Source organism: Myotis daubentonii, chromosome 2 (genome assembly GCF_963259705.1).
Source record: "Myotis daubentonii chromosome 2, mMyoDau2.1, whole genome shotgun sequence".
NCBI classification, from domain to species: Eukaryota; Metazoa; Chordata; class Mammalia; order Chiroptera; family Vespertilionidae; genus Myotis; species Myotis daubentonii.
In genome coordinates this window covers 53440581-53580783 of record NC_081841.1, presented here as the reverse complement: position 1 = coordinate 53580783, position 140203 = coordinate 53440581, and the positions used below count along the sequence as shown (strand labels likewise).

General features: G+C 47.3%; 6 protein-coding genes and 1 pseudogene across 12 annotated transcripts; 3 read left to right on the top strand and 4 right to left on the bottom strand.

The window, feature by feature from the left end:
* Nucleotides 1-370: 370 nt before the first annotated feature.
* Nucleotides 371-32130, bottom strand: SP1 (Sp1 transcription factor). Its single transcript, XM_059683041.1, has 6 exons — nucleotides 32002-32130; nucleotides 30793-30956; nucleotides 28528-30040; nucleotides 10856-11024; nucleotides 6884-7083; nucleotides 371-4676 (listed from the first exon to the last, which is right to left on the bottom strand). The coding sequence occupies exons 1-6, from the start codon at nucleotides 32006-32008 to the stop codon at nucleotides 4363-4365; spliced, it is 2367 nt and encodes a 788-aa protein (XP_059539024.1). The 5' UTR covers nucleotides 32009-32130; the 3' UTR covers nucleotides 371-4362.
* Nucleotides 32131-43052: 10922 nt separating this feature from the next.
* On the top strand, nucleotides 43053-43548 carry LOC132226115 (large ribosomal subunit protein eL30-like; annotated as a pseudogene).
* A 35133-nt stretch (nucleotides 43549-78681) lies between these two features.
* On the top strand, nucleotides 78682-87491 carry SP7 (Sp7 transcription factor). 2 transcript variants are annotated; one of them, XM_059683039.1, is made up of 3 exons: nucleotides 78682-78845; nucleotides 79332-79359; nucleotides 84576-87491. In XM_059683039.1, exons 2-3 carry the CDS (start codon nucleotides 79339-79341, stop codon nucleotides 85848-85850), a joined length of 1296 nt encoding a protein of 431 aa, XP_059539022.1. In that variant the 5' UTR covers nucleotides 78682-78845; nucleotides 79332-79338; the 3' UTR covers nucleotides 85851-87491. The 2 variants fall into 2 exon arrangements, with proteins under 2 accessions (XP_059539022.1, XP_059539023.1); XM_059683040.1 differs by lacking the exon at nucleotides 79332-79359.
* A 3543-nt stretch (nucleotides 87492-91034) lies between these two features.
* Nucleotides 91035-102580, top strand: AAAS (aladin WD repeat nucleoporin). Of its 3 annotated transcripts, none has more exons than XM_059683033.1 (16): nucleotides 91035-91285; nucleotides 91947-92041; nucleotides 94183-94238; nucleotides 94558-94649; nucleotides 94820-94866; nucleotides 95123-95221; nucleotides 95521-95664; nucleotides 100046-100166; nucleotides 100746-100870; nucleotides 101068-101128; nucleotides 101268-101358; nucleotides 101567-101660; nucleotides 101744-101811; nucleotides 101942-102023; nucleotides 102131-102215; nucleotides 102323-102580. In XM_059683033.1, the coding sequence occupies exons 1-16, from the start codon at nucleotides 91163-91165 to the stop codon at nucleotides 102545-102547; spliced, it is 1608 nt and encodes a 535-aa protein (XP_059539016.1). In that variant the 5' UTR covers nucleotides 91035-91162; the 3' UTR covers nucleotides 102548-102580. The 3 variants fall into 3 exon arrangements, with proteins under 3 accessions (XP_059539016.1, XP_059539015.1, XP_059539017.1); XM_059683032.1 differs by having other exon boundaries at nucleotides 91036-91285; nucleotides 91914-92041; XM_059683034.1 differs by lacking the exon at nucleotides 91035-91285 and adding an exon at nucleotides 91464-91679 and having other exon boundaries at nucleotides 91914-92041.
* A 293-nt stretch (nucleotides 102581-102873) lies between these two features.
* MYG1 (MYG1 exonuclease) lies at nucleotides 102874-109793 on the bottom strand. Of its 3 annotated transcripts, none has more exons than XM_059683036.1 (7): nucleotides 109522-109791; nucleotides 109272-109384; nucleotides 105356-105515; nucleotides 103705-103854; nucleotides 103507-103617; nucleotides 103209-103390; nucleotides 102874-103088 (listed from the first exon to the last, which is right to left on the bottom strand). In XM_059683036.1, the coding sequence occupies exons 1-7, from the start codon at nucleotides 109732-109734 to the stop codon at nucleotides 102890-102892; spliced, it is 1128 nt and encodes a 375-aa protein (XP_059539019.1). In that variant the 5' UTR covers nucleotides 109735-109791; the 3' UTR covers nucleotides 102874-102889. The 3 variants fall into 3 exon arrangements, with proteins under 3 accessions (XP_059539019.1, XP_059539018.1, XP_059539020.1); XM_059683035.1 differs by having other exon boundaries at nucleotides 103507-103629; nucleotides 109522-109789; XM_059683037.1 differs by lacking the exon at nucleotides 103507-103617 and having other exon boundaries at nucleotides 109522-109793.
* A 200-nt stretch (nucleotides 109794-109993) lies between these two features.
* On the bottom strand, nucleotides 109994-113812 carry PFDN5 (prefoldin subunit 5). The gene is made up of 6 exons (XM_059683038.1): nucleotides 113653-113812; nucleotides 113367-113469; nucleotides 113054-113085; nucleotides 112068-112142; nucleotides 111629-111734; nucleotides 109994-110179 (listed from the first exon to the last, which is right to left on the bottom strand). Exons 1-6 carry the CDS (start codon nucleotides 113722-113724, stop codon nucleotides 110106-110108), a joined length of 462 nt encoding a protein of 153 aa, XP_059539021.1. The 5' UTR covers nucleotides 113725-113812; the 3' UTR covers nucleotides 109994-110105.
* Nucleotides 113813-114989: 1177 nt separating this feature from the next.
* ESPL1 (extra spindle pole bodies like 1, separase) lies at nucleotides 114990-135125 on the bottom strand. Of its 2 annotated transcripts, none has more exons than XM_059683031.1 (31): nucleotides 134743-135125; nucleotides 134338-134430; nucleotides 133123-134181; nucleotides 132796-132900; nucleotides 132511-132631; nucleotides 130419-130555; nucleotides 128776-128969; nucleotides 128232-128471; nucleotides 127905-128049; nucleotides 127666-127804; nucleotides 127324-127463; nucleotides 126209-126343; nucleotides 125022-125141; nucleotides 124376-124547; nucleotides 123658-123786; nucleotides 123377-123533; nucleotides 122775-122884; nucleotides 120924-121909; nucleotides 120142-120478; nucleotides 119798-119959; nucleotides 119205-119418; nucleotides 118916-119103; nucleotides 118027-118154; nucleotides 117769-117891; nucleotides 117156-117311; nucleotides 116875-117045; nucleotides 116652-116756; nucleotides 116391-116506; nucleotides 115905-115988; nucleotides 115581-115745; nucleotides 114990-115358 (listed from the first exon to the last, which is right to left on the bottom strand). In XM_059683031.1, exons 2-31 carry the CDS (start codon nucleotides 134416-134418, stop codon nucleotides 115157-115159), a joined length of 6321 nt encoding a protein of 2106 aa, XP_059539014.1. In that variant the 5' UTR covers nucleotides 134419-134430; nucleotides 134743-135125; the 3' UTR covers nucleotides 114990-115156. The 2 variants fall into 2 exon arrangements, with proteins under 2 accessions (XP_059539014.1, XP_059539013.1); XM_059683030.1 differs by having other exon boundaries at nucleotides 134818-135125.
* Nucleotides 135126-140203: the final 5078 nt, after the last annotated feature.

Here is a 140203-nt window from a genome sequence, read left to right as displayed (position 1 = left end):
CCAGGAGAGATAGCAACAGTTGTCACTACCTGCAGTCCCAGCTTAATCCCACTTATGTATTTTTTTCCTGATACTCAAGGAGTTGAGGGACAATCACACCTCTTCTCCCTTAGCAGTCACAAGGAAAGGCTGGAATTGATGAGGAAAGGGGAAAATGGGACAAAAATACTAATTTCTCTCAAATGAACTTTGTGGAGGAAACCTTTTTGAGTTTGGGAAGTCAAAGTGGAGAAGACCTCGGAAGGAACGAATCCAGGGACGGCCCTTTTTTTCCTTTCCCAGCCTTCAAATTGAGGCAAGCAAGCCAAATCTAAGAGAGGGAGTAGGAATTTAAGCTTAAGGCTGCTTTATGTCCTCCTGGGGGCTGGTGTTTAGGGAAGGCAGACAAAGAAAAGAAACAGGTCAACCTCAAAGCTGGTCTGCTCATCCTCCTAGAAGAGGTCTGTAGCCCAGGAGGAGAGCCAAGAGAGGCACCAGAGAGCAAAGGCTCCCAAACAAAAGTAAAGCAACCTGCCCATATTTTATCAGCAGTTTTCCAGGATTGGAGAAGTGCCATGTCCTCCTCCCTTTCCCCAAAGCTACTGCTACCACCTTTCATCCTTGCACATAAGTTACTGGCTCTCTTCTAAGGGAGATGAAACTCTGAGATTTCACATTTCTCCCTCCCAACTCCAATAACCTACCAAGCTTTGAATAGGGGTGAGGAGAGGTATGCAAAGGGCACCTCATTTGAGGCAGCTAGACTATCCTCATTTCCTTGGTACCTAGATCTCCAAAACTCGTTTGATCTGATCCCAAGGTCCAAAAGGCATCAGGGTACTTACAATTGAATGAAAACTTTAAGCAAGTAGCACCAGGGCTCCCCCAAAGCATAACAGGGGCTTGATTAATACCCTCAGAAGAACCCCTCAAAAAGTATATAAATTTATTGCGTCCTAGCAAAGATCTGCAGCTTCCAGTATTCACACAATGTGAAGATATTAATACAAAATATATTCTGAAAGTCAAACATCTGCAGTTCATAGTGCTTTCTCAGATTTGTTAAAAAAATACAATGCTGTTTCCTATATAGGATATACAAAAGCAAAAAATATATATATGTATATAGTAGAAATAAACCAATCAGCCATAGTAATTTACAGCTTTTGTCTCTAACCCTTCCCCAATCATAATCTTTACCCCACACTGCAGTCTATACTTTCTGGGATAAAAGGTTCTATTTATTCTGAACCAGGCTGAGAAATATCCATTTAATTTCATGCTATACAGCACCTACAAACATGGTGCCAGCTGGGAGGTCCCTGCAGGACGATGGGTTGTCACTGCTCTGGGTAAAAAGTGAGACAAATAAATGATAAGCAGATGAAAGTGAATGGGCAACCTGAAAGGACAAGGGAATGAGTGCTACAATGTTACCATTCCTTTGGGTATGCCCTACCCTGCACAGTTTGGTCATTTAAAAAAAATAAAAAAGAAACTCATGTAAAATTTTTAGAATCAATATGCCTGTCAGTCACATTTATTTCTGCTGGCCAAAAGTTCAGGGAAAGGGATTTTCAACAATAAGCTCCTGACTCAAGGAATGTAGGCTCCCAATTTCCTGTGGAAAAGACTGAGTGGCTCACTGCTGCTGGGAGACAAAAGCAGAAGCTGCTCCAGTTGTGGGGCCAAACAAGATACTGGATCTGGAGCTTCCTTGGTGAGAATAGGGCAATTGGAAAGAACTGGATGTAAATTCACTCATAGTAATGCTAACGAAAGTGGGGAGGGTAAACCAACATTCTATTCCAGAGAGAAACTTCATCAAAATAATGTTCTAAAAGCTTGTATTTCTCAGCTTCATTAAGCTAGTTTGTCTCTAATAATGTCTTACTGGGGAAGATTCCATTTCTTGAAATGCTCTAGTAAAATACTGCAAACTCCAGTGAGTTGTCCTGCCCCTTTCCTCCAAAAGATGCCTATGTACATGATTACAGACATAAAATAACAGGTTCTGAGTTCTACCTTTCAAGGAATAAAGGGTAGGACATGTGGTTGGGCATGGATAACTTTTACTTTAGTATTAACAAAATCTGACCTGGGGAAAGTTCCTTGCAATGGTTCCTGAGTGTTAATAACAGTATTAAGTCTTCAGAAAAAGAACCAAATGGAGTGAACTATTGTTTACAATATTAACAGTTATTGTATTTCAGGTTAAACAATAACACAAACTTACCCAAACCCTAATTCAGATAGATTTTATAAAAATATATAGTGGAATCATAGCATCATCTATTTGTAGTCAAGGTAAAAATATTTATGAAAGGAACTAAGATTCTGCTATAGATGGTTTCTCTTTCAAACACAAAAAATAGTATCTTCTTTTTTAAAAGTGCAGTAGAATATCCCCCATTCATAATTGTAACTAATTTATTAGCATAAGCAAAGAAATGACCTCAGGAACATACCCAGGTTTTAAAATAGATTTCTAGGTAATGGGCCTGAAAGGCATTTTGATCTGAATTTGATTTATTTTCCAACAATTTTAAATATAATTTCTCATCTGTGTGTAGATATATACAGGCACAAACACACATTCACACATGGTCATACATAAACATTTCACTATCAGATCAGGGTAATTTTTATTGCCGGTCTCTTAGTAATGGCTAACAGAAAACCTATCCCCAACCTAACAGATTACACACATACACACAGCCATTTCCACACTTCCTCACAGTGAAAAGCCCTCTGACAAGATACCAGAAGGTCAAGAGAGACGATGTTTTAATGGCTGGGCCTTGAGGACAACTCTGGTTGCATTTAAATCTCAGTACCAAATGCACTGAGTTCCCTGCCGCTATAATTTTTGGATCAGTCTCTTCAGGAATCAGGCCATGAAGAAAACAGGATAATTTCTCCCAATCTCTCCTATAAACCACAGTGGTAAGACAAGATTTATTTTTGTTCTGGGCTATCATTCCCCTGATCATGTGCTTCCTTTTCCCTTAGGAAGCACCCAAGGAAGAGTTAAGGGAAAAGATCAAACCACTGCCTTGCCACTAGTACATGCTCTGGAGTTCTGCAGAATGGAAACCTGGAACAGATTCATTGCCTGATGCTCCTTAATAACATAATGAAAAAAGAAACTACTGGGGATGTTCAAAAGAGGAAGTATACTTCCTTTCAGAATGTGAACTCAGAAGTTTATGTGAAATCAAAGCTTAGAGCCACCTTGGAAGACAGCTATACAAAGTCCAAATACTCCCCTAACTCCTGAACTGGAATACTATGAGTCACTTCCAACTTCTGAACACATCATTTTCCTATTAAAATCCCCCACCTATTATCTGACCATCTTTTGATAGTTTATATAAACTAATCCTAAATTATAACCCTCAAAGGGTCTCTTGAACAATTACATAGAAATACTTCTGATTCTTGATGCTTAGAGCAGCTGATAGAGAGGTGCCTTTGACTCTTCAGCACCAAGAGGGTACCTGCGTCAGTAGTATTTTGAACACTCTCTCCACAGTTACTTCAAGCATCACCCTGGGCTTCAAGGTTTCTCTATTCTGCTGCTGGGACTAATGACTTTAAAAGATTCACAGAAGTGCCTCATCCAGGAATCACTACCAAAAACATGAAATGATCAGGTGAGAGAAAGGGAGACAGAAAGGATTGAGCCCAGAAAGGAGTGCAAGAAGCTGATCCCAAATAAAAAGACAAAATTAAGGAAAAACATTATGTATGTATATATAAACTAAAAGCAGAGCATATGGATGCTTCATCTACGTGGGAAGCCAAGACAACATCTATAAAAGCTTAATGTGTCACAAGGCTCAGCCATAAGAAATAAGGCAATATAAAAAAAATGACCAAGGTATTTTGGTCACAGAATGGTCTCTTTCCTCCTCCCAGCCAACCCCTGCAAATGCATCTCTATATATCTTTTATATATATATATATATATATAATATAGAATCTGCTTTTTTGTTTAAAAGTATTTCAATGATCATATATATTTATCAAGGCATGATGGCTTTAGGAAAGGGGGGAAATCCATCATGAGGGAGTTGAGAAGGGAAACACAGGACAGCGAGGTTGGGGTAAGAAATGTAAGAAACTGGGGTCAAACAAATGCTCATCAAAGGGTGGCACCCACAGAATTTTCACTGTTTCCCACTTCAAGGAGGTCCTGATGATATAGGTGAGTGCCAGGATCCCATCTCTTCTCTTGTATCCCCTCCCCCAATTCTTCCCACCACCATGCATTTTAATGCCTCATGGCTCTCTCTCCCACATGTCTCTTGGACCCATGCTACCTTGCATCCCAGGGTTAATGGGTATAGCCCATATGTCTCTGGCCCTGGGTGCCTGATCTCAGAAGCCATTGCCACTGATATTAATGGACTGAAGATCTGCCACCTGCATGACATTGATGCCACTGTTGGCAAGACGGGCAATACCCTCTGGACAGATGGCCTCCATAGCTACCATATTGGTGGTAATAAGGGCCGAAGAAGTGGCAGCACCACTGCCTTCTGAACCAGCCCCACTGTCCAGGGGCAAAGTGCCCACACTCAGGGCTACGCCTGTGCCTCCCTTCTTATTCTGATGGGTCTTGATATGCTTTGACAGGTGGTCACTCCTCATGAAGCGCTTGGGACACTCAGGGCAGGCAAATTTCTTCTCACCTAAGTAAAAAAAAAGAGAAAGAATATTAGAAACGAACATCTCAGGATGTAGGGGGTACCTTGTCCAATTACTGCTTTCAAACTTTATAAGCCATACTATTAGGCCAATTTTAGAAGGTGAAAAAAGAAAGAAAAATCTAATGAGTATCTTTTGCTTTTTGGAGGAAGAAAAACAGGTAAGGGTTGGGGAATAGCAGTTCCTGGCCATACATTTTCTTCACACCACAAACCCAAGAAGGAGAAAGTGTCTGTGCCCTGACTTCCCAGCGTAAGTCGCAAATTTCATTTTTCCTGGACAAACTCAATTGCCCACCCCCTGAACCAAACATCCTGTGGGGAAGCGATACAGTGACAGGCTTAAGCCAATCATGGCCCATTCCTGGAGGTGGGAGGATTAATCCTGCCCAAACCAGGTAATTATGAATAGAGACAGAGGGATTGTTTTCAAAGGAAACTTGGCTTTCTGGTACAAAGGAAGAGAGGAATAAATGAAAAACAAAAAAAGAAGAAAGGGATGGAGAGAGGGAAAGAGGTTGATATTCAGAAAGGAAGGATTAGAGCAAAAATGTCTGGCAGGACTGAGACTAAAAAGAGTAATTGGATCCTCCAAAATTCCACTCAACTAGCTCCTTCCTTCTCTTTAAAAAAAAATTTTATTTTATTATTTTTAAAATGTGTGGTTTTTTATTGATTTCAGAGAGGAAGATAGAAACATCAATGAGAGCAATGATGTAGTCATCATAGAGATGACTACACATCCCACCACCAGGGATTCAGGAATGCAACCCAGCCCTGGCTAGTGTTTCTCTGTGGTTAGAGCGTCAGCCCCTGCACTGAAGGGTCATAGGTTTGATTCCTGGTCAAGGGCATGTACCTGTGTTTCAGATTCCTCCCTGCTCCCAGTCAGGCCGAGTACAAGAGGCAATCAGTCAATGTGTCTCTCTCAACATTGGTGTTTTGTTTTGTTTTTCTCCCTCTCTCCCTCCCGCTCTCTCTGAAAGCAATGGGGGAAAAAAAATCCTCAGGTGAGAATTTTAAAAAAAAGGAAGAAAGAGACTGCAACCCAGGCATGTACCCTGATGGGGAATCGAACTGGCAACTTCTTGGTGCTAGGGACGAGATGCTCAACCAATTGAGCCACACCAGCTGGGCAGCTCCTTCCTTCCTTCCTTCCTTTTTTTTATAATGTACTAGGGGCCTGGTGCACGAAATTCGTGCACTGGGTGTGGGGCGGGGGGGGGAGTGTCCCTCAGCCCAGCCTGCCCCCTCTCACATATTGGGAGCCCTCAGGCATTGACCCCCATCACCCTCCAATCACAGGATCGGCCCCTTGCCCAGGCCGGACGCCTCTGGCTGAGGCGTCTGGCCTGGGCAGCGGGGACCCGCAGTGGCAGCGGCCCCGCGATCGTGGGCTTCGCTTTAGGCCCAGGCAAAGGACCCCTAGCTCCCGGGACTGCCAGCTTCGACCGTGCCCAGCTCCCATCGCTGGCTCCACCCCTACTTCCTGCTATCACTGGCCAGGGCGGAAAAGGCACCTGATTCTCCGATCATGGCTGGGGGGCAGGGCAAAGGCGGCCCCAGGGCCGCCTTTGCCCTGCCCCCCAGCTCTTAGCTCCCCCCTGGGTTTCCGATCACTGTCAGTGGCAGGGGGCTTCTTCCTGCTTTCCCTTTCGCCTCCCTGCATTGTGCCTACATATGCAAATTAACCGCCATCTTGTTGGCAGTTAACTGCCAATCTTAGTTGGCAGTTAATTTGCATATAGCCCTGATTAGCCAATGAAAAGGGTAGCTCGTACACCAATTACCATTTTTCTCTTTTATTAGTGTTGATTTTTATCGACTTCAGAGAGGAAAGGAGAGGGAGAGAAAGAGAGAGAGAAACATCAGTGATGAGAGAGAAGCATCGATCAGCTGCCTCCTGCATGCCCCCCACTGGGGATCGAGCCCACAACCGAGGCATGTGCCCTTGACCAGAATCAAACCGGGGACCTTTCAGTTCACAGGCCAATGCTCCATCCACTGAGCCAAACTGGCCAGGGCTCCTTCCTTCTTAAAGGTTTTTCCAGATTAACTCCAATTCCATTTGTGATCCATACATTTAGTTTCAATCGTAAGTTGCTCAGTATTTTTAGTTATTTCATAGGTACATTTTGTGCCTTTCCATTCTGGTCTATTACTATTTCTTTCTTCTCCAGGCTCCTACTCACCTGTGTGTGTGCGTTTGTGCCTCTGCAGCTCATCCGAACGCGTGAAGCGTTTCCCACAGTATGACCAGGTACACATGAATGGCCTCTCGCCTGTGTGCCAGCGCAAGTGTGCCCGTAGGTGTGAGGTCTTGCCATATACTTTGCCACAGCCTTGAATGTGGCAAATGTGCTGTTTCTTTTTGCCAGGATCCCCAGAGCCCCTGTAAGTGAGAACACAAAGTATTCATCATTCATTCTAGAGATAAAAATGAAAGTACCACAAAGTGTCAACAACAATTACCCGACCCATTCAAAACTAAATAGAACTTTTTTTAAAAATGGCTTCTCTTTAGTATCAAAATATAAATCTTTAGTTGATTCTGGTTCTTAATACCCAAAATTCAAGCTGTAGGTTTCCTCTCTACCAGACATTTGCTCTTTTCTGCTTTCCTGTTCCTTAATCCAATTTTGTTGTTTGAAGAAATAATCATTCTCACAGTGATTTGTGAAGTCTGTGGGGGACTTTTTTTTTTTGAAAGAAGTTTAAATCTCAATACAAGCATTTTCCACAGGAACTACTGTGAATGTGGGGGTATTTTTTGCTAGGAATGTATTTATAAACAAAGGGTTTCTCCATTTAAGCACCTGGTTAAGGAAAATATTTTACACCTGTAGAGCTTTTTCCTAAAATAAAGAACCAAATGGTGAAGATTAATAGCTGAAAAGCTGGAGCAATATCAGGGATTTCAGTGGAAGAGGAAGATGGACTGAATAGAAGTTAAAGAGGGGAATAAGAATCCTAACTAATTCAAGGCTTGTAAAAAATTATTCCCTGTATGGAGCAGATCCTAAGCTCCTCTAAGGAATCAGCTCTGAAATGTTTTTTGCAAACCAATTTGTTCCATGTGTAATCCATTAGTGGGCATTGGGGAGATTTCCAAGAGGGACTTTTCTTTGGTTTTAACAACACATATTAGCAGAAGGGGGGAAAAAAAAACATAATAAAAACTAGAGGCCCAGTGCATGAAATTCGTGCACAGGTAGGGTTCCTAGGCCTGGCTGGCAATCAGGGCCGATCAGGGCCTTCCGGCTGCTGGCCAGGGCCTCCCTTTGTTTCACACCACCCCCTGGTGGTCAGCGCACATCATAGTGAGTGATTGAACTCCCGGTCGAACTCCCAAGGGGACAATTTGCATATTAGGCCTTTATATATATAACTAGGGGCCCGGTGCACGAAATTCGTGCACTGGGTGTGTGTGTGGGGGGGGGGGGAGTGTCCCTCAGCCCAGCCTGCCCCCTCTCACATACTGGGAGCCCTCAGGCGTTGACCCCCATCACCCTCCGATCGCCTGATCGGCCCCTTGCCCAGGCCTGACGCCTCCACCAGAGGTGTCAGGCTTAGACAGGGGACCCCCATCTCCCCCTGATCACTGGCTCTGGCCCCCGCCCAGGCCTGAGGCCTCTGGCCCAGGAATCATGCCTGGGCAGGGGACCCCCATCTCCCTCTGATCGCTTACTCCACCCCCTGCCCAAGCCTGATGCCTCGGCCAGAGGAGTTGACCCTCATCACCCTCCGATCACCAATCACCGGATCGGCCCCTTGACCAGGCCTGAGGCCTCCGGCAGAGGTGTCAGGCCTGGGCAGGGGACCCCCAGCTCCCCGTGGTTGCAGGCTCCGCCCCTGCCCAGGCCTAACACCTCTGGCCTAGGCATCCGGCCTGGGCAGCGAGGACCCACAGCTGCAGCGGCCCCGCAATCGTGGGCTCCGCTTTAGGCCCAGGCAAGGGACCCCTAGCTCCCGGGACTGCCAGCTTCGACCGTGCCCAGCTCCCATCACTGGCCCCACCCCTACTTCCTGCTATCACTGGCCAGGGCAGAAAAGGCACCTGATTCTCCGATCATGGCTGGGGGGCAGGGCAAAGGCGGCCCCAGGGCCGCCTTTGCCCTGCCCCCCAGCTCTTAGCTCCCCCCTGGGTTTCCAATCACTGTCAGTGGCAGGGGCCTTCTTCCTGCTTTCCCTTTCGCCTCCCTGCATTGTGCCTACATATGCAAATTAACCGCCATCTTGTTGGCAGTTAACTGCCAATCTTAGTTGGCAGTTAATTTGCATATAGCCCTGATTAGCCAATGAAAAGGGTATCGTCGTACGCCAATTACCATTTTTCTCTTTTATTAGATAGGATAATACATAAGAGAAGATAAAGTTACTCTTAGGTGGAAATCTGAGAAGTTCCTTCAAAACTTTAAATCCACTTTAAGCTTTGTTAAAGGCAAACACTATTGTACTCAGTGCTTCTTTTTTTTAGTAATCCTCACCAGAGGATTTTCCCCCCCATTGTTTCTAAAGGGGGGGAGGGAGGACAAACATCAATGTGAGAGAGACACATCGATTGGTTGCCTCTCAAACACACCCCAACTGGGACCCAGGTACATGCCCTTGACTGGGAATCAAACCCACAATCTTATGGTGTGCAGACTAACATTCTAACCACTGAGAAACATCAGTGTGGGCATACTCAGTGCTTTAATTCAGGTTTTTCCTGTAATGTAGTGTTAACCTACAAATAACTCAGATTATTTTTGTTTTGGTACTTTTCTCACTTTTGTGCTTATTTTTATTGGGACAAAACTTTTGGGTTTTTTTGTTAATCCTCTCCCAAGGATATTTTTTTCATCATTGATTTTTTAGAGACAGTGGAAGGGAGGGGGAGAGACAGAGAAACACTGATTGGTTGCCTCCCGCACCCGCCCCAACCAAGGCTGGGACTGAGAGCCTGCAACTGAGGTACATGCCCTTGACTGGAATTGAACCTGCGACCATTCAGTCCGCAGGCTGACACTCTAACCACTGAGCAACTAGCTAGGCTGGGACAAAACTTTAACAGATTTTCTTTTTCAAAGGCATTTTTTTTGGAATATATTTTATTGATTTTTTACAGAGAGGGAGAGAGAGGGATAGAGAGTTAGAAATATTGATGAGAGAGAAACACCGATCAGCTGCCTCCTGCCCGCCCCCTACTGGGGATGTGCCTGCAACCAAGGTACATGCCCTTGACTAGAATCGAACCTGGGACCCTTCAGTCAGCAGGCCGAAGCTCTATCCACTGAGCCAAACTGGTCAGGGCTCAAAGGCATTTAATCAGCTATGTAACTTTCTATTCTCTCAAAAGTAGTGACTTGCCCAGCTGGAGTGGCTCAGTTGGTCGAGTGTCATCTCACGAACCAAAAGATCACCAGTTCGATTCCTGGTCAGGGCACACACCCAGGCTGGGGATGAAGCCTGCAGCCTGGGTGTGTGTAAGAGGCAGAGGAACCATGTTTCTCTCATGGATGTTTTTCTCTCTCTCTCCCCCCTCCTTCCTCTCTCTCTAAAATCAATAAAACATATATATATATATATATATATATATATATATATATATATATATATATATATATAAAGCAATGACTTGAAAGAAAAAAATAGAACTTGAAACTCTCCAGAGATAATACTGAACAGTATTACTAACAAGAAAACTGTCAGCACTTTATTCTGCAGAACATGTTAGGGTCCCTGATGGAAGAATTTTCTATCTGGACTAAGCCATTTTTGTTTATTTTGAAGGAAAATAAGACTCTAGAAAACTCTTATTCTCACAAGCCATTGTAAAAACACATTAGTGTAGCTTTTTCATCTTTGCAAGGCTGTTTTACAAAGCAACCTTGTTAAAACCATCTCAATATAGACATACGGTAACAATCATTAGACCAGCTGGCTCCATCTGATTTCCTTATCTCTAAGAGAAAACAGGCGCCTATTAAGGCCCAAGGTCTTAGAGTCAATAAAAGGATCAGAGCTGGAAACAAGATCTATAATATGACCTAATCAAATGTATTGTGGTATCTCTCATCCCTCTGCAACACTGCCAAGTCTTAAATGTTTAAAAAAAAAAAATCAACCTCTTACCTCCAAATCCATTCACTACTCTTAAGATACTGGCTTAGTCAACTTACCTTCCTTCACTATCTTTACAGTAGGGGCAGGTGCATGCTTCCCGCCGGGTCCTCCGACCAGCTTGGGGTTGGGGATCTGGGCTATTCTCTCCTTCCTCTCCTCCTGCTGTGTCATCATGTATTCCATCACCACCGGCCCCATGGAGGCCAAGCTGAGCTCCATGATCACCTGAAATTAAGAGTAAGAAAGGGTCAAAGTGGGAAATAGGTCATCACAGCTGCAAGCATCTCAGTGACTACATTTTTTATAGCACCATTTCTTCACAGCTTTGAAGTCACATTCACTGACATCACCCATATTTGAAATCTCAAGAATTACTGAAAATACAAAGAGCCACTTTGGCCGGCATGCTTAATGGTTAGAGCACTGGGCCTCATACCAGAGGGTCTCAAGTTCGATTCCTAGTCAAGGGCATATACCTAGGTTGCAGGTTTGATCCCTGGCCCAAGTTGGAACATGTGTGGGAGGCAACCAATCGATGTTTCTTTCTCTCTCCCTACCATCCTTCTTCCCTCCTTCCACTCTCTCTAAAAATCAATGGAAAAAATATCCTTGGGTGAGGATTAAAAACAAAAACAAAAAAAAGAAAGAAAGAAAATACAAAGGGCCAATTAAATTTATGAAAGCATAGTCAATCTCACTCAATTTTTAAAATGCAACTCTAGCCGAAACCGGTTTGGCTCAGTGGATAGAGCGTCAGCCTGCGGACTGAAAGGTCCCAGGTTCGATTCTGGTCAAGGGCATGTACCTGGGTTGCGGGCACATCCCCAGTAGGAGATGTGCAGGAGGCAGCTGATCGATGTTTCTCTCTCATTGATGTTTCTAGCTCTCTATCTCTCTCCCTTCCTCTCTGTAAAAAATCAATAAAAATATATTTTAAAAGTCTATACTAGACTTTTGTAAATTTACACCAGATTACAAATAGTTAAAACTCTAATAATGCACAGCATCAGCAAGGGTATGGGGAAATAGGCATTTTTATATATAGGTAGTGACAAATAGAACCTTTTTGAAGGCCAACTTGGCAATATTAAAATTTTAAATGCACACCATCAAAGTAATTCCACTTTGAACCAGCAATGTCCTATGGTATACAAATATATGACAATAGGGTTTTGTATAACAGGAAAAAACTGGAAACAATCAAAATGTACATCACTGAGGCACTAAATAAATTATAACCTTATGCAATGGACTACTATACATTCATTAAAAGAATGAGATAAAGGTATATACTGTTACAGAAAGATGTCCAATAAATATCTTATTCATTCCCTGAGTTAAACTACTATGGAGGCAATCAAATAGTACTGACTAAAAATAAGACTTTAAGGTATTCCAAAGTAGAAATCATACAAAACCTAAGAGGCAAAACTTCCTCAAATGAGCAGAAAATTGTGCTGAATATTCAGCAGGGAATAGTAGCTATATATTGTAAGTTTTGACACAATGGGGAGAAGGAAGAGCTAGCTATACCATCAGGAAAGTTTTTTTTTAAATATATTTTATTGATTTTTTTACAGAGAGGAAGAGAGAGGGATAGTTAGAAACATCTATGAGAGAGAAACATCAATCAGCTGCCTCCTGCACACCCCCCACTGGGGATGTGCCCGCAACCAAGGTACATGCCCTTGACCGGAATTGAACCTGGGACCTTTCAGTCCGCAGGCCAATGCCATATCCACTGAGCCAAACAGGAAAGTTCTGATGTGAGATTGGATCCTTTCAGAATGCTAGAAAAAGGAAGAAAATATAAAGCATACATACATTCTATTATGTCTTTTGATGTCATTTGCTTTTAAAGATAAAAAGTGAATGAAATCACTAATTTTTGTCCTCAATAAATTAAAATGGATAATCACAAAGCTCTAGGCCAGTGTTTTTCAAACTTGTAAAACCTGAAACCCAGCTCGGCCAGCATGGTTGAGCATCAACCTATGAAACAGGAGGTCACCATTCAATTCCCAGTCAGGGCATATGCCAGCGTGGGGCATGCAGGAGGCAGCCGATCAATGATTCTCTCTCATCATTGATATTTCTATCTCTTTCTCCTTCTCCCTTCCTCTTTGAAATCAATAAAAATATATTTTCAAAAAAACAAAACAAAACAAACAAACCTGCAACCCAAAGTAAAAAATACATTTTACACAGTGACCTAGTACATATAACTGAAACAAAAGTTTCATACACAATGCTTACCTTTATGATAAACAATGTAAAACTTTCTAGACTCTACTTCGTTTTTCCCCCCCTTAGTACTGATTTTATGGGTTGATTACAATTGATATTTTCAAAAACTGCTCTAGGCCAGTGGATAAACATAAGGTTTTAGAGGAGCAGATAGCATTCTTCTCAGGTTTTCAAAACACCTACTATGAATAAGTAAGTATTCACCTACGAAAGCACCTTGTAAATTAATGACTCTATCCATATTTAAGATTTCTATAAATGGAGTGTTGAATTGGCCTGCTTTGTTTTACCTATTCTATAAAGAAGGGAATAAGTGTGGTAGATCAAACTCACCATCTAAAATCTAGGCTCTTAATTGTATTCCTGTACCTAATCTCTACTCTTCCCAGTTCATAAACTTACTTTTGAGTTACTATGCCTAATAATAAGCTCTTCTTGTGCTTTCCTGCTCACTCTACCACTTCTAAGTACTAGCCTATGGTATTAAAATAAATTTAACTACAATGTTTTGAGAATTTCATAATATTGGTAGAGCTAAAACTAGATATTACTAGAATACAAGGTTAAGAACAGGTTCTGAAGTAAATAGGAGTTCCTGCACCACGATTTGATTAGCTTTTAACAGTGAGCAAGTGACTTTTCATATTATTAATCTCAAAGTTATCATGAAAAAGAAATGAAATAAATATAAGGTGCTTAGTGTAATATCTGTCACATAACAAACATTCAACACATTGTAGTTAACATTAGCAAAATGTCTTGTGGGAAAATCATACCATGAGAAATCATGGAATAAAATATATAGAGCCCTTTGAGACAACATGGATGGACCCAGAGATTATTATGCTAAGTGAAATAAGCCAGTTAAAGAAAGACAAATATTGCATGATGTCACTTATTTGTGGAATCTAATGAACAGAATAAATTGACCAACAAAATAAGTCCAGAGGCATGAAGGCATGGAACAAACTGACATATTAGGGCATGGGGGGTGGGAAGAGATAAACCAAAGAACTTATAGCCCATGGACACAGACAATAGTGTGGTGAAGGCCTGTGTGTGTGTGTGTGTGTGTGTGTGTGTGTGTGTGTGTGTGCAAGGGCTGGGTGGAGAGGGGCAAAGAGGGTGGGGGACATCTGTAATACTGTCAACAATAGAAAAAAATTTTTTTTAAAGGAAAAGATATACAACAGTATTTTTTTGATCAACCTGCTTTAAAAACTGTGTTACTGATTAGAAACTGTCCCTAGTGGGGATGGAGAATTTATCCTTTGACATTAGCTCAAATAGCTCAGCAGATAAGGCTAGTTAGGAGCTAGTTAGTATCACCAAAAATTATCTACCAAAATTTACCTTCAGAAGAGAAATTTATGAAACTGTAGATACAACTATCTATCTACAACAGGTCTTTAGAATCAAGATAAGACAAAACTGTGGTTATACCTGAAACTAATACAAAATAATACTGAATGTAAACTATAATTTAATTTTAAAACAAACAAGAAAAAGTATGGTGCTGATAATCAAATCATTTTCTTGATCTATTTTCCAAACTAACCTAAGTCCATTAAATTTAGAGATGCAATTCATTAACCCCCAAAGGTTTCCCCTGTCCAAATCAACTGGGAAGAGGCAAACCTTTCTCCATTTTATTGAAACACTAGAGGCCCGGTGCACAAAATTCATGCAGGGGGGTGGGGGTGGGGAGGGGTCCCTCAGCCCGGCCTGTGCCCTCTCAGTCCAGGAGCCCTCGGGGGATGTCCGACTGCCACGGAGGCAAGAGAGGCTCCTGCCACTGCTGCTGCGCTTGCCAGCTGTGAGCCCAGCTTCTGGCTGAGCGGCACTCCTCCTGTGGGAGCATATTGACCACCAGGGGGGCAGCTCCTGTGTTGAGCATCTGCCCCCTGGTGGTCAGTGCACATCATAGCAACCAGTCGCTCCGCCATTCGGTCTATTTGCATATTAGGGTTTTATTATCCTAGCTAATAATAGACAAACATGGTAACTGACCGTACCTTCACCACACCTACCATTGGCTAATCAGGGTGATATGCAAATTAACTACCAACAAAGATGGCGGCTAATTTGCATACATAGGCACGAAGCGGCGGAGTGAAGACTGAAGGCGGCTCCAGCCGGACCAGCGAAGAAGACTGAAGGCAGCTCCGGCCGGAGCAAAGGCCTGGGTCCTGGGTGCCGGAGGAAAACCGGTGCCGGCAGCCAGGAGAAGGGAAAGCCTACTGCACGAATCTCTTCGTGCAACAGGCCTCCAGTATAGGATAAGAATGTTAACTCAGGACAGGGCATAATTAAATAAAGAGAGAAACAAAGAAATACTTAAGAGATATTAGGATTACTTAAAACCATTATGTTTAATGGTAATCAGTTTGGCTCAGTGGATAGAGCATCAGCCTGGGGACTGACAGGTCCCGGGTCCAATTCTGGTTAAGGGCACATGTCCGAATTGTGGGCTCAATCCCCTGCAGGGGGCAGCCAATCAATGATTTTCTCTCATCATTGATGTTTCTCTCTCCCTCTCCCTCTCTGAAATCGATAAAAATATATTTAAAAAGCCCCAAAACCCCATGTTTAACCCTTTATCAACAGTGGTTGAGTATTGACCCATGAACCAAGAGGTCACAGGTTCAATTGCTGGTCAGGACACATGCCCAGGTTGTGGACTTGATCCCCTAGGGCAAGCATGTCAAACTCTTGGATCACAAGGAATATTTTTGCAGCCCAGCCAATATAATGGTATGTAAGAAACGTTTTAATAAAAATTTCGTAACTTGCCCAGCTGGTGAGGCTCAGTGGTTGAGCATCGACCTAGGAACCAGGAGGTCATGGTTCATCCTGGTCAGGGCACATGTCTGGTTGCTGGCAAGATCTCCAGTAGGGGGCGTGCAGGAGGCAGCCCATTAATGATTCTCTCTCATCATTGATGTTTCCATCTCTCTCTCCCTTTCTCTCTGAAATCAATAAAACATATCCTAAAAAAATTTCGTAACTTAATTTTTACACTATCCTGTTATACGTAATTATTATTAACAAACTACAACACTCACTAATGACTGACTACTATAATCGTGTTGCATTCATTTCCCTTACATGCCTTATGCACAGGCGCACCATTTCTCTCCACTAATACTAGAAGCAAGTATTTTAGCAGCCAATTGCCACGTGTTAGTCTTGTACTGACTTGTTTGGTGCGCACAACAGGAAATATTTTGCTTTTGGAGAACAAGAAAAATGTGTTTATTTGCATTACACTTATTAATCTGTGCAGTTATTCAGTGTCTGGTAAGTTCATGTTCAAGAAAAAGTATTAATTTTTATTAAAATGTTCTATTATTTTATGTTAATGATTACTCATTTATTTCAGCCCTTTGTATTTAGCATGTCTCTATAGAAATAAATCTACTTTTCTATGAAAACTGAAGCTTTTGTTTTTTTGCGTCCCACAGAAACTTAAACCTTGTTTATTTGGCCTGTGTTAGCTTTTGAGTTTGACATGCTTGTTCTAATCTAGACAATGTTATCTGTAGTACTTTAAGGGAGCTAAATAAAATGAAGTTTGCTAAAAGTTTGACACTTCACATTTTGATACGTGAGACAAATTTCCTGACTGTTAACACTTACAAACAGCATCAAATTCCTTTGCAAGCAAACCAATGATTAAAACCAAAATAGTCCATGGAGTAAACATTTTCAATACCAAAAAAGTACAGGAAGTGAAGATTCCTATTTTATGTAACCCCTATTTCATATGCCTATTTCTTAAGTTGAAATGCCTACTTCTTAAGTTTGTATGATAAGGCACAAGTAGATTTTATTGCAATAAAATTTTTTTAAACTTAAGCCCAACCTGGTATGGCTCAGTTGGCTGAGCGTCATCCCTTGGACCAAGAAGTTGCTGGTTTGCTTCCCTGTCAGGGCACATGCGCTGGTTGTGGGCATGATCCCCAGTAGGGGAATGCAGGAGGCAGTTGATCAATATTTCTCTCTCACATCGATGTGTGTGTCTCTCTCCCTCTCCCTTCCTCTCTCTCTTTCTCCCTCTATAATTAATAAAAACATATATATTTTTTTAAATTTAAGACTTAAGTCAATTAGTTGTCAGAATGTTTTCAGGAATAAATCAAAGAACCATCAGTAATTAAGTCTAGACATGATGCTATGTTAGTGCTTTTATAAAGACAGCTCTGAGGGAAGAAAAAAGACAGCTCTGACCAGGCATTTGACTAAAAGTTTAATTACCACTACACCAAGATGCTTCTGAATAAGCTAGAGATAAGAATATCCATTGTCTGGGATGACAGGACAACTGTCATTTTCTAAGGCTCAAAGGTGTCATTTAATTAATTTCAAAATGGGAAATGCTTGCCGGCAACAAGCCATCTTTGCTTTCATTGGTCTTTTACGTATGAATAATTAAAACAAGGAGATAAGCAATTACCAGTCACTAAGAATGATTTACCTTTAAAAAGCATGTTCAAACACACTGTAAATTTCAACAATTTTCCTTGTGCAATCCTAAGCAGCAATAATTCCTGTTTCAAGTCTCAACCCTTGAGGTCTATTTTAAGCATCTTACTTTACAAATATTCAAGATTTAAATCAGGGGTCCTCAAACTTTTTAAGCAGGGGGCCAGTTCACTGTCCCTCAGACCATTGGAGGGCCGGACTATAGTTTAAAAAAAAACTATGAACAAATTCTTATGCACACTGCACATATCTTATTTTAAAGTAAAAAAACAAAATGGGAACAAATACAATATTTGTATTTGCATGTGGCCCGCAGGCCGTAGTTTGAGGACCCCTGATTTAAATAATATAAAAGCAGCTGGATCAGCTACAATACTATTAATAATCTTGCACCGCCGAAACCGGTTTGGCTCAGTGGATAGAGCGTCAGCCTGCGGACTGAGAGGTCCCGGGTTCGATTCCGGTCGGGGGCATGTGCCTGGGTTGTGGGCGCATCCCCGGTGGGGGATGTGCAGGAGGCAGCTGATCGATGTTTCTCTCTCATCGATGTTTCTAACTCTCTCTATCTCTCTCCCTTCCTCTCTGTGAAAAATCAATAAAATATATTTTAAAAAAAAATAATAATAATCTTGCACCACTAGGTTCAGAAATTTGGAAATATTGTAAGAAAACTAATCAGAAAAGCTTAAAATGTAATTCTGACTAAAAACATAGTATGAAATGTGACTTTTAAAATATATATATGTATTTTTATTGGTTTCAGAGAGGAAAGGTGAAGGAGAAACAGAAACATCAATGATGAGAGAGAATCATTGATCAGCTGCCTCCTGCACTCCCCACAATCCTGGGGATTGAGCCTACAACCGGGGCATATGCCCTGACTGGGAATGGACCATGACCTCCTGGTTCACAGGTTGATGCTCAACCACTGAGCCACAACGGCTGGGCTAAAAATGTGAATATAAAAAATATATTTGTTTATACAAACTAAAAGCAAAGTTTCAAAAAATTACTGTATCTCCTCAAAAAATTAAAAAGAGCCCTAGCTGGTTTGGCTTAGTAGATAGAGCATCAGCCTGGGGACTGAAGGGGCCCGGGTTCAATTCCGGTCAAAGGCACATACCCAGGTTGTGGGCACGATCCCCAGTAGGGGGTGTGCAGGAGGCAGCTGATCAATGATTCTCTCTCATCATTGATGTTTCTATCTCCCTCTCCCTCTCCCTTCCTCTCTGAAATCAATTAAAAATATATTTAAAAAAAATTAAAAACAGAATTGGCATAAAATCTAGCAATTCTATTTCTGGTTATATATCCAAAATAATTGAAAACGGTATCTCAAAGGGATATTCATACCTAGGTTCACAGCAGCACTATCCATAATAAACAAGAGGTTCTGGAAACAGCCCAAATGTGGACAGGTGGGTAAAGAAAATATTGTAAATGCATACAATGGGATATTATTCAGCCTTGAAAAGGAAGAAAATCCTGTCACATGCTTTAATATGTATAAACTTTGAGGACATTATGCTCAGTTGAATAAGCTAGTCACAATATTCTGTGATTCTACTTATATGACATACGTAGTCAAATCCATAGAAATAGAAAGTAGAGTAACAGTTGCAAAAGTTGAGGAGAAGAAAATGAGGACTTTAATGGGTATAGCATTTCCATTTTGTTTTGGTACTCCTTACTTGAGAATATTTTTTCCATTTATTTTTAAAGAGAGAGGAAGGGAGGGGTAGAGTCAGAAACATTGATGTGAGAGAGAGATATCAATTGGCTGCCTCCCACATGCGTCCTGACCAGGGTCGGGAATCAAGCCTGTAACAGAAGTACATGCCCTTAACTGGAATCGAACCTGAGACCCTGCAATTGGCAGGCTGACACTCTAACCACTGAGCAAACTGGCCAGGGAGCATTTCAGTTTTGTAAGATGAAAAAGTTCTGGAAATCTATTGCATAACTATGTGAGTGTACACTACTTACCACCAAGAAACTGTACACTTGAAATGGTTACAGTGTGTTTTTTACCACAATCCTATCTAATAAAGAGGGAATATGCTAATTGACCCTCATGTTGTCACAAAGATGGCGGCTCCCACAGCCAATAAGGAGAGAATACGCTAATTGACTGCCACGCCCTCAAAGATGGCAGCACCCACAGCCACAAGATGGCGGCACCCAGTCCCCTCAGCCCCACCAGGCGCCTGCCTCCGGAGTCCCCCAGTCCTCTCAGCCCCCCAGCCACCAGGGCCCGCCAGCCCAAGGCACAGACAAGTCTCGGATGGCGGCTGCCCAACCATCCAGGGCCACCTGAGGCTCAGGTAACCAGGGCCGGCTGAGGCTTGTGCTGCCGGCAGTGGCAGCAGCAGAGGTGTGATGGGGGCGTTGCCTTCCCCTGATCACTGGGTCGCCTCCCACCCCTGAGGACTCCCGGGCTGTGAGAGGTGGCCACTGGACTGAGGGAGCCCCCTCCAGTGCATGAATTTTCATGTACCAGGCCTCTGATTATTTAGCCCAGCTGGTGTGACTGTGATTAAGCGTCAACCTATAAACCAGGAAGTCAGAGTTTGATTCCAGTCAGGGCACATGCCTAGGTTGCAAGCTTGATCCCAGTGCAGGGTGTGCAGGAGGCAGCCAACCAATGATTCTCTGTCATTATTAATGTTTCTATCTCTCTCTCCCTCTCTCTTCCTGTCTGAAATCAATAAAAATATTTTTTAAAAAAGTAATCCTAGCCCTAACCGGTTTGGCTCAGTGGATAGAGTGTCAGCCTGTGGACTCAAGGGTCCCAGGTTCGATTCTGGTCAAGGGCATGTACCTTGGTTGCAGGCACATCCCCAGTAGGGAGTGTGCAAGAGGCAGCTGATGGATGTTTCTCTCTCATCGATGTTTCTAACTCTCTATCTCTCTCCCTTCCTCTCTGTAAAAAATCAATAAAATATATTTTTTAAAAAAGTAATACTATATAATAAAACCCTAATATGCAAATCAACTCAACGATGAAACGACTGGTGGAACAACCAGTTGCTATGACGCACACTGATCACCAAGAGACAGACACTCAACGCAGTAGCTGCCTCCAGCCCGTAGGTCCTGACCCGTGGCGGTTGCAGAGGGCGGTGCCAGGGCCAGGCCAGCCAAGGCAGGTGCGAGCAGGGGCCCCAACTGCCCCACCAGTCAGTCACCCAAGAGATCAGCCCTGATCTTCGACCAGGCCTAAGGATCCTGCCCATGCATGAATTTTGTGCACCGGGCCTCTAGTCTACACTAATAAAAGAGAAACATGCAAATAGATGTCACTCCACTACGCCCACCAGCCAATCGGATTGGGTATGCAAATGAACCCAACAAAGATGGCAGTTAATTTGCATATGCAGGTACGGAGCGAAGGCTGAAGGCTCTGGCCAGACTGAAGACTGAAGCCTCTGGTCAGAGTGAAGACTGAAGGCTTGGCTTCTCTGCTGCGGCCGGACCAAAGGCCTGGGTCCCAGGTGCCAGAGGAAAACCGGTACCGGCAGCCAGGGGAAGGCCTATTTCACGAATCTCTTCATGCAACGGGCCTCTAGTCTATATATAAAAGCCTAAGCGACCCTAAGACCAGAACCTATGACATGCACTGGCCACCAGGGGGCAGATGCTCAGCACAGGAGCTGCCCTCTGGTAGTCAGTGCACTCCCACAGTGGAAGCACCGCTCAGCTGACAGACCCGTCCTGGCGGTCCACTGGCCCAGTGGCAGCCACTCCCTCAGTAGTCCTACACCTACATACCAGCGCCACCAGCTCGATCCTAACAGTGCCTCTGGCATCCTGGAAGTTGGCCTCAGGCATTGCGGCCGCTTTGCTTCCCTTCCCTAGACACTCCACAAGGAAGAAAGGATATAAAAGTGGCCACCAGGTGGCTCCCGACAACTGGCGCAAATACACCTGGACAGATCTGGATCCTGGGCCAGCAAGGTTGTCCCATCGCCCACCAGGGGAGCCAATTGCATCCCGGTCACCCTCCCTCAGGACCCCACTTGTGCATGAATTCGTGCACCGGGCCTGTAGTAATTTAATAACTAAAATTCTTCATATTTGTTCATTTTAAACAATCTCCCCCCCAATATGTAAATGCTAGGGATTTAACAGAACAAAACACCATTAAGTAAATCATAATATTTATGTAATTTTCTTCCCTCTTTCCCATGCATCTACTTTTACAAACATGAGCCAAAATTTTAAGTAAAAGGATAAACAGTTAAAATATATATTTAAATAAATGTATATTTAAAAAAAACACCACACCAGCCCTAACCGGTTTGGCTCAGTGGCTAGAGCGTCAGCCTGCAGACTCAAGGGTCCCAGGTTCGATTTGGTCAAGGGCATGTACCTTGGTTGCGGGCACATCCCCAGTAGGGAGTGTGCAGGAAGCAGCTGATCGATGTTTCTCTCTCTCATCGATGTTTCTAACTCTCTATCCCTCTCCCTTCCTCTCTGTAAAAAATCAATAAAATATATTAAAAACAAAACAAAACACCAAACAAAAGAAATTTCTTCATAATATGGAAAATTAGGTTTCAGGGTTATGGGCTTTTTACTTTTCTTTTTAAAATATATTTTTATTTATTTCAGAGAGGAAGGGGAAGGAAGAGAGGGAATCATTGATTGGCTGCCTCCTGCATGCCCCACACTGGAGTTTGAACCTGCAATCCAGGTATGTGTCCCTGACCAGAATCAAACCTGGGACCCTCAGTACGCAGGCCAATGCTCTATCCACTGAGCCAAACCAACTAGGGCATGGGCTTTTTACTTTTACCTTCTTTAAGACAAATGGTCTGTATAAAATTAATACTCTTTCTTTCTTGAGTGCAAGAAACTGCCAAAGAATTCTAAGCAGAGTATTTTCAGATAAATCACCAGTAACCATATAGAACCTGGACAAAACTGGGCCCTACAATAGTCTTTTTTTTTTTTTTTTTTTTTATAGATTTCAGAGAGGAAGGGAGAAGAGAGAGAAACATCAATGTGAGAGAGAGTCATTGATTGGCTGCCTTTTGCACAGCCCCTACCAGGGATCAAGCCTGCAACCAGAGCATGTACCCTGACCAGAAATGGAAAGATGGTGACCTCCTGGTTAATAGGTCAACACTCAAACACTGAACGGGGCCCTACATAGACTTTAAAAGGGTTGTTAAACCATATCCACAACAGAAATGAAGGGGGTAAGGAAAAGAAGGTCCTGACAGGGAAGTTACAGAATAACATGAAAAAACAATAGATGGAGAGCAATAAGGAGATCAGATTTGCTACAAAAATGTTTCAAGCATATCAGGGAGAAAAATAAGAACTGTCAAAAAAATCTTGCTAATTGTCAAAGGGGGGTGGGGGGGGGACGATAATTCCCACACTCCCAACATGACACGCTGACCCTTATGTGTTCAAAGACTGATTATGTCTTTGATTTCTCTTTTGCCATTTTGTTCCTCCCTTCATTATCATTGATTATTTATACTTTACTTAGAGATTAAATAAATTCAAATTAATTCATCTGGTTAAAACAAATTCAAACTCATAACAAAGTTTATAAAGAAGTTGTTGATTAACCATGCCTGTTGCTTCTTTTTTCCCAATTATCTGTCTTAGGCTATAAATGTCAATAACACCTCAAAACTGAAAGAGGGGTGGTGGGGGGGGGATCAAGTCTATTCTTCTACTTGATAGAAGTGGAGTAGAAAGGATCTTGATTTGAAGTAAAAAAAAAAAATGTGTCACTAAATTTTGTCAGTAGCCTTTGGCAAGTCATTGAATCTTTCTACACCGTTAACACGTTAAGCGCCCAGCCTGTGTTTTTTTTATTTATATATATCTTTTTTATTATTATTGATTTTTTACAGAGAGGAAGGGAGAGGGATAGAGAGAAACATCGATGGGAGAGAAACAGCAATCAGCTGCCTCCTGCACACCTCCCTTGGGATGTGCCCGCAACCAAGGTACATGCCCTTGACCGGAATTGAACCTGGGACCTTTCAGTCTGCAGGCCGACTCTCTATCCACTGAGCCAAACCGGCTAGGGCAACGCCCAGCCTGTGTTTGTCTTCCGGATGGAAAGTACAGTGTCAGTCACCACTGACTGGGCACTTAACATGTTAAGTCTGAATGAAGGTACTGGAAGGGATGAAGGTTTCCAGATCTAGCAACTTTCAGTTTAACTGCTATTACCATGGCTAGTCTGGTTTAATTTTATTAGGTTTGCAAAGAGCTGTAATTTTTTAAGCAATCAAAACAGGGTCAATTCAATGAAGAACTTACTGAATAATTTTAAAAGATCTAGCTCAATAGCATTTAACCTTAGGTTATTAGCAACAAACATTGCTTGCCTATGAAAACCATTTAAAATAATTTTCCAGAGATGTATACACTTCTAACTTAATTCTCTCATCTCTTAAAGGGCAAGTCTTTGTTGTGACCTAGTTATATTTTAACTCCTTCTTGAAATTGTTAAATTATTTTTTTATTTTGTACACAGATACATCATGAGAAGGAGGATTCCGTGTAAATTAGATAGGCACATCCAAACTTGCTGAACAAGAAATACTGCCTAGTTTCCATAAACCATTCAGAGTTTTAAAAACATTAGAGCAAAAGTACAAATTCAAATTACAGCTCAGATTTGCAACCAATTCTGAAAAATACTCTTTCTACAGAAAATTTTTCAGGTCTTTTAAGGAGAACAACTCTAAAAAACCTAGGATAGTATTAACAATATAGTCATAGTTGAGCAAATAAGTTTTAAAATAATCCTTCTACACAACAGGGCCTGTATGTTAAATGCTAGAGAAAGGAACAGTACTATCATGACACACCTTCTGCAAGAAATATGAAAAATATGCTTGTTTTTCAATTAAATAGTAAAGTGAAAAATTTCAACTATTATGTAGTGTTTACACACACAATACAAAGCATTAGTTACAAAAAGCATTACTTATATAAAGCTTTTCTACAGATGTTCATCTTACATTTTACAACATTTTTAAAGCCAACAAAACAATTAAAAGCAAGAAATGACCAGAACTAATTATTAGTGGTAACATTTACATACTACTTTACAAAGTGGAACAATTAAAAGGAAAGGGCTATTGAGAATTGAACAGGTACTAAAGTTTTCTCAAACACTAGGCACTCTTGTTCTCTTGTTATTTAATTAAGATCTAAAATGGCCACGTTACACAACGCAGTATGATTTAACAATGACGTCATTTACTGAAAGCCACTGGAATGAATAAATAGGAGCAACAGAAAAGGTCTGAAGACCGTCTTCTCAGTCTTTTCAGATCAAGACACCTAAGTTTTAAAGACCTTTTCTACTTAAAATAATTTAAAAAGTACTAACATCACCATAAGAAACAAATATATTTGATAAAGAAAGCAAATGAGCAAATAATGCAGAAACATTTGGTATATTTGATAAAGTGTATTATTTTAAAATAGAAAACTCTCTTGTATGACCTTTTGCACTAGAACAATTCTCAACACATTTAAATCATCTAAATCTACTTATCACTAATGTTCAGATGCACCAGGCTAAAATACAAGTTTTTAACAAATTAGGTCTCAGCAATCTGACCCCAAGCTTAGTGACACTATTGGCAAACCAACTCTAGTATCACGTTCAACTTAACTTCTAAGAGAAGACATTTTCCTGACCCCGATAAAACCGAACAGATGTGAATTTTTTTATTTTTAGTGCCTGAAATTTGCTTCTTCGGTGAATTATAGCCATCAAAGAAGTATGTTCTATTCTCGTGCCAAAGCCTGCACTCTTTATTAGGCAGAACTCCCACGAAGTCACCCAAACTCAGTCTTTCAAAGCCAGCCCCTACTCAACCTGGGGTAAGAGTTTTCAGGTCTCAGCAGTTATTGGGGGGAAAAACCTGAAGCTTTAAACTGGAAAAAAAAAAAAAAAGATCTACGAGTATGACTACAAAATGAGAGGAAAGGGTGTTGGGGAAAAAAAGAAAAAGCTGCTAACTTTAAAAATAAAATAAAAACTAAGCCCATCAATCATTTCACTGTCTGGAAACTAAACTTAATTTACTGGGTGGTCCCTTCCTCACTACCAGTCACCAGGGGCAGGGCCATGAAAAACACAGAAATAAAGAAGTGGCTGGTTTGTTTCTAAGTTTGTGCCTTTGCCTGTGTATTCAGCAAACAGAAGTAAACAAGAGTAGAAGTCAACAGGAGAGCTTAGAAATGTTTTAAAAGATTCTTTTATTTTTTAATAATAAATGTAAACAGACCAAGGGAACACCATGGAAGCTTTAGTCTTTCACAACCATGCTATCTACCTACCTATTCTATTCTACTACATCATACTGCCAAGAGCTTGAGTTTTTCTAGTAAAATAACTATATACCAGAAAAGGTAAAATGAGACACTGCAGCTTCTAGGCAACAGCTGAACAGCACTAAGCTTCAAGGAAGTAATTTTATTATCTTTCATTAAGAATGAAGTCAGATCAGTTGAAGAGAAAAAAATGTTGCACAAGTATGACTAACCAGAAAGGAGGAAACTGTATCTTCAGAAACCACTATTAATGAAGCAAAGAACTTCAATTCTCACAAAATGGCCTTTCAGTGCCTCATCTCATTAGTGAATGTCAAGCTCTGCTATCTTACAAAACGGCATGCATTTTCTTGAGCTCAAAGAACATCTATAACAGCTAGGTAGCCCTATCCTATGACATATTAAATGGCAGACTTCCCCAGAGCATGATTTAGCAATGAGTGCCTCATAACTACTCCTTAGAGCTTAAGTTATAAACCTTTAAGAAATTGCAGGGATCCAAATTATTATTAATGGGAACAATCCTACAGCTTTGCTTTCCTTTGAAGAGCAAACTACTGGATACAACCTCAGAACAAAGAGAAAACAAACGTGCTAATGTAGATTAACCAGAAAGTATCTAATTTTCCAGGCTGTTAATTTCAGTTTTTATTAAACTTTCCTCATAATTTTTAGCCTACAAAACACTTGCCAACTCTAGAGCATTAAATTTCAAAGAAGCAAAGCTACACATTTTTAACAATCTAAAGGATTTCTCAAGTCCAGACTTAAAACTAACAGGTAATGAAATGCCTAGGAGAACTAACCACAAGCCCAACCTCTGGCTGTAGTCTCATCACTTAAAAGTGCTTTTTAGTATCTCAATGTCCTCATCGAGAAAATAATTTACAGATGATTTCTTAGGTCCCTTCCAACTGTAACTTTCTAGTGTAAGATCACTAAGAAAATTACTGTCTTGATAATGCTCAAAATGTAGTCATTGTAAATACACCATAAGAATGTAAAAAAGTTAGGGAACTTGACCCCCCAACCCAGATTTTCCAAACCTTCAGAAGGCAGGAAATATGGCTGGCTGCCTATTTGTTATTATCACTTATATAAAAACCAGTCTAAATGGTATAACCTGCTATAATAGAAGTAAGCATTTCATATACCTACATATATTCCAATAGAACTAGGAGTTCAATGGCAATAAACAATTCCCCATAATTTTTATATATCGTGCCAGAATATAAAAACGTATATGTATCCTTTTATCATGCTTTAGTAAAGATTAGCTAGCTACCTTGTGATGGAATTTAAAATGATACATTCTAAATAGACTGTAAACTTTTTAAATAGATATGATTTAAATTTCAAATTAACCAATTTGAAATTCACTTAGTTCAAAGTAAATGACTGAATATTGTGGTCAACTGATTCAATACACATTCCAATATATATACCTCTTCTCTAAAGACTATATATATCTATACCTCTTCTCTAAAAGACTATATATATATATATATATATATATATATATATATATATATACCTCTTCCCTAAAGACTATTTTTTCCCTTCAATATTCTCCTTATTCCTGACTCCTCTCCACCTCCCCACTTCATTCCAGGCCTCACTCCCTTTCTCTCCCACACACTATTCCTTCCTCAATCACATACTATTTTCATAGCAGTCTTAAGAAGTGGTTCTCTTATCTAGGAAGTATCAGAATCATCTACAAAGCTTATTAAAAATATACATTAGTGCAAGGGCAAGTGGATGGCCTCTACTTTTAAGGCAACTAGGAGTTAAAAAAATAATTAAACCTTGAGTAACCAGCTTGCTCAGGGCAGAACATCCTGATTAACTAAAGATTAACCAGAGAACTTAGTGTGTTGAAAAAAATCCTTCTGGAACCCATTATGTCACTTTTCCCCTCACTTAAGAGTTACAGTTCTTCATGGGAAATATCTGATGATTTAATAACTGTCCTATAAATAAGTCGAGTTTATAATCAATTTTTATCCTACACAAGAGTGGACCCCAAAAGCTAAATAAAACCATCAAGCTAAGAATGATTTTATATTTTTTTAAAGGGTTGTAAAAAACAAACCAAAAAAATGTGATTAAGACCATATATAGCCCTTGCTCTAGCCAGGTTGCTCAGTAGATAGAGCACCCGCCTGTGGACTGAAGCGTTTGGGGTTCAATTCTGGTCAAGGACATATGCCCAGGTTGCGGGCTCGATCCCCACTAGGGGGCTTGCATGAGGCAGCCAATCAGTGATTCTTCTCATCATTGATGTTTCTCTCTCTCCTTCTCCCTTCCTCTCTGAAATAATATTTTTTTAAAAAAAGACCATATAGAGCCCTAAAATAAACACTATTACTAGGTCTAAAATAAGTACTATCAAGCCCTTTACAGAAAATGTTTGCAGATCCTTGTTCTGTAGTACTAAAGGCACTGGAGGTACAGATTCCAGGGTCATTGCCCAGAAGTGCTCCTTTCTCATCAGATTAACTGGGGGGAAAATTTTCCGTTAAATCAGTTCCAAATAGAATCATTGCTATTTCTCTGACTTGCCTAAATGATTAGCCCTTAAGAAAGTTACTCCCTTCTTTGGAATCAACAGTTTCAGCTGAGGTGCTAGTTAAATGTGCAACTAAATGCAAAAAATTAGAAGCCTTACCTGGGGCATTTGCTATAGTCAAGGGCAGGCTTGGAAGCTGGTGCACCTGGATTCCCGAAGCACCCAAAGCACTGAGGTTAATAGTCTGGAGACCAGGCATGGAGGATAGTTGAGCAGCATTCACAGTGACTGTGCCCGCAGGAATAGAGGCAGCTGAGGCTATGGGTGTAAGGGTGGTATTGCTGCTGCTGGTCTGCCCCAGGGAAACACCCTGCATTGGGGCCAAGGTGATTGTCTGGGCCTGTGGGTTTTGAACTTGGAGGTTCTGCAGCTGAAGAGTCTGCCAACTGACCTGTCCATTGGGCCCCACTGTTGGTGTCCGGATGATGATGGGGCCAGAGTTTGGAACAGCCTGAAGCTGGAGGTTCTGGAGGGTTTCCTGGGAGATAGCTTGAGTTGTAAAGGTCTGCCCTGACAATGGTGCTGCTTGAAGAGCCTGGAGGGTCTGTCCCCCTTGAACTAACTGAGGCTGGATAAGAATCTGTTGCTGCTGTGACTGCTGGTTTTGTTCTCCCTCTTTTTGCTGACTTGTTTGCAGTGAACCTCCAGATGTCTGGTTCTGCTGAATGTTCAGAGCATCAGATCCCTGGAGCCCACTAACCCTCTGGGATGTCTGTCCCTGAGAGTTGGTCCCTGCTGATCCGCTGGTGGTAAAGTTCATAATTCCCATGTTGCTGGTGGTAGTAGTTGTTGAATAGCTATTGGCATTGGTGAAAAAGGAGCTGGAACTGGCTTGTGACGATACCAAACTGGCAGAACTAATGGCAGTCCCTGAGGTGACGGGCTGTGAGCCACTCTCCTGGGACCCAGAGCTGCTGATCGTGACTGCCTGAGAGCTAGGAGTCAAAGTAGCTGCAGAAACACTGTTAACAGGTAGCAAAGTGATATTCCCATTCAGGGCCACCGGCACATTGGTCACATACTGAGTCTGTCCTGAGAGGACATTATTAGCCAGGCCTTGGAGGGGGACAGCCTGCTGGAGTAGATTTGGCATAGCAGCAATGATGTTGCCTCCACTTCCTCGATTTGTGATGATCTGTTGGTTTGCACCTGGTATAATCTGTATTTGACCAGAACCGTCCTGCTGCACTTGGGCCCCAGTAGCAGCAAATTGCAGCTGTTGCCCATCAACGGTCTGGAACTGTGGGATTACCTGATACTGAATATTAGGCATCACACCAGGTAGTCCTGTCAGGACTTGCTGGTTCTGTAAGTTGGAGGTGGCAGCCACAACATACTGCCCACCAGAGACGGTACGATTCTTGGAAGACTCACTGCCATTGCTGCCATTGGTACTGCTGCCACTCTGTTCCTTTGAGGTAGGAGTAGCCCCAGAGGAGGAAGAGATGATCTGCCAGCCATTGGCACCCTGTGAGAGTTGTGTAGCTGTGAGGTCAAGCTCACTGGTGCCCCCTGACTGGCTTGGGCCCTGGGAGTTGTTGCTGTTTTCATTGGGTGATTCAATTCGGCTGCAAGTTGCTGCCAACAGAGCCAAAGGGGACGGCTGGGATTCCTACCCAAAAAAATGAGGGAAAGAATTAGTTTAATGACATCCAGCTGCCAGCCTAGGGGGCAGTATACAACAAATAAACAACAAACAGTGCAGAAAAACTAAGAGCAAAAAAACCCCCCCAAAAACAGCCTACGGACTGAAGGGTCCCAGGTTCAATTCTAGTCAAGGGCACATGCCTGCCTGAGTTGCCAGCTTGATCCCCAGTGTGATGTGGGCAGGAGGCAGCGACCAATGAATCTCTCTCATCATTGATGTTTCAATCTCGCTCTCTCTCCCCCTTCCTCTCTGAAGTCAATTAAAAAAATATGTATTAAGCACTACCTGGTTTGGCTCAGTGGATAGAGTGTCAGCCTATGGACTGAAAGGTCCTGGGTTTGATTCCAGTCAAGGACACATGCCCGGGTTGTGGGCTTGATCCCCAATAGGGGGGATGTAGGAGGCAGCCAATCAATGATTCTCTTTCATCATTGATGTTTCTGTCTCTCCCTCTTCCTTCCTCTCTGAAATCAATAAAAAATATATTTAAAAAATTTATATACACATATTTTTAAAAAACAACAAACATATGAAAAAAATCTGTTGCTGAAATTCTCATCTTTGGGGAATCATCTCCAAGTCACCTATCTCTGTACTTACTTCCCTATCTATAAAGTGGTTAGCCCCTTCCTAAAACTTATTCTGTGAAAAAAAAACATCTAAGACTATACATCCTCTCTCAACACTTTCTCCTCTCTGTCCTGATCATTCCTTACCTGTCCTCCTCCTCCTCCTCCTCCACTGCTGCTGCTACTGCCTGTGCTGCTGCTTCGAGCCTGAGAAAAGGCACCACCACCATTACCATTGCCCCCATTATTGCCACCAACTCCTTTCTCAATCTTCACCACGGCTGTCATTTCATCCATGGAGTGATCTTGGTCTAAAAAGGATTAAAAGATAAACAACTTAAAGTTGGGGGAAGGAAAAGGGTAAAGTGAGGAAGGGTAGAGGAGGTTCTGAGGAAACAGACATGACTAAAAGGTGAAAGGCCCAGGGGGGGAGGGCGTGTGGTGGATGGGAGAGAAAGGACCGTAGTAGGACATGTAGGATATGAACTAGGCTCACTGATGCCAAACTGGGTCTCAACTCTCCTTTTCACAAACTAAACTCAGAAAACATTGAAAAGATGCTTTTGATATAGGAAATGTGAAAGGCCGTGGGCATGTTGAAAGAGTTTCAAAAGAAAAAGTAGGGGGGGGGGGGCGGGGATAGGTTAAGGCAAAAAACATGTGAATGTACAGAAAGCTTGCTAAAATTAGGATCAAAGGAGAAGAATGAGGAAAATTCAAATACAAAAAGTAACAAAAGGAAAGAAGGGGAAAAAAGAAAAGAGATAAAAGGTGTGAGTAGGGAAACTTTTGTGAATTCTGTTTAAGGGACTAAAGGGGTCCAGGGATTAGAAATCTGGAGGTTTCCGGGCGGACTGAGGGCGGACCCTAGAGGGAAAGGGCGGTTTCGGGGTGAGGGGCGTGGAAAGGGCGGGACGGTAGGGGGGGAGGGGGAACCTACGGAGGGGGGGGAGGGCCCTGGGGCAGGCGGTGACCAGAAGGCGGACCAGGGAGGCGGTTGGCCCGGGCGGGGCCTGCACTGCTCGGGCCACCCCCGCAACTCCAGCCCCCGACGGGAGGAGCCTCAGGCAGGCGGCCGAGTTGTGGGGGGTAAGGCCCGTCCCCCCGCGGCCGGGGCGGGCAGGGGGCGGGCGAGGCCATTCTGCCCCCTCCCCCGGGGCGGGTGGCCCATCCCCCTCCTCCTCGGAGGCCCCGCCACTGCCCCTTCTCCCTCCCTTCCCTCCGCCCCGGGCGGGACCAAGGCCGCCGCCGCCGCCTCCCGCCCGCCCCCCCTCACGGCGGGGACCGCCCGGTCGGCCCTCGCGCGCGCCCCCTCATTCCCTACCACCCCTAAGCTTTGAGTGGACTCATCCTTACCGCTCATGGTGGCAGCTGAGGGACGAGCTCAAGGGGTCCTGTCCGGGGGGGTTGGGGGGGGCCGGGAAAAACGCGGACGCTGACGAGGCAAGCGAACCCGGACCGGACAGGGAGGGGGGGGTAAGGAGGAGGGAGCAGCGCGCCACAAGCCCAGCCTAGGCCCCACCTCTTCGCTACTGCCCCGCCCAATGAGGGAGGGAGAAAGGAGGGACTTGCAGAAGAAAGGCGGTCAGGTAACCCAATGGCAAGACTCGCTTGCTCTCTAAGGCGTGTAAGACAAAGTTGCGTGCCGGGTGTCCGCCTTAAAAGGCCGCCTCCTCAATTTTAAAACCCAATGAAAGACGCAGGAAGTGAAAATGGGCGGGAACCATAAATGATAGACTTGGAAAGCAACCAGTCAACTGCCAGGCGGGCTCCCTGAGAGGTAGGGATAGGAAGAGCTTTGATCGGAGTGACAAAACAACGACCAACCAAAACCCTGGACGTGCCTGAGCAAAGTTCTGGTGGGAGGAGAGATAAAAAGTAGGCAGGAATGGGATAGGATGAAGCTGATCGAAACCAATTAAGAATCAGGCGGGCATCCAGGAAAGTTATGATTGGATTAACGCTGAAAAAAGACAAGATAAGACGCGAATTGACGGAACTAAAAGCCAATTAAATGCCGAATGAACTCTGAGGGCGGCAACTTAGAGTAAGCAGAGGAGAATTAGCGTCTCCGTCAGTCACTCGGTCCAATGAGGAAGCGAAGAGAGCTAGGGCACCGCCTCCATCTTGGCCAATGGGCGTTACCAAAACTGCCTGTTGCGGGGGAGGGAACAGGGCTGTGCCAGGAGGTGTTCGTCGCCATATTGGCCCTTCTCGGGAGACGTCTTTACAGTCACTAGGTGGTGTCTTCAACGGCTCAGCAAGTGTCAGGGCCAAGAAACTCGAGGCGCAGTTACCACTCGCCACAGGGCTCGTTTGAGTCTTCCTTTAAGGACCCTTAAAAGCACTTCTCAAATCTGACGGCTCCCAGGCGAGCCCAGAGGCAGGCGGATGCCTCTGAACGTGGGTGTAAACCCTGACGGCGCGGGCGCTCACCCCGTCAGCCAATACTGAACTGACCAATTTGCAAGGTCTTTATGAGGCTCTAGCAAAAGCCTTTTTTTTTTTTTTTTTTTTATCATTTTCCCTAAAGGTGTAGACCCTGTAATGTATAGCGGGTTAACTTTTCCAGAGCTTGTCTTAAAGCCGGGGTAGGGAATCTTTTTTCTGCCAAGGGCCGTTTGGATATTTATAACATCATTCAAGGGCCATACAAGATTATCAACTTAAAAATTAGCCTCCTATATTTTGGTCAAACATTCCATTAACTCACCCCCGAATGCCTTGGCAGAAGCCAAACCAAATGATTTGGGGGGGGGGGGCTTTATATGAGCTACTTACTCCCCCCACACACAGTTGTAAATACCCTTTGTGCATAAAACAAGATAGTAAGAGTTCCTGCTTTTTGTGACTACAAAGATGAAAGATTTTTCCCCAGGCACCTGAGTTTCTGGCCTCCTGTTCTACCTCTCCTTTATCCTAGTTTTGGTGGAGGCGGCCTGGGTGGCTTGTCAATGATATGATGAGGTCATTTTCTTTAGCACTTGTATATTATGTGTTGTCACTTTATTATCTACAATTTCAGCACTTGATGATAGATTGTCATGTTTTAAAGTATGGATTCCCCTAAAACAGACCTTTGCTGCTTTGGGCAGAGGCTAAAGAAGGTGAAGTGATTGTGGAATGTTAGGTGCCTGGGTCATGTAGGTGTTTTTTTATTCTTTATGTCATCCTCGTAAGGAAGATATTAGTAAGTATTAGAGATAGTATGTATTTTATAAGTGAAGAAATTAAGGCTGGGAAGTAACTTGCCCAAGGTCACAAAGCTAATGAGTTGTAGTTCCAGATTCCAACCCAGAATGGTCCCATAAAAACTCTTCCATTAATTCTTTAGTGAATAAAGTAATGCCTTGTGTAACCATCTATAAAAATGGGCTTAATTGGGAGCGGGGTGGATGGGGGGAGGGGAAATCAGTACTTTCAACAATAAAGATAAATTTAAAAAATAAAAGCTGTGAATGATGAAAAAAAAAGGCTTAATTAAAAAACAAAACAAAACACTATTTTTTTTCCTGCCTCTTTCCCTCCTCTGGCTTTTTCCTCCCAACTCAAGGAAGTCCTTCTCCATGGCCTCCCAGAAGGAGTCTGAGCCTTTATTGTTTTTGTTTTTAATGTTTTTTGCTGTTACCTTCTAGCTACTGGGGAAAAACAACCTGCCCATACTTCCAGTTCAAACGGCATCATTCTCTTATGTAGTTTTATTTTTTTATCTATATAGTTTTATTATAAAACATCACATTACATTAATATTAGCATCTTTCCCTAGATCAAAGCCTCTCAAAATATAATGTCAGACAGTATCAGAATCCTGTGGACTGCTATTTTAAAAGGTAGATTCCTAGACCCCCTCTCATACCTAATAAATCTGATTATCTGAGGTGGGGCTTGAAGGTATGCATTTTTAAGTAGCTCTTTCAAAGTGATTAGTCCCTAAGCCAGTTTTAAGAAACATTAAGGGAAGAAGTTTCCAGAAGGGAAGAAAATTCCCAGAGGGAAGAAACTGCATTACTCATCTTTGTAAACCAAGCTCTGGGGATTCTAACAGCTGTTTAATGCATTCAGCAAAAGACCACACCTAACCTTGGGGGCAGGGTGGGGGTGGAGGGTGGGAGGGTGTGCTGTCTAACATTGTGGAGCACTCCTGTGAACATTTCACATATCTTGTCTAACTTAATCCTTTCAACCAATTTAAGAAACTGCCATCTCTTTTACAGATGAGAAAACAGGCTCAAATTCTTCAATTAAATGATAACAGTTCTGTTTCGTTCCGAAGCATGTGTTTTTCCCCCCCATGGTTCTAAGCTCTTCTATGTTTGAAATGGGAACTCGGGTTTTATTTTATTACAGGTATTGAGAAAAAGGCTTAGATTTTGACTCAGGAATTCAAGAGTCATCATCCTTTTCACAATACTCTCTCTTTGCTTCTCCAGCACAAGACAGAATTCAGAACCTGGCCAGTGAAGGATGTCCTCAACATATGCTTGTTGATGGTCCCCAAAAGCAAGTGGACATGATGCATCTTGTCTATTTCACCTGTGAAAACCTGAACAAATTTTGTTTAGACTAAACACAAAATACAAAACCAAAAATGAATAAACTTATTTCAAGACCTCTCAAATTACTTAAATAACTTCTACAGACTGTGTTTAAAAAGCAATGTGAGGCCCTAACAGATTTGGCTCAGTGGATAGAGCGTCGGCCTGCAGACTGAAAGGTCCCTGGTTCAATTCCGGTCAAGGGCATTTACCTTGGTTGCGGGCACATCCCCAGTAGGAGGTGTGCATAGGGCAGCTGATTGATGTTTCTCTCTCTTCGATGTTTCTAACTCTATCCCTCTCCCTTCCTCTCTGTAAAAAATCAATAAAATATATTTATAAAAAGAATAAAAAGCAATGTGAGAAAAACAAAGTTGGGGAAATCACAATACCAGATTCCAAGTTATACTACAAAGCCACCGTAATCAAAACAGCCTGGTACTGGCACAAGAACAGGCATATAGATAAATGGAATGGAACAGAGAACCCAGAAATTGACCCAAGTCATTATGCTCAATTAATATTTGACAAAAGAGGCAAGAGCATACAATGGAGTCAAGACAGGCTCTTCAATAAATGGTGTTGGGAAAACTGGACAGATACATGTAAAAAAATGAAACTAGACCACAAACTTACACATACACAAGAATAATCTTAAAATGGACAAAAGACTTAAATGTAAGTCACGAAACCATAAATACCCTAGAAGAAACCATAGACAGCAAAATCTCAGACATTTCTCGTAGCAATATGCTTATAGATACATCTCCTAAGACAAAGGAAACTAAGGAGAAAATAAACAAATGGGACTACATCAAAATAAAAAGCTGCACAGCAAAAGAAACCACCAACAAAATGAAAAGAGAGCCCACTGTATGGAAGAACATATTTGGCAATGTTCTTCCGTGGGGTGGGGTGAGGTGGGGTGGGGGTCAATGGGGAAAAAATAGGTGACATATCTAATACTTTCAACAATAATTTTTTTTTTAAAGCAATGTGGCCTGACCAGTGTGGTTCAGTGATTGAGCATCAATCCATGAACCAAGAGCTCACCAGTTGATTCCAGGTCAGGGCACATGCCTACCTTGAAGTCTTGATCCCCGGTGAGGGGGTGTGCAGGAGGCAGCCAATCTACGTTTCTCTCTCATTAATGATTCCCTATCTCTTTCCCTTCCTCTCTCTCTAAAGATAAAACATTTTTTAAAAATCAATGTGGATTATTTGTGTCACAATAAAACCACTCAGAAAAACATGAATTATGCCTGGCTGTATAATATGAAACTTCACATGTAGTAAGTGGTAATATTCCAGTGTGGCAGTAAAGGCTTAGTGGTCTGACCTTTTATTCAGGCTCATCTTCCATTTCTGTCCACTGCATTCTCTTACTCTTCACTTTGTTGATATTTTTTTCCAAACCCATGCTTTCTTGGGTCTCCAAAGACCAGAATCACAGTTCACTCAGCTTGTCCTTCTGGGCTCCTAAAACTTTACTCATGTTTTATAAGAACAATTTATAAAGTCTTAATGACCTCCCCCAGGAAGTAAATACTCTGTCCACTGTCTTCTTTGTATATACCCACATTAGAGGTATATAAAGATCTTCAAGTAGACAAAGCAATCTGAAAACCCATACAATGCCTTTTCACTTTGTATCCTCAGGGCCTGGCATCTAGTTGACACTCAGTTAGAGGAAGGGGAAGATATAGTTCCTGAACATCCTGTATAGGTCTCCAGATATTGCAATGCTAAGGATTGATTGTCAGCCTTCAGCTGGTTGCCTTTTGCAAGTTAAATCATGGGGATGTTCATGGTGAACATTAAGGTGCCTCGCGCCTAGGTGCCTAACAGGCTCCTCTCTTAGCTCACCCAGTAGCGGTGCAGGCCACTGCCAAGCCCACCAACTACGTCATGGTGCATGTGATTCCAGACCAGCACTTTTGCTGTACAAGTGAGCCATGTGTACTCTGCAGCCTGCACAGTATGGGCAAGATTGGTGGCGTGCAGAACAGAACCATTCCTACAGTCAGCTGCTGTGTGACCTGCTGGCCTAGAGCCCAGACATAAAGTACTGGGACAAGAACAGCTCCACCTTTCCCTGAGGGCCACACCAACCCAACCCACCTGCAGCAGGCCCTGCAGCCCTCCACATTTTCCCACCCTGCTCCCAGGGACCCCCAGCGCCTGCTCCGAAGGTAAATGGTTTAGAGACTAATAATAATAATAATAATAATAATAATAATAATAAATCATTCTTCCTGATTTTGAAAACACTTTTTTTTTTAAATATATTTTATTGATTTTTTACAGAGAGGAAGGGAGAGAGATAGAGAGTTAGAAACATCAATGAGAGAGAAACATCGATCAGCTGCCTCCTGCACATCTCCCACTGGGGATGTGCCGGCCATCCAGGCACATGCCCTTGACCGGAATCGAACCCGGGACCCTTCAGTCCGCAGGCCGACGCTCTATCCACTGAGCCAAACCGGTTTCAGCTGACTAACGTTTCTTTTACTTGTCCTGTCTCCTCTAAGATAAAGGAGCTTGGGAAAAAAAGCAAGAGTCTCTGACAAGTTAAGTCCTAACAGCCTCAACAGATAATGTTCTAAACCTTTATTCTAGCTCTCCAAACAAGAAAACAAAGTGTTTATGTTTTTATTTATTTTATTTCTTTAATATATTTTTATTGATTTCATTTTTAAAAAATATACTTTCATTGACTCCAGAGAGGGAGAGATAGAAACATCAATGCTGAGAGAGAGAATCATTGATTGGCTGCCTTCTGCACAAAACCCACTGGGGATCAAGCCCTTAACTTGGGCATGTGCCCTGACTGGGAATTGAACCTTGACCTCCTGGCTCATAGGTCGACATTCAACCACTGAGCCATCACTGCCTGGCAAGCCTAGGTATTTCACACATGCAGTCTAAAGTAATTTCCCCATGCTATGGTGTCTGTAGAAGCTGAATGGACCATCATACACTTTCCTGTCTTTTTAGGGCCCTGGGAAGACAAGAAACAACAACAAAACTGTAACAAATCAGGTTATTTTCTGTTTGGGAAGCCCAGAACCTGTTCATGAGAAATCTGGAACTGGCTGTAGGTCTTATTATCATTATTATTAGTATTATCATCATCATCATCATTAGTTTAAATGACTCATTCTGTACCTGTGCTATGTCTTTGTTTCCTTATCTGAGAAGCACTGTGGCTCATCCCTGCCTAGACTGTACCTTATACTAGGAAGGCCTTTGTTCAGTGTGGCAACCAGTCTGGCTCTGATGGTTTTCTGGAGGAGGAGGAAAGTCTGAGGGGGGAAAATGAGTTTTTATCTTAAGAGTTGGGAAGCATGGTCAAGAATACATTTTAGTTATTGTTGGAACTGAACTCTGGCCCAATCTTCTAGAATACTTTCTTTTCTGAAGAGGCCTGTAAAAAGACAGGCCTGACTGTGCACCTTGCCGATGGTGATGGTCTCTGGAGCTTGAAGATCCTTTGGCAAATAAAAGCAGAGGTGATTTGAGGCACGGTGGGGAAGAGGAAGAGAAATTGCTGAATGACTCGAAATTCCACAATCTATCTGCATCTTGACAGCTAAAGAAGCAGGCTCACTACCCCACCCTGCATTCCATCCAGCTCAGAGAGGAACCTGGTCCCCAAACTGAGCCACTAGAAGGCTTTTCTGAACATTTAAATCTGATCCCTAGGGACTCCAGCTTGAAACAAAGACATAATCAAAACATTTCCCTTACCCCAAATATCCAAACCCCTCAGGCTCCTCGGGGATCCAAAGCTCAGCAGACCTGGCAGAAAGCTTGTGCTTAATGCCAATTTACTGTTACCAGCTACCCCACCCCAACCAGACCTCGGCATCCCAAGGATGACTGGGGTGCAGTAAAGAATTTTATAGTCTTTAACCAAAAATGAAGCAGTTTCCCTGTCTCTTTCTTCTCGTGAGACAATTAGCCCTGTGTCCCCTCCAGAGTCCAAAGCTGAGGAGAGGGCTACACTATTCCCAGCTTCCTGTATCCAGAAAAGAGGATGACCCCCAAACAGGCCCAACAGATCTGGAAAAAGGGACCTGCCCTGAGCCGACATCCACAGTAGAAGCTGGAGGAAAGGTTTCCCCCTCCCACGCATCTGGAGCCTGGGCTAATCTGGAGGCCTGAGGGCCGGGCTGGGGGAGGAGGAAGGTGGATTCATAAACAAACCCGCCTGGGCCACGAGGTGCCCAGAGGGGAACGGGGTGGAGTTTGTTGGCCTCTTAGACCCAGCTAGATCTGGAAAACTGCTGAGGGCTGGGCTGGGCCTCTTATTTCCGGGGCTAGGGTGGACCATCTGGCTCTCCTCAACCACAGACCCCTCCTTCCTGCTTTGCCCTCCCTCGAGAAGTCAGCTGAGGTTCGTTGAGGCCTGACACCTGACTTTTCTTCAGGGAGTTTTCTTTGTCCCCAGGGTGAGGGGGTGGTTCATGTGGGGGAAAGGCCCTGGAACGTCATCATGGTAATTCCTTCTTGGGGTGACTTGGGAAAGGACAGGAGCTTCACAGACTTCTGCCTCCAAGAGGGCTTTTCCCTCTGCTTCCCTAACGCGGATGCCTAACTTAGGGGTAACTTTTACCAAGGCCTTCCTTCTTTCTGCTCTCCCCTCCCCCACCGCTTCGGGCGATCAGAGGTGCCTGCACACAGGTCCCTGGAAGTCTTCCAGGAAGAGCTTACCTTAGTCACTCACTAGACTAGTAACTAACACCTGTAGATTTTATAGCCTATCTTTCTAACTGATTTAGGAAATAAATTAAGCACTTGAGAAGTGTGCCCAATCAAGGTCTCAAGGCAGCGTTGGCGGGGCTCCCTGACACCAGTTCTACTCCGGCATTTCCCAAAGTGTGAGGCACTTACCACTCCTGGAATTTGAACATTTCTGTATGTTCTTGTTAATCCTCACCCAAGGATATGTTTTCATTGATTTTTAGGGAGAGTGGAAGAGAGGGGGAAAGACAGAAACAATGATGTGAGAGAAACACATCAATTGGTTGCCTCCCGCACGAGCCCCAACCTGGGCTGGCCGGGTAGGACCCTGCAACCAAGATACCTGCCTTTGATCAGAATAGAACCCAGGACCCTTTGGCCCACAGGCCAACACTCTATTCACTGAGCCAATCTGGCTAAGGCTCTGTGTGTTCTTTTAATGAATTTTAGAAGGAATTTGAACTACATATCAAACCTATCATTTCACAGATGTTATTGTTAGGGTAAAAAAATTAATACTATGGAACACGGAAAACCTGATAACAGTAAAAATTATGAAGGTGAAGCCCTGGTCAGTGTGGCTCAGTTGGTTAGGCTTTATCCCATGCACTGAAAGTTTGCTGGTTCGATTCCCAGGTTTCCATCTGGATCCTGGGCAGGGGGATTCTCTCTCATCATTTGATGTTTCTATCTCTCTCTTCCTCTCCGTTCCTCTCTGAAATCAATAAAATTGTATTTTAAAAATAAAACAGAAGAAGCAAAACAGCATGAAGAGTCATATGCAATAAGCATAACCAATGGACATAAGACACTGGGGGATAGGGAAGGCTAGGGGACTGTCAAGGGCGGGGGGGAAAAAAGGACACATATGTAATACCCTTTGTAATACTTTAAGCAATAAAAAAAAAAAGAGTCATATGCAGCGTAATCTTATTTTGAACAAACCAACTGTAAAAAGATATTTTGGGGACAGATGGGAAAATTCGCATATAGACTGGGTATTAGATGATATTAGGAATGATTATTAATTTGGAGGGGATGAAAATACTAGGGGATTATATAAGAACTTTTTAAAAAATCCTCACCTAAGGATGTTTTTATTGATTAAAGAGAGAGAGAGAAGATCGAACTCAAAAGCTAGGTATGTGCCCTGACTGGGAATCCAACCAGCAGCCTTTTGGTGTTTGGGAAGATGGTCCAACCAACTGAACCACCTGGCCAGAGCAGAACATTTTTTAAAATTTCAGTTGCTCAGTGGTTGAGCATCGACCTATGAACCAGGAGGTCACAGATAGACTCCTAGTCAGGGCACATGCTTGGGTTATGGGCTCAACCCCCGGTGGGGGGGTGCAGGAGGCAGCTGATTGATATTCTCTCTCATCATTGATGTTTCTATCTCTCTCTCCCTCTCTCTTCCTTTCTGGAATCAATAAAAATAAACTTATTATTCATTTCAGGTGTACAGTATAGTGATTAGACATTTATATACCTTATGAAATGATTATCCAGATAAGAATAGTACTCATCTGACATCATACATAGTATGAACAAAAAAGGAATTCTAAAAAAGTAATCTCACAGGGTGATCTGATCATAAATTCCTAACTGGACAAGTCATGATGGGCAGTCACGCCCCCAAGCATATAACTTTTTTAGTAAAAGGCTTATCTTTGCCTTAAGCAAGCCCTGTTCATTTTTTTTTTTTTTTTTTTTTTGCATCTAGGTTAATATGTTTTTGATCAAGCAAACCGCCCTCAAGATAGCAATAATGGGGCACACTCCCTCCCAGGAGCACTTCTGTGTCTTGCCCTTCCCATTCTCCTTCCCTTCCCCTTTTCCTCCTCTCCTCTCCCCTCACTCCTCCCCCTCTACCTCAGGGCCCCAGGCTCATTACCATTAGCTTCCTCATTCCCAAACTCCAAAGGCCCTTCCTTTGTCTCTAGAACTTATTTGCTAAGTCCATTTCTTCTAGAAATTACTTTTTCTACCTCTGGAATTTACCCAGTAATTATTCTCTTAACAACAGCAACAAAAAAAGACAGCAATAATGGTACATCTACACAATGAAATACTACTCAGCCACAAAAAAGAAGGAAATCTTATCTTTTGTGTCAGCATGGATGGACCTGGAGAGTATTATGATAAGTGAAATAAGGCAGAGAAAGACAAGTACCATATGATTTCATTTATATGTGGAATCTAATAAAGAAAATAAACAAACAAGATAGAAAAACTCAAAGATATGGAGAACAGACTGACAGCTGTCACAGGAGAGGGAGGTTGGGAGGCTGGGTGAAAAAGGTGAAGGGATTAAGCAAAGGGGAAAAAAGATCAGAGACAGACAACAGGATGGTGATTATCAGAGAGAAAGGGAGGTAGGACTTGGTAGAAGAAGGTAAAAGGAAGGTAGATGGTGATGGAAAAATACTTGAAGTGGTGAACACACAATACAATATACAGATGATATATTGCAGAATTATATACCTGAGACATATATAACTTTATGAACCAACTAGAGGTTCAGTGCACGAATTTGTGCACAGGTGGGGTCTGGCCAGCCCACCCAGATGGAGGCCGATTGGGGCTGGGCTGGCAGGAGGGTGGGGACTAGGGTGGTTGGCCAGCCCCACCCCCAATCAGGGTCGGGGGCCAGATCAGGGGCAGGGCCAGCCAGGGGGAGGGATTGATTGGGGCCCCCATCGGGCTGGTTGGCCACCACAGTGTCATAGAGACCAGTCATTCTGGTTGTTCTACTGTTCTGGTCGCTTGGCTTTTATATATATAGATGCCACCTCAATAAAGTCAATAAAATTTTTAAAATTTCTCTACAGGTCTGGATGTTTCTTACACTGACAGTAGTTATTAGAGTATTAGTTTTTAAATTTTCATTTGTTGATTTTTAGAAAGAGAGAGAGCCTGGGCAACATGGTTCAGGGGTTGAGCGTCAACCTATGAACAAAGAGGTCATGGTTCGATTCCCAGTCAGAGCACATCCCAGGCTCCAGGCTCCCAGTAGGAGGCATTCAGGAGGCAGCCAATTAATGATTCTCTCTCATCATTGATGTTTCTATCTCTCTCCCTCTCCCTTCCTCTCTGAAATCCATAAAAATATATTTAAAAGCTTTTTTTCTCGCTCCCCGGCCATCTTGGCGGCTGCATCTGGTTGGGGGCCGTCCCGCACCTGAGGCAGGAAGATGGTGGCCACAAAGAAGACAAAAAAGTCGTTGGAGTCGATCAACTCCAGGCTCCAGCTGGTGATGAAAAGCGGGAAGTACGTGCTGGGGTACAAGCATCCGCTGAAGATGATGGAAAAGACAAAGCAAAGCTGATCATCCTGGCCAACAACTGCCCGGCCTTGAGGAAATCTGAAACAGAGTACTATGCCATGTTGGCCAAGACTGGTGTCCATCACTACAGTGACAATGATATTGAATTGGGCACCGCGTGTGGAAAATACTACAGGGTATGCACACTGGCTATCATTGACCCAGGTGATTCTGATATCATTAGAAGCATGCCAGAACAGACTGGTGAAAAGTAAATCATGGGAAATTTTTCTTTAATAAAATTGGCCAGAGCTTGGTTTAAAAAAAATAAAAATAAAATAAAAAAAGAAAGAAAGGAAGGAAGGAAGAGAAACATCCATTTGTTGTTCCACTTATTTATGCATTCATTGGTTTATCCTTGTATGTGCCCTGACTGGGGATTGAACCCACAACCTTGGCATATTGGTACAACACTCTAACCAACTGAGCTACCCAGCCAGGGCAGTTATTAGAATATTATTAACTTTATTTCCTATGCATAAATGCTTTTCTATTAGCAATGCATATTGAAATATTTAAGAGTTTAATGCCATTATGTCTGTAAATTATCTTAAATACTTTCCAAAACACTGACCTAAATATGGTAAACATTAATAATTGTTAATGCCAAATGATAGTTATATTACATTCACTTTCCTTTCTATTCTGATTTAAATGATTTTTAATAAAATGATTACAATATTTTAATTTAATAATAATAATGATGAAAATGCCCACTAGCTCCTTTCTCCTTTCACATTCCCAGTCTCCGGCCCCTTTCCTTCCTGTCTGCCGAAGTTCACACCTTCTTGGCTGTTCTCCCTGTTTTCCCCTTGCCACATCAGCCTGTGACATCCTGCCAAAGACATGTTACCTCTTGCCATACATCTCAAGGTTTGGTTGTTTAGAGAAAGGAAGTAGAAATCTGGGGCTTCTCCTACAGTGCATTTTTAGAATCAGGTTTTGGGTGGTGGTACTGAAGCCACCTGTCTCAGCCAGTCAATACTATCATACTGTATGGCTAACCCAGAGAAGGAAAGGACTGAGGAAAAATTGAGCATTCTCCCCTGGGACAGGCTTCTGACCTACGCTAAGAAGGAGGCAGGAGGCTGAAGAACTTCCTGCCTAGGCCTTTATGATTATTTGATTTGGGGTGGTGAATACACAATATAATATACAGATCTATATTGCAGAATTGTGTACCTGAGACCTATATGCCTGTAAATAAGCAGTGAAGGAGACACATATATAAATGATGCCTTTTGAAGGAACTTTGTGCCCAGTTTTCTCCCCAACAAACTTCTCCCTCTTTAAGCCCTTATCATCCCCCCTCACAGTAGTAATCAGTCATCAAGTCCCATCAATCTTATTCCACAAATGTCTTTCAGATTCATCCCCTCCTCTCACTATCCCTCATCACTACCTGAATTAGGCATAGTCATCACTGCTTACTTGGTAATGTTAATGTTACTGTATAGAATGGATTCCTTGTCTCCAGCTTGATCCTCTTCAAAAGAGGCTGCACACTTTGGCCTCAGGGAGTCTTACCTTATTGAATACGGATCTCAGTATCTGGTACAAATCAAATCAAATCTTTGCAGGCCCTACCTTTCACCTAGAAATGTAACTAAAGTTCCATCCATACTCACTCAACTACTTATTATGCACTATTTAGGCCAAGTGGGTTTCCTCTGTGACATCCATTGATACACACATAGGTATGTGACTGGAGTACCTTTCCCCCATGGTAGTTCAACAACTCACCTTTCAGAGCCTTTGTGCACTGCTGGTGGGAATGTAAATTGGTGCAGCCACTATGGAAAACAGTATGGAGGTACCTCCAAATATAAAAAATAGAATTACCATATGATGTAGTAATTATACTTCTGGATATTTATCTGAAAACAAAAACACTAACTCAAAAAGATATATGTACACCCATGTTCATTGCAGCATTATTTACAATTTAAGGTATGGAAACAATTTAAGTGTCCATTGGTGGATGAATGGATAAAGAAAATATATAAGTGGATAAAGTACATATATAAAATGGGATATTATTCAGTCATAAAAAAAACAATGAAACCTTGCCATTTGCAACTACATGGATGGACCTTGAGGGCATTATGCTAAATGAAAAAAGTCAAACAGAGAGACAAATACCCTATGATCTCACTTATATGTGGAACCAGAAAAATAGACAAAAAAAACCCAGCTGGATGACTCAATTGATTGGGGCATTCTCCCATACACCAAAAGGGATGTGGGTCAGATCCCCGATCCGGGGTGTATGAGAGGCAACTGGTTGATATTTATCTCTCACATCAATGTTTCTCTCTCAAATCAATCACTGCAATCAATAAATTGAAAATATTTTAAAATCAGTAACTATGTATGGTGACGGGGGTTAGCTAGACCTAAATATTAAATTATTGTGTTGTACGCCTGAAACTAATGTAATGTATGCCAATTATACCTCAATTTAAAAATTTTTTAACTGTTTTTTTTTGTTTTTGTTTTTGTTTTGTGTTGTTTTTTTTTTTACAGAGAGGAAGGGAGAGAGATAGAGAGTTAGAAACATTGATGAGAGAGAAACATCGATCAGCTGCCTCCTGCACATCTCCTACTGGGGATGTGTCCGCAACCCAGGTACACGCCCTTGACCGGAATCTAACCTGGGATCCTTCAGTCTGCAGGCCGACGCTCTATCCACTAAGCCAAACCGGTTTCGGCCAATTTAAAAAATTTTAATAATAATAAAGGTACCAAAAGGAGAGAAGAAAACTCATCTTTTATTTCTTAGACCAGTGGTTCTCAACCTTCCTAATGCCTCGACCCTTTAATACAGTTCCTCATGTTGTGGTGACCCCCCAACCATAAAATTATTTTCGTTGCTACTTCATATCTGTAATTTTGCTACTGTTATGAATAGTAATGCAAATATCTGATATGCAGGATGTATTTTCATTGTTACAAATTGAACATAATTAAAGCATAGTGCTTAATCACAAAAACAATATGTAATTATATATCAAATATGTGTTTTCCGATGGTCTTAGGCGACCCCTGTGAAAGGTTTGTTTGACCCCCAAAGAGGTTGCGACCCACAGGTTGAGAACCGCTGTCTTAGACTGTTGTAGGCAGTTAGACAGATATGAGCAGGGCAAGGACCATGGCCCAGGTACAGACACACCAATGCCTTTCCCTTTCCCTACCTTTTCACCTTCCTCCTTCCCTCTCCCCGCTTCCCCCTTCCTGCCCCAGGCACCTTACCATTAGCTTTCTTACTCCCAAGCTCGAAAGGCCCTTCCTTTAACTCCATAACTTGTTTTTTAAGCCCATTTTCTGTAGAAATTACTTCTTCTACTTCTATAATTTACCAAATAGATGTTCTCTTACAGTTTGGGTCTTGGCTCTGAATTCTTTCCTAGCCAGAACCCCAGTACCAAGGTTGCTGAACCCAGGTTTGGTCTGATCCCACAAGGTCCATCCATGTAGATGCCTTTCTGCAGTCTAAACAAGACCAAGCTTCATCTCTGCTCTTTTAAGCATACTTGCAATATTGGTATTTTTTTTATGTAAATAGGTGTGGGGACCCCATTCAGAGTATGCTGAATGCTCAAGGCCACTCTGAGTGTAGGAATCTTAATCAAAATGTTCAAGATTACGGCCCGAACCAATATGCTCAATTAATATTTGACAAAGGAGGCAAGAACATACAATGGAGCCAAGATAGTCTCTTCAATAAATGGTGTTGGGAAAATTGGACAGATATATGCAAGCAAATGAAACTAGACCACCAACTTACACCATACACAAAAATAAACTCAAAATGGATAAAGGACTTAAATGTACAACAGGAAACCATAAAAATTCTAGAAGAATCCAAAGGCAACAAAATCTCAGACATATGCCGAAGCAATTTCTTCACTGATACAGCTCCTAGGGCACTTGAAACTAAAGAAAAAAATGAACAAATGGGACTACATCAAAATAAAAAGCTTCTGCACAGCAAAAGAAACCATCAACAAAACAACGAGAAAACCCACTGTGTGGGAAAACATATTTGCCAATGTCATATCTGATAAGGGCCTAATCTCCAAAATTTACAGGGAACTCATACAACTTAACAAAAGGAAGATAAACAATCCAATCAAAAAATGGGCAAAGGACCTAAATAGACACCTTTCAAAAGAGGACATTCAGAAAACCAAGAGACATATGAAAACATGCTCAAAGTCACTAAATCATCTGAGAGATGCAAATCAAAACAACAATGAGGTACCATCTCACACCTGTCAGACTGGCTATCATCAACAAATCAACAAACGACAAGTGCTGGAGAGGATGTGGAGAAAAGGAACACTTGTGCACTGCTGGTGGGAATGCAGACTGGTGCAGCCATTATGGAAGACAGTATGGAGTTTCCTTAAAAAACTGAAAATGGAACTCCCATTTGACCCTGTGATCCCACTTCTAGGAATATATCCCAAGAAACCAGAAACACCAATCAGAAAGGATATATGCACCCCTATGTTCATAGCAGCACAATTCACCATAGCTAAGATCTGGAAACAGCCTAAGTGCCCATCAGTAGATGAATGGATTAGAAAACTGTGGTACATCTACACGATGGAATACTATGCTGCTCTAAAAAGGAAGGAACTCTTACCATTTGCAACGTCATGGATGGAACTGGAGAGCATTATGCTAAGTGAAATAAGCCAGTCAATGAAGGAAAAATACCACATGATCTCACTCATTCATGGATAATAGAGACCATTATAAACTTTTGAACAATAATAGATACAGAGGCAGAGCTGCCTCAAACAGATTGTCAAACTGAAGCGGGAAGGCCGGGGAGGGTTGGAGGGCAGGAGGTAGGGGGGTAAGAGATCAACTAAAGGACTTGTATGCATGCATATAAGCATAACCAATGGACATAAGACACTGGGGGATAGGGGAGGCTAGGGGACTGTCTAGGGCAGGGGGGAAAAATGGACACATATGTAATACCCTTTGTAATACTTTAAGCAATAAATTAAAAAAAAGAAATAAACTAATTACTTTAGAACAACTTTAAAAAAAAATGTTCAAGATTACTTTGCTATACGCAGGTGCAAGGACACAGCAATCTATGCACTACACAAGTGTGGCCTTTTATAACCCAAATGATTGATGTCACTATTTGGAAAGAAGCCTCTTTTGTCTAAGTAGTATAAAATTGTTACTGACCAGCCAGAACAGCTGCTTGGAGGGGACTGCTCCTATGTAAGGCTAGACTACTTCATGTGGGACTGTATTATGGGGAAGATCTATTACTGACCAGCGGCTGCTCAGATAATGGCTGTGGGTACAGAAGCTACTGCTACTATGTAGGAAAGATGTATTGTTACCTAGACATGTGCAGCTACTTAGCTTTGAAGAACTGTTTTGTCTAGTGGCTCCCTGTTAGCAATGGCTACATGACCACTGGCTTCTACAATAAAGACTCTCTTATCCTATCTAATAAAAGAGAAAAATGGTAATTGGCGTACGACGATACCCTTTTCATTGGCTAATCAGGGCTATATGCAAATTAACTGCCAACTAAGATTGGCAGTTAACTGCCAACAAGATGGCGGTTAATTTGCATATGTAGGCACAATGCAGGGAGGCGAAAGGGAAAGCAGGAAGAAGCCCCCTGCCAAGGAGAATCAGGCAACTTTGCTGCCCTGGCCAGTGATAGCAGGAAGTAGGAGTGGAGCCAGCGATGGGAGCTGGGCACGGTCGAAGCTGGCAGTCCCGGGAGCTAGGGGTCCCTTGCCTGGGCCTAAAGCGGAGCCCACGATCGCGGGGCCACTGCAGCTGCGGGTCCCCGCTGCCCGGGCCGGACGCCTAAGCCAGAGGTGTTAGGCCTGGGCAGGGGCGGAGCCTGCAACCACGGGGAGCTGGGGGTCCCCTGCCCAGGCCTGACACCTCTGCCAGAGGCCTCAGGCCTGGTCAAGGGGCCGATCCGGTGATTGGTGATCGGAGGGTGATGAGGGTCAACTCCTCTGGCCGAGGCATCAGGCCTGGGTGGGGGGCGGAGCCGGGGATTGGAGGGATATGATGGTCCCCTTGCCCAGGCCTGAAGCCTGGGTCAGAGGCATCAGGCTTGGGCGGGGGGTGGAGCAAGCGATCAGAGGGAGATGGGGGTCCCCTGCCCAGGCATGATTCCTGGGCCAGAGGCCTCAGGCCTGGGCGGGGGCCAGAGCCAGTGATAAGGGGGAGATGGGGGTCCCCTGTCCAAGCCTGACACCTCTGGCGGAGGCGTCAGGCCTGGGTAAGGGGCCGATCAGGCGATTGGAGGGTGATGGGGGTCTACGCCTCTGGCCGAGGCATCAGGCCTGGGCTGGGGGCAGAACCAGTGATGGGGGGAAATGAGGGTCCCCTGCGCAGGCCTGATGCCTCTGTCAGAGGCGTCAGGCCTGGGCAAGGGGCCGATCCTGCGATTGGAAGGTGATGGGGGTCAACGCCTGAGGGCTCCCAGTATGTGAGAGGGGGCAGGCTGGGCTGAGGGACACTCCCCCCCCCCACACACACACCCAGTGCACGAATTTCGTGCACCAGGCCCCTAGTATACCTATAATTTCCCTTGGCTTCTTTGTTGAATACCCAGGGTCCCAGGAAGTCTAGCCCCTGGCAGAGGCACTCAGACCTGACAGTTGGCTTACAGAACAGGATCAGGAACTGAGTTCCAACAATTCTATCTATAAAAGAGGGAATATGCTAATTGACCCTCACACCATCACAAAGATGGTGGGCCCACAGCCAATAAGGAAGGAATATGCTAATTGACTGCCCCACCCTCAAAGATGGTGGTGCCCACAGCCACAAGATGGGAGCACCCAGTCCCCTCAGCCCCACCCAGGGTGGCAGGCTCACGGCAAGGCTGGGCCCGCCCCCAGGCAGGCCCGGCTGCTCCGTGTGCTTGCCTCCAGAGACCCCCAGCCCCCTCAGCACCCCAGCCTCCCAGGGCCAGCATGAGGCACAGGCAAGCCTTAAATGGCAGCTGCCCAGCTGCCCAGGGCCGCCTGAGGCTCAGATAACCAGGGCTAGCTGAGGCTTGAGCTGCCAGCAAGTGGCATCAGCAGAGGTGTGATGGGGTGTCACCTTCCTCTGATCGCCGGTCACCTCCCGTCCCTCAGGGCTCCTGGGCTGTGAGAGGGGGCAGGCCGGGCTGAGGAACCCCCCCTTCCAGTGCATGAATTTTCATGCACCAGGCCTCTAGTAGGTATTATAAGCATTATTCTATAGTTTGCTATTTTTTTTTAACTTAACAAACTATGTTAAAGACCTTTTAACATTAGTTTTATTCTTTCTTAATATTTTAAACTCGGAAAACCAAGATGGCGGCTTAGGTTAACGCTGGAGATTGCTGCCTCGAACAACCACTTCAGAAAAACAACTAAAGACGGAACGGACATCATCCAGAACCACAGGAAGGCTGGCTGAGTGGAAATTCTACAACTAGGAGGAAAGAGAATATCATACCCAGACTCAGAGGAGGCGCAGTGCTGAAGTGAAATACTCAGGTGAGGAGTGCGTGCGAGCGGGCTGGCGGCGGAGGGCGTGGTTGTTGTTTTCAATCAGGAGGGAGTTTCAGACTCTGAGCTCCAGATCCGGGCGAGCCTCTAGGGACCCAGACTCAAACGGGAGAAGCGGGACTGTCTGGCTTCGGTCGGAACTCGAAGGCAGCTTTCTCTCCGAGGTTTGCAGTGGTTGCTGGGACTCTGTGAGGCAGAGCCCCTAGGGACGGAACTGAGAACAGCCACAACTGCTCGCTCCTGCCCGCCCTGTAGATCCCCGGGGACTCGCCCCGCCCAAGCCTGGCTCAGAGCCATTTGCCGGATAGACTCAGGCAAACGCTAGATTAGCACTGCCCTAGAGATCCAGCACAGAAGTTCTCCCACTGCAGACACAGCGGACTCTCATAGCCAGTTAGCCTGGAGGTCAAATCACTCCTGGTATTGCTGACATCAATCAAGGCTTAACTACAACCAGACTGTGCACAAAGACCACTAGGGGGTGTACCAAGAAAGCATAAAAAATGCGGAGACAAAGAAACAGGACAAAACTGTCAATGGAGGATATTGAGTTCAGAACCACACTTTTAAGGTCTCTTAAGAACTGTCTAGAAGCCGCCGATAAATGTAGTGAGATCCTCAAGAAAACTAATGAGACCCTCGATGTTATGATAAAGAACCAACTAGAAATTAAGCATACACGGACTGAAATAACGAATACTATACAGACTCCCAACAGCAGACCAAAGGAGCACAAGAATCAAGGCAAAGATTTGAAATGCGAAGAAGCAAAAAACACCCAACCAGAAAAGCAAAATGAAAAAAGAATCCGAAAATACGAAGATAGGGTAAGGAGCCTCTGGGACAGCTTCAAGCGTACCAACATCAGAATTATAGGGGTGCCAGAAGATGAGAGAGAGCAAGATATTGAAAACCTATTTGAAGAAATAATGACAGAAAACTTCCCCCACCTGGTGAAAGAAATAGACTTACAGGTCCAGGAAGCGCAGAGAACCCCAAACAAAAGGAATCCAAAGAGGACCACACCAAGACACATCATAATTAAAATGCCAAGAGCAAAAGACAAAGAGAGAATCTTAAAAGCAGCAAGAGAAAGAAACTCAGTTACCTACAAGGGAATACCCATACGACTGTCAGCTGATTTCTCAACAGAAACTTTGCAGGCCAGAAGGGAATGGCAAGAAATATTCAAAGTGATGAATGCCAAGAACCTACAACCAAGATTACTTTATCCAGCAAAGCTATCATTCAGAAATGAAGGTCAGATAAAGAGCTTCACAGATAAGGAAAAGCTAAAGGAGTTCATCACCACCAAACCAGTATTATATGAAACTAGGGGCCCGGTGCACGAAATTCATGCACTGGGTGTGTGGGGGGGGGGAGTGTCCCTCAGCCTAGCCTGCCCCCTCTCACATACTGGGATCCCTCAGGCGTTGACCCCCATCACCCTCCAATCGCAGGATCGGCCCCTTGCCTAGGCGTCCGGCCCTGGCAGCCAGGACCCGCACCTGCAGCGACCCCGCGATCATGGGCTTCGCTTTAGGCCCAGGCAAGGGACCCCTAGCTCCTGCGACTGCCAGCTTCGACCATGCCCAGCTCCCATCGCTGGCTCCACCCCTACTTCCTGCTATCACTGGCCATGGCAGCAAAGTCGCCTGATTCTCCGATCATGGGGCCGCCTTTGCCCTGCCCCCCAGCTCTTAGCTCCCCCCTGGGTTTCCGATCACTGTCAGTGGCAGGGGGCTTCTTCCTGCTTTCCCTTTCGCCTCCCTGCATTGTGCCTACATATGCAAATTAACCGCCATCTTGTTGGCAGTTAACTGCCAATCTTAGTTGGCAGTTAATTTGCATATAGCCCTGATTAGCCAATGAAAAGGGTATCGTCGTACTCGTACACCAATTACCATTTTTCTCTTTTATTAGTATAGATGCTGAAAGGTATCCTTTAAGAAGAGGAAGAAGAAGAAAAAGGTAAAGATACAAATTATGAACAACAAACATGCATCTATCAACAAGTGAATCTAAGAATCAAGTGAATAATCTGGTGATCTTAATTGAATCAGGGACATAGAAAGGGAATGGACTGACTATTCTTGGGGGGGAAAGGGGTGTGGGAGATGCAGGAAGAGACTGGACAAAAATCGTGCACCTATGGATGAGGACAGTGGGTGGGGAGTGAGGGCGGAGGGTGGGGCGGGAACTGGGAGGAGGGGAGTTATGGGGGGGAAAAAGAGGAACAAATGTAATAATCTGAACAATAAAGATTTAATTAAAAAAATATTTTAAACTCAACTGCAGCAAACATCTTTCTATATATATATTAGTGCCCATGTATGGCATTTGGGAGAGAGTGGAGAGCTATATAGCAGAGTGGTTAAGAATACAAGTTCTGGAGACAAATTATAAGTGTGAATCTTGTATCTATTACTTACTAGGGGTATGACCTTAGGCAACTCACTTAACCTCCATGTCTCACTCATCTCATCTATAAAATTAGGAAATAAGAATATTTACTCCATAGAATCCCTGCATACATATCAGTGTTATCAGTATAGATTCCTGGAAGTAGAATTGCTGAGTCAAGATTGTGCACATTTAAAATTTTTATACACTGACAAATGATCTTCTAAAAATATTCCCAGTTACATATACCCGCACTGTGAAAGTGATAGCTTCCCTGAATTCTCACCAATTTTAAAAATTGTCAATCTGACAATTCCATTATTGAAGTTTGTTTTTTCCTCACTTATTGAAATTTATAAGGACAAATGTCTTTTCTTTGTTATTGCCCACTTGCATTTTGTCCTTTGTGAATTGTCCTTTCATGTCCTATGTCCATTTTTCTATTGAATTGTTTGACTTAAAGAAGCTCTTTATGTGTATTAGACATTAATTCTTTGTTAAAACATGTCAAATATGCCCTGACCGGTTTGGCTCAGTGGATAGAGCGTCGGCCTACGGACTGAAGGGTCCCAGGTTCAATTCCGAACAAGGGCATGTACCTTGGTTGTGGGTACATCCCCAGTAGGCGGTGTGCAGGAGGCAGCTGATCAATATTTCTCTCTCATCAATGTTTCTAACTCTCTACCCCTCTCCCTTCCTCTCTGTAAAAAATCAATAAAAAAACCGTCAAATATTTATCTCTGTCAATTGTCTTTCCTTTTTTTTTTTTAGTTTTTCCTTGTGTTTTTTGAAATGTAAAAAAAAAAAAAAACTTAAAAAAAATCAACTTTAGTGAAATATAATTTTTACACAATAAAGTGCACCCATTTTAAATGTACATTTTGATGAGTTTAGATAAATGTATACAGCTGTGTAACTATCACAACAATCAAGGTATGGAATATTGCACTAAAAAAAGTTCCCTGTGCTTCATTCTCCTAGACCAGCGGTTCTCAACCTGTGGGTCGCCAACCTGTGGGTCGCGATCCCTTTGGGGTCGAACGACCCTTTCACAGGGGTCGCGTAAGACCATCGGAAAACACATATATAAACAGTGGTTCTCAACCTTCCTAATGCCACGACCCTTTAATACAGTTCCTCATGTTGTGGTGACCCCCAACCATAAAATTATTTTCGTTGCTACTTCATAACTGTGATTTTGCTACTGTTATGAATCATAATGTAAATATCTGATATGCAGGATATATTTTCATTGTTACAAATTGAACATAATTAAAGCATAGTGCTTAATCACAAAAACAATATGTAATTATATATGTGTTTTCGATGGTCTTAGGTGACCCCTGTGAAAGGGTCGTTCGACCCTCAAAGGAGTCGCGACCCACAGGTTGGCGACCCACAGGTTTGGAACCTCTGTCCTAGACAATTCCTGCCAACACTTCCCCCACCTCAGCACCCACATAGCCACTGATCCACTTTCTGATTAGATTTTATTCTAGATTCAATTATAGAAAACAATTAGATTTGTCTTTTGTAGACTTCCGTAGAAATAGAATCAGACAGTATGTACTAAAAAAAAAAAAAAAAAAAAAGGGGGGGGGGTGTGTTGTGGTAACTCAATTGGTTAGAGCATCGTCTTGATAGCCAAGGTTGCACATTGGCTTCCACAGTCAGGATACACACAAGAATCCACCAGTGAATGTATAAATAAGTGAAAAAAACAAATGGATTTTTTTTCTCTCTCTCCCTCCCTTCCTCTCTCTCTAAAATCAATAAAGAAATTAAAAAAAAAAAAATTCTGTTGCCGAAACCGGTTTGGCTCAGTGGATAGAGCGTCGGCCTGCGGACTGAAAGGTCCCAGGTTCGATTCTGGTCAGGGGCATGTACCTGGGGTGCGGGCATATCCCCAGTGGGAGATGTGCAGGAGGCAGCTGATCGATGTTTCTCTCTCATCAATGTTTCTAACTCTCTATCTCTCTCCCTTCCTCTCTGTGAAAAATCAATAAAATATATTTTAAAAAAAAATTTTGTTCTAGTTTCTTTCTCTCATAATAGTTTCAAGAGTCTTCCATGTTGTTGGTTATATTGGTAGCTTGTTCCCTATTATTACTTAGTAGTATTCCATTGTATGAATATACCACAATTTGTTTATCCATTTGCCTGTTGAGGGACATTTGGGTGTTTCCAATATTTTGACTATTATATAGTAAAAAAGCTGCTGTGAATTCTATATGTCTTTGTATGGATATGTTTTTATTTCTCTTGATTAAATACCTAGGAGTAGAATGGCTGGTTCTTATGTAAATGTGTGTTTAACTTTATAAGAAACTGCCAAACTGTTTTCCAAAATTGCTGTACTATTTTACACTTTTAAATATACATAAATACTAGATACTAATCCTTTAGAAAATTTATTGAAAAGATTTTCTCTCTGTCAGCTGCTTTTTTACTTTTTTTTCTCTTTTAATTTTGCTATTATTTATGCAATAGAACTTATTTTTTTAAAGATCAAATCTATTTTTCTTTTTGTATCCCCAGTGTCTGGCCCTGTGCCCTGCACAAAACAGCCCCGATTGAGTGTTTACTGAATGACCCAACAACTGTGAGGAATTCCACTGCTATTCCCAGGACTTTGTAAGAAGGGTCACATTCTGATCATTTAGCTAACACGACAAGTCACAGGAGATGAATTTAACCATTAGTAAGACTCCAAAATACTATCTGCAAAGGAAAGGCAGATGATTGGGAACACCCAAATCCAATTAAGTTCCACTCTACACGCAGATTTTAAAAACCTCATTTGATTATATTACACTCCTCTACTTAAATCTTTTCAAGACTTCCCGGCACTCTTGGGATCAAGTCCTCAACCTTAACGTGGCCTATAAAGCTCTGAGTCATCCTGTCTTCAAGTTTGGCCACAGTTTCCTCCTTCCTGTCCTTACATGTTTTCAGTTCTTTGAACGTGTCATGATCTTCCCCAAGCCAGGGTTCTTGCTCATGCTGTTACTTCTGCCTGTAACACTCCTTTTTCTTTCTTTCCTCCTTCCTTCCTTTCTTTCTTTCTTTCTTTCTTTCTTTCTTTCTTTCTTTCTTTCTTTCTTTCTTTCTTTCTTTCTTTCTTTCTCTTATTTATTTTTATTTAATCGTCACCTGAGGATATTTTTCCATTGATTTTTTAGAGAGAGGGAAAGACAGGGAGAAATATTGATGTGAGAGAAACACATGGATTGGTTGCCTCCCGCATGAGCCCCAACCAGGGATGGGGCCAGAGAGGAGCCTGCAACCTAGGTATGTGCCCTTGACCAGAATTGAACCTAGGTCCACAGGCCAACACTCTATCCACTGAGCCAAACCTGCTAGGGCTCTTTCTTTCTTTTTTTAAAAAATGTTTATTTATTGATTTGAGAGAGAGAGGCACTGCTTTGGTGTTCCATTTATTTATGCATCCATTAATGTATTCATTAGTTGTAGTTGTTTTTTAAATCCTCACCTGAGGATATGATTTTTTAAAAAAATATATTTTTACTAGAGGCCTGGTGCATGAAATTTGTGCATGGGTAGAGTCCCTAGGCCTGGCCAGCGATCAGGGCCGATTGGGACCCTCCAGCTGCTGGCCAGGGCCTTCCTTCGTTCTGCACCACCCCCTGGTGGTCAGTGCACATAGTAGTGAGCGATCAAACTCCCAAGGAGACACTTTGCATATTAGCCTTTTATATATATAACTAGAGGCCTGTTGCACGAAGATTCGTGCAATAGGCCTTCTTTCCCCTGACTGCCAGCACCAGTTTTCCTCTGGCACCTGGGACCCAGACCTTCACCCTGGCCACCGCCTTCCATCTTCGCTCTGGACACAGTCTTCGCTGGGGCTGGAGCCTTCAGTCTTTGATCCTCGCTCCAGCCGGAGTCTTCAATCTCCGGCCAGAGCTGCTCCTATAGCTCCTTCCACCCCCACCCTCCCCCTTATAGCTTGACCACTGCTTCACCTGCAGACCTCGCTGACCGGCTCCTGGGTCCCAGGGGGCTGCCTTGCCTGCGGCCTGGCTTGTTGTCAGATCGCACAGGGAGGCCTGGATGGTGGCTCCCGGTGTCCCGCCCTGCCTGCAGTATGCAAATTAGCCACCATCTTTGTTGGTGGTTAATTTGCATATCACACTGATCAGCCCATGGCAATGGTAGTGAAGGTACGGTTAATTACCATGTTTGTCTATTATTAGATAGGACTAGAGGCCCGGTGCACAAATATTTGTGCACTCGGGGGGGGGGGTCCCTCAGCCCGGCCTGTGCCCTCTCGCACTCTGGGACCCCTCAGGAGATAACGACCTGCTGGCTTAGGCCTGCTCCCGGGTGGCAGAGGGCAGGCCCAATCCCTAGGTCAGCCCCTGGTCGGGCTCAGAGCAGGGCCGATTGGGGAGTTGGGGCGCCGCCCCCTGTCATGCATAGAGCAGGGCGGATCAGGAGGTTGTGATGCCACCCTCAGTCACGCTCAGGGTAGGGCCGACTGGGGGGTTGGGGCACCGCCCCCTGTCACACTCAAGGCAGGGTCAATGGGGAGGTTGAGGCGCCACGCCCTGTCACACACAGAGCAGGGTCGATCAGGGGGCTGAGGAGCTCCCCCCTGTCACTCACAGAGTAGGGCCGATAGGGGAGTTGGGGCACCGCCCCCTGTCACACACAGAGCAGGGCAGATCAGGGAGTTGGGGCGCTGCCCTCTATCACTCACAGAGCAGAGCCGATCAGGGGGTTGGGGCGCTGCCACTGTCACACTCAGGGCAGGGCCAATGGGGAGGTTATGGCTCTACCGCATCACACACAGAGCAGGGCCCGTGGGGTGGGGGTTGGGGCGCTGCCCTCTATCACCCACAGAGCAGGGCCGATCAGGGGGTGGGGGTGCCGCCACTCTCACACTCAGGGCAGGGCCAATGGGGAGGTTATGGCTCTACCCCGTCACACACAGAGCAGGGCCAATCAGGGGGTTGGGGCGCCGCACCCTGTCACACACAGAGCCGCAGGGTGATCAGGGGGTTGGGGAGCTCCCCCTATCAGGCACAGAGCAGGGCTGATCAGGGGGTTGGTGCACCTTCCCCTGTCATGAACAGAGCAGGGTGGATAGGGAGGTTGTGGCCCCGCCCCCTGTCACACACAGAGCCACAGGGTGATCAGGGGTTTTGGGCGCTGCCACCTGTCACGCTGATCCCGGTGCCGGGAGGTCTCTCGGCTCCGCTGATCCCGGTGCTGGGAGGCATATTACCCTTTTACTATATAGAATAGAGGCCTGGTGCATGGGTGGGGGCCGGCTGGTTTGCCCTGAAGGGTGTCCTGGATCAGGGTGGGGGTCCCCACTGGGGTGCCTGGCCAGTCTGGGTGAGGGGATGATGGCTGTTTGCAGCTGGTCACACACCCTTCAGGATGAGGGTCCCCACTGGGGTGCCTGGCCAGTCTGGGTGAGGGGCTGAGGGCTGTTTTCAGGCTGGCGGGTGACTGAAGCTCCCAACTGCTCCTTATTTTCTTTTTTCATTCTGGGCCAGCTTTAGCTTTGAGGCTTGGCTCCAGCTCTTAGGCCTCCGCTGCTGAAAGCAGGTTTCTGGCCTTTGTTTACCTTCTGTATTTGAAACAATGTTGCGATCCTGCTGGCTGAAGCCCGGCGGACTAAAGCAGGTTTCTGGGGCTTTGTTTAGCTTCTATATTTGTAACATAGTTGCTTAGAGTTGCAGCTCAGAGGCCGGCAGCGGCAGGTGGGGAACGTTGGAGTCCTCCGTCACTGAAGCAAGCAAGCCTCATGTTCGCTTTAAGCTGCCTGGCTGCCGGCTGCCATCTTGGCTGGCAGTTAATTTGCATATTGCCCTGATTAGCCAATGGGAAGGGTAGCAGTCATACGCTAATTACCATGTTTCTCTTTTATTAGATAGGATAGTGGTCTGGTGCACAAAATTCATGCATGCGGGGGTGTCCCTCAGCCTGGCCTGCACCCTCTCCAATCTGGGACCCCTCAGGGGATGTCTGACTGCCAGTTTAGGCCCGATCCCTGTCAATCCAGGACCACTGGTTCCTAACCACTCACCTGCCTGATCTCCCCTAACAGCCTCTGCCTACTAGCCTGCTCGCCCCCAACTGCCCACCCCCCCGCTGGCCTGATCACCCCCAACTGCCCTCCCCTCCTGGCCTGATCACCCCTAACTGCCTCTGCTTTGGCCCCACCACCACAGCTTTGTAAGGAAGGACGTCCGGAAGGTCTCCCGGTCTAATTAGCATATCACCTTTTTATTAGTATAGATAGATGGATTTCAGAGAGAAAGGGAGAGAGAGATAGAAACATCAATGAGAGAGAGATCATTGATTGGCTGCCTCCTGCATGCCCCCTACTGGGGATCAAGCCCACAACCCGGGCATGTGCCCTTGACCAGAATGGAACAGGGGACCCTTCAGTACGCAGGCCAATGCTCTGTCCACTGAGCCAAACTAGCTAGGGCAGGATATGTGTTTTTGATGAGAGAGATCAACCTGCTGTTCACCCACCCATGCCTTCCCTGGTTGATTGTTGCAACCCTGTTGAAGATCTAACCAACTGAGCTACCCAGCCAAGGCCCCACTTAACTTCTAAGTCACCTTTTTGGACTCAGTTTAACTCCCATCAACTCAGGGAAGCCTTCCTTCCCCAACTCCTGAAATAGCCTTAGGTTTCATATAACCCTGTAATTACTCATTCAACCCCCATCTTCCCTCAAAGATTGTAAACTCAGCAAGAGAGAAGATTGCTGTTCTTACTTGTCTTTTATCCCCACTGTTTACTAGAGTGTCTGGTTTATAATAGGTACTTGATAAAGGTTCAGTGGATGAATGAATGAAAGCTAAGGCAGAACCAACCAGCATGGCTCAGTGGTTGAGCATTGACCTATGAACCAGAAGGTCAAGGTTCTATACCAGTCAGGGCACATGCCCGGGTTGCAGGCTGAATCCCCTGAGTGGGGCATGCAGGAGGCAGCCAGTCAATGATTCTCTCTCATCATTGATGTTTCTATCTCTCTCTCCCTCTCCCTTCCTCTCTGAAATATATATATATATATGGAAGGTCAGGACCAGGAAGAATTATAGGATTCATTGAGAAATTAAAAAAAAGTCTAAACTTGATCTTAGGGGTAAGGAGAGCCACTGAAATATTTTCATTATTTTTTAAATAATGAGTTATGTAGCCAAAACCGGTTTGGCTCAGTGGATAGAGCGTCGGCCTGCAGACTGAGGGGTCCCAGGTTCGATTCCGGTCAAGGGCATGTACCTGGATTGCGGGCACATCCCCAGTGGGAGATGTGCAGGAGGCGGCTGATCGATGTTTCTCTCTCATCGATGTTTCTAACTCTCTGTCTCTCTCCCTTCCTCTCTGTGAAGAATCAATAAAATATATTTAAAAAAAATAATGAGTTATATAGAAGGTGACTAACTTTTTGTGTGTGTGTGTGTGTGTGACTAACTTTTAAAAATATATATATGTTTTTATTGATTTTAGAGAGAAGAAGGGAGAGGAAGAAAGGGATAGAAACATCAATGATGAGAGAGAATCATTGATTGGCTTCCTCTTGCATGTTCCCCACTGGGGATCAAGCCTGAAACCAGGCATGTGCCCTGACAGGGTATCAACCATGACCTCCTGGTTCATGGGTTGATTCTCAACCACTGAGTAACACAGGCCAGGCAGCCACTGAAAGATTTGAAGCAGAAGCGTCAGATACAAAAGGCTCAATCAATCTCACTAGACTGAGATGAACTGTTTGGATAAACTGACAGTCGATAGAATGAGCACATAAGGGGACCATAATCCAGCCTGGAAATACCTGAACTGAGTGGGAAATAAATCATGATTCTTAACCTACTTGAAAATATTTTTTAAAACACTCATATATGCCTTTAGTCCAGTTCAATTAAATCAGTGCCTCTGGGGTTGAAGGTCAGACATCTATATATTTTGAAAGCTCATAAAATCATGGCAGACAGAGAGCAAAGGAAAAACAGCTAAATATTGCTGGGCATAAAGTTCTAGATAGAGAAAGACTTGGACTCACTCTTCTAGATTACAGAGAGACTTTGAAGGGTTTCCCCCGCCCAGTTTTGTTGAGAAATAATTTATACACATCACTCTATAAGGCATACAGCATGCTGGTTCGATTTACGTATTTTGTGAAATAATTGCCACAATAAGTTCAGCTAACATCCATCTTCTCATAAATATATGCTAAAAAGAAAAACAGAAAAAAATTTTCCTTGTGATGAGAACTATTAGGATTTATTCTCTAAACAACCTTCCTATATATCATACAGCAGTGCTATCAATAGTCATCATGCTGTACATTATATCCTTAGCACTTATCTTAAAATTGGAATGTTGGCCCTAGCCAGTTTGACTCAGTGAATAGTGTGTCGGCCCATGGACTGCAGGATCCCGGGTTCGATTCTAGTCAAGGGCATATACCTCTGTTGCAGTTTCAATCCCAGGCCCTAGTTGGGGCGCATGCAGGAGACATCCTGTTGCAGAAGACCAAAGAAATACCAAACACGCTTCCTAGAGAAAGGGAGGGACCCTGTTTATTAACACCAGTGGACGCAGGGAATAATTTCCAAATCAGAGTGAAGAAACACGCAGAGGGCTTCACTTTTTATAATCTTCTGGGGTCTTTGTCTTGCAGATATGGTTCCGCCCCCTTTCATGGGCTTACAGGAAGGCCCCCAGGTGTTGGGGGTCCCCAGGCCATATCCGATGATCTGTCCTGGGCCAGCGATAAGGAGCCCTCTCCGCCCCCCCCCCCCCCCAGGGCAGTGCATTGTTCACAGTTTTTATGGCCTGACTCATCTTGCAAGACCAGTTTCCTCCTCACTACTGGGGATTGAGCCCACAACCAGGGCTCTGCTCTGATGGGGAATTGAACTGGCAACCTCTTGGTTCTTGGGTTGGACCTTTTTTCTTTTTTAAAGTTTTTTTTCTCTTTAATATGTTTTTATTGATTTCAGAGAGGAAGAGAAAGATAGAAACATCAATGATGGGCCCTAGCCGGTTTGGCTCAGTGGATAATGTGTCAGACCACGGACTGAAAGGTCCTGGGTTCAATTCTAGTCAAGGCCAGATACCTTGGTTGCAGGCTCGATGCATGCGGGAGGCAACCAATTGTGTGTCTCTTTCACAGGGTATTTGGTTGTACCCTGAGGGGTCCGGAAAAAGGGGAAGTTACAAGTTACCCTGACATTTCAATGATATGTTATCATAGATGCAAAAAGACAATAAGCTCAGTTAAGGTAAAGGTTGACCTTGTCAGGGAAAATACCAGCCTAGGAGGTGATTTTAGTTAAAATTTAATTTCAGACCATTTTTTGTGGTTACTTTAGGTCTTTGAGTTTGCAAGACCGCCAGGCAGCCCTTCCCTGAGCTTGTCAGGTTAGCATGTGGCTTCTTTTGTCCTCAAAAGTACACACTATCATTATTTGAAATCACACAAGGCTCCTCTCTATTTTATTTTTCCCTTCTTTATTCCTAAGCCCTTCCTCTCCTCTCTCTAAGTGCCATGTAATGTGTTTACTTCTCCCTGTGAAATCAGACAATCAGTGGGTCTGGGCTGCCTGTCACTACTTGAGCCAATTAAGCAGAGACAGGGTTGAATCATATATGAGTGATTTATGCCAATACTGCCAGCAGTATGGGAGAACAGCAGGCCATCCATGAACCAGATGCTAATATTGTGTAGAAGAACAAAGATTACACGGGGAAATAGGTAAAAGGGATAAGAATGGATATGCAAGCCCTAGCCGGTTTGGCTCAGTGGATAGAGCATCAGCCTGCGGACCAAAGGGTCCCAGGTTCAATTCCAGTCAAGGGCATTACCTCAGTTGCAGGCTCCTCTGGGGCCTGGGCCCTGATCAGGGTTCCTGCAGGAGGCAACCAATTGATGTGTTTCTCCCACATCGATGTTTCTCTCTCTCTTTCCCTCTCTCTTCCATTCTCTCTAAAAATCAATGGAAAAATATCCTCGGGTGAGGATTAACAAAAACAAAAAATAAATAAAGGTGATTAAATGTTTTTTAAAAAAAGAATGGTTATGCAGAAGGAATAAAAAATGGGTTCAATGGTTACAGATTATAGGCAATGTGGGCTGCTCTGGGACTCCATTGTTTTGGCAACAAGGTTGGCAATCTTTCCTTCATGTTAGGCAGTTCTCAGATAAGGAAAATGGATTGCATTCCATGGTTAGCTCCTGGGGCATACAACTCCCAGCCAGTTCAGAATATGCTTTCTTTCATTTTTATTTATTTATTTTTAAAATATCTATTTTTATTGATTTCAGAGAGGAAAGAAGAAGGAGAGAGAAACATTAATGATGACAGAGAATCATGGGTTGGCTGCCTCCTGAGAATATGCTTTCTTTGAACAAAACAGTCACGGTTAACAGAGCATGATTAATATTTCTTATAACTACACTTATTCTCTATTATTCTATTTCTTCCCCAACACCTGAATATATATGTATCTTTATTTTGTAGGTATGTTTAATTTGCTTATAGATTTAATTGTGCTAATTGTTTTCCTTTTCCACACAATACTCTTTTTAAGATTTATTCATGTTGCTACAGATATATCTAGTTCATCACTTATATTGCATAGTATTCCCTTAGAGATGGAGAGTGAGCTTCCTGATATCACAAAACTGTCATAAATGTCTTCATACATGTTCTCCTATGGTTCTGTGCAATATTTTCTTGTGGTGATGATTCTAAAATAAGGATTTGGCATTTCACCTCCCTGCTCCACATTCTTTAATACTCCCATTTCCTTAGGGTAAAACACAACCTTCTTAGGATGACAAAGGAGTCAAGTCATTTTAAGTCTCTAAACTTCTCTTTCCTTCCTAACAAGATCTAACAATGCTTGCCTACTTGATAAGGCACTTGTAAAGATCAAATGAGTTGCTGCAGGGGAAGTGCCTCTGTAGCCAGTAAAAGAACTATAAAAATGTTGATTTTATTAACAGATTTCTTTGAATATGTTTTTCCCCTTCAAGATGGGCCTCATGTTTACTTTAGCCAGACTTGAGTGATGTAAAAATGTGGATGGTAGGGCGTGGGCAGCCCGCTCATTGGCCTTTCCCGGCAGTATCCACACTCAGTGTTAATTGGGTATTATGAGTGAAGGGTGAGAGTGAGAACGCTGGAGGTGAGGTCAGGCTAGTTAGCAAGGCTTAGAGCAGAAAGTTTGAGCCCCTGCCTTCCTTTCTTCTTCCCAATTTCTTTTTTTACTTATTGTTAATTCCCCCACACACACACTGCCAGCCCCCAGGAGATATATACTAGTATATTTAGAGAGAGTGGAAGGGAGAAAAGGGAGGGAGGAAGGGAGGGAGAGAGAGAGAGATGTGAAAGAGACACATCAATTGGTTGCCTCCTGCACGTGTCCTGACTGGGACTGGGGATTGAACCTGCAACCCAGGTACATGCCTGTGACTGGGAATCAAACCCCCGCTCACCCCTTCAGGGCTCAGGCCAATGCTCTAACCACTTAGAAACACTGGCCAGGGCTCTCCCTAATTTCTATAGGCTTCCTAAGAACAAAGATCAGACCTTTACTTTTTAAAATTTATCTCTTGTGACCTTTGAGAGGAGGCTCAGAATGGGTGCTCACTAAATGCATTCATGGAGAGAATCCAGACTATGCCAGCCTCAGATCTGAGAAGCTAGCCTTGTCCTTGTCCCCATTGCTGGTGAATCAGGGGGTGTGCATCCATGATCCCCAGAATTCACCTGTCTATTCCTTCCTTGCCCACTTTCCTCCACTCCCACCCAACACTTCTCCCCCCTTTCCCCATATACTAGTAGCTTCTACTCATCCTTTCAATTTCTACAATAGTGGTCACCTTCTCGGTTAAGTATCAAATTTGAACTGGGTGCTGCCCCTAGCACTCAGCACTTACAATAAGAGCTGCATGGCAGGCAGCGATAATTTTGTTGGTCTTCCACGGGGGCCATTTGCCTCCGTTTTACAGAGACTGAGGCTCACAGAGTTTGTACAACTAGCAATTGGTGGAGCTTGTGTTCACACCCTAATCTGTCTGACTTCCACTACTCAAACTGCCTCCCAGTGTCATAGCAGCGTAGTTGTTTACCGGGTTCTCTTCCACTAGGTTGCACACTTCTTGTTAAATGCTATATTGCACACTCCCAGCTCATACCTGGCACACAGTAGATGCTCAGGAAATGTCTGTGAAAGAACGGCAGGTAGGTGGGGCAGGAAACAGACCCTTGGTTGCTAACTTCTAGCCTGGGAGTCAGGACGCCTTTGGACCTTTGACAAATGCCTTGCCCTTTGTGAGCCAAGGCTGGGGGAAGGGCTAGAATCTGAGACTTCTTCCCACCCTCCTCCTTGCCTCAGGGCTGACAACTTTGCCATTGTCCCCTGCAAAAAAAACGTGCCCACGTTCTGCTCCCAACACCAAGCCCCAGAGTTGCTGGGTGGAGTCGCTGAGCAGCTCACTCCTGCCACCTGGTGGTGCTGAGCTGCCTTGCTCAATCTTCTTTCTCCGGAGCCGCAGATCTACCGGGTCTTATCTGAAAGAGTCTAGCTAGCAGCAATTTGCATACTGCCCCTTCCTCCAAGGGCTTGCCTTTCTCTGGAATCCTTCCCCATTCGCAGCACACAGCGAGGTTCCTGCTATGCCCACAAACCCAGTTGAGCTGGCTGGAGTTAAGAATCTTAAGATCCTTAAAGATTCTAAGCTCTGAAAAGGCTATGGTGCACACTTCCACCATAAGGACTTCCAGACAAAATACTAACAGGAAAATAAGCCACAAATAAGGATGTGCCACAAAAGTCTTATTTCTCTTACAATGATGACTGTAACTCTTTTATTTTTTTAAATATGAAATCAGTTATTTATCTCATACATTCCATTTGTTTTAGTGCCCCTGCTTTGCAGCCCGGTGCACTAGCACTACTGGGTACTTCCGGGTACCACTGGGCAACACACCACGGACCCCACTTTGGAAGGGAAAACGTTTATAAGTTTTTGTCTTTCTTGGGACTCCACAGTGTCTGGGAGACAGTAGGAGCTAATAATCAATGTTTGTTTGTTCGTCTTTACCTGAAACGAACTCCTGGCTAGCTTTTGATCAGGATCTTTGGGAGCCTATCGCTACCTACCTACCTCTCTGCATCTTTAGTTTTTCTCTTTGCAAGTCAGAACCCTTCTCCCTTTTTAATAAATCTGATTTCAGTTTAAGAAAGGATATCAAAACCCTAGAACTTTGGAGCTGGAAGGAACCAAATACTAAGAACAACCTCTACCATTTGTTGAATTCTGTTTGTTGTTTTTTTCAAATAGGTTTTATTAAGAATAACCATTTTGGCCCTGACCGGTTTGGCTCAGCGGATAGAGCGTCGGCCTGCAGACTCAAGGGTCCCAGGTTCGATTCCGGTCAAGGGCATGTACCTTGGTTGCTGGCACAATCCCAGTGGGGAGTGTGCAGGAGGCAGCTGATCGATGTTTCTCTCTCATTGATGTTTCTAGCTCTCTATCCCTCTCCCTTCCTCTCTGTAAAAAATCAATAAAATATATTAAAAAAAAAAAAAAAGAATAACCATTTTGGCCCTGCTGGTGTGGCTCAGTGATTATCAACATATGAACCAGTAGGTCAACAGTTGATTCCAACATCAGGTCATGTGCTTGAGTTACAGGCTCCATCCCCAGTAGGGGGCATGTAAGAGGAAGCCAATCAATGATTCTCTTTTCATCATTGATGTTTCTATCTCTCTCTCTCCCTTCCTCTCTGAAATCAATAAAAATATATTTAAAAAAATAGAAAGTAACCATTTTGAGTTTTGTCAAGTGTCTTCTTTGCATGTATTTAATTGATGAACATATTAACATGTTCCTTATTAATGAACTAGAGACCTGGTGCATGAATTCGTGCATTGGTGGGGTCCAGCAGGCCCACCCCAATGGGAGCTGATCAGGGCTGGGCCACTGGGGGCAAGGGGCTGCGGGCGGTCGGCTGGCCCCACCCCTGATTGGGGTGGGGGGGGCGATCGGGGGTGAGGTCGGCAGGGGGGAGGGACCGCCAATTGGGGAAGGGGCGGGGGAGGTTGGGGGCGCCAATCGGGACCCCAAGCAGGCCGGTTGGTTGCCGCAGTGCACATCATAGCGACCGGTTGTTCTGGTCATTCTGCCATTCCAGTCGCTTGGCTTTTATATATATAGATTCTATTATTTTAAAAAAAACAACTAGTCTAGCATTCCTGAGATAAATAAAAAAGGCACCTTAGACCTCATGGAGGTCAGTGGTTCTCAGTTAGATGTAGCCAAATTCATTCATTTACAGGTGAGAAAAACAGGCACTGAGAGGTAAAATGGGGGTTGTCTATGCTTTCACGTATGGTTCCTAGTTTTTTTCATGTATGTATTTTCCCATACCAGGCTGTTAAGATCCCAAAGAGCAAGCAGTGAGGATTCAATGCAGCATTTTCTCTATAATATTTCACCCGGGGGGCACTCAATAAATGCTATTGATGACTAGATTGATTAGTAGGCTTTTATACTGGAGTTAGAGCAAGAAGTTGCAGGCTAAATAAGAAGATGGCCCTGGCTGGTGTGGCTCAATGGTTGAGCATCGTCCCATGGTCCAAGAGTGGTCACCCAATTCCCAGTCAGGGCACATGCCCAGGTTGCCAGTAGGGGGCAGCCAATTGAAGTTTGTTTCTCTACCTCCCTCTCCCTTCCTCTCTCTCTGAAATCAATAAAAACATATTAAAAGGGGGGTGGGAACGGCTGGAGAGAGGTCAATGGAGGAAAAAGGAGACATACTAGTATGTAATAGTTTAAACAATATAGAATTTTTTAAAAAGCCTTAAAATATATTTAAAAATAAATAGGCCAATGTAACTCAGTGGTTGAGCATTGACCTATGGACCAGGAGGTCATGGTTCCATTCCCAATCAGGCCATATGCATAGTCGGGGGGCATGCAGGAGGCAGCCAATCAATGATTCCCTCTCATCATTGATGTTTCTGTCTCTCTCTCCTTCACCTTTTCCTCTCCGAAATAAATAAAAAATATATTTAAAAAATAAATAAATAAATAGGAAGATGGAAGACTATGGTTATACCAAATAAAGGACTTCTACATAGCTAGAGAGATAAACCATTAAACAAATGAGAAAAAGTGGCTTGAGGCAATCCCTCCCCAGATGAGTTTGAGGAAGAGGAGAATATATCTTCTAAGTAGGCCACAAGGTCCAGGAAAGAACACAATGACTTTTGGCCAGACAGGCTAGCTTTGGTTCTTACCATTTGATTATCCTATTCCCTCTTCCCTCTATTCCTTCTAGAACTTGACAATTCCAAACATTCCCGGTAAGCTAGTGAGATGTTCCAGAAAAGAGCAGACTATGTATCTCCCTCCTCAGCTTTTCCAAAGCTCTGTCCCGTGTTCATATTGTACCCATGCCCAAGTCTGCACCCTTCTCAGCAAAGGACAAACACGTGGGATGTAAGAATTGGGCCCCTGCACTGGAAAGCAGGTGGGCAGAAGAGGCTAAGGCTCGGGAATGGACTGAGCTGGGGGCACAATCCCCACACTCTTTTATTCAACGACTCTGGCTGAGATAGAAGGCATCAGGAGGAACAGTGGTGACGGGTGGAGGGCAAGCTGTCACCAATGAGGCAGTCGGTCCCCAGGCTCCTGGAGCTCTGTGAAGCTGAATATTCTTGCCTGCTCTTTGTCCCACGGCTGCCATAAGTCAGCCCTCTGGACATCACATGCTTCTTCTCTAGGAGTTTGGAAGCAGAAAGCGCTCTGAGGGTAGCGCCTATGACAGGAGCATCCCGGACTTCCGCTGTCTGGTTGGTTTCCAGGATTTTGGAGAGAGGGGTCAGGCCTGAGAGTCATTCAGAAGTGGAATGGGGTGGTGGGTGTTGTCTGGCAGGACACAGGCAGCCTTAGACGTCTCTATCTTCTCACCCTCCGTTAACTAAGGTCTCCCTGCTGTCCTACTCCTGTTTTCTTGGGTTTCGAAGATATTCTTAGCTAGCAAGGAAGGCTCAGGGCCCAAGGAGACTTTAGAGGGGTAAGGGACTGGGCGAAGAGAGAGAGAGGGAGAGTGTGTGTGTGACCCTCCACGTGTTTGTGGAATGTATTTATGTGACTTTGTATACCTTCTTCTAAGACCAGGCTTCTGTGGTTCATGAGTGTCTCCATGAGTGCGTGGGTGCGTGACTGTGGCATGTGGCGTGTGCCTTTGTGTGTCAGGGTAGGGGCTCCCTGTGGAGGGCATGTGTTGAGAGGGGGGTGATTGGAAGAGGCTGGCTCCCTCTCTTCCTTCCCCATCCCTGCTCCCATCTGGCCTTGATCAGCCGGTCCCTGGGGAGGGAGCCGCGGTTTCGGATATAGGAAAATGTTCCAGGAAGCGGCCACTGTGCTGGGCCCTGCTCCTGCTCTCCCAGCGGAAATTGTTCCAGGAGGGAGGAGGGAAGGGAGTGTTGAGATAGGATTAAGGGAGGAGGGGGTAGTTCTTGGGTCTTCTCTGCACCGGATAAAGCAGGATAAGTTGAGAGGAAGCTCAGGTCAGCCAGTAACCTGGATGTTGCTACCTAAATCATTTAATGCAGGAAAATTAAGAGCCAGCAAGAGGCTTCCTTTTCGTATCTGGTTCACTCTTTATTGAAGTTTAAGGATTGGGACCTGGGTGGCCCCTCGGGGTCCCTTTTCTGGCCCTGCTAGCCGGTCCCCACGCGGAGGAGCTGGACACTTGGGTCTTGCCTGCAAGTAGCTGGCTTGGTGGTGGGGGGTGGGCACAGGATTCAACCTCCTCTTCTCCCCACTGAGGGGGCTTTGAAGCTTGGATCCAGGACTGGGAGGGCTGCCTAATTGGGATAATGGAGGTTAATGGGGCGCCTGGAGGGGGTGGCCACGCTCCTAGATCAAAGAAGCCAGCTCTTCCCAACCACCACAGCTGGAGGTCACAGCTGGAGGGGGAGGGGCGGGGGCTTCGGGCCAGCCAGCAGGGGGTGCTCTGGCCCCGGAATACCTGTCTTCCCGAGCCTCTGACCCCTTCTTTGCCTGGAACTACTTTTGCCTAGAGAGGGTGCTTGTGGGGAGTCGGGTGGGGAGATGGGGGAGATAAGGGAGTGGGGGAGCCTGCATAGTCAGACTCCTCGTCTTGTGCGGAGGGAGATGAAGAAGAGAACGGGCACGAGAGGCTGGCGGCCTGGGGTCCCAGGGACATTAGCGCCTGGGGAACGGCAGGGTCCCGCAGGCGGATGCCTGGGATCCGGGTCTGGAGGAAAGCAGGGCTGGAGAGGAAGGACTCCTGCCGTCGGTTCGGGCGGCCAGGAAAGGACTGGGCGGGGCAGTGGGGATGCTGGCTGGGCGGAGGGGAAGGGGCACATGGACTCCCCCGCCGCCGCCTACTCCCCCCTTCCCCCGGTTGGCGCTCCCTCTCGGGCTCTAATCGGCGTGGCGGCCGCAGCGGGCAGAGTCAGCGCCGCCAGTCTCCGGGACGCGACTCCCAGCAATTGTGGTCGGGACCGCAGATATGCAGCTGCCTCCTGCCCGGGCGCCCGGCCCGGCCGGCCCCGCCCGCGCCCCGCCCTCCGCCTCCCGGCCGCGCGGGGACACTGAGGCACGGAAGGGAGGCGACGTCCCCGGCCGCCCTGAGCGCAGCCGAGGCTGCCAGAGACGGCTGGGGCGGCCCTCGGCCACTCCCCACATCCCTAGACCTCACGATCTGTGGATCTGCGGGCAACTATCTCCGCCACAGCTGGAGCTGAGGCTGAGGCCCCCCGCCTCCCCCCCCCCCCCCAATTCTGGGGTCTTAACCGCTCGCCTTGCTTTAAATTTCACGCTGAGAAAGTCAAGTTCCGCTTTGAGATCCAGAGGGGGTGTCCGATTGAGCGTGTGTGTGTGTGTGTGTGTGTGGGAGGTGGTAATGGTGGTGGCGGAGTCCAGGAGACTCAATAACCTGGACAGTGGAAAAAGGGAAGATGGGGAAGGGTGGCCCAGGCAGACTCTGGACTTACAGGGAGTTTCTTCCTAGGAGAAGAGAAGAGGAGGAGGAAGGGGGTGGAGAGAGGCAGGGGTGGGGGAAAGGAAATAGTTAAGGAGGGATTAGAGCAGTGTGTGTGTGTGTGTGTGTGTGTGTGTGTGTGTTGGGGGCAGGGATCCTCCTGGGAGGTTGGCCACCAGGTCCTCAGATACGGCTTGGCCCCTTCCTTCTGTTGACCAGATCCAGGGCCATTCTCAGAACTGAATAGATACTCTAAGATGCCAGCATGTCCTGTGTGCATTTGCACACACAAACACACATGTCCAGGGAAGTCATTCTTGACGGCTCTCTCTCCCTCACTTCTCACATCCAAACAGGACCCAAGTCCCATGTATTCCACTTCTAACTGACACCCTTCCATTGACTCCTCACGCTCTCCGCGGCTACAGGCCACATCTTCTAACCTCCTGCCAGGACTGCTGCAACCAACTGGTCTCCTTGCCTCTAACTTTGCCCTCCTCCAAACTTTGACAATGCTAATAGGCTCCCCTGATGGAATAACGACTAAGTGCCAGACCTGTGGTAAGAGTTCCACATGCATTATTCCTAATCCTTGTAACAGCGCTGGGAGGTTGCTGTATTATGTTTCCCCGTTCTAAAAAAGAAGAATCTAAAGCACCGAAGGTTAAATAACCCAAGTTTGCACCATAGTCAATGGCGGATGTACCCAGAACTGCTGGCTCTAAGCCCCAGTTCCATTCTCCTCTCTGTAGCCAGGGTCACCTTTCTAAAACACAAATATTCCCATATGTTGCCTTGGAATCAAGTTTAGGTCCCTTGCACAACTGATTAGACCTTCCCCATCAACCTCCACTCTCTGTGCTCCGGTCACACTCAACTTTGAGCACCTCAAAAATGCCCTTACGTCTGGGCCTGTGCATACAGGGGGAGGCAGGATTTAACAACACTTCTCTCTTTACCTGGCTAACTCCTATTCATCCTTCAGTTTCTTTACTTAGTCATCCCTTCTTTCAGGAAGCCTTCCTTGATCCCCCCAACACCAGTTTAGATTCACTCTTTTTAAAATATATATATATATATATATATGTATATATATATATATATATATATATTGTTGATTTCAGAGAGGAGGAGTGAGGGTGGGACAGAAACATCAGTGATGAAAGAGAATCATCAATTGGCTGCCTCTTGCATGCCCCACACCTGGGATAAAGCCTGAAACCCAGTCATATGCCCCAACTGGGAATCGAACCATGACCTCCTGGTTCATAGATTGATGCTTAATCACTGAGCCATGCAGCCCTGGCTTAGATTCGCTCTTTTGTCTCCAATAACATTCAATACTGACTCTCTTTAGATACTTCCCACTCTTTATGTTAGCTGCTGGTTTGTGAGGCAAAGGGCTGCGTCTGTCTTGTTTATGGTTGCATGCCTAAACCTCGCCCTGTGTGCATGGTGCAAAATAGGTGCAAGCTGAGTATTTGTTGAATGAAAGAATGTTCCTCAGGTCCAGCCCCAAGAAGAATCTGAGTAAGTTAGAGAAAATGGGTGTGGGCTGTGGTGGCTAAGCCTTTGGTTGTTCAGCTCATTGCTAAGGATAGAAGATGTGATCAGGATCCCATTACCCCAAGTTCTCTCTCTCTTTTTTTTTTAATATATATTTTATTGATTTTTTGCAGAAAGGAGGGGAGAAGGATAGAGAGTTAGAAACATCGATGAGAGAGAAACATTGATCAGCCGCATCCTGCACACTCCCCACTGGGGATGTGCCCACAACCAAGGTACATGCCCTTGACCGGAATCGAACCTGGGACCCTTCGGTCCGCAGGCCAAAGCTCTATCCACTGAACCAAACCAGTCAGGGCCCCAAGTTCTCCTTTTTAAAGACATTAATATAGTTCATGTTTCAGATTCCATGCTATCTTTTTTTACAAAGAGACACTTCCTTGAGATGACCAGAGTCTGTAAAAAATAAAATAAATTATATATATATATATTCCTTACCTGAGGATATTTTTCTATTGATTTTTAGAGAGAGTGGAAGAGACAGGGAAAGAGAGAAATATTGATGGATGTGAGAGAAACACATCAATTGGTTGCCTCCTGCGCACGCCTCAGGGCCCAGGCTGGGGAGGAGCCTGCAACCAAATGCAGGTACGTGCCCTTGACCAGAATCGAACACAGGACCCTTTGGCCCGCAGGTCCGCAGGATGATGCTCTATCCACTGAGCCAAACCGGCTAGGGCTAAAATAATTTTTTAAATTACTTTGAAAAACCTTTATTTATTTTAAAATCTCACCCAAGGATATGGTTTTTGTTTTTGTGTTATTTCTTCTTGAGAGGATATGTTTCCACTGATTTCAGAGAGAGAGGAAGGGAGAGGGAGAAAGAGAGAAACATCTATGTGAGCTCCCATAAACGCCCAACTGGAGATCAAACCCACAACCTGGGTATGTGTCTTGACAGGGAATTGAAACCACAACCCGTTAGTGCATGGGACAACGCTCCAACCAACGGAGCCGCACTGGCCAGGGCCAGATGACCAGAGTCTTAATTCCATGCTGACCCATGTGAAATACCTACCCAGGGCAGGTTCCCTCTTTCCAGGGTCAGGCCTCAGTCTTCCCCTTCCCTCCGTTTTCCTGTCTGTCCCTTGCTGTCCTTGCTCCTCCTTCCCTTTCCATAGCACTTCTCTTTCTAATTCTGATCTGCCTCCTCGGGGATTTCTATATTGTCTCAGGGCTTCAATGTCCACTAAGGATTCTGAGGTTCAGAGCAAAGGAGAACCAGGGCCAGCACCAGGATGCCTGCCCTGTAGCCCTGGTCCCTGGCAGCGGGAACAGGGAGGCCGAGCAGAGGGAGAGACTGGAGTTATGCTCGTATGTGTAAATGTGTTCAGTACGCGGTAGGTGGGGAGCACCTTTTCCAAGCTATCCTAGAGGTTGCAGGTTTCTTACGAGCTTCCCTTCTTCCCTGTGGAGAAGAAAATTGGACCGTCTTCCCCGAGGACCCCAGGCCCAGAATGCTAGGCCCAGGCACTGGGTAGTGTCCACATCCCGAAGCCCTGAGTGGATCTTCTGCCACCTGAGGAGTAAGTTTCCCTGGCCCCCACCCCCATGGCCTTCGGAGGACCCTGCCATATTAGCAGCTGTCCCTTAGGGTTTCTTATCTGTATCCCTGCCATCTCTGTTTTCTCCTAGCTCTCTCTCTTCCTTCGTCTTTCTGTTTCCCTGTCCTGGGTGCCTGTTTTCCTGTCCCCTCTGTGTTCTCTGTCACCAGTGTCTCTACTAGAGACAAGGGTTAGGCCTGGGTGCATGGCAGGGCGGGGCGGGGGGGGGGGTTAGTGGCCAGACCAGGGGCCCGGGACATGAGCGCAACTTTCCAAGCTTCTCTTCCAGGCCCCTGTGGTTGGGGAGCTCCACAGAGGGAGAGATGAGTCAGCGGGGCCGCAGAATGGGGTGGGGGGGTCTAGGTGGGGGTGGGAATGCCGGGGTTCCCCGGGGCCAGGGAGTTTGCTGGGGCCATCTGGGTCTTGGAACTCTGGTGGACATGGGGTGGGGGGAAAAGATCAGTGAGTTCCCTGAAGGTACACTGGAGGTTCCCACACTAGCAGGAGTTGTGGGATGCAATTGTAGGACTGGCAGTGCCCTCCACACCACCCTTATCTATAGATTCTTGTAGGAAAAGAGGTTCCTAATTCCCCTCTAGGAGGGCTCAGGGATCTCGAGCTGTAAGATTGTGATGATAGACCCATGTGTATGTGTGTGTGTATGGGACAGTTACCATATTGTAACTGTTGTGTGATGTGAGTCTGTGTGAGTCCGTGTGTGTATTCTAGGTGTCTCTCTGCATGTATGTACACTGGTGTGTGCATTCTTGTGATTGGGGGTTAAGGCAAGTGTCTTGGTGTAAACATCATCTGTAATATATATATATATATATATATATATATATATATATACACACACACACACACACACACACACACACACACACACACACATATACATACACACATACGTATATACATACATATATGTGTGTGTCACTGTGGGCATCTGCAGAGCATATATATTTTCATCATTCAGCATGTGTGCAAGTGTATATCTGGAAGTGTATCACTCATTAGGTCCATATTAGAGTATGTGTCAATCTTTATTTCAGGGACTCTGTTCCCTGTTCACTGGGGATTCGATCTGGGGAAGCCAAACCTTGTTCTTATTATAGAACAAGGGAGGACTAGGAGTCGCTTTGGATTAGGGTTCTCAGAGGAGCCCAGCCTAGGAGGTGGGCAGAGGGCAGTGGTGTGGAAGGGGGTAGCTTCCTTGAGAAGTAAGGGGCTAGAAGCCTCCCACTCTCACCAGTTTAAACTCTCTCTCCATCCCCACTGATCATCCCAAAAAGGGCTAAGAGAAGTGAGGCAGGTTCCAGATTCAGCCTCCTATAACCTCGAAATCCCCCTCTGAGTCTCCTAGGGGAGGGAGGGCGGGGAGGGAGTGGTCCCTGTGGTTCAGCCCAGTCCTGGGGTTGAGAGATCAGAAAGACACCGTCCCACCCCTTCCTTCAGGGGCGTCCATCTCTGGGAGCTCAGTGTCTGGGTGGCCATGGGCGGAGGCTGAGGGGCCCCCAGGGTGGTGGGGGGGGGTGGATAGAAACCAGATGCCTAGGGGGTTTATACTGGAAGGACCAGAGCCGCAGCCTCTACCCGCCCCTGCCACATGGCGCCTCTGCCTAGGCTGCCCCACCCCCTGGGAGGCTGGGCTGAGGGAGGTCTGGGAGGGTGGAGGCAGGTCCTTGGTCAGGGCTCCCAGTTGCTGCCCCCCTCCCCACCTTCCGTCCTTGGGGGCCACTGAGAGGGGGTTGGGAATCTGGACCCAGGAATATCTGGGCCTCAGTTGGGCTGCAGAGCTATCTTTTAAAAAGGTGTGGCAGTTGGAACCCAGGGTCCTGAGGGAGGCAGCTGGGGGCTTTAGGCAGCCCCTCTGCCTGGCTTTGGTACAAATCTTGGGAGGGGACCCTGTGTCCAGGGACTGGCCCCTGATATGGTCCCTGGCTCATATCTTCCTGGGGACACTGCTCCTTCCTTCCTTTTCCTTCCTCTTCCTTCCCTGGCACTACTGCTCCTTCCCAGGTAGGATCAGGGCTTAAGGTCCCCCAAAAGGAAGGGGAGAAGGTTCACCCTCCTTGTCCCCCAACTCTTCTCCCAAGCCTGCACCTTTTCCCATCCTTTCCTTATTCCTCTTTTTGCCCTTCACTCTCTTCCTTTTCTTCCCAATTTAGTTTAAGCCTAATGCCTCTCCCACCTGCCATTTCTTCTCTGGATTCCAGACTTTTCTCCTCTGCCTCAGTTGCCTGCCTCACCAGCTGGACTTGAGCTTTTCTGCTACTGGTGCAGTAATTTCTCCAAAGCTTCCCCATCTTCTTCCCAACGTGTGTGTGTGTGTGTGTGTGTGTGTGTGTGTGTGTGTGTGTGTGTAGGGGGAGCAGAACGCCATCTGACACCTCAGGCTCAGATACCCTCCCACCAGGGGGAGACTGCGAGGTCATGGGACACCCCACCACGGGCACTTCCTCTTGGGCAGACTGGGTGGGGTGGCCCATGTAATCATGGGACACAATTATGCGCTATTTATACTCCATCCCCACCCCCCACCCCCCACCTGCCTGGCTGCTTTAACCCTCTTGCCTCCCGGGTGCCTGGCCAGGCCTCTGGCTATTTTCCTAGTCCTGCCCTCTCTTGAAGCCATTGTCTCCTCATCTTTGTTCCTCTGGGCCGGTTTCTTTTCCTTCTTGGATTTTTTTCTGCTCTCTGTGTTTTGAATCCATGTACCTGGTGCTCTGTTTTCTTCTCTTCTCTCTCGCTGCTGTAGCGCATAGTATCTCTTCTGATTCTCTCGGATTGTTTCATTTGCTCTGTGTGTCTCTCGGACTTTCTGCATTTCTTCTTTTGCTTCTTTTCCTTTGTCTGGCAGCCACCCTGGTTCCCTAAACCTCTCCCCAAAAGTTGGGCCCACAGTGTTCCTTGGGGGAAATCAAATCACTGGGCTGGAACCTAGAACTCCTGGGTCCCTACCCTGAACTGTGACCCCGCCTGCTGGTTAGGCTCCCTGGACTTCCACCAGCTCCTCTCCCTCCCGCCTTTTCCTTGGGGAGCAAGGAGAGCAAAAGGGGCAAGGAAGTGGGCAATCAGGAAGAGAACGTGAGGGAAAGGTGCTGGGGAATTGGGGGAGTGGGAAGGGAAGGACTGGGCTCCATTCCTCTGATGGGCAGGGCTGGGATGGGGGAGAGGGGTGTGTTGAGAATAACTTGTAAAACAACCCCAGCTGGCTGGGCCCCTACATGGGAGAGATGCTGGTTCTACTACTTGGCTGCCTAGTCCTCTCTCTCCCACAAACTTACCTCACTCGGGAGCCAGGTTTCAGTTAACAGACCTTTTGGTTTCCCTCTCCCAACCTTCCTTCTCTTCTTCCCCATTTTGATAAGAAGTCCTGCCTAAACTCTAACTGCACTTCTTCCTGCTGCAGAGGGAACTGACGCATGGCAATGGGAAAGGGAACCAGCGGCTCCCTCCCAGGAAAGCGTGGTCGCTCATGAGAACTCTCCACCAAGGGATGATTTGATGTGTGGCCAAGAGGGGTCTCGGGAGGGTAACTGGCAAGGAATAATGGAGGCTAGGAAGGACATGCCTTTTTGGGGGCTTAATCCAAAGGGGCCAGGCTTGGGCATGGATGAGTTGAGTCAATGACTTTCTACTCCCACTCTCATTCCTGCCTGCCTTAATTTCCCCAGAATCAGAAGATCCAGGTTCTGCTCCATAGAGTGAGGTAGGCCTAGGTGCCACTTCCTAGGAGGCATTGGGAAGAAGACTGGGGAATGCCCAGCCTGTGCCAAGCCCTCCTCCACTCTATCCCTTCCTCCAGGCCTTGCTCTGGGACCTACCTCAGTGATCCTAAAAGCCTGGGCAGCAAAAGCCTTCACCCCGGAGTTCTCCCTCCTGTCTTTCATAACACACATGTACACACACACACATGCATGTTCACACACACATGCACATACACACTGCTCTCCTGATCTAGAGGCGGGTGACTGGGGAAACCAGCATCTCTGTGGTCAACTTGGTGTGTATGTGGTGTGTGTGCCTCCAGCCATGTCACTGAGCTCATTTGTGTGTGAGTTTGTCTGTGTTCATTCATGACAGCGGCTGTGTCCGTGTGGGTAGCACTCCGGGTACGTGTGCATGCATCATCCTATGTTTGTCCATGAGTGTGTGTGCTGTGTGTTCCAGTCTCTCTGTGTGAGTGTCGTCCCCAGTCCCCCATCCCCCCCCTGGATCTCTAATTAGTGGTTTGGGGTTTGTTCCTTTTCCCTCCTGTTCCTTCCCTCAGCGGCGGCAGCGGCAGCAGCAGCCTCAGCAGCAGGAGCAGCAGCCGAGCAGCAGCCAGGACGCCGGAGTCAGTAGGATTGTAGGATTGGAGCCCAAGTGGCAGCAAGAGTGGAGCTGGCCTGGGAGAGGAGCCGAGCCCTCCCAGGACCCTCAGGCCACCTCCTGCCTGCACTCCCACTGCCAGACCTCCAGGGAGGAGAGACCCAGGACACCCAGCCCCAGATCCCCCAGGTATCTGACACTGGGGACCGCTGGGAGGGGTTCCCATAGATGCCCATGGGGTTGCTGGGGGCAGGGGTGTGGGACGCCTGGGCCCACCAACCTTTCAACCCTTCTCCTCAGCAGCCCCCAGGACGCCCTGACTACTTGTCCATGTCCTTGTCCCCCTCCGGCTTCCACCCCTTCCCGGGGAGCCCTTTCTCCTCTCCCGCCCAGATCCCTTCTTTGGGGAGCTCAGCAAATGGAGCAGGAAATTTGGACCCTCTGCCTCCCTCTCTCGCCCTGCTCATTGGATCCGGAGCCTTCTCCTCTGGGAAAGCTGTAATTAGAGGGTGGATCCCTACAGACAGAGAGCAGCCCCCCCACTCCCACCCCCCCAGTCCCTTCTAACTTTAGATCTCTTCTCTCCCATTCTCCCATTCTCCCTCCCTCTCCCTCTCCTTCTTTCTCCGGCTCGGCTCTCTCCATCTGCCTGGCTCCTTGGGACCCGTTCCCCAGCCTCAGGATGGCGTCCTCCCTGCTTGAGGTAACTGCCCCCTCTCCCTCCCAGGACACCAGCCACAATCTCAATGGTCCTACTCCCTCCCCGCCCGCCCCCCACCTCCCAACTCACTCAGACAGTTGCTGTGGTGCTTGTCACTCTCAAGGGTCCCTCTGATGAGGAGAGAGGAGTGGGGTTAGAGGAGGGGGAGAAGGGGGCAGGAGAAAGGACGGGGAGGGAGGGAGATCAGGATCAGGGGTCAGAGAGCAGTCTAAGGAAGAGGAGAGGAGATTAGGCAAAAAGAAGGCAGGACCCCTAAGGTCAACCAAGCACACCAACTCTGAGGAATGCAAAGGGGATGGAGAAAGGAGCTAGTGGAGGGGGCGGGTGGGGAAAGAAGGGTGGGAGATAGGTAAGCTGGTAGCATACAGGGGGAGAAAGAGAAGGTGATGGGACTGGTTGAGCGGGCACAGAGTGACAATTGGGTTCAGTTCCTTGGGGGTCCTCTCTCCTGGAACTCAGCCTGAGCAGTGTCTTGTCAGTCTGTAGGTGGGAAGGGGCTGGGCTTCTGGGCTGGTGTGTATAGGAGAGGAGGTGGGCTATGAGAAAAGGGAGAAGGGCAGCCCTGTGCTCCAGTGCCTGAGCGGGGGCTGACCAGAGGAACTGGGCCCAGGCCTGAGAGGAACCAAGGAGGAGGGCCAGGGTCTGAGGCCGCCTGCCCGGCTCACAAATATTTAGCTTTCAGCCAAAGACAAACTCAGCTCTATTTTGGGAGTGGGAGGCTCCAGGGCGGACTGGGCCACTTCCCCTCCAGGCTGGGACCCCAGCATCTCTTTCCTCTGGCACTGGGCATGGAGGGAACTAGGGTACCAGCGGGGTCGGGATTTAGGGGTCTTGAGAAATCACTGATTCTACCAGGGCTCCTGAGGGAATCATGGCACATAGTTGGAAAGGGGGACTCAGCAATCCAGAGCCTGTTTTATAACGTCCTGAGTTTTCTCCGCTTCTCGGCCTCTGACTCTGTTTCTCAGTCACCATCTCTGACCTGCTGTCTGGGTCCCACCACAGGAATTTGTAGCCAGAGAGCCCTCCCTTATGTGGCCTTGAATCTTCCATATCCGTGGGCACCTCAGAAGCCCCCATGGCTGTCTCCTGTGCCCTAGCTCAGGTCCCAGGGGTGATGGGCCAAACAGGAAGCCAACTCATTCAGCCTGCAGGAGAGGTGTGTGTGAGATGGCACCGGAGTCTTAATGCCTGTGTTTATTGGCCTGAGTGTAAGTGTTAGAATGTAAAGCAGTGACTGCATGCGTGGCTGGCTTTTAGAGAGCACAGGGGTGTGTGTGTGTGTGTGTGTGTGTGTGTGTGTGTGTGTGTGTGTAAGCTGGGACATATTTGTGAGTCCAGGTGGGGAATGGTGTATGTGTAAGGCAGAAAGAGAGTTTGTGACTGAATTTGAGAGAATGACATACAAGCAAATGGGGTGGACGCCATGTCCCTTGTCAGTGCTCTGTACCCAGTCAGGAGTCCCAAGTGTTGCAATGAGAGCAAACTGCTCTCCCTGTCATCTCTCCACTAGACTCTATATTGAGCCATCATTGAAACACCGGTTGGTCTTGAGGAAGCAGGAGGACTAAGGTGCATGGAAATCCTAGGTCCACCCAAGACAGGGGCAGTGTCAGTGGGTGTGGGCGTCACACCAGAGTTGCCAGCGTGGCACTGGTGCCTGGGGGAAAGGGACCCAAAGGCCTGCTGGAAAGACAACAGACTGGGATAGCACTTGGCAAGAGGAATGTGCCATGAAAACTGGGTTTCCATGTCCCTCACTCCCTGTGAGCTGGAGATGTTCCAACATAAAGGCATTCCAGTCCCTCTGTGTCTTTTACCAATTTGGGGGCACCTGGGCCCTCAACTTTCCTTCCCCTTCTCTGCAGCCACCACCACCAGGAAGCCCTCAGCTTGGTATGGGTGGGATCTTTTTTTTTTTTAATATATATATTTTTAAAATATATTTTATTGATTTTTTACAGAGAGGAAGGGAGAGGGATAGAGAGTCAGAAACATCGGATGAGAGAGAAACATCAATCAGCTGCCTCCTGCACACTCCCCACTGGGGATGTGCCCGCATCCAAGGTACATGCCCTTGACCAGAATCGAACCTGGGACCCCTCAGTCCACAGGCCAACGCTCTATCCACTGAGCCAAACCAGCTAGGGCTTTAAAATATATTTTATTGATTTTTTACAGAGAGGAAGAGAGAAGGATAGAGAGTTAGAAACATCGATGAGAGAGAAACATCCATCAGCTGCCTCCTGCACACTCCCCACTGGGGATGTGCCTGCAACCAAGGCACATGTTCTTGACCGGAATTGAACCTGGGACCTCTCAGTCCGCAGGCCGATGCTCTATCCACGGAGCCAAACCGGTTAGGGCTGGGTGGGATCTTTGACAGTGGGAAGAACTTGGGGTTCAGACAGGGAAGCAGTGGCTGCTTGATGGGAAGCTCACCTGGCCTGAGTGAGATGCAAGAAAACAGGGAGCAGGGGGACATGGCGGTCAGGGCCAGATGGAGATGGAGAATTGGAAGTTGGGAGAACTAAACAACTTGGGAGGAGGTTGAAAAAGTGGACAGTTGGAAACTGGGACAACTGGAAACTTGGGTGCTCAGAACCTATGGCCAGTCAGACCTCAGATGTACAGTGAGTGAATATTCCAGTGGGAGGTCAGCCTGGCACTGTGAACACCTTCCCAGCCGCACATCTGGCTGAGAGAGCTGGGACAGCTCCTCTTGTTCCTCCTTCAGAGGTCCCCCTCCAAACTTGAAGTCTGCTCGGGGTTGTTGTTTAAGGAATAGCGGGTGGGAGAAGGGAGGCGGAAAAACAATTGGAAGGTAAGACTCCTGGGCCCTGAAAAGGTCATGCGTTTGATTAGGTATGAGGGCTCATATTTAGAACCCCTCTCCAGGACCCTCTCCCCACTTCTCAGGAGAGCGCAAGCAGCCAGAGAAGAAAACCGAGTCTATGGTTAAACAGCCAGGGGCCCAGCTCCTGGCTCCTAGAACAGCCTGAGCGGGCCTGACGTCTCACTCCCTTTTTCTCGCCTCCAGGGCCGGGGTCTCCTGTTGGCCTGGGGCTGCTTGCCTTCTTTCACCCCTCCTCCCCTCCCCACAGCTGGGTGGGGTCCCTGGGCTTGGCTGAGGCCCCTGTGGCCACAGTGTGAGGGCCGGGCGGGGGACGGCGTCGGCGTTTTTAAAAATAAACCGACCGCAGGGAAACCAACTGGAGCCGGCCCCGGGCTGGGCAGAGGGGGAGGGGGCGGTCAGGGGGAGAAGGCGGGAGAAGCGGCCTGGTCTGGGGGTGTTTTGGGGCCCAGCACCGCGGTGGTTTTCTTAGGTAGGAAATCTGCTTTCTTCCCTCCCCTCCTCCTCCCCCTTTTCTCTTCCTCCTTTTCCTCTCTGTTTTCCTTTGCCTTCCTAGCCCAGTCTCTTTCCATCACCTCTCTTTGTTTATACTGGTTTCCTCTAGCTCCCTCCCTTTTGTCTTTCCACCTTTCTGCTCTTTTGGGTCCCTGCCGGTTCTGCCCCAAAGCCAGTTTCCCCTCTGTTTCCCTTCCCCCACCTCTGGGGGCTTTTACATCAGTTCCTCGCCCTGTGCCCGGTGCTGGGCTCCCGCATCTCTGCGTCTCTGCGTCTCTGCGTCTCTGCCTCTCCCCTTCCTACTCCATGTTCCTCACTCCCTTTCTGCTGGGACCCTGCTCCTGCCCCAGCTGCTACCCCGCCTCAGCCCACCCTCTGCTTGGGGCATCAGAGGCTCCAGGGGAACCCTGGCTGGGAAGCACCAGGGCTTTCATCGGGGCCAGGTCTGAGGAAGGTTGTGGTGCCTCAGATTTGGGAGTCCATGTCCATGGGGTAGTTGGGCAGGGGGAGCATAGGTTTGCACTTGGGGAGCAGTGCAGGAGTGTTGACCCTGCCTAGCCCTGCCTTGAGGATTGGTGTCACACACACACATGCTGGCAGGCAGGTCTGGGAACCCTGGGCGCCTGGGTTCCTTTTCAGCTTTACTGAAGGCACCACCAAGTACATCGGCTTTTGAGGATCCCAGTCAGGGAACTGTCCAGGGTCAGCCTTTGAGGACATCTTTTTTGGGGGGCGGTGGGATTCTCAGTAATGGATGCCTATCTATGCCAGCCAGGAATTCTGGAGGGCACCTCCTCCCAGGCTGTCCCAGGGAGGGGTACCAGGCTCCTGAGGGAGGACTAGTCTGGCAGCAACAGCAGGATGGGCATTAGGCATTCTAGAAGACCCTCATGCCCTACATCCTCATAGGTTTCTTCACTCACTGTGTCGGAAGGGTGAAGAGAGACCAGCTACTTGGGCTGTGGGCTAGGTGTTCGGGGACACTGAGGCATGGAGGAGTGTGGCTGTGAGCCTGTATCACAGCCACCCCGATTTCTTACCCCGGAGGGGCATGAGGACTTCAAGCTCTTCCACCCCACAAAAGGGGTACCAGCTGGCTCCACGAAGAAGCAGGAGGTGCCCACTGCCCGCTTGAAAGACATTCTTGCCTCAGCCACAGTCTTGGCTTGGCGGCAGCCCTGTTCCCTCTCAATGTCTCAGTGTCTCAGCCATCGCTTCCTCTTGCTCCCAAGGCTCAGGGTCCCTGCCAAGAGATTCCTTACCAGGGACATGAGGACAAGGCCTTGGGGAGACCGGCCTGGGCCACTGCCTTAGTCGGGAGCTGAAGTGGAGACAGGAAGTGAAATACGGGGGTAATGCTGGGAAAATCTGGAATGGGGGTCACTACAGTCCCCTAATATTTTCCCCCTTCCCAGGCTGCTCTTTGAGCCTCATCTTTCCTCCCCAAGTCCCTGACTATGGCCTCTGCCCCAGACCACTCCCCGGGGTCAGGATCCCTAATTCTTACCTCATCCAGGTGGCAGCTCTTCTCCGGGCTCTTTAAGAGGCATCTCCTGTTTCCCTGAGGCCTTTGCCCACCCCCAGCTTCATCACAGTGAACCCGCTCTAGCCTCCTTAGCTGGGTGTTAAGCGGTAGTCTTGGCTTCTGCTCTCCTTCCACAATGCCGCCTGAGCTGTCCTGGGACCCAGTCCTTGCGGGCCCCTCCTCTTACCTCTACTTCCCCATTCCCTCCAATTCCTCCCTGACCCCTCTGCTCTCTTCTCCTTGTGTCGAGGCTGAAACCCTAGAGTTTACCATCTCTCTGCATTCTCCTCCTCTCCCCTAAGCAGTGCTTCCATGTCTCCCCAGGAGGAAGCTCACTATGGCTCCAGTCCCCTGGCCATGCTGACGGCGGCGTGCAGCAAGTTTGGTGGCTCCAGCCCTCTGCGGGACTCAACAACACTGGGCAAAGCAGGCACAAAGAAACCGTACTCTGTGGGCAGTGACCTCTCCGCTCCGAAAACCATGGGGGATGCCTACCCAGCCCCCTTTTCAGGCACCAATGGGCTCCTCTCACCGGCAGGCAGTCCTCCAGCACCCACCTCGGGCTATGCCAATGACTACCCTCCCTTTTCTCACTCTTTCCCTGGGCCCACGGGCACCCAGGATCCTGGGCTTCTAGTGCCCAAGGGACACACTTCTTCTGACTGCCTGCCTAGTGTCTACACGTCTCTGGACATGGCACACCCCTATGGCTCCTGGTACAAGGCAGGCATCCATGCAGGCATCTCACCAGGCCCTGGCAATGCTCCTACACCTTGGTGGGACATGCACCCTGGGGGTAACTGGCTAGGAGGAGGGCAGGGCCAGGGTGATGGGCTGCAAGGGACACTGCCCACAGGCCCTGCCCAGCCTCCCTTGAACCCCCAGCTACCCACCTACCCAGCCGACTTTGCCCCCCTTAATCCAGCCCCCTACCCAGCTCCTCACCTTCTGCAACCAGGGCCTCAGCATGTCTTACCCCAAGATGTCTATAAATCCAAGGCAGTGGGCAATAGTGGGCAGCTGGAGGGGAGTGGTGGAGCCAAAACCCCTCGTGGCACAGGCACAGGGGGCAGTGGTGGCTATGGGGGCAGTGGAGCAGGGCGCTCCTCCTGTGACTGCCCTAACTGCCAGGAGATAGAGCGCCTGGGGGCGGCAGCAGCTGGGCTGCGGAAAAAGCCCATCCACAGCTGCCACATCCCGGGCTGTGGCAAGGTGTACGGCAAGGCCTCGCACCTGAAGGCGCACTTACGCTGGCACACGGGCGAGAGGCCCTTCGTCTGCAACTGGCTCTTCTGTGGCAAGAGGTTCACCCGTTCGGACGAGCTGGAGCGCCACGTGCGCACTCACACCCGGGAGAAAAAGTTCACCTGCCTGCTCTGCTCCAAGCGCTTTACCCGGAGTGACCACCTGAGCAAACACCAACGCACCCACGGCGAGCCAGGCCCAGGGCCCCCACCCAGCGGCTCCAAGGAGCTGGGGGAGGGCCGCAGCGTGGGGGAAGAGGAGGCCAACCAGACACCCCGACCTTCAGCTTCTCCGGCACCCCCAGAAAAAGCCCCCGAAGGCAGCCCGGAGCAGAGCAACCTGCTGGAGATCTGAGCTGGGTGGAGGGTCTCCAGTCCCAGGGCTGCTTGCCAGTCTCTCCTGGCTCCGTGGACCACTGCTTGCCCCTCACTCCTTTGCCCCATGCATGCTGCCCTTTGGGGTGCTCTCCATCTCTCCCCTGGCTATTCTGAGCCTGGGTACCTCCCTGCATGCCTCCTCAGCTCCCCTCTTCCCTTTGCCATAAGCCCGTCCCATAAACGCTCATCTTAGGCCCTCACCTTGTGCCGGATTTCTGTACTCTGGCGTCCTAAACTCTTCTCTTGCCCTTGCTCACAGCTTCTCTCTCTTCTGCTCTTACCACACCATGTGGACTCCCAACACTTTATTTTTCTATGTTATTAACTCCTTGACATCCATCCTTTCTGCTTCCCAAGCTCATTTACCACTATCCCTTTGCTTCCAGGCTCCAGTCCCCCCAAGTTCTTACTCCACTGCTGCCGGTGCTCCAGAGCATTCTTCCTTTTTACAAACACAATGATGATAACGATGATGATGATAATTTATTGCCCCCTGGTGGCCTCTTCATTAGGGGCCAGAGTTAGGGGGATTGGGGTTAGTGACCTGGCAGGGAGCAGGGTACCAAAAGGGGGGCAGACCAGTGGGGATCTAATCCCAAAGATGGGGTGTCCCCAGGGTCAGGGAGGCTGCCCCCAGGCCTGTATATTTAACCCCTATGTTCCAAGAGAAATGAATACTAATAATAATAATAATTCTATTTATCTAAGTTATGATGACAGGTCAGGTAGAGTGAGCTGGGGAGGGGGGGTGGAGGTCCATTTCTGCTATGGAAATTTTAGCCAAATGCATCTCTGTATAGAAGTGTTAGTAGAGATCTTGTTAATAGAATTTCTATCATCAGGGTCTCAGTTAAAGGGGTTCCTCTTTTAGTGGAATCTGCTAATAGGGTTGGTTAGCTTGATCAATTAAAGAGTGATGGAGTATCTCTCAATTAGGGACTCCCTCATATTCCCACCCCCAGCCAGAAGCTGTGAAACTTCAAGTCCTATGGAGCGGTGAGGGGGGACTGGAATTACCCCAGCTTCCTCAAACCCAGAACCAGTTCTTCCACTTCTCCTCCCCTGACCCCATGACCCCATCAGGCTAATCCCTTGTTGCCATGGTTATGGAGAATTTACAGCTGCCATTTTAGACAGGCTCACTGGAGAAGCCCACCTTACAGGACGTTGGTTTGGAGGCGCCTCTCCTGAAGAATAGGTGGGGAAGGCTTCTCTGGGATCAGATGACAGTAAATCCAGTATTTATTGAGTGCCTACTCTGTGCACGGCACTGGGAACAAGGCTGGTGCCTCGAGGCCACGAAAAACAAGTTATAGGGCTAGGAGGACGTACTAGTAGGCCCCTAAGCTGATTTGGGTGCGGACGAGGCCCCCAACCTGGGACTTTGGATGCTCCCACCTCCAGTGACTTTAAAGCCGCTTCGTGCCTTCGAATACCTTTCCTGTGACTTTGGATCCTCCTTTTCTATCTCCTGCTCCCTCAAGGCCCCCAGTTTAAGGGTTAAAGCCGCTGGAGCTCGGGGAGAGGGTAATAAAATGGAAGGGAAGGGATCATGCCCTCATGGAGTCTTTTCTTCTTCTTCTTTTTTTAATTTAATAAATAAAAGTTCGATTTTAAACTTTGTCCTGGTGAGGAAAGGGGAATTGGAAGGGGAAAGGGTGAGCCACAGGATTCCTCCCCGGCCAGTCGGGGGCTCCTCCTGGGCGCTCTCTGGAGCCGCTCCGCCGCCAGCTCTCCGGCGGGGGCCGGGGCCGCGGAGAGCTCTCCGCGGGGTGGGAGGGCGGAGCGGCGTCTTCCTCTGCTCTTTCTCGGACTCGGCAGCCATGAGCCCTGCAGGCCCGGCGAGGGACCCGGACCCACACCGGCCCCAGACCTACCGGGGGGCGGCTCCCGCGGGCGCCCCGGCCTGGCACGCCACCCGCCCTGTCCCGGCCGCAATCAGCCGTGCCCGCCGCGGAGTTAGCGGAGGAACAAAAGCCACTCTGTGGCGGCCATCCCCCGGCCACAATAGGGCTTTGTGCGGCCTCACCCCCTAGGGCTCCCCTGCTGGACTAGGGGGGCCCCCGGGCCGCGCCCCCGGGCCCGGGCCCGACTGCGAGGGCGCCCCAGCCTACGGTCCCTCTCGCGGGCTCGGGAGCCGCGTGGCGGCGCCAGAGGGGGCGGGAGGAGGAGGGGGCCCGGGGCGGCGTGTCCGAGGCGGCGAGCCGGGCGGTCTCGGGGTGCGAGCCCCCTCCCCACTCGGCCGCCCTCCGCCAGGTGCGAAATCTCCTGCCCTCCGGCGCGGCTTCAAAGACGCTTTGAAGAAATCCGCGTTCCGACGTCTCGGGGGGCCGGGGCGGGGCGGGGGCGGGGGCCGCTGGAAGCCGCCCCCGAGAGGGGACCGGGAGTGGACCCCGGCCTCCCGCCCCGCCCGCTCCGGGACCCCCCAGGGCCTGGCCCGCTCGCCTCCCGGCCTCCGCCTGCCCGGTGCCAGCTCCAGCCCGCCGCAGCCCCGCGGTCCTCCCCTCCCCAGCCCCTCGGCCCCTTTCATCTTCCCTAGACTCCGCTTGGGGTTTTGCTGGTTTCTGGGAGATAAAAACCGCCTCAAACAGCGGCGGCGCGCCGCCAGGACAAACAGGGCTGGGCGGGCCATGTGCGCCTGGTTACCGGCCCCGGCCGGGTCGCCGGGAAGGGGCGGCGGCCGGGCTCCAAGCACCCGGGCTCCCGCGATGCCTCCCCAAGTGGGGGGCCCCTGCCAGAAGTCTCGGGCGCTGCCTCGGTTCCCCGCCCGGGTCGCCGGGGGTTGGCGGAGACCTCCCGCTAAGCGCTCCCGGCGCCCGGGGCTGTGGGTCACAGGCGCTGTGTCGCCGGGGCCGTCGCGCCCCCTGGTGAGGTTCGCGGGGAGCGCGCGAGGCCTGGGCTTCCGTCTCCCTCGAATCCGCAAGTTGTGAAAACCGTTCTACCAACATTAAATAAGGAGTATGGGGAAGGCGGCGGCGGGAGGTGAACGCACAAAGCACAGTTCCTCCTGCAGTGCGCATCCTCCTGCAGTGGGGCAAGCACCCACCCAAAAATGACAACGCAACCTGTTGGTGGAAATCAGGCTTCGTCCAAGGGAGGTGGGAGTTGCAGGCCGAGGCCACAGTCATTTCTTGGGGGTATCTTTGGGTTGGATGGTGCCACGCCTGAGGCAAAACAAAATCTTTGCGGTGGGTTCTCAGCGCTTTCCACTCATCTGTCAGAGTCACAGGCTCCTACCGCCAAGCCTGTCCTGCTCCCCTGCCCAAGGAGAGCTTTCCCAACTAGCTCCCCAAAGGGTTTTACAGTATGCTCTTGAAGCCTTCTGTGACTTCCCAGGCTACAGGGAGCGGATCTAGCAAAGTGGTTCTGTGCAGTATCACCTGGGAGCTTTTTTGGAAATTTAGCAAATTTCCCAGAGGTCCACTCAATCTGCATTTTAGCAAGATCCTCAGATGAATCCTATGGCCATTAACATTCTAGAGTCCTTGTTTTCTGACCTGGGAATAACTCTTGGTAGAAAGGAGCAGCAGACACAGAAGCTAAGAATGCTAAACTATAATGCGCACTAGAGCCTCCCATAAGATGAGCAGTGTTTTGTTTTGTTTTTTTAAAAATATATATTTTTTATTGATTTCAAAGAAGGAGAGGGAGAAATAGAAACATCAAGGATGAAAGAGAATCACCTATCCGCTGCTGCCCCCTGCACGCCCCCCACTGGGGATCCAACCCACAACCCGGGCATGTGTCCTTGACCGGAATTGAACCTGGGGCCCTTCAGTTCGCAAGCCAAGGCTCTCCAGCGGTTCTCAACCTGTGGGTCGCGAACAATGAAAATACATCCTGCATATCAGATATTTACATGACGATTCATAACAGTAGAAAGATTAGTTATGAAGTAGCAATGAAAATAATTTTATGGTTGGGGGTCACCACAACATGAGGAACTGTATTAAAGGGTCTCGGCATTAGGAAGGTTCACTGCATCCACTGAGCCAAACCGGCTAGAGTGAGATGAGCAGTTCTTGGGAGTGAGGACTGTGCCTGAAAAATTTCTCTGTCCCGCCCTTGCTGGTTTGGCTCAGTGGACAGAGCATCAGCCTGAGGACTGAAAGGTTCTGGGTTCGATTCTGGTCAAGGGCACATGCCCAGGTTACAGGCTCAATCCCCAGTAGGTGTTGTGCAGGAGGCAGCCGATCAATTCTCTCATCATTGATGTTTCTATGTCTCTCTCCCTCTCCCTTCCTCTATATCAATAAAAATATATTTTTAAAAAATTTCTCTGTCCCCAGAGTATGGTCCTTGGAATTTGCTCATTAACATTTGTTAAATGAATGAACCAATGCCTAAGTCGTCCAGTCCATGACAGTTATGGCTAATGATCTCTGATATCTGTTTAGCAGTTTATAATTTATTAAATGGCTTCATTTCTATTATTTTGAATGGGAAACAACCACATGAAATAATGAGAACATTCTGCAAGTAAGGAAGCAGAGGCTTAAAGAATTCAATGATTTTTCCCAAGGTCATGTAGCTGTAAGCTGAGGAGCCCCCATTCTGCATTAGACTCCTTGGAGTTAGATGGAATAAGATCAATTTCGCTTTTATTCTGAAGTTAGAATGCCTGGTTGTGATATTTTTAGGTCAAATTTCTCAGTGTCTTGTTCTCATGGGGACAATTGTTGTAAAGATTATACAAGCGCTTATAATAAATGCTCAGGAAATGTTACTGTTTTCCAACAGTTTCCCCCTTTTCCTTCCAGGACGCCTAGCCCTGTGGGCCCTAGGTTCTGGCGGCCGCACTACTCGCTCTCAGTGACTTTTCTTCTCCTGGAGGCTTTCCAGCCCATGTGACCGTCTCTGTTTTCCTCGGTGCGATTCACAGTCCTGGGAGGGTTAAATGAGGTACTTTCCTGAACGTGGCTCAACTGGGGCTTTCCAAGCGCTGCGAGAGTGGGAAACGGCATTTGGGAATTCGGAACTGGGAAAAACAGCAGCCCCACAGGAAAAAAAAACAAAAACGTCTCAACTAGGGGTTGGCCGTACGGACGTGTCCGCGCCGTTTTCCCTGCAGCCGCCAGGCGGCGCGCGAGGAAGCGCTAGAAGTCTATTCCCCCCCCCCCCCGACTGCGCAAGCGTCCTTCTTCTGCGTCATTCTCTTCACTTCCGTTGGGCTTCACTTCGCTGTTTGTCCCAGGCGGCTACCCGTACGCATCCGAATCTAGCCCGGGAACTGAGAGAGCCGCTGCGTCCGCGAGGTTGCCGCTTCCGGACGTCTGCGGGACCGGCAAGATGTGCTCCCTCGGGTTGTTCCCTCCGCCTCCGCCTAGGGGCCAAGTCACCCTATACGAGCACAATAACGAGCTGGTGACAGGCAACAGCTATGAGAATCCTCCTCCCGACTTCCGGGGCCAGGTGGCCGGGGCGGGGAGGGCGGGACCTACAGGCTGGGGGCGGAGTCAGGGAGAAGCGGGGGCCCGAGGCTGTGCGGCGGGGGCGGGGTTGGGGTTGCAGTCCCCACGTTGGCGCACTGGACGCTGCCTGGCCCGGGCTGGAGAAGGATAGAAGAGCAGGATGTATTTTAGGGCTGGGATTGGAGGATGAGGGGTGCTGAGAAGCTGGGGGGCAGGCCTAGAGAGAGTGGAGAGGATGTGAGGGTGCAGGAGAAGTCCTGAGAAGTTGGGATCAGTGGGAGAACTGGGAAAGCACAACTTGGAGAGTTTTGTTTTTCCCCGTGGTGTTCCTGGGAAGGAAAAGGAAGAAAAAAGGACACTTACTGAGCGTTTACTCTGTGAGGAGGCGGCTCTGAGTTAGGTGCTCACAAATATAAGATTTAATAATCACAACAACCCTGTGAAATAGTATTGTAGTTTTACAGATAAGAGCTAAGAGCTGTTTTCCGGGTTTTCAAGTGTTGTATTTGTGGAAATGGGAAATGGGTCTCTGGAGCCTCTTACCCTTAGTCCAGCCATGGTTCGGAGAGGGCAGGGAGTTCAGCAGAAAGAGACGGACTCATTGCCAATCTCTCATTTCTGGGTTATAGTGGATCAATTTTCCTGTCCTCAACCTGTCTAAGGACCCCCTGAAGAACCCTGGGAGGCTGGACCATGGCACAAGAACTGCTTTCATCCACCACCGGGAGCAAGTGTGGAAGAGATGCATCAATATTTGGTGAGACATGGCAAAGGGTCTCCTGGAGATGGTGAGGTCACACCCCTCTGCCTCTGCTGCTAGGCTCAGTCCTCATTGTAGAGCTCAAGGCTGTGCAACAGTTTTTCCATTTCGGCTCCAGTGACTTGCCTTGCTTTCTGGTTTGATTATGTGAACCTGCTCCCTACTCAGCAAGGCTGGCTCGAAGGTCGCAGCGAATGACCTGGTACCTAGGTCATTCACTTTGCACACGTAGGAGCGGAGCCATACTGCCTGGATTCATTTCCTGCCTGTGCCACTTTTAGCTGTGTGACCTTGGGCAAATTACTTATTCACTCTGCCCCTCAGTTGCTTCATCTGTAAAATGGCCCCTGTCTCTCAAGGTTGTAGTGATGATGAAATGAGTTAGTAGATGTAAAACACAGAGAACAATGCCTGGCCCATACGAATCCCCTCGAGAGTTAGCTATTATCATTGTCATTTGTAGAGTGAATTCCTACAAATGAAGTAGCTGGTTTCAAAGGGTATGTTCACTTGTAATTTCATGTGCTGTTGTCAGATAGTCCTTTGAAATTGTGCATATGTAGCCCTAGCCGGGTTGGCTCAGTGGTTAGAGAGTCAGCCTGGGGCGAGGTTTGATTCCGGTCAAGGGTATGTACCTCGGTTGCAGGTTGCAAGCTTGAGCCCCAGCCCCAGCCCCAGTCCGGGCACCGGGGCACGTGTGTGGGAGACAACCAGTCGGTGTGCCTCTTGCATTGATGTTTCTCTTCTCTCTCTCTCTCCCTTCCATTCTCTAAAAAAAAAAAAAAATCAATGGAAAAAATATCCTCTGGCCTAGCCTGTTTGGCTCAGTGGATAGACTGTTGGCCTGTTCACTGAAGGGTCCCAGGTTCGATTCCCAGTCAGGGCACGTGCCGGGGTTGCAGGCTTGATCCCTAGTGTGGGGCATGCAGGAGGCAGCTGATCCATGATTCTCTGTCATCATCTATGTTTCTATTTCCCTCTCCTCCCTTCCTCTCTGAAATCAATAAAAATCTATTTTAAAAAAAGAAAAAATATATATCAAAGAAAAAAGAAAAGAAATTGTTCATATTTATAGACTTACCAGCAGTGTATGAGAGTGCTGTCAAACTTTAGTATTTGGGCCCTAGCTGGTTTGGCTTAGTGAATAGAGCATTGGCCTGTGGACTGAAGGGTCCCGGCTTTGATTCTGGTCAAGGGCACATGCCCGGGTTGTGGACTCAATCCCCACTAGGGGTTGTGCAGGAGGCAGCCCAGTGATGGCGAACCTTTTGAGCTCGGCGTGTCAGCATTTTGAAAAACCCTAACTTAACTCTGGTGCCGTGTCACATATAGAAACTTTTTTATATTTGCAACCATAGTAAAACAAAGACTTATATTTTTGGTATTTATTTTATATATTTAAATGCCATTTAACAAAGAAAAATCAACCAAAAAAATGAGTTTGCGTGTCATAGGTTCGCCATCACTGAGGCAGCCGATCAGTGATTCTCTCTCATCATTGATGTTTCTATCTCTCCCTCTCTCTTCCTCCCTGAGATCAATAAAAATATATTAAAACAAAAAAACTTCAATATTTGGTATTACAGTATGATTTAATTTGCATGTCTCTTGTATGTGAGTGAAGTTAATATCAATTCATTGTCTGAAAGTTATTCAGTCCTGGGCCCTTTCTCACTTTCTGCCCCTCCAGCTGCTGCTTCGCTTGCTGATGTCCCTTAGATGTTGGTGTCCTGGGCTGGACTTGCAGTTGATGCCCCACACCTGGGTGTTCCCTTGTCTGCCAAACACCCCCTCTAATCTGCACCAGACTGATCTTTCTAAAATGCCTCTGCTTAGTGATCCTTCCACGGCTTTCCATTCACTGACGTAGGGCTAGTCTTTATTCCTTGACTGGCTCACAAGGCCCTGAAGGACATCTGAGCCTTAGTTGCCTACTTGGTAAAATGTGCAGAATACTCATTTTAGGGTGATAATGAAATGAAACAACAATATATCAAGGGCATGGCACATAGTTGCTACTCAATAAATGTGAATTCTCTTAATCGTAATACATGTTTATTGAGTGACTGAATGACATTTGTAGAAGGTAGACTGAAGAGATCAGAGTACTCTGACTCGAAGCTTCCTCTTCTCATCAGGCGTGATATGGGCCTGTTTGGGGTGCTGAATGAAATTGCCAACTCGGAGGAGGAGGGTAAGTATTTCTCCCTCCAGCCCTCTCTAGTTTTGCTATTGACATCACCCCTTCATATTCTCCCTAACGCATCCTGGTACCTGTTGGCCCAGCCCCTTTCCCTTTAGCCCTGTTTTCCCTGGCCAGTTGTCTACACTGCTGCCATCTTTACTCCTCCCCTCTACCTACCCCGCATATCCCAGAGTGGGTGTCCAGAATGAGGTGTCCAAAAACACTTATTTGGTAGAAGGACCTGGGGAGTGCTCATCCCTCACCTAAGAGGGTGCCCTGTTAGAGCCCTGTGAATGGTTTAATCAGAGCTGTTTCCTCAACCCCACAGTGTTTGAGTGGGTGAAGACTGCGTCCAGTTGGGCCCTGGCACTCTGTCGATGGGCCTCCTCCCTCCATGGGTCCCTGTTCCCACACCTGTCTGTAAGTTTAGCTTTCCCCCCTGGCCCTTCCCACTCCCATCCCCCTCTCCATTTCCTTAAGGGCGGGGTGGGTGGGAGGGAAACCTGCAGAAGGGGGTGTGGTCCAGGGGAACATTATGGGGATAAGCTCCTTTTGTCCCAGTGCATCCTTGATCCGATTTGATCTTACAGCTCAGGAGTGAAGATCTGATTGCTGAATTTGCCCAAGTCACAAATTGGTGAGTGTACCAGCTCTGAGACTTTGGTAGGAAGGAAGTCCTGAAACTTGCAGCTTCTTTTGGGGAGAACAAGTCTATGCACAGATTCCTCCCACCCCTTTCCTGACTGCCTCCCACATTCTCACTCCTTCCTCCCCCAAAAAATAAAAGAAAAAGTAAAAAACAGTAATGTCCTTATATGACAAGGAATCTAAGCTTCTGGGTTGGGGTAAGGACAGGTATAGATTGGGACTCTTCATGCTCATTCCTGCCCCAGGTCCAGCTGCTGCTTGCGGGTCTTTGCATGGCACCCCCACACCAACAAGTTTGCGGTGGCCCTGCTAGATGATTCCATCCGTGTGTATAATGTTAACAGGTATGTGGGGGCCTTCTGGGCAAGCTCTGACTCTTCAGTCTCCATGGTTTAGTCTCCACTTCCCTGTCCCGCCTTGGTCCCAGGGGAGTCCTGCAGTGCCTGGGCCTGGTCCACAGGGCTCCTTCTGGAACTGGATGTGTCCTCTATCCAAACAGATAAAACCTTTATCTTATCCTGTCCCACAATACCCCAGCCCTGGGTAATGAGCTTTCTTCTCTAGATTTGCCTCTCAGCTGTACTCAGTTCCTCTGAGCCTTCGTGTTCCTGTTGTGACTCGGTCTCCAACCCCTTCTTCGCAGCACTATAGTCCCCTCGCTGAAGCACCGGCTGCAGCGAAACGTGGCCGCTCTGGCCTGGAAGCCCCTCAGCGCCTCTGTCCTGGCTGTGGCCTGCCAGACCTGCATTCTCATCTGGACCCTGGACCCCACCTCCTTGTCTACCAGGTGAGTCCCACTCTGTCTTACCGTGGCCTAAAGGTTGTGGCCCTGCTAGGTGTCGTGAGGAGGTCTCAGAGGAGAAGTTCTTTGTCCTCACAGCAGTTCCCACGGGAGAAGTAGACCTAAGGTCAAGGTGGAGGTGCTAAACACTTTAATCTAGAGAAAGGGACAGAAGTAGGGGCTCCTGGGATACTGGGAAGTGTGTATCTATGAATTAAGGAGTGGAAAGGCTGTCTCTTTTAGAAGACTGTCAGATACAGGTTTAAAGGAAGGTGGGGAGTTAATATGGATATAAATTGAAACCAATGAAAAATAACCCCCAGAATTAATAATACAAAACCAGAAACTGGTTGTTTAAATTATGAATAAAGAAAAAAACCTTTGCCGAAACCGGTTTGCCTCAGTGGATAGAGCGTCGGCCTTCGGACTGAAAGGTCCCAGGTTCGATTCCGGTCAAGGGCATGTACCTGAGTTGCGGGCACATCCCCAGTGGGGGATATGCAGGAGGCAGCTGATCGATGTTTCTAACTCTCTTTCTCTCTCCCTTCCTCTCTGTGAAAAAATCAATAAAATATATTAAAAAAAAAAAAAAGAAAAGAAAAAAACCTTTTAGTCAGCCTTGTTGACCTAAAAGAAAATCAAAGTACATATGCTATTTTTAGAACGGGAATGGAGAGATAACCACAGCTATGGAAGAAAATAGAGTTATTAAAGAATATATATTTTTTAAAATATATTTTATTGATTTTTTACAGAGAGGAAGGGAGAGAGATAGAGAGAGTTAGAAACATCGATGAGAGAGAAACATCGATCAGCTGCCTCCTGCACATTTCCCATTGGGGATGCGCCCGCAACCCAGGTACATGCCCCTGACCGGAATCGAACCTGGGACCCTTCAGTCCGCAGGCCGACGCTCTATCCACTGAGCCAAACCGGTTTCGGCAAGAATATTATATACATGTTTAGACCAAGAGATTTGAAAATCTAAAGGAAGTTTTCGCTTTTCTAGCAAAATATAAACTACTGAAGTGGATTGTTGAAGAAATTAAAAGGGATGAGCTCTACCACTAAAAAGATGCCAGGCTGACATGGTTTTATGAGAGTTTTATCTAATTGTCAAAGAAAAGATCATCTCCATGCTATTTAACCCTTTGCGGTCGTATTAAATTTGGACATGGGTGTCGTACTGGTCGGAACTAATTTCCATTGAAAGAGCCGTGATACATAACATGCAAGATTATGAAGGATAAACAAGATTTATTAATTCTTTTTTGGAACTACGTCATTACTAGTAGAATCACTACAAACAGTATCACTTTCTACGTCAGAGTCAGTATTCAAGGTGCCAAAATAAAACTCTTCATCGTTACTTTCAGATTCGCAGTACACTTCTTTCGGTAACTTTCTTTTTGCCATTTTGGAGTATTATTTTGAAATATCTTAACAAGCGAGAATGCCTAATTACAGTTAAACGTAATTTGTAAAGCTTTATTTGAAATTCTGCGAAGTATCTCCGAAGCTTGTCGATTTCTTCACTCTCAAAAGGTGACTGACTCGCCGGAACCGGTTTGGCTCAGTGGATAGAGCGTCGGCCTGCGGACTGAAGGGTCCCAGGTTCGATTCCGGTCAAGAGCATGTACCTGGGTTGCGGGCGCATCCCCAGTAGGAGATGTGCAGGAGGCAGCTGATCGATGTTTCTCTCTCATCGATGTTTCTAGCTCTCTCTCTCTCTCCCTTCCTCTCTGTAAAAAATCAATAAATATATTTTTAAAAAAAAAAAAAAAGGTGACTGACTCGCCACGGTGTTTTGCATGGCGAGTGTGGAACGACCGCGTTTGTTTATATTGAGTTTCGATATCTCCGATTTGTCGGGGCAATGTTTTGGTTCGTGACAAGGTCACTTAGACACTTAAGAGCTTTCAGAGAAATTATGAACTGATACATGAATGAATAGAGTTAAGATTCGTACGGTTCCTTGCTGTGGTGGCTGAGAGCAGACATACGACTGGAACGGTAAGAAAGCTTTGGTGGCTGAGAGTAGACAAACGACCGCAAAGGGTTAATTCAGATCATAGAAAAATTAGGAAATCCTTCTGATTAAATTTTTACTTTTAATGAACTTTATTTTGGTATAATTTTATTTATTTTTAAAAAATTGCCGAAACCGGTTTGGCTCAGTGGATAGAGCGACGGCCTGCGGACTGAGGGGTCCCAGGTTCGATTCCGGTCAAGGGCATGTACCTGGGTTGCGGGCATATCCCCAGTGGGAGATGTGCAGGAGGCAGCTGATCGATGTTTCTGTCTCATCGATGTTTCTAACTCTCTCTATCTCTCTCCCTTCCTCTCTGTAAAAAATCAATAAAGTATTATTAAAAAAAATAAAATAAAAAAATAAAAATTGATTTCAGAGAGGAAGGGAGAGGGAGATAGAAACATCAATGATGAGAGGGAATCATTGATCTCTTCAATCCACCAGCCGATGCGCTATCCATTGAGCAAACCAGCTAGGGCAGGGGTGGGCAAACTTTTTGACTCGAGGGCCACAGTGGGTTCTTAAGCTGGACTCAGAAGAAGGAGCTGCGGCCGTGTTTCCCGACGTTGCCATGTTGTTAACACTGCTGCTGGTGAAGGAGCGGAGGGGAGAGCAAGAGAACCCTCCGCTCTTTCGGCTCCGCGGGCCGGATAGAACAGCCGAACGGGCCGGATCTGGCCCGCGGGCCGTAGTTTGCCCACGGCTGAGCTAGGGTGATGATTTTAGATTTTAGCAAAGATAGTGGAGAGTTTTGATATATCTTTCATGCAATTTCCCCATTTTAAACATATTTCCATGTTACATTTGTCAAAACTAAGAAACTGCCCAACCGGTGTAGCTCAGTGGTTGAGCGTTGACCTATGAACCAGGAGGTCACAGTTCGATTCCTGGTCAGGGCACATACCTGGGTGGAGGGCTCGATCCCCAGCATGGGCATGCAGGAGGCAGCCGATCAATCATTTGTTCTCATTATTTATTTATTTATTTTATTAATCCTTACCTGAAGACATTTTTTCCATTGGTTTTTTTTTTTTTTCTTAGAGTGGAAGGGAGAGGGAGAAACAGAGAAAAACACCAATGTGAGAGAGACGCATCAATTGGTTGCCTCCCACACACACACCCAACCAGGGCTGGGAGCCTACAACTGAGGTAAATGCCCTTGACTGGAATCGAACCCTGGACCCTTCAGTCCACAGGCCAACGCTCTATCCACTTAGCCAAAGCAGCCAGGGCTCATTATTTATGTTTCTCTCTCTCTCTCCCTCTCCCTTCCTCTCTAAAAATCAGTAAAAAAACATTAAAAAGCTGCCGCAAAACTGAAATGTCCATTTGTGGAGGCATGTCTAAATAAATTATGGTTATTTGTTCAGTAGAATACAGGGGAGCTACTGAAAAGAATAAGATAGGTCTCTATGAACTGGAAAGGTAACTATGATTTACTGTAATGGTAAAGCATAAGTTGTAGATCAGTGGCCTAAGACCTCATTGGAGCTAAAAGTGGTTCTAGGTAAGTGGAGAAGTGAGAGGGTGGCACTAATTGAGGCAGAGGCCTGTACCTGTCAGGCCAAATATGTGGCTCTGGAGATGCAAAGCTAAGACACAGTGGTGCCCTCAAGTAGTTCCCAGCCTCGTGTTGGAGGCCAACCCCTGGGCAGCATCTTTATGGCAAGCAGAAAACAGAGGAGCAGAGGAGGGAGGCTGATTTAAAAAATACATATTTTTATTGATTTCAGAGAGGAGGGATGAGGGAGAGAGAGAAACATCAATGATGAGGAGAATCATTGATTGGCTGCCTCCTGCACACTCCCTACTGGGGATCGAGCCCGCAACCTTGACCGGAATCAAACCTGGGACCCTTCAGTCCGCCACTCTCCACTGAGCCAAATCGGTTAGGGCAGGAGACTGGTTCTTAGAAGGAAAGGCAAAAACACAGGTTTTGCAGCACAGGATGAGTTCTGGGGAGTGGCAGGTGGTTCTGGCAAGAGAAGAATTTATCCCAGGCACCCGGCAAGATGGTCCTTTGGGCAGAGGGCTGTCTTCTCTGGTGGAGCATGACATCTCCCCAGCTTACCAGTTCTAGCTTTACTGGTCAGAAAGTTTTATTTCTCCTTGAGGACTCTAGTGAAAGCTTACTCCCTTTTACCCACTTTCCTCTATGGACCTACTGGTGGTGACATTGCCTTTCCTTATTTTTTTCTTTAACTTGCACAATCCTTATTCATTTTCTCCAACCTGGATTTGGGCTCCGAGGGGCCACTGGGCTTTGGAAATTTTATCAGGAGGAGGCAAGGAAATAAAATCATGGGGCTTTCTTCTTGTTGTCTTCTGACTTCCTTCCCTATTTCCTCTTGGCAGACCCTCTTCTGGCTGTGCCCAAGTGCTCTCTCACCCTGGGCACACACCTGTCACCAGCTTGGCCTGGGCCCCCAGTGGGGGGCGGCTCCTCTCAGCTTCACCTGTGGATGCTGCTATCTTGGTAGGTTGGTCCCCACCCTTCTTTTGGTCGTTGCAGCCACTCCTCAGGTTGAGGAAGGAGCCTTTGCCTAGTGGTGGAAAATATCCTTTAGGAAGGAGAGGGATAGTTGTCCTTCAGTCTTAAACTTACCTAGGGAAGGAGCTGCATCATCCAGACTCTCAGATTTAACATTCCGCCTGCTATAATTGTAAACACAAAACCTATTTTTCCTCCTGTTTTTTTTTTGTTAATCCTCACCCGAGGATGTTTTCTCTTTTGGGGTGGAAGGGGTTTGGGGGGCAGGGGAGTCAGAGAAACATCGATGTGAGAGGGACACATCGCCCCGATCAGGGCTGGGGACCGAGCCTGCAACTGCCGTATGTGTCCTTGTGCCTCTGACCAGAATCGACCCGTGACTCTTCAGTCTACAGGCCAACGCTCTAACCACTGCGCAACTGGCTAGGGCATATTTCCTCCTGTTTTAACAGCCCCTTTCCTGCTCCCTCCCTTTCTGGTTCTTTGTACCTTAAAGAGGGGAGCCCCTGTGAGATGATGGGGTGCTTGAGTTTCCTGTCTACTCTTTTGACCCCACTCCCCTAGGTATGGGATGTTTCAACAGAGACCTGTGTTCCCCTTCCCTGGTTTCGGGGAGGTGGCGTTACCAACCTGCTCTGGTCCCCAGATGGCAGCAAAGTCCTGGCTTCCACTCCTTCAGCTGTCTTTCGGTGAGTGGTGAGTGGGAGGACAGAGGGAGGGCAAGAATGACCTGGAGAAAGGCACTTGGCTCCTGGAACGTCCAGCAGGAAGGACCTTCTGTCCTCATTCCTATTTTTTGACCTGACCCCGGGACTGACAGAGGGAGCGAAGTTTAAATTTTGGAACCCAGACCTCCTAAGCTGTGATTTGCTTCTCTCTGGCGCAGAGTCTGGGAGGCCCAGATGTGGACTTGTGAGAGGTGGCCTACTCTGTCAGGGCGATGTCAAGTGAGTTTCAAAGAAGCTGGGGAGGAGTTGGGCCCCTGACTCCCCAAGCTTGTCTCCCCACCTCCTCTACTTCTCTTCTTCTTACCAATACATTCCCCTATGGACCACCCTTCCCCTGCCTTTTGCTTCCTGATCCCAGACAGGCTGCTGGAGCCCAGATGGAAATCGGCTGCTGTTCACTGTATTGGGGGAACCACTGATTTACTCCTTATCATTCCCAGAACGTTGTGGTGAGTTAGGGGAAACACTTCAGGGTGCAGACCATCTCTGGGGTAGTCAGAGGGAGGCAGGAACCCTCTGGAATATGCTACTCTGAAGGATAAGGGGAAGGAAAGCAGCTTGGGGGATGAGAGGTGTTGATGCCTGTGATGGAGAGGAGGCAGGGGACAAGTCAGATGCCCGTTTCTTGTACTTAAGAGCCTCTTTCCTTACCTACAGGTGAGGGAAAGGGGCGTGTTGGAGGTGCAAAATCAGCAACGATTGTGGCAGATCTGTCTGAGACAACAGTACAGACACCACATGGAGAGGAAAGGTGAGCTGAGTGGGTGAGGGGGAGAGGCAGTGGAATGTGGGAGACCGTGCTGAGCCCTCCCAACCTACTGTTCTGACCCATAGACTCGGGGGAGAGGCTCACTCCATGGTCTGGGACCCCAGTGGGGAGCGTCTGGCTGTGCTCATGAAAGGTAAGAGGTGGGGAGGAAGGACTATGCTCAGGCCCTAGGCACCTTACCAGTGCCCATGACCTGGCTGCAGTTCTTTGCCCCTGCCCTGCGATTCAGCCTCTAGGTTCCTTCCTGCATCCGTTTCTTACAGGAAATCCCCAGGTCCAGGACGGTAAGCCAGTCATCCTCCTTTTTCGCACTCGAAACAGCCCTGTGTTTGAGCTACTTCCTTGGTAAGTGCTGGGCAGGCCATTAGATCTGGGCTCACCAGCCTTCCCTCACTAAACCCACATCCCAGCTCTGCCTCCAGGTGCCTGCTTATTGTTTCTTCTTCCCCCAGTGGCATTATCCAGGGAGAGCCAGGAGCCCAGGCCCAGAGCATCACTTTCCATCCTTCCTTCAGCAAAGGGGCTCTGCTCAGTGTGGTGAGTAGGCCAGGCTGCTGGGGTTTTCAGGGGTGAGGTGGAGGAGCTGAGGGCCTTGGCTGCTGTGTGGCCCAGCCCGATAAGACCTCTCTCTCCCCTTTCTGCAGTGCTGGTCCACAGGCCGAATTGCCCACATCCCTATGTACTTTGTCAACGCCCAGTTTCCACATTTTAGCCCGGGGCTTGGCCGAACCCAAGAGCCCCCAGCTGGGGGTGGAGCTTCTGTTCATGAACTGCCCCTCTTCACTGAGACATCCCCAACCTCTGCTCCTTGGGACTCTCTCCCAGGGCCACCACCTGCTCGGCCCCACTCCCCTCACCCCCACTTCTAATAATAAAAATTTCCTTCTGTGTTTCCCTCTCAATGATGAGACTCTTTTCAAGGGAACTGCATTAGGGTGCAGTGAAGAAACAGGCATAGACTTTGGTTAAGATTTTGGTTCTGTCACTTTTAGCCACTTCTTATGGGTTCGTCAAGTTATTTAACCTGAGGAACTAGATGGTTTTCAAATGATTATGAAAGAAAAGCTGAGAAAATACCAAAAGTCCTGAAGGTCTAGCATAGGCTCTGGCATGTAATAGATGTTTCACTTTCCCCAAATTCCAGCAAGTTCCCCGGACGGTGCAGGTTGGTAATGTGGCAAAGACTTGGTCAGTATGAGATAGAAGAAATTTTATTGGATGAGGGGATGTGAGGGAGATATAAGTGCTGGGCGCTGGGCCAAGGTGGCACGGGCCATACTCAAGGCACCCTCTCGGGTGCGGTGCCCACCAATGAAGCCGCTGGCATGGACAAAGATGCAGCCAGGAATCCCACTGACCTGGTCCAGAGCCTCATCCCGAAGACCCCGCCATGACTCTGGCAGGGGCAGCCTACAAGTGAGCAGAAAGAGCAAGTTGGTGAGAGCAAATGGAGGCCTTGAGGAACTGAGAGGGGGAGCAGAACAGAGGCCAGGACTATGGACTCCTCTCTAGGCTGCAACAGGGCCTCACCTGCTCTGGAATGAATGGAGCTCCTTGGGCACACACTGTACCCGCCACTGTCCAGCCTGGTCAGTGTAGATAACAAACGCGATGGCTACTGGGGGTGACAGCCCAGATTCCAGGTGATAAAGATGCTCTTTCCAGGGGCAACCACCTTTTGCCAGTTCTATTATCTCCCCGCTTGGGTCCACCTGAAAGGGAAGTGGGGTGTGGCTGGAAGGTTCAGGGTAGGAGGAGCCCCTGTTGACCAGCAGCCCACCAGTAGTCACTAAGGCCTGAGCCACAATGCCTCCTCCCATGCCTGTACCTGTAATCGCTGGGTCAGGGCCTCTTCCACCAGGGCCCGGGCTGGCATCCAGCTGTGCTGGTAGAAGTCTAGTCTCTGCAGAAACTCCTCCCGAACCAGATCCATTGCACGCTTGAACCCCGCCTGGGAATCACAGCACTCTCATTTCCTCCGCTGGGGTCTCACATGCCTCATTTTCTTCCCCTGGGCCCTCCTTACCTCAGTGTCTTGGTTGGGCTGGTTCCAGGTGGGATTGAGCCGGGCCACCCGGGCACTCAGTGTAGTGGTCAGCGCATATCGAGGCTCTCCCTCCCACTGGGAGATCCCATTGTCCACTGCATCCACCTCCTCCACGAAGTTCTCATACATCTAAGGCAGCAGCAGAAATGCTCTTAAGGGTACCTACCACTTGCATGGTAAAGTTTTACAGGTTTCAAAGTTATGTGCATACTCTCTCTTATTTAATCTCAATGCAATGAGCCTGTGAGGATCTCCCAACAACTGGATGAGGAAAGGGAATTGGGGTGTCCAGTAGCTTGCTTAAGGTCAGAGCTAATAGTGCTGGAATTTGGATCACCTGATTTCTCATCCAGGGCTCATTCTGTCACAGGCCCTAGCTGAGGCAGCATGTGTGGGGAGGAGGCTGCTGACTCCTGAACAAAGATCTGGAGTCCAGGAGGGGCCCCGTGGGAGTGGATCCCTGTGGCTGAGGGAGGGCAAATCTCCAGGGGGCTGATAGGCTACTCAGTGACCTGTTTAATGAGGCCCAGGAGGGTCTGGCCAAGCACATGCGCCAGTTGGGAGAGAATCGGTGCTGGACTAGACATCAAGCGCTGGGGTGTGGTCCCAGAGAAACCCACGGGCTACGTGGCATCAGCAGTTGCTGCGTCTCCTGAGCCTTAAGAAATGGTAGGACAATGCTTCAAGAGTTTGGGGGCAGAAATGATATGGGATATCAGTGTTTAAGGCAAAACTGCCCTACAAAATAGGCTTACATGTCAACACGTGTGGTATGTAAAAAAAGTATTCTCAGGGAGAGCCAAAGAAGGAACTCCTATGCCCAGCACCTCTCAGTCTGGACCCCAACCTGATAATCAGTTAAAACTTGGGTGTAATTTAGTTCCATTGCTTAGAAACCGCTCAGCAGAAGGAAAAACTAGCCCAGGCAGTCTACAACCTTAGCATTCCAGTCTCCAATTTAACCATTCCTATATTTTCTTACTTTTTTGGCTCATATTAATGCTGTGCCATAGGGGCAGGTAGGCTGAGTCAGAGAAGTGAACAGTCTGTCTGCCAAAAACAGAGCTGGCTGAATCTGAAGTTTGACTTGTGAACTTCACAGGAGTAGGGTCTAGGTGTCCTCGGAATCACTGATCCGGCAGCACGCAGGGCCACTACCCCTGTTCCTTCCTCGACAGCAGGAATCTGCTGAACCGCTTTCAGGAGACGCTGGTGGAACCTGAAGGTATTTTCATAATCAGACCCTTCCCAACTCACGTGCCTCTGGTGAATTGCAGTGGTGCCTGATATGCTCCTCTCCCCTTTCAGGGCAGCCAGAACCCGAGCCATATGCTTCCTAACGTCAGCAGCCTCCTCTATTGCCAAGTTGTTGAACAGTTATTTTTTTATGTGTGTCAGGTCAAGAAAAAGACTGGAAACTGCTTTATGGTTTTCAAAGCTCTTTTCCACACGTTACTTCTCACCACCACCGCATGCCCCTGTGAGAAGATGAGCCTGACTGAGGGAGCCAGTAGTGGGCTAGCTATGGGCTGGAACCCTGATGTGAGGTCCCGTCCTAAGGGCTACGTGAGTGCCACTCCCAGCTGGCCTGGTGGAGATGCACGGGGGGCATCTGTCCTCAGGTCCCCACCTTGTCATAGAGGGTGCCCACCATGCTGTCCTCTTCGCTAGTGCCCAGCAACTGGGCCAGCAGCTTGTGCCCGAAGTGCAGATAGATGAGTCCCGCACTGCTCAGCTTGGTCTGCCATGGCTTCCCAGGGGACAGGGAGCTCATGGTCTCTGTGAAAGACCTGAGGAGCACAGGAGGCGGGGCTGAGGCAGAGCTGCCCCAGTTAACCCTGCGTAAGTGCACGTGGAGGCACAATGTGGGGTAGGGGGCTGGGGAATACTGCAGGAGCTGGAAAGGGAGAGCCCAGCTGGAGAGGCTTTGGCTTTTCCTTAGGGGTCACATAGACCACAGCTTAAAGTCTGTGCATGCATTCGACAATGGTAAACTCAAAGCTTACAATATGCCAGACTTTGTGTTTAGACATTGGGGATAAAAAAACAGACCATGTCCCTGTCTTCAAGTTTACCTGCTAAATGCAGACAGACACACAAACAACCAAGCAAATGCTGTAGCTATGTTATAAGCAAGGAAGTGTTTGTGTGTGTGTGTGTGTGGGGGGGGGGGTTGAGATAAAGGGTGAGAAAACACATACACGGCTAAGAGGTCTTTTCATGGAATTGCAAGAAAGGAGCTTGGGTGTGAGAGGTGAGTGGTAAAAAAAAGGTGGAAGGGCGAGCAGGGGCCAGATCATGGTAAGGCCTTGCATGCCTTTCTTTGGAGTTTGGACTTCTATTTGTATGTAATGGGAATCACTGAGAGACTCTAAGTAGTCAAGTGCATGTTAGAAAGAGCATTGTGCCAGCCAGCATGGAGAGTAGATGCAAGATTACCTGCAGTGGTCCGGGTAAGTGAGGAAAGCAGGAATTTGAGTAGCAGTGGAACAGAGAATGGCGAAAAGTTATTAGGGAAGTAGAAACCATAGCTATAATTTGTAAATACTAATTAGAATCACCTAGGGAGCTCATTCTTTGTTTTGTTTTAATGATTTTTATTAAATACTGAGTAAATACAAAACATTTTAATAAAATACATATAAGGTATAGCCATGGCCAGTGTGCTCAGTAGTTAGAGCCCTGACCCATGCACTGAAGGATTGCAGGTTAGATTCCCAGTCAAGGGCACGTACCTGGGTTGTGGGTTTGCTCCCTGCCCTGGGTTGGAACATGTGTGGGAGGCAACCAGACAGTGTATCTCACATCAATGTTTCTCTCTCTCTCTCCCTCCCTTTCACCCTCTCTGAAAAGCAATGGGAAAAATATCCTCATGTGAGAATTAACAATATATATATTAAAGACTAATAACAGCCCAGCCAGTGTGCTCAGTGGTTAAGCATCAACCCATGACCCAAGAGGTCTCTGGTTAGATTCCTGGTCAGGGCACATGCTCAGGTTGGGGGCTCGGTCCCCACCCTGTAGAGGGCATGCAGAAAGTAGCTAATCGATGTTTCAGGCGTCGATGTTTCTATTCATCTTCCTTCCTCTTTAAAAATTAATTAAAAACCCCCACACATATTACAAAAATAAAAAAAGACTAATAACAATAACCCCCCCAGGTGAAGTTCAAAAAGAAGGAAAACTGCCCTGGCTGGTGTGTTAAGTGGTTTGAGTGTAGGCCTACGCACCGAAGGGTCACAGGTTCTATTCCTGGTCGAGGGGGTCAAAGGCAAATCCCTAGGTCGATCCCTGTGCCCCGAGGCAACCAATCAATATTTCTCTCTCTCCCCTCCCCCCTTCCATCTCTTTCAAGATCAATGGAAAAAAAATCCTCGGATGACAATTAACAAAAACAAAAAACAAAATAAGTAAAACTAAATAAATTGATGATAGAAACAGACATATGTGCTAAACTATACACAAAGGTATGATGAACACAAAATTCAGGATATTGTTTATTTTAAAGGAGGTGGGGGGATGGGATAGGGAAGGAGCACACAGGTACAGATTCAAAGGTAATGATAGTGTTCAAATTCTTGGGTTGGGAGATTAGTTCATGGGTGTTCACTTTATGTTTTATATTCCAGAAATGTTTTTTAAAAATTTTTTTTTATTGATTTCAGAGAGGAAGGGAGAGGGAGAGAGATTGAAACATCAATGATGAGAGAGAATCACTGATTGGTTGCCTTCTGCATGCCCTCTAATGGGGATCAGCCTACAACCCGGGCGTGTGCCCTGACCAGGAATTGAACCTGGGACCCTTCAGTCCTCAGGCCGCTGCTCTATCCACTGAGCAAAACTGGCTAGGGCCAGAAATGTTAAATACATTATTTTATGTGTCAAATACTGCATAATTAAAAAAATCTTTTTTAAAATCCTCACACAAGGATAGTTTCCCATTGCTTTTTATTTATTTATTTTTAAAATATATTTTTATTGATTGCAGAGCGGCAGGGAGAGGGAGAGAGAGAGAAACAACAATGATGACAGAGAGTCACTGATTGGCCACCTCCTGTACACTCTCCACTGGAGATCGAGCCCACAACCTGGGCATGTGCCCTGACTGGGAATCGAACTGTGACCTCCTGGTTCATAGGTCAACACTCAACCACTCAGCCATGCTGCTGACTGGGCTATTTTTAATTTTTATTTTATTTATTTATTTTTAATATTTTTGTTGATTTCAGAGAGGAATGGAGAGAGAAGAATATCAATTATGAGAGACATTGATGGGCTGCTTCCTGCATGGCCCCCTACTGGGGATTGAGCCTGCAACCCCGCCTTGACCGGAATCAAACCGAGGACCTTTCACTTTCAGTCTACAGGCCAACGCTCAATTCACTGAGCCAAACTGGTTAGGGCTTTCCATTGATTTTTAGAGAGAGTGGAAGAGAGAGGGAAAGACAGAGAGAAATATCGATGTGAGAGAAACACATTGATTGGTTGCCTCCTGCAGGAGCCCAGACCAGGGCTCAGGCAGGGGTGGAGCCTGCAACCGAGGTTTGTGCCCTTGACCAGAACTGAACCCGGGGCCTTCTGTCCGCAGGCTGACGCTCTATCCACTGAGCCAAACCAGCTAGGGCCTGCATAATGTTTTAAAGAAAGTATGTCAAATCATTAGAAAAAAGGAAGTAAGAGTCAATGATGTCAAGTCCTACCAAGAGGTGCGTTAAGGTGAGATTCTCAGCCAGTAACGGGAGCTGGTGTTGAAGTCATCGGTGGCCTTTTCATGAGCATTTCCAGTGGAGAGGGACTGGGAGAGAACCAGCTGAATGAATGACATGATTTGGAAGGGATATGGAGCCAGGGTCAGCTCTTCGTTTGGAGAATGACAGTTTAGGCTGTAAATACTGGAGGGTTCCCTCCTAACATCATTTATGAATATGTACTCTTAATCATAATTACTTTAAACAGTGTGGTGTACAAGAGAGAGGATTTTGTATCTACTAGTATTTCTATTTTCAAGATGAGAGATGCCGAACTAGAGTTGTAAGTTATTGGCAAAAAGTAGAAACTGGTGGGAAGTCCAAGAGGAGAAAGTAATAGATTGGAAAGGGGACAAACAGAAGGGAACAGTGCTGCACTGGAAGGAGGGAGCTGAGGATGTTTACGAGTGGGAAACAGGAGTTTGATGAGAGAGGGGCTTGAGGAGAGGGGAAAGGACTGGAATGAAGTAGAAGACCACACATATGTGAACTGTCACCAATCACCACAATCAGATGGGCCCAACAGTGTGAAGTGGGCAGCAAAGGCACATGAATGGGTTAGTCCCAGCTGGGGTATTAACTGGGGAGAAAACAGTACCGGTGGGAAAAAGTCTGACAGCCAGAGGAGGAGGTGAGCTGGGAGGGGCCTGGGCAGGTTAGACCACAGCCGGGTAGGCAGGGGGAGAGCCGGAAGGATGGAAGGCCGCGGTGTCATGGACTCACACAGCCCCTGCAGCGGATGGCTGAGCTGGGGCACTGAATCAAGGTGAAGGGAAGAAAAGGTACCTGCGAACCCACCTCTGATGATGGTCATATCGGTGTCTCTGAGGGTCGTACTCGCCACCCACATCTACCACGACGTCGCAAGAAGCCAGTTTTTCGGGGTCCCGGGTCCGCACAATCTCTGCATCCTGTAGGGGGCACCGGGTGGGGAGGAGCTGCCAGGAGTCGCGCGGGTAGGGGGTTGCTGCTAGGTTTTCGGGGGGTCGGGAAGGGCAGGTACCACAGGGACCCAGGTGAGCACGCGGGCGGCCCGGGCGCACCGTACCTGGTACTCCGGCAGGAGGCGCAGCAATGCGCACGCCAGGGCTTCATCGCAGTGGAAGGTGCCGTTGTGCGTTCCTATCCGGGGCGGCGCCATGAGGCTGCAGCGGGGTCGTTTGGAGGGCTGCACGCTCTCCGGGCGGTGCATGCGGTGCCGGACACGGAGGGGCGGCGGCAACAACAAAGGCAGGAGTCCCCGCAGGAAGCGGCAGCCCATGCAGCTTCTCCGGTGCGAAGGCGGGAGCGCCGAGCCGGAAAAGGAAGTGCCCGCGCAGCCCCACTTCCGCCTGTCAGCCTTTCCCACGGCCCCAGGCCCTGCCCAGCGGGGCCGCCACACCCCCAAGGCCTTCCCGCTCCTCTGGGGGTCAGGGGAGCCTCCAAGATAAGCCCTGCATCAGGCTCTGGGAGGGCACCCTCTCGACCCCTGCCCTCCCATCTCTTCACCAGTCCCTTACTGATGCAAGAACAGACCAACATTCTGCCCAGCTGGAACATTTATTGGCATCAAACACAAAACCCTTCTCTCCCCACCACACAGTCCCAGGCCCTTGAAGTAGGGTCCCTCTGCCTGGTCTCTGAAACAGGGTCTCAGGCCTTGGCAGCCTGAGTTGCGCCCAGGGCTGTGAGCTGCTGAATCTTCTGGCTCATCATCTCCATGACAGCTGCGGGGGAAAAACAGACCCTGGTCAGGGGCTGAAGGGAAGAACCCAGAGTTAAGAGAAAGTGACGGAAATTTAAGGGGCGGAGGACTCCAACTATAGTTAATAAAACTTAGCACAGTGATCCACTACCGCAAAATTTGGAATCTACAATGTATCAGATGTAAATATGACAACCACTGGGATATAAAAATGAACAACATACAATATTGAGTCAGACATAACCAAAAATTATAACGTGAAAATATTTTTGCCTTTATTATTTTTTTAATGTGTAGTTTTATTTTTTATATGTTTTTATTGATTTCAGAGGGAGGGAAGGAGAGATAGAAACATACATGATGAGAGAGACCCATTGGCTGCCTCCTGCACACCCCCTACCAGGGATCGAGACCTCCTGGTTCATAGGTCCATGCTCAACCACTGAGCTACAGCGGCAGGGCTATTTTTACCTTTAGAATAGTGGTCCTCAATCCTGACTATGTTACATAATCACCTGGGGCATTTTACGAGACCCATGCCTTACCATTTGACTACCATCACCTGGGCTCTGGGGCATTAAAAAAATACCGAACCCTGGAATCCTTGCCCAGCCCTAGCCCCCACCACTACCCAGCTTGATTTACTAGTAGTTTGTTTGGAGAGGGCCCAGGCTTTCTTTCTCTCTTTTTAAACATTTTTATTGATTTCAGAGAGGAAGGGAGAGGGAGACAGAGACAGAAACGTCAATGAGAATCACTGATTGGCCGCCTCCTGCATGCCCCACACTGGGGATCAAGTCCGCAACCCGGGCACATGCCCTGACTGGCAACTGAACCCTGACCTCCTGGTTCATAGGTCAATGCTTAATCACTGAACTGGCTGGTGTAGCTCAGTGGTTGAGCATTGACCCAGGCTTTCTTTTCAAACTCCCTTGGTGATTCTAATGCAGGGGTGGGCAAACTTTTTGACTCGAGGGCCACAATGGGTTCTTAAACTGGACTGGAGGGCCAGAACAAAAGCATGGATGGAGTGTTTGTGTGAACTAATATAAATTCAAAGTAAACATCATTACATAAAAGGGTACGGTCTTTTTTTTCAATAGTTTTATTCATTTCAAACGGGCCGTAGTTTGCCCACGGCTGTTCTAATGTATAGCCAGGGCTGCAATTGCTAGTACTTAGTTAGGGCTATTTCTTTCCTGTGTGTTCATTTACATGTATCTTTTCCCCCATTCAATCCCCATTAAGAACACAGACATGATTTCTTTCCTCTAAATTTCTCAAACACCCAACCCAGGAATCTACAAATAGTGGGTATGTAATATACTAAATCTAGAGAATATCACAAGACACAAAAGAGAAAGACATGGTTTTAATCCAGCAAAGGGGACATCCCCATGGTTCACACTGCAATCCATGTTCTTTATCATGGCGGTACAAAGGATGAAGAGGTGCCTCAGGCCCAGCTTACCCTGTTTCATGACATGCTTCTCTTGAAGGGCTGGCTGGATTTTCTCCATTTGCTTGGTGAGAAAGTCTATTTTCCTCTTGAAGAAGTCCTTGGCATCCTCAGCTGTCTAAAAGGTCAGAGGTGAATGAGGAGCTAAGAGGATTGGCCAGTGTTTCAGTGGTTAGAGCATCGGTCTGCACAATGAAGGGTCACAGGTTCAATTCCCGGTCAAGGGCATGTACCTGTGTTGCAGGTTTGATCCCCTGCCCCAGTTGGGGTGTGTGGGGAGGTACCCAATCGATGTGTCTCTCTCACATCAATGCTCCTCTCTCTCACTCCCCCCCTCCTACTCCCTAAAAAAAAAAAAAAAAAAAAGAGGACACCCCATGCTGTCTCTAAATCCTCCCCTAAACTTCCTTTCCTTGCTCAGAGGGGCATGTACATGGTTCCTTCCACTCACCTTCTCTACATAGTAGCCAGTTCCCACATCGATGAGCACGTGTTCTACATCATGTAGCTTCCCAGGGACATACATCTGAGAAGCAACAATTAAGGGAAAACTAGCCCAGCATGAGCCATGATTCCTTGTCAGCCGAAGACCCTCTTTTCTAAAAAGCTACAAGGCGCAGAGACTGAATAATCTGGGGGCTTTAGAATTATACCTGTACACTCCTCCACATGTGGAGACAGAGAAGGTGGTTCCTTATGGAGAAAATGACAGACACACACTGAGACACCCTCTTGCCCTGAAGCCATCGCCCACCCTTTAAGCAGTTCGCCCCTCCAGAAAGACTAGATACAACATGTTCTTAGGGCTGTAGAGAGTGAAAGTGAGAAGCCAGCCCCGCTTCCCCTCAACAACACCCCAACCACGAACTAGCTAACTCCTGATGGATTTAATGTTCATTATTTAGGTAATCCCTAGCACACTATTATTTCGGTGTTCCTCTCTCAGCCTGTCAGTTCTCAGACTACAGTTTACAGGTGTCCTGTTGTCATAACTTGATCATTCAAGTAAAACACTCAACAGGTAGTCACAACCCAGGTTTCCTAGTAACCACAGTTCAGGAGTAAGAGCCGCCATTAAACTGAAATTGAGAATTCATAAACAGAGTCAACCCCCTTGTTTCTATATCCTATTCTTCAATTGCTTATGTGTTCTAAGTTATTAGTAAAAGTGTAAACCACGTCTTATCTTTATATTAGATATCTTCAAACAAAAAAAGGGAAACAGTCACACCTCAATTACATATACTCTCGGCGCTTACAAGACAATAGCTAGATGCTGGCCCCCGGATACAGATAGGAGAGCGAGGCAGTGTGCCTAGTAAGGGCTCTCAGAATCATGGGGCCCTCTGGAGTCATCAGAACTACCCCCACCCTTTCTTCAGGAGGAGGGGCACAGGAGAGAAGAGGAGGGCTGGGTGGTTCCTCTGGAAAGGATACAGAACTCGTCAGTGGGACAAGTAATTCTTTCCCTGTGAAAGCAATTAAGACAAACATCTGGGGAAGGTTGTCAGCTCCAACGTTAAGACGTTAAAGGGCCCAGCGCAGAGAGCATGAGAAGAACGGCAACGGGGCCACAGGAGCACCGTCCTGTCCATTTCAATTCTAGGTGGGCAACATGCAAACGGCTCACGAGAGGTACAGAGTAAGTAACGGATCGTCTCTCGTCTCCGGGAAGGAAGTCTGGTTTAGGAGGCGGGACCAGAAGCGGCGCACCACATCCCCCTGCGGCCTCCGCGCGCTCACCCCATACCCTCATTGCTCTTGTTCAGCACGTTCAGACAGTCCTTGGCTTCCACGTACTTGGTCTGCACCACCTTCAGCTGGGCAATGGACGTGGACAAGAACTCCACTTCCTACAGAGCGCAAGAAAGAGAGTCGGTGGGGCTAGAGGGAGAGGGGCACCGCCCGAGAAGGGGCGAGGGTTTCGCAGGGGAAGGGAAGCCTCCCAAACGGGGGGAGTGGGGAGGGGGCGAGGGCGTTCGCGTGGGCAGGAGGGGTGTGAGGCGGGAAGGGGTGTCTCTGGGGCCCGTCCCCACCTGGTCCAGCTGGTTCTTGAGCATTTCCAGCTGCGGGAGATTCAGCTCGGTGATGTTCACCGACTGCGCCATGTTGGGAAGGAGGACTAGGACTGAAAAGCTGAGAGCGGCTTCCCGAGCGACGCTCTAGCCGTCCTCTGCGCATCTCGATGGCTTCCAGGAGGCCTCGCTGCCCCGGACATCTCTATGGTCCTCCGCCTGGGGCGGGGCGCCACTGAGTCACGCCTCCTAGTAAAGGCAGCGGCGCGTGCCTTTCATAAAGTATACCACGTCTAGCGTAGTAAAGTTGTAGCGGACACAACTGCTGCTTCCAGGAGCTTAAAAATCTTTAAAATGGTGAGGCCATAGCTATAACATTACAAAGCAATGCATGCGACTCCACGTGTGTGGTATAGACCTAGTGACCGATTAGCCAGGAAGCCTGAGAAGTTGGGGGCGGGGTGGCTGCGGGGGCGGGGGGGGGGGGGCGGAGCGGAATAGCATCAGGAAAGTGGTGCTTTGGAAAAATTAAGCAGAAGAGTCTGGTGGTAGAGAGAACAGTGAGGAGGCACGTTGTCAACCAAGCACAGCACACGTTTGTTTATTATTTTAATATATATTTTTTTATTTCAGAAAGGGAGAGGGAGAGACAGAAACATCAATGATGAGAGAAATCATCAATCTCTCCTGCACAACCCCTATGGGAAAGAGCCCACAACCTGGGCATGTGCCCTGACTGGAAATCCAACATAACTGTGACCTCCTGGCTCACAGGTTGGTGCTCAACCACTAAGCTACACTGGCGGGGCCGGCATAAGTTTATTAATATATAAGTTATACCATGTGTTAGATGTGAGGGATACATGAACGTGTAAGATATGTGTTTCTGAGGAAATTAGCAATCTAATTGGGGAGAGAAAACTATATATAAGCAGCAGAAGCCTACAAAACCTGCTACCAAAGCACACTGACAAGTGTAACAGCTATATGTGGGGAGAAAACATCAGCCTTTAACCTTTACTGAGGAGGGGGCAGGGGAAGTGAGGCATTAAAGCTGGTGTCACTCCCAGGATACCTCACGGCAAAAACAGGACAGATGTGATGGTGGTATCTGGTCAAGATTCTCCATGGGTCCATCTCTACCCTTAACAACTCTGTCCCCACTTAGGGCACCTTGATGCCCCTCTCTTTTAGCTTTTTCTGCTGAGGCCAAGCCAGGCCCCGTTTTGTCCTATGGTTTTGCCTTTCTTCCCAACGCTCTCAGATGCACTCCTGCAAGCTGCTCTATTTATAGTACCACATAGTGGGAGGAGGCAATAGTCTTGTCCTCAAATGTTTTCAAATGAACTACACAAAACTGGGTTTAAGCCATAAATCTTTATTATATTAAGGTTAAGTTAAAGGAAATGTTTCATATAAAATATTGGGGAAATCACTTAAAAATATTTACCCTGAGGGTTAAATCTAAGTATGGGAGGTAGAACAGTCACATGGCTTCCATCAGTGATAGGACCACTCCAAGGGGTCACTGCAGGGAGACAGGCAGGCCATAGGCTACAGGTGCAGCCCCAATAAGATACTTGAGTCGGGGAGCCTGGCGGGCCTGGTTGACATAGTAGAGAAGAGGGGCTCCTGGGCCTCCTCCAAGCCAGCCCTGCAGCAGCGCCTCCGTGTAGCGGTCGATGTCACGGTCAGTCACATCCCAGAGGTTACCCAGAAACAGGGGACTGGAAAAAAAAGAAGAAAAACAAAGGACTCTAAAACAGAACACATAGGAAAATACAATTAATAGTGGTGGTGGGTGAGTAGAGAAGATTGAGCTAATGAGGAAGTCCCTTGGAACTAGGATGGGAGGAAGGAGGGGCACAAAGGAGGAAGGATTTAAACTTCAGACCTAGGAAAAAACCTGGGGTGGGGACCTAGGATGGGCCTTGCCCCTAAAGACTCACCAGCCAGCCATGATATACTTGAGCACGATGCCAGCCCCCTCCAGGTTTCCATGCACAGCCAGGGCTGCACTGCTGCAGCCAAATAGCAGTGCCACTGCCCGACAGTTCAGCCTCAGGACAGCCTGCCCATCCAGGAAGCGGGCACCAGCCCCGTGCCCAGCATAGCTAAAGCAGAAGGTGAGATGAGTTTGACGTCGCTATACTAGGCCTCTGCTATGTCTCCAGAGGTGCCCTGAGCCGACCAGGGGCTTTAAAACCCCAAAGCAAACCAAAGCAATACCCTCTCTGCAACTGCTTCCCCACCTCCCCACCCTAAGCACTCACATATATAAGTCACGCTCCATCAGGGCCTCTTGCACCTGTAACGGGCTCGGCACCTCCCCAACCACTCCTTTCCAGCCAGATTCACTGCAGGGAAAAGGTAGGAGTAAGAATAAGGGTTATGCCCTAACCTGTCTGGTTCAGTGGGTAGAGCGTTGGTTTGCGGACTGAAGGGTCCTGGGTTCGATTCCAGTCAAAGGCACATGACAGGTTGCGGGCTCGATTCCCAGTGTGGGGCATGCAGGAGGCAGCCGATCAATGATTCTCTCTGATCATTGATGTTTCTATCTCTCTACCTCTCTCTTCCTCTCTGAAATCAGTAAAAATATATTTAAAAAAATAAAAGGCATAAGGGTCATGTGGCAAATTGGCAGAGGGATACTAATGAGAAGGTGGGCTGCAACATCTGATTCTTGAGAAAAGGACATGTTGTCCCTACGCGTTGTTGCTACCCCTCCCCACTCCGTTCCTTACTCTTATCCTCCTGACCTGCTAAAATTGGCTCGGAATTGCTCCTCTGTGCTTGACAGGTTGTTGTGAGGGTTCAGAACGTAGAAGGCACTGCGAGGATCCACCCCTTGGCTCAGCACTGGCGAGGCCCCAGACTGATGAGGAGACACTGGTGATTAGGATCCTGGTCTGGCTCCAACAAACTCCAAGCCCCATTCCATGACTGATCCATTCCTAAGACCCTCTCCTATCTTCCCAATAGCCACCAATCAGCCCCAGTCTGCACTGCCCGAATCCTACCTCTTTGATGATGGCGTAGCTGAGTAGGAAACGGAAGGAGGGCAGCCGCGTGACAGGCAGTGCCCGGAGGCTGGGCATGCTCTCCCATGGCAGCTTCTGCAGGTCCTGGGCAAAAAGCACTCAGAGGTTACGGTCCCTAGCCGGGTATACGCAGGAGTCAGAAGAGGGTGAATTGGTGCCCACTGCCCGCCAGGCACTGCCTCTCTGGCCCTTAGCTCCTTACCTTGTCCAGCACTAAGACAAGGTGCCTACTGCTTGGTATTGTCTGCCCCTGAAGACGTCCTATTGCCTCACTCAGGAGTTCTTGGGCTCGCTCTGGCTGGGCAGGGCACAGCCCATAGGCCAGGGCCTGAATGTCTTGATGGGTGAGGGTATTGGCACCACTGAACATGATCTGTAGGGGAAGAGTGGTCAGTGAGTGCCACAGCTTCCATTTCTACTTACAGTGGCAGGTGGGAAGGAATTAAATCTAGCTTCTTTCCCTTCCTTGATTTCTCAACTCACTTTCAGCAGAGTGGGATCAGGATATTTCCAGCCACATTCCCGCAGCAACTCCAGTAGGCGGGAGGCCTCCTGGGAGGGGCCCGGGTCCGCACTGCGTGGCAGCAGCAGCCCCCTCCAGCAGCCCAGCACATCCTTTTCTAGGGAAGCGATGAGGGCCTGAGTGCGGAAGAACAGGACCCTCAGTCAGAGATGAAGCAAAGTTTCTTTCCCCACAGGCACCGACATTCTGGAGATGAGGAAGTGGGCTTTCCAATGTGTGTATTTGTCTTACATATCTGCCAATGAAAAGGCAAGAAACTAGAAACGTTGTTCACTTGGTGAGACTCTGGGGAGTAGAAGTAAGAATCTGTTACATATCACTATAGACGGGTGGGCACCAGTCCTTTTTCCTGTGTGTGTATACCTTTAAGTGCTCCATTGCCATAACCCCTCAGGTTTGGGGCTCTTGTTTAAAGTCCTTCCCACGTAACGTAATTTTTTATTTAGGCCTACAATTCCAGAAAGGATTCGAGGTACCTTAGCACTGACAGGGCACCCCTGAGAAAGAAGACATTGGCACCCCCAGGTCATTCGTAGGACAGGCCTGACCCCACCCCACCTTGGGGACACACACCTCCATCCTATGGTCCAGCTCTAGCCGCCCTGTCCACCATTCTCGCTTGTCAGTACAGCTGCTGTTCTCTTTCTGTTCCTTCTGGATGGCATCAAATTCTTTCAGGGCCGAGCTCAGAGGAAGCTTTGGGAGATGGGGTTGTGAGATTTCTGCTTGTCCATGTGATCACCATCTCTCTATCCCCCAGCCACAGAATGTGAGCAGTCTGACCAGAAGCCTACCCCAGCCCAACTTTGCTCCCCGGCCCAGGAAACGTACCTTGTTCTGGGCAGTTGGGATCTGCACAGTGACTGGGGGATTGTCTTTTTCCAGCCGGGTCAGCAGGAGGGTGTTGCCCACCGTTCCAGGCTGGAGGGAGGCCAGGGCCAGCACACACACAGTCACCTCTGACACAGAATATACCCAGAATCATTTCAGCTGTTACAAGGAATTCCCCTCAATGTCTTCTGCACTCAATCCCTATCTGGCACTCAAGACAACTCTAAGAAGTCTCCCCTGGTCACTGGAGTTCCAGGTGCTCTCACTTGCCTAAGAGTTCCCTGGGAGCAGAGACCATGTCTTATACTTCTTTGTGTCCCTTACAGAAGTGAACAAAGGGCCCTGCACAGCAGGAGGCACTCAAATAATCTGTTAACGTGTCTCATGCTAGCGTAGGGAGCCCGTGGACATCTGGACTTACCCCTGAATAAAGACACTGAATTTGTTGGTAAGTCAAAGTTGAGGTTAAAAAAAAAAAAAAAAAAGACTTCCAGCCCAGCCAGTGTTGCTCAGTGGTTGAATATAAATCTATGAACCAAGAGGTCTTTGATTCCCAGTCAGGGCACATGCCCAAGTTGCAGGCTCAGTCCCTAGTAGGGGGTGTGCAAGAGGCAACCGGTCGATGATTCTCTTTCATCACTGATGTTTCTCTGTCTCTCTCTCCCCTCCCTGCTCTCTGAAATCAATAAAAATATATTATATATAAAAAAAGACTTCCAGATTTAGGGTATGTCTGTTTGGTGAGAATAACAAAATGACTAATCAATGAAAAGGTATGACATGTCCTTCCATAAGGATCATAAATCTATGTGAGCTAACTAATGCCTTAAACACCTTCACCCAGCCTTTCAGTAAGAAGATGAATAAAAGGACAGGAGAGCCACCATACCACTGGGGATCAGAGCCAGGCACTCCTGGAAACTCTCCTTCTCAGCCTGGGGGAAATGGCCAGATCCCGACGTTCTGAAGGAAAAGAGGTGCCGGAGGCGGGCCAGAGGGATACCTCCAGGCCTCTCCTGGAGGCTCAGCCCCTGCAGCTGGTCTGCTATTTCCAGTGGCTGGTGCTTCTGGGCTTTGCTGCAAGCAACACAAGCAGGGGTGAGTTCTCCCTCCTTCAAAGTCGGGACCCTCCCCCGCAATCTGCCCCAGCACAAGTCTTCGGGACGGTGGACACTCACTTGAGCTGCCTGTGGAGGTGGGTGAGCAGCTGGTGGCGACAGGTGATAGAGACAGACTCGGTGACAAGGTAGGCAGTGGCATAGGGATCCTGGTGACCCAGGCACAAGGCCAGGAAGCGGCAGAGGTGAGCGTAGAGCCCACTAGGAGGGCAGTGACTGACCCCACGGAAAGCAATGCTCAGTGAGTCACAGATGGAATCCACAGTAGAGACACCTAGACGAAGGTCGACACTTGCTATAGATGAGCCCCCTACTTCCTAGCGGACAGGAACTTGCCAAGGAGTCCCTATGTCAGCTCCGCCCTGGAAAGTAGCAGCTACCATTTACAAAGGGCAATGTGCCAAGTAGGGTCCTACGTAACTCACATGCGTGAACTTGCCCCATCCTCCCCAAACCCACTTGACAGTTAAGTCAAAAGCTCAGAGAGGCTGAGTGGCTGGCACACAGGTAGCAGAGAGTGCTGGAATTCAAACCCAGGTTCAGTGGCTACCAGATCCAGGTGGGGATCCAAGCCAGAACCAAGGACAGACTGGAAAAGCATTGGGATCAAGAGACCTAAAAGGCTCAGCCCTCTGCAAGTGACCGGACCTCACCAATGGCTATAGGGGCTGCGGGATGTTGGTGCCGAGAACCAAGATCCTTGTCTGTCTTCTTGCTTGGGCATAGGACGGGCAGCTCCTCTTTGCTGGAATCCCGTCTCAACAGTTCACATTCTCCTATGGCTGTGTCCGGCCCTGGAGCTGGTGTCTTCCCATCTGGGGAGAACATGACATTTCTACAGAGCTCCCTGCTCCTGCCATCCCCTTTGTTTTCCCTTCTAGGGTCCAGTCCGGAGCCAACAAAAGACTGTCTTTGGCACTAGTTATTTCTGTGCTTTGGTCCCAGGCAGCCTCCCCCCAAACATATGCATCCCTACCTCCCACCTTTGCCATCATACCTGCGGCCGAGTCTTCCCCATCAGAGCCCCGGAGGACCTCAAAGCTCATTTCCATCTGGTTGTCAGTCAGTTCCTCCTCAGGGATGGTCCGCATAATCTCAGGGCCCAGCTCCTCACCATATCCTGACGCCACCTTCTTGGTTCTCCGGGTCCTGCCGCTGCGGCCAGAGGGCCCGAGGGCACTACCTGGGTCAGCCACCACATCAGTCTTCACACTTGGGCCCTTCCTAGCCTGGCCCCAGCCTCGCCCCCGAGAAGCAATGCCCCGTCTCTTGGGCTCCTCTGCAAGCCGTGCCTCAACTGGGTCTTCCAAGTCACTGTCATCACTGAAGTTCACCTGGGATGGGAGGGAAAGAGAGAAGGGCCAAGGGGCCTTTAGTGACAAGACATCCTCTGACAGCAGATGGCGCTGTGGCGGCACCGACACGGAGGCCATTGGGGAAGATTTAAGAATTAACCGCCCACAAATACTGCCACCTTCAGTCAGGGGCAATAACTCCTGGGCGTGGAGACAGGGAGAGGAGGGGGCACCAGAAGATGAGGAGGAAGGGTGGAAGGGGAAAGGAATCCTCAAGTTAAGGCAAGTGCCTTCTGGTCAAAACAAAGGAAGACTAGGAACTAGTTCTTCCTGTGGAAGATGGAGGGGTCCTGAGGTAACAGGGGAGCTCAAGGTGCCGCCAGGCCCTGGGAAGCTATTCCCTAAGGGCCCCTACTCTATAGAACTCTCCTCTAGGACCATCCCCACCCAACACCAACACTGCCTGGCCCCGATCCCACCTCACCTTCAGGCGCGTCTGGACTCTCTGTTGTACCTTCGGGGCCTTGGGAACCTCAGGTTTGCTCTTTGTAGGACATACTTCCTCAAACACGGTGAAAGGGACTCGAGGGCCAGCCTGCCTAGGCCGGCCAGGGGGCTTAGGTGTACACGGTGTTCCTCCACCTTCCCGACCTTTCCGAGAGGTATTGTGGACGGGCAGGGCAGCAGAGACCTCCTGTTGGCGCCCTCGCCTAGAATGTGTTTGCTTCCGAAGCTTAGCAGGCTCTGAGCCTGGGGGAGTCTTTATTGATGGTGGCTGCCAGCCCCAGGAGCTTGCAAAAAGTTGGGTAGTGCAGCAGCTATGGCCAGCCAACTTCGTAAGGGCCTGCATCAGGAGCAGGCTGGCTCGCCAGGGCTCCAGGTGGGGTATCCGTGCTGCCACAAACTTCAGCCCTGACTCTAGGACCTTCCTCAGGCTGTTTGATGGCTGGCTCAGCCCCTCCTGTGCCAGCTGTGCGTATGCCTGAGCCAAGATCTCATCAAAGAGGCGCGAGTCGGGGTAGGGAGGTACTTTGTGATTCAGGGAAGCTTGCAGGGCTTGGCTGAGGCGCTCAGTGGCTGCAGGGCAACCCTTCAGCACCACCTGCAGGAGATTCAGACCCTGGGCCTGATGGCCCAAGGCCAGTCTCACCCCGGCTGTGACCAACACCCAGCGTAGACAGACTGCCGAGAGGACAGGGCTGGCACAGAGCGAGCAGTCACAGGTGGGCAGATGGGTCAGGAAGCCAGGGCTGGGTTGGGGCTTCGTTTTCAGGATTGGGGAGGAGTTAGCAGAAGGTGCAATGGGGCCAGGCTCCTTGGCCACAGTGGCCACCAGCTCCAGAACAGGGCCTCTGAGGAAGGGCTCCTCCTCTGGGAGCTCTAGAGGACGGGGGCCCGGGGCCCGCTGCTTCCCCTTCTGCAAGTGGACTTTCTTCACAGAGTCTGGGGGCTGGGCTGGTCCACAAAACTCTGAGGAGAGAGCAGAACAAGAATGATAAAACTAGGAGACATGATGCCAAGTGCTTCTCGAGCTACCCCAGGGTCCAACTCCCTCATATGTGTGTTCATTACTTACTAATTACTCACATATTACTGTACTAACATACTAAATATTAATGTGGTTTATTCTTTTGTTTTAATAAAATCCCTAATGTTTTCTTTCCTTTCAACAATGGACCAACACAGCCGACAAAGCCCCCATTATTTGCAGCTCAGAAGACTGCGTGGTGCAGTAAAGCAGGCCAGCACCAGGAGGCCCAAGTCTTAATCCTGGCTTCTGCCCCTGACTAGCCCCGTGATTCTGGCCTAAAACATTGAATTTCTCAACTGTCTTATTTTACAAAATGAAAAAAAAAAATCCATGGTCCCAATTGACTTTTCAGGGTATTGTGTGGGTCAAATGAATTACTAGAGATAAAAGGGGCTGATAAGAAAAAAAAATCATAAATACAATATTTTATCATTAGCTTAAGCCTCCTGAGGACACTATATTTGTATTGTCTAATACAATAGTCACTAAATACATGTGGCTACTGAATGTGTGGAATGTGGTAAGTGACTGAGGAACTGAATTTTAAATTTTATTTAAATTCCATTTAACTATAAATGGCCCAAATGTATTAGATGATACTGAAAACTAGAACCAAATAGGGTTAGTTCTGGACAGGTTATCCGAAGGAGGGGCACCAATGGTCTGATTGAAATAAAGGGAGTTTGGCCCTGGGACCAGAAGTCTCTGATTTAGAAGGAAACCAAACCCTGACATAGAAAGTTTTGTTAAATAGTGTATGTGTCCCTCTTACCATAGCCCATGGGCATGGGCATGGCTGCTCACCTGTGCAGGACTCAAGCAAGAACAGAACCTGCCGCAGGTCCGACTGACAGAGGTCAATGTCATTGCGTGCCAGCTCCAGCTCTCCCTTCAGCACCAGGAACAGGGCACACCTTGTTGGGAGAGGAGATAATAACCAATTAATGGAATCCTTTGCCTTCCTGGAGAGTCTTTTTTTTGCTCCTTTCCTAGGCAGAGCCATCAGTCTTTTCCAGCCTCCGCTCCCCGGGGAAAACCTTCTACGCTGCCCTCAAACCAACTCCTCCTTGTGTGTGAGGACAGGATTTCCCAAACTGCATTATTTAAAAAAAAAAAAAAAAGGATCCTGTGGACAAAGAGATTTAAGGAAAGACTGTACACTAGATCTCCCATTTGGAGATTTATAATGTGTATTAGCATATTGGAGGACATGAGAAGTCCGATAGGAAATTAAAAAAGTCAAACCTTGATTAACTCAGCACTTCCACTTATTTAGCCACGGGAGGGGTTCCACCAACCCCTCCACACATAACATGTTATTAATCTGTGGAATAGTTTGGGAACCCATAGTCAAGGCACAGGCACTCAGGTTCCAGAACCGGCTTCCTCTTGGTCCCTGTACTCACTGGCGCGGTATCTGTAACTTCGTTGTCAGTTTCAGGGCCTCCAAGCAAAAGGCCTTGGCTTCGCTCACACTGCCCAGGCGGCCCAGGTGGGAAACCAGCTTCTCGGAGCAGCTCAGCACCTCTGTAAGCACCTGCCATTTTTGTACCAGATTTTCACCTGCAGTAGAGGAGAGAGACAAGACCACGATCAGTCATAGCCTGGATCCGCTGGAGACGAAACTGCCAGCCCCACCATCTCGCCGTTTATTCTTACAGGACGTTGCGCTCCTCCGTGGACTCACCATAGTCCAGAAAAGGTGTCTCCACGGCTGCTTTCTGAGTCGAGAGTACACCACTGCCCATGAGCAAGAGGACGATGCTTCGGAGAAGCTTGTGGGAGTCGATGAGTGCTGTCTCAGGTGTCTGCCAGCCTGTGCCAGTGAGGGAGGAGGGGACAAGAAGGGAGATGATGTGGCCTGAACTTCACCACCTTCAACTGTTAAGATAGCAAATGCAAAGCATGCTGCTACTCTTTTCCATAGGCACCTAAGGCAGGAAGAGCTAATCAATCACAGAACTCCCTGAGACTACATGGGGTCCCAGAAACATTGTGGGTATAGTATTCCAGGCAGTCACTAGGCAATCGATTCAGCAGCGGTTCTCAACCTGTGGGTCGCGACCATCGGAAAACACATATAGCGTATCAGATATTTACATTACGATTCATAACAGTAGCAAAATTACAGTTATGAAGTAGCAACAAAAATAATTTTATGGTTGGGGGTCATCACAACATGAGGAACTGTATTAAAGGGTCGCAGCAATAGGAAGGGTGAGAACCACTGGATTAGAGTCAGTAGGAGAACTGAAACTCATTTGCTATCCCAGGCCTGTTCTGTGCAGCTTCTGGTTAGGCTCATCCACATAGCTGGACAGCAGAGGGGACAAGGGCTGAGAAGAGTTGACAGTGCACAAACCACACACATCAACCAAGGAGGGCCATTCACCCTATTCTTTCACCTTGGGCACAGAGTTGCTTCCACAGAGAGGCTGAGAGGCTGTCTGATGAGAGGCTAAGGTAGACTGCCACCAGCTGCAGGGCCTGGACACGCAGCAAGTACCAGGCCTTGGATGACTTTTGGAGGGCAGGATCCTGAAGCACAGCCAGCAACAGAGAGGCGCCCTCTGTCACCTGAAGAAGGAGGGGGTCCAGAGGAAAGCAGTGAGGTCAGATTGGCAATTCAGAGCTTGAGATGCCCCTGGAGATCATCAGGCCCAATCCCCTGCTGTTCAGAATGATAAAAGCTATAAAAAACAACTATAACCTAAGACTTGGAAAAGTCACACAGCTAGTTTATGAGGAAATGCAGGTGTTTTTGGATCCCACTGGATTTCAGGCCAGGGCTCCAGTGTCATCCCAGTTCCTATTCAGGGAGACTTTCCTCCTTGCCCTGAGGAAACTGGAGAAAAAGGGAAAGGAAAGTATCTCTATTGGAGGAACACTGGTGAACAATTCTTTGGAAGGCAAAGCTAGGAAACAGCATTGCTTCTCAGGGTCAGGAATATTCTTAGCTCCAGGGAATTCTCAGAAGCCAGACAAAGATCTAGAAAATCCTAAAATCCTTCTAATACCCAGGACCTTTGGGTGTACGAACGTGAGGAATACCTTGTGGCAAGCATAGTAAAGTTGACTTCTCAGTACGTCACAGGTCAGGGAAAGGAGCAGGTACGTGTCAGTGGTACGATCCAGAAGCTTCAGACTTGATTCCGCCTCTTCCAGGTGTAACTAAGGGAGCAATCGGGGTTTGCAAGCATACTGGTGAGGAGAGGCAGCCCGAGCCTTCAAATTAAAGTGGATTAAAGCATTCGCAAGCAAATGTCAAACATGTCTAATTAAATATCATTTCAAATATTATAATCTACACAGGAGTTATTCGCTCACTAAAATGTTCATTGAGTACCTTTTAGTTAACCGCTATGTTAGAAAGACAAATGAATAAGGAGTAAGTAGGACCTTCCAACCAATAGCTTGTAATGCAGTAGGCGCACAGGCAATCCAATATAATCGTGACATAATACCATTAGTGCTATGGGGACTCAGGGAAAGGGGTTGATTCTGCCCTTGAAGAACATGTGAAATGCTTTACGAAGAAGCAAAGAATTGAGCTAGGCCCTGAAAAGAAAGTACAGGTTTACTGAATGAAAATAAGCAGGTCGGGGGGGGGGGGGGGGGTGGCGGGGGGGGAAGGCGCGTTTAGGGTGGAGAAACTAAATCAACCAAAGACAGAGCGGCACATGCAAGGAATATAAAGTAACTGGGACAGATCGGCATAAGGTTCATGGTAGGGAGTGGCAAGAAAAAATGTGAACCAGAATACAGAAGGTGTCAATACAAAGTGAAGGGTCTGGACAGTATCCTTTAGGTAATGGAGAAGCCAAATTAAAATCCTTTAAGTAGGAAAGAGATTAAGATCAGATCTGTTCCTAAAAAGACCATGAGAGTAGCAACCGTGGAAAAGGAAGAAACTGGAGGCAAGGAGACCAGCTAGGAGACGTGGTAACAGTCCTAAGTGAAGGAGGATCAACCAGGGCAACAGAAATTAATGACAAATATAGGACTGGCATCATATTCCTGATGCAGAATCTATTAGACTCAATGAACAATGGGTTTTGCAGTGAGAGGAACTAGATGCCTGCCTCCCAGCCACTCCACACTTTATGAGCCTCCAGCTGAAAGTGGTGGTAGAAGGCAGCAAAGAGGCCCCTTTAGTATCCTATCTTCTAAGAGAAAAGATGGGTTACTACAGCCATGTCTCCCCTGCAATCCCCAGGCTAGACAGGCTGGGCACTCACCTGGGCATAGCTGGGACAACCGAGTGTCAGCAGAAGTTGGGCGACATGGCAGGAGGAGCCAGCTGCCTTCGCGTGGTCCTCTAGTCTCTGGGAGACGATCCGTACAAGCAGGAGGACCTCCAGAGCCTGCAGGGGCTGGTTGGCCAATAGCAGCAAGTTTACCCAGTTCCTGCTCAAGCCTCTATTTCTACCCTCTGCTCCTGAGCCCTTTGGAAGCTTGGTCTGACCTCTGGCTGGAATGTGGCTACCCGGACAGAGCAACCATCAGCCCTTCTCAGGGAGCCTGAGCAGAGAGCAGTGAGGGAGCCTGCAAACCTTCCTACCCCCTTCTGTTTGAAAGCCTAGACGCCAGTCACCATCAATAGCCAGGGTTTACTGAGTACTTGCTCTGTGTCAAGCACTGTGCCAAGAGGTCTACATGCATCAACTCATTTTATCTTCATAGCAATTCTAATCCCAATTTAACAGATGAGGAAACTAAGAATCACATCGGTTAAGTTGTCTACATTCACATAATAGGTACGTGGTAGAGCCAAGACTCAGATCTACGGCTGAGGAAGATTCCCAGGTTCCCCGTGCTAGAAACAGAGCCTAAAGACCCACAATGACAAAGATCCTTTAAGTGCCATGTTCTTTTTCAGGGGTTCCTAATGTGGGCCCACCCTTCTAATGTGGGATCCAAGGAAGAGCTTCAGGGAGTCTGTAAAACCTTCTGACAATGCATGTAAATATGTAGAACTGTGTCTACAGGCATGTATGTGTTTTTCAGGCATTTATGGTCTCCAATTATCTAATAATTAATATAATAATTACGGTTTACATTTGAGTATTCTGTTTATGTGCAGCATCTCCCATGCATTAGCTCACCAAGTGCTAACAATGTTATGAGGTAGTTATTATTATTATTACCTTCATTTCAGAAATAACGGAGCTTGGCCTGAGAAGGTTAAGTAATGTGCCTGAGGCCATGCACTAATGAATGACGGAGCGTGGATTTAAACTCAGAGAGGCTGTGATAGAGCCCACACTGGGCTCCTTGGCTTCTCAGCAGGTACACAGGCAAAGAAAGTGAAGGCACTGGGTTTCTGTTCTGGGTCAATGTCCTGCCCCATTACCTTTGCCACCAGCTGATAGAGGGCCGCTAGGATCTGCAGCGAGGCTGCTGTCTGCTGGAGACACCGCACAGTGGGGGCCTGCCCCTTTGTAAGCACCGCCTTCCACAGGGCCAGGGCTTGGTCCAGGCATTTGGACTGAGCTACAAGTCAGAAGAAAGGGACCAGCCACTCTCTCAGCGTGGGCCATCTGGGGAGAATGCCACCTTCTCCATAACACCCTCTGCTCTTTTTGCCCACTCACCTCCCAGCCTACAGGGCCAGTCTCCCCCACACCTGGGGTGTCCGGTTGGCTCTTAGGAAGCCACAGAGACTATCCCAGCACACTATGACCATGGTCCTTACCAGCATCTGCAGCCAGGTTGAAGGCAATGTTACTGTATAGGAAACGATCTTCCTGGAGTTTATCTTCATAGTTCAGGTCATTGACTTCAAATTCCTCCAGGTTACTAGGAGCCTGGGCTCTCCGATCTCGCTCAATACCCTGGATGAGAGATCAGGGTAAAAAAAAACAGGGCCAGTGCTAGCTTATGGGGACCCAGGGAGCACAAGTCCTGTACCCAGTGCTGCTCAGCCCCACATACTTCCTGCATTTTGGCCTCCAGGGTACAGATGTAGAGCCACAGGAGGGCCTGTGCTTTATCATCCAGGAGCTGGTCTTCGGCCTGAGCCTCAGGCCTCACTGATTCCAGAAGCTGTAGGGCTTCCTGGATTGCATCCAGGGCAGAGCTGGAAGGAGAGGGTGCACCTAATTGGAGCCTTCTGCAGGACTGCTGGCCTCACCCTCTGAATGAGCTCCCATGGCCACAAACAGAAGGGAGTGCTCAGGGACACAGAGAGGGAAACAGGCTCCGCAGAGTCAGAAGACCCAGGGCAAGAAACAAGAGTGGGCTCCCCACTTTCCCCCTTACCAGTCAGTCTGCTGGGCAAAGTCATGGTAGCAGAGCACCTGAGCTAATTCCACCAGATGGACGGCTCGAGCCCAGGTCCCAGCTGGTGTCTCCTCGGGGCTCAGCTCCAGGAGGTCGCAGATGACATTGAACCGTTCCTGCCCTGTGTCAGCCCGCACCGCCTTGTAGGCCTGCAGCTCCTCCCTGAGCAGGAAGGACAGGGTCTCCGGGTCCCAGCCGCTCAGGCTATCTCGCAGAGTTCTGAAAGAGGGTGGGCTCAGCACCTGGGGAACCGTGAAGCATGGAGCCTCTACCCCAGGCCAAGGAGTCCCAGCTTTGGCTTACTGAGAGCTCAGTAAGTTTCCAGTCATGAAAGCAAGAACACTACCTGCCACCACCGTTTCCCTAGTACCGAGCACAGTGCCTGGCACACAGTAGGCACTCAGTGAACAATAATGGAGGAATCAGTGCCCTTTTCAGACATAAGGATGAACATAACCATGAATACGAAAAGCCAGCCCTAGCCATGGGGCAAACCTGGTTGTCCTACCTCCCCCCAACTCACCTCAGCTGTAGCTCCCTGTCTCCAGCTCTGGCTGCATCCATCTTAACCCGGACCCAGAAGGTGACTGGCTCAGCCATGTGTTTGGGGCCACAGGGCCGTAGGGCTGCCAGCCACAAAGTCACCATCTTGCATCCATGGGCCTGTTTACCCAGTTTCTTCAAACTCTCTACATGTAGCCGGAAGCACCTGTGCAACTGACCAGAGAAAGGAAACAGACCAAATTGGAGAGGGGACCCAATGAATACGTACAGTGGGAGAGGACATGCAGATACAGGTACATATATCACCTGGTGGGGGTGGGTGGGGTCCTCTGACCAACACCCCTGCCCTAAAGCAGGAGACACCTAGGAACTAAATACCCTGGGTGCTCTCAACTTGAGGCTTCAGTCCAACCCACCCACATATTCAGTCTTCACCCTGAAAACCTCCTCTTCCTCCTATAATCCTCCCATAAATCAGCTGACTCCTCCTTCTCCCTTCCCCACTGCCAATCATTTACCAGGTTAAGCCTTGACTTCTTTCACCCATCAGCTCTTTCTATCCCTTGGGAAGCTCCTTCAGTTCGGACACCCACCCTCTCCAGCCTAGGCTACTAGGGCAGCCTGGGTGCCCGGTATTGTCCTTGCACTTCGTTTATTCATCACAGTGATGCCAGAGAAATCCAAGACGCCAATCTGCTATCACGCTGCCACTTCAATCCATGTACCTCATGATGAAACCCAAGGCCCTCTACGACCCACCTTGCCTGCCAATCCAGACAACCCCTCATTTCATGGGTATTCTTGCTTTAAGACAGTGGGACTCCTTCTGGTTGTCCAAAGAACCATTTAGGAGAACACTTTAAATATCCAGATGTCTGAGCCCCAGCACCATAGACTCTGATGCAATTGGATGTAATTAGCTTAGGGCAGGCATTAGAATTTTGTTAAGTTTACTCAGGTGATTTTAATGTGCAGCGAGGCTGGGAACCACTGGCTTAGAACAAAACTAAGTATAAAAAAAGAGTAAAGCCCTAACCAGTTTGGCTCAGTGGACAGAGCGTCGGCTTGCGGACGCAAGGGTCCCAGGTTCGACTCCGGTCAAGGGCAAGTACCTTGGTTGCGGGCACAGCCCCAGTGGGGAGTGTGCAGGAGGCAGCTGATCGATGTTTCTCTCTCATCGATGTTTCTAACTCTCTATCCCTCTCCCTTCCTCTCTGTAAAAAATCAATAAAATATATTAAATAAATAAATAAATAAATAAATAAATAAATAAATAAATAAATAAAAAGAGAGTTAAAAAAAAAAAGATTTGCCCTGGCCAGTGTGGCTCGGTTGGAGCATTGTACCGTGCACCAGAAGTTCTCGGGTTCAATTCCCAGCCAGGGCACATACCTAGGTTACAAGCTCAATCCCTGGTGTATGGGAGGCAACCAATCTATGTATCTTTGTCACATCAATGCCTCTTTCCTCTCTCCCTTTATCCTCTCTTTTATAAATAAATAAGTAAAACTAATTAAATGACAGTACAGGTGAGGTCTGAGAAGTAATGGTGCCAATATGTAGCTCCTAACACCGTACTCCAAACAGGGTCTTGGACAGGCCCTTTCATGCTACTCAAGCCCCGTCCTTCCCCCAACATAACCTCCCTCCCCATCCTCATACCTTCTCAGGAGGCACTTCAGGATAGGTACTTGGCTTCGCCAAGCCCAGGCACTGACAGAAGGGCTCGGAGATGGCACAGGCCTCGGCATAGAGCTTGTGACTATAGAAACTGTAGGCCAAGTTACTAGTGTAAGAGGCTGCAAGAGAGAAAGAACAGTTGGCACAGGAATGGTTCCCACTGCCCTCTGCTGTTGGGACCGCTCAGCAGCTTCCAGATCAGACAGGACACCTATTGCTAGGGAATGAGAAAGGAGTAGCACTCCCCTTCCTGCTCCAAGTTAGCCCATGTCCTCCATACCAGCCAGGCCTTCTGCACTCATGTTACAAAAGCAGAGTCCTCATTCCCAAACAGGGCTCATCTCTCCGCACATTCCAATCCCTGTCTTCATCTCACTTCAAAGGTCGGCATTTTAGGAAAATACTATGGCCTGCCCCTTTCCTCCCTCTCCTTCCCTCATTCTACTGAAGCCACAGAGCCTCCTTGCTATTCCCTGAACACACCAAACCCTCTCCTAGTTTAAGGCCTTGGCACTGGCTATTTCCTCTGACAGGGATGTCCTTTCCCAGGTGTCTATGTGGCCAACTCCATCACATCCTCGGTTTTGCTCATGCATCCTCTCAATGAGGCTTACCCTGACCATCCTGTTTTAAATGGTAACTTGCACCCCCTCACCCACTTGAAATCTTAATTCCCTTATCCTGCTCTACCTTTCCTTTCCCCCATACTTCTGATCACTTTCTAACATGTTGGCAATTCAATTATTGTACTGTTTATTATCTTTCTCCCCAAACCAGGATGTGGCTCCATGAGGGCAGGAATCTTTTGTTTACTGACAATATTCAAGTATTCAAAACAGTGCTTAGCACATAGTAGATACAGATGGCTGGAAGAAAAAGTCAGTCTTCAATACTCTGTGGGAAGAATTTTCATACTAATAATTTTTGACTCCTGCTGATATTTCATCTCTATAACATGGTTCAACCACTGAAAACATGAATATAACAAGCTCTCCAAAACCTTCAATGACTGAACGCAATAGGTGTATATGATTTAGACTAAAGGGCCATGCCTTTTGTAAACTGAGGGGGAAATTTATAAAATACAAAAATAGGCAAAACTAATCTATGCTGGTTGGACAGTGGTTGCTGTTGGGGGTTAGTGAACAGAAGGGGGCACATGGAGTCTAAATGATGCTCTTACTTGAACTAGATGTTGGTTACAAAGTATGTTCCCTTTGTAAAAAAGATCCATCAAGCTGTACATTTATGATTTTAGTACTTTTCTGTAAGTGTATTTTAATTAAAAGGGGGGAGAGAAGTATATATGTTAGTTAATAAAAACATAGCATATCTCCAGAAGGATATATAAGAAATTGATCATATTATTGCCTCTGCAGAGGCAGACTTGGGTAACTAGAATTAGGAGTGGAAGAGCTTTTCACTGTATGCCCTTTTGTGCAAATTGAATTTTGAACCAGGTGAATGTTTCATCTGGTTTTAAAAAATTAAACTGTAAATGTTCTTTAAAATTTAAATATATAGCCCTGACCAGTTTGGCTCAGTGGATAGAGCGTCAGCCTGCGGACTGAAAGGTCCCAGGTTCGATTCTAGTCAAGGGCATGTACCTTGGTTGCGGGCACATCCCCAGTAGGGAGGTGTGCAGGAGGCAGCTGATCGATGTTTCTCTCCCATTGATATTTCTAACTCTCTATCCCTCTCCCTTCCTCTCTGTAAAAAATCAATAAAATATATATAAAAAATAAATAAATAAATAAATAAATTAAATAAAATTTAAATATATAGAAAGGTCATAAAGTTGCACATCAAGTACAAACGTTTTCATGGAACAAATACCAAACCAGATTTCAAAACCAATGAGAAAAAAGTAGTATCTGCTATTACAAGTTAGTTTCATCACTTCTTCTCTGCTGTTAAGTACAGAGTAACTGATACTTACACACATCTTTTTCACTCCCTCCTTGAACCATAAGGAGCCCCCACAGTGGTCAGAACCATTCAGCAAGTGCTATTTGCCCGCCTAATGAGTGATGACCCTCCCCAGAACCTTGTAGCTGGGCCCCAGGGCACTAACCAGTCATCCCCAGGTAGTCAGTCAGCTCTTGGCCTGACAGGCCCTCTAAGGCCTCCAGCATCCAGCAAACAGTAGATTTACAACTTTCCACCAGCTGGGCAAGGTCAGCCAAGTCAGCTACCTGCAGGGACAAGAAGGGCTGAGGGTGAGAGGAGACATAATAGGTACGTGACACCCACCCCACCCCATACCTAAAGCCATAGCCACCCCCAAAGCTCTACTGAGGGCAGTAGAACAACCCCAGATGCTAGGACATGTCCAGGCTTTTGGATTCCCAGACGGTACCTGGCAGCCTTGGGCAAAGTCATAAACCACCACAGTATAGAGGTGAAGCCCCTGAAACTGCAGCTGAACCAAAGACTGCTGCTGCTTGGAGGAGTCCCCACAGACCTGAGGAAGGAAGGGGAAGGTTAGTTTGAGGAGCAGAGATAAAGTGTGAGCTCCAGGGGAAAGACTGACCCAGAGTCCTAGAGAATTGACACAACCCAGAGAGCAGGAAGGACATCAGGAAGGACCACTGCCCCCTCGGGAGAGACTAGGCTGCATAGTCCAAGGAGGCAGCCAGGGCTTAGAGCCACATCCCCACCCTATCTCCAGGACCTTATAACTCACACCATCCTGAAGCTGTCGAATGAGGGAGCAGTACCCGCCAAGAAGAGCAAAGAGGCTCAGAATAGCATCAGGTCCATAGCGCCTCTTGCTACCCCGCTCCAGGCCCGAGAGGAAGAACTGGCAGCTGTCATACAATGCCCGCAGTGGGGGTGACGGTGCCTCCATGCTGCTGTTCAGGATAGCGGATGCCTTGATCAGGAGCTTGGCCACTGCCTGGGTTTCTCCCTCCTGGACCTGTAGCATTTTTACCCCCAGCTGGCATATCTGGAGGCTGGCAGCCAGGCTGGTGTTCCTTAGGTAATCTTGGGCCTTCTTCACCGCCCTAGTGGCCTTGGCATGGAGGTGGCTCCAACAGAGGCGACGGCAGTGTTCCAGGGTGAGCTCCAAGAGACAGAGGGCCCTCTGGGGAGACAGAGGACCAGGGGAGTCCCCTTCCTCACCCACCAAGAGTCTAATCACATGCCTAGAGAGCAGGTCATCTAGGAAGTCAGCATCTGCTTCACTCAAACCATGCCCACTGGCATCAAATAGCTGATGGGCAGCTACCACTCGACAGGCTGTTGGAGAAGCAAAGTGAGGGATCTCACAAGGGATACTTTCATCCTCTAACAATACTAGAAAGCTCAAGGCCTTCAGTCGAGCTGAGTATGCAGCTTGTGGCTCCGCCAGGGCTTCTGCCCCTTTCCAAAGCAGAGAAAAGCTGCCCCGAACCACAGCCTCATAGTCTTGGGGAGCAGCTTGTCGAGAACACTGCAGCAAACAGGCATGGAGGGGTTGAGCTAATCGGAGTGTGGCCTCTGGGATTCCCTGTGCAGCAACATTCCGCAGAAAGATGAAGAGAATTCGTTCCAGGTAGAGGGGTGGGCACTGGGGGTTGGACACCAAGTAGCCATTGCAAGCCAGCTCTGCCAGCTCCAGCAGGCTTTCCAGGTGCCTGCGGCAAGCCAGCTTGGCAGTCAGCTGCTGGTTGCAAGCCCTCAGAATGGCATCACAAGTATGTCTTCTCTCCGCATCAAATTTGCAGCTGGGAAAACTGGCTGGAGGTTTGGACAGGAACTCCTAGGAGGAGAGGAAGATGTGAATGGGACAAAGGGAAAGAGATAAGGAAAGGAACTATAAATGAAGTTGGTACTAATCTGTCTCTTCCAATAAGGCAGAAACAAAACAGCTCAGCTTGGAAAGCCAGGTGAATGTAGAGCCAGACAGCACCCACACCTTCAAGTCAGGCAGCAACTCTTCAGCTTCCTTCGGGCTGCTTAGCAGAGTCCCAAAGTTGACTCCTTTAAAGCTCCTCATGGCGCTGGAGGGCTAGGGGAAAGGAGACGGATTAGAGAGGGCGGAGAAGATTCGTAATGGAGTTAAATGAAGGGCAGGAGCAAAGAATCTCATTAGAAATCTTAAAGGAAAAAAGCCGAGGCCAGGACGCCGGGCTCCCGTTATAAACCGAAACTTCCACTTTTCCTTCTAGGCGGCCGATCCCTGGACTCACTCTACCCGTCCCACCACCCCAATGCCCCACAGAGCCCTTCAACACCTACCAGGGCGTCCCGAGACCTCCGACCCTCCCTGGCAGAGCCGCCCCCGCCTCTCCCTCAAGTCAGGGTTGGGAACCCCATTCACCTTGGTGCGTACACAGGTTCACGAGTTCCTCCTTGCTGCCCCAGAGGTGCCCACCTTTGCAGGTCTAAGACTTACCCGCCAGGCTGAGTACTCCGCCAAGGACCCAAAATGTAGCCTTCGTTTCCGCGCCAGCCCCCTCCTTTCAAATATCCCCAGCGACCAATCAACGAGAGCTGCGTAACGCCGGCGGGCCGCGCGGAGCACTGGGAGTTGTAGTTTATCTGCCGCGCTGCATCGTCACGTGAAGCCAGCCTACCGGGTCCTGCTGATCCGGGCGTTAAGACCTCTTGGGGGCGCGAGTTTCTCCACATTTTCAAGTCGAAACCGAGTTCCTCTGCTACTGGTGGGTTAGTCGCTATCGGCTAGGCCAGCCTTTTGCCTCTTTCTTACCTTTATTTTCAGAGTTCAGAACGAGTTTAAATTTCAAGAGAAGAGAAATAGGATAAACAACGAAAATAACTTACTTGGAAACTCAAGTGGTTTGGGTTATTAGAAAAAAAGGGCATAACCTTTCATGGAATTATTTTTCTTTTTTTAAATCATATAATAATAATAATAATAATAATTATTATTATTATTATTATTATTATTATTATTATTATTATTATTTTCCAGAGAGGAAGAGAGGGATAGAAACATCAAGAATGAGATGGCTGCCTCCTGCACGCCCCCTATTGGGGATTGATCTCACAACCAGGACATGTGCCCTTGACCAGAATTGAACCGGGGAACCTTCACTCAGTAGGCAGACACTCTATCCACTGAGCGAAACCGGCTAGGGCTGGAATTCTTTCTTTTAAATATATTTTTTATTGATTTCAGAGAGGAAGGGGGTGAGAGACAGAAACATCAAAATGATGAGAGTGAATCATTGATCGGCTGCCTCCTGCACGCCCCCCACTGGGGATGGAGCCCACAACCCAAAAGCATGTGCCCTTGACCAGAATTGAACCTGGGACCCTTCAGTCTGCAGGCCAACGCTGTATCCACCGAGCCAAACTGGGCTGGAGTTCTTTAAAAATGTAGTTTGTGGGGGCACTAACATGAGTACCATGGCGACTTCCAGCACTCTACCTACCAGCCTTGCTCCTTCCATCAGTTGGATTGTATGTGGAAGACAGAGGATCTAGCTCTCCTTAATGAGGATATAGCTCTCTTGAGTATAGGGTGGTGGAATGGGGGTTGTGAGTGTCGGGAAGAACTAGGAAAATTCATTCACCAGAATATTTCTTAGTTTTTAATGACATGTTTGGTAAATACTAACTACTTCTCCAAACATACAGATTCAGTTGGCTCTGCTTTTCTTTCCTTCCTCCACCAAAGAATTCAATTCAAAACTCTAGTCTTTGGCAGTTAGATTTTTCCTGATGAATTCTATCGAATACCAGAGGTCCTCAAACTACGGCCCGCGGGCCACATGAGGCCCGCCGGGTGTTTTTGCCGCCGCTGCCTGTCCTGCTTAGCAGCCCACTCGTCCGGGGCCCACAGTGCGCATGTGTGGAATGTCTGAGGGACAGTGAACTGGCCCCGTGTTTAAAAAGTTTGAGGACCTCTGGAATAAACCATTCTCTATCATCATTTTTCTTCATCACCATCAACTTCTTTTAGGAGCTGAAAATCTAGTAGGGAAGACTAAACAAACAAACAAGAACTACAACTTCTCCAAGGATTCTCAACATTGGGATGGTAAAATTAATGCAGGTGCTGTGTGTACATGACACACATATCTCTTTTATGGTTAGGGACCCAGCGGAGAGTTCATAAATGATCAATGAAATATCAATTCTCTCAGTACTCAGTTCCTCTTGCCTATACCTTAGCAATCAATGTTTATTTACATGTTGTATAGCAAGTGTTCCAGGACTTTTTTAAATGTACTATATTTTATTCTAAATGCCTCAAGGGCAGAGAACTTATCCTTTTTTATTACTCTTTTCTACTTATAAGAAGTAGGAAATTCTGTAAGTATCAAGAGATCAATAAATGCTGACCAATTTGAACTTGAGTCACATAATTCAATCCCTCACTTGAATCACAAGTTTATAAAGTGACAGCACAGGATTGTGGAAAGAGCTTTGAACTTGAGCCTGGACAGAGGAGCTGGGTTTTAGTCCCAGCTCAGTTTATTACTAATCTGTGAAGCGGGGGTAGTAACATCAAGCCTCATTACCTCCCAAGGGTTTTGCTAGTCTGAAGTAGAATAGCCTTGAAATGCTTTTCAAAAGCCCTAACAATGTTTTGCAGCCATTAAAAAACGTCTTATATGTACTGACATATAAAGATACCAGAGATAAATGAATGATTGTTATAGTCTTCCTGTGGATTTTGTTTTAAAAAGAAAAATAAGATATACTTTATGTACAAAGAACAATCAAACAAACAAAAAAAAACAAGTTATGGAATAGCATGAGTGATATAATTCCATTTTTATTAAAAAAAATCTCTAACATTAAACCAGAACATTTAACAATGGTATGAATAGAGGGATTAATGGAGCAGAGCCTGTCATTTTTAATATTTTATATTTCTGTATGTATTTGTAATATATTTGTCAATATATGTATTTTAATATACCATTATATATGTGGTATATAGATTTACATTCACATATTCATATTTACAGATTTACATTCACATATTCATATTGTGTTTTCTTCTGTATTTGCATTAGACTGTTTTACAATGAGCCCATATAAATGTATTGCAAAAAATAAACAACTTAAAGCAAATGTGAAATAATTTTTATAACATTAGATCTGATCCCAAGCATAACAAACTTGTTTTATAATTTTGTCCTGTAGTTCTATGGGGAAGTAGAGCAAAAAATAATAAAAGGGACAGGGAGAACCACAGGGTTGGGGGTCAAGGAGAAGAGAGATGGGGAATGAAACCTAGACCTAGCCTCAGGGCCATGGCCATTAGCTGGGGAAACCCCCTCCCCTCCCTGAGCAAGGACTGAATTTCCAGGAAGAGGTCATCCTCCAAGCTTCAGAACCCAGTACAGTTGGTTCTCAAGCCCCAATCCTCCTGTCTCTCTTCCATTGGCTCCTGGTTCCTTGTGATGTTTCTGCTCTCCTCAGGATCACTTAAAAGCTCCAAATCAAATAATCATGTGTCCAGCTGAATGGAAAGTCAGAAAATCAGGAGCCTCTTAGTAAAAGATGGTGGTGTGTATCAAATCTGACACCAAAATGACCTTCCCACTTGAAGAGGAAATGAGTTCAAGTGGAACATACTAACATTCTACTCAGCTGCTCATGTGCCCCAAAGTAGAAGGCCTTTCAGATAGCTGGATACTTCTGTCTGGGCCAGGATCAAGGATAAACACTGCTAGGAATCACCCAACCACTGGGATGCGTTGGAAAGTTCTACACCCAGTTTTATAGCCCCACCCACTCATTCTCACACCCAAATCCGGGTGGGCTTAGCTGGGTTGAAAAAGTTTAAAATACAACATAAAAACAAACACTTATGTAGTGCTTACATTGTGGACTAAGTACTATTCTAAGACTAAGTACTATTCTAAGCACTTAAATACAGTAATGCATTTAATATCATAAGAGCATTCGTTATAGGGTAGAAATGATACTATCATCCCCATCTTACAGATGAGAAAACAGGCTCAAATTTGAACCCAGGTAGTTGAGCTGTCTCCATGCTATTAACTAGTTCCCTATGCTGCCTCTTTTTTTTTTTTTTAATATTTTATTGATTTTTTTACAGAGAGGAAGGGAAAGAGAGAGAGAGTTAGAAACATCGATGAGAGAGAAACATCGATCAGCTGCCTCCTGCACACCCCCCACTGGGGATATGCCCGCAACCCAGGTACATGCCCTTGACCGGAATCGAACCCGGGACCCTTCAGTCCGCAGGCCGACACTCTATCCACTGAGCCAAACCGGTTTCGGCCCCTATGCTGCCTCTTAGCAGAGTGTTATGAGCAGCATTTTTCGGGCAGTGTGCATCTGCTAAACCAATCCTTCATTTGACACATGGGCATATACCCAAAAGTGGACCAGATAGCCAAGGCTAAATGCTCCCATTCTCTTGCATTCTCCAGAGACAGGGTTTGGGATGAAGGAGCAAGGCTAGAGGGCGAAAGGCAGGTAGGTAAAGGCCCAGGGGACACAGGCAGTACATGTCACAGAAGGGGGACTGGGGGGCAGCAAAAGGCAAGGTTTAGCCCTAGCTGGTTTAGCTCAGTGGATAGAGCATCAGCCTGGGGACTGAAAGGTCCTGGCTTCGAATTCGGTCAAGGGCACATGTCCAGGTTGTGGGCTTAATCCCCAGTAGGGGGCGTGCAAGAGACAGCCAATCAGTGATTCTCTCTCATCATTAATGGTTCTATCTCTCCCTCTCCCTCTCCCTCTCTGAAATCAATAAAAATATATTTTTTAAAAAGGCAAGGTTTAGCTTTAGCTTTGTAATTCACTTGCTACAGATCCTCTCGTTTTTTATTTTTTCCCATTACCATTTATCCCCCCTGCTATATCCTTTTTAAAAATATATATATTTTATTGATTTTTTGCAGAGAGGAAGGGAGAGGGATAGAGAGTTAGAAACACTGATCAGCTGCCTCCTGCACACCTCCTACTGGGGATGTGCCCACAACCAAGGTATATGCCCTTGACTGGAATCGAACCTGGGACCCTTCAGTCTGCAGGCCGACGCTCTATCCACTGAGCCAAACCAGTTAGGGCTATATCCTTTCTTTTTTAAAATAAAAAGTTATTGATTTTAGAGAGAGAGGAAGGAGAGATATGAGAAACATTGATCTGTTGCCTCCAGCATGTGCCCCGACCATGGACCAAACCCACAACTCTGGCATGTGTCCTGACCAGGAATTGAACCAATGACTCTTCGGTGGATAGGACAATGCTCAACCAATTGAGCCACATCAGCCAAGGCCATAGCCTTTCTTTAGGGGGATTTTCCTCTTGGGTGAAAAAAAAAAAAAGTCACTACCACCTAGTAATACCATGGATGGCATATAGTAGATACTCAATAAAAAATGTATTTGTGGCTCAGCCCGCATTGAGTGGTTGAGCATTGACCTATGAACCAGGAGGTCACGGTTCGAGGTTCGATTCCGTCAGGGGACATGTCCAGGTTGCAGGCTCTGATCCCCAGTGGGGGGCGTGCAAGAGGCAGCCGATGAATGATGTTTCTCTCTCATGGGTGTTTCTATCTCTCCCTCTCCCTTCCTCCCTCTCTAAAATCAATAATATATATATATATGTATGTATGTATGTATGTATATATATATATATTTTTTTAAGATGCCTTTGAGGTTTTTTTAAAAAATATATTTTATTGACTTTTCACAGAGAGGAGGGAGAAGGATAGAGAGTTAGAAACATAGATGAGAGAGAAACATCGATCAGCTACCTCCTGCACACCCCCTACTGGGGATGTGCCTGCAACCAAGGTACATGCCCTTGGCTGGAACCGAACCTGGGAC

Excerpts from the sequence above, each read along its gene's own strand:
- PFDN5 (XM_059683038.1), bottom strand. The coding sequence starts at position 113,724 with ATGGCGCAGTCGGTGAACATCACCGAGCTGAATCTCCCGCAGCTGGAA. Across the intron at positions 113,470-113,652 it reads TCAAGAACCAGCTGGACCAG|GAAGTGGAGTTCTTGTCCAC; the intron begins GTGGGGACGGGC and ends TGCGCTCTGTAG. Across the intron at positions 111,735-112,067 it reads CTGGCTACTATGTAGAGAAG|ACAGCTGAGGATGCCAAGGA; the intron begins GTGAGTGGAAGG and ends CTGACCTTTTAG.
- ESPL1 (XM_059683031.1), bottom strand. The coding sequence starts at position 134,418 with ATGAGGAGCTTTAAAGGAGTCAACTTTGGGACTCTGCTAAGCAGCCCG. Across the intron at positions 132,632-132,795 it reads ACTTTGCCCAAGGCTGCCAG|GTAGCTGACTTGGCTGACCT; the intron begins GTACCGTCTGGG and ends TTGTCCCTGCAG. Across the intron at positions 123,534-123,657 it reads GACACCTTTTCTGGACTATG|GTGAAAATCTGGTACAAAAA; the intron begins GTGAGTCCACGG and ends CCTCTACTGCAG.
- AAAS (XM_059683032.1), top strand. The coding sequence starts at position 91,163 with ATGTGCTCCCTCGGGTTGTTCCCTCCGCCTCCGCCTAGGGGCCAAGTC. Across the intron at positions 95,665-100,045 it reads CCCACCTCCTTGTCTACCAG|ACCCTCTTCTGGCTGTGCCC; the intron begins GTGAGTCCCACT and ends TCCTCTTGGCAG. Across the intron at positions 101,812-101,941 it reads TCTGGCTGTGCTCATGAAAG|GAAATCCCCAGGTCCAGGAC; the intron begins GTAAGAGGTGGG and ends CGTTTCTTACAG.
- SP1 (XM_059683041.1), bottom strand. Across the intron at positions 11,025-28,527 it reads GACTATAGCAAATGCCCCAG|GTGATCATGGAGCTCAGCTT; the intron begins GTAAGGCTTCTA and ends TCTTAATTTCAG. Across the intron at positions 7,084-10,855 it reads TGTAAAGATAGTGAAGGAAG|GGGCTCTGGGGATCCTGGCA; the intron begins GTAAGTTGACTA and ends TCTCACTTACAG.
- SP7 (XM_059683039.1), top strand. The coding sequence starts at position 79,339 with ATGGCGTCCTCCCTGCTTGAG. Across the intron at positions 79,360-84,575 it reads TGGCGTCCTCCCTGCTTGAG|GAGGAAGCTCACTATGGCTC; the intron begins GTAACTGCCCCC and ends ATGTCTCCCCAG.
- MYG1 (XM_059683035.1), bottom strand. The coding sequence starts at position 109,734 with ATGGGCTGCCGCTTCCTGCGGGGACTCCTGCCTTTGTTGTTGCCGCCG. Across the intron at positions 109,385-109,521 it reads GCCTCCTGCCGGAGTACCAG|GATGCAGAGATTGTGCGGAC; the intron begins GTACGGTGCGCC and ends TGCCCCCTACAG. Across the intron at positions 103,630-103,704 it reads AGCCCAACCAAGACACTGAG|GCGGGGTTCAAGCGTGCAAT; the intron begins GTAAGGAGGGCC and ends TGTGATTCCCAG.